The sequence below is a fragment of the Ictidomys tridecemlineatus genome, chromosome 4 (genome assembly GCF_052094955.1).
Source record: "Ictidomys tridecemlineatus isolate mIctTri1 chromosome 4, mIctTri1.hap1, whole genome shotgun sequence".
NCBI classification, from domain to species: domain Eukaryota; kingdom Metazoa; phylum Chordata; class Mammalia; order Rodentia; family Sciuridae; genus Ictidomys; species Ictidomys tridecemlineatus.
The window spans coordinates 22,713,691-22,833,025 of NC_135480.1; the positions used below are offsets into that span (position 1 = coordinate 22,713,691).

A 119,335-nucleotide genomic window follows, 5' to 3' on the forward strand; every position below is an offset into this window, starting at 1 on the left:
GGTCTCCAGCTTGCAGACAGCAGATCGTGGGACTTCTAAATCTCCATAATTACATGAGCCAATTTCTTATAATAAATTGTATATATATATTTACATATATATATGTTTTTAGGTGTGTTTGTGTGCACGAGTCCCACTGTTTCTCTGGAGAACCCCGACTAATTCCAGGCCCATTTTCAAATAATAAAAGAGACACTCCCCAAAGGAGCTAGACATTTTCGGGGAAGTCAGGCTTTCTGTGATAGGTGTCTGCAGAGATTTTGGGGTTGGAGGGCTGTGACGCTGGAGGAGGTGAACTTTAGGCAAATGAGGAGACTGCTCTTAAGCGAGATCATCTCCACACCTTCTATTTCTGTCTTCGCGGTGGATCTCGTTCATGTCTGTCAGGAGCAGTGCTTTCCCACACAGGTCCTTGCCCCCACAGGGGAGGGTTCCAGATTCCAGGAGAAAGGTCACATGTCGAGGAGACCAGGACTCTCCAGACTTCCAGATGCCATGACATACGGAACATGAACGGGAATCTGGCACCTGCACCTCCAACTTGTCCCAAAGCAGGGCACAATATCTGAAAAACACAGAGCTAACTCAGAATATCAGGAAAGAGAGATTTCCAGGGACCAGCAGTGGGGTGGGAACTGCAGCTGCGTGGTCAGAGGGTCTCAGAACACCTTCAGGCCTGAGGGGCTGCGGTCTTGGGCCCCATGTAGGGACGGGAATTAGGCTTCATAGATGGGTGGGACTGGACCTGGGCTGAATGTGAGGAGCCAGGGGTAAGACAGACCAGGGAACCTCGGTCCACCAGGTAAATATGGCACCCGGCGCCTCCTGCCAATGGGAAGGCACAGACCTAATCCCACTCTCCACCCAGTGTGGAAATGTCAAGTGGAGATGCTAACGTGAGAACACGGTCCATCTTGTAGGGAATTCAGCAGAGACCATGTCAAAAACTGCCCCCTGGGGAGGTGTTCTCAACCTCACGTAACTTGTGGAATATTTTAGGCATTAACTCGTGCTAAATAAGGACAAAAATCTATATGAAGAAGTCCAGTGCCACTCATTCACTTATCTATTTAGTCCTTCAACAGATTTTTCAAACCTTTTTATTGGTGCGTTAGAATCATGCACAATAGTGGGGTCCGCTGTGGTATATTCCCAAGTGCCCACAGCATCCGGTGGTCAATATCACGCCTCACGTTCTGACCTTAACCTCCTTTTCCCTCTCCCCATTCCCTTTCTCTACTGATCTCTCTTCTGTTTTCATGAGGTCCCTTTATCTTTCTTTTTTCCCTCCCTACATTCTGCACATAAGAGAAAACATTCAACCCTTGACTTTCTGAGTCTGGCTGATCTTGCTTAGCTTGATGTTCTCCAGTTCCATCTATTTTCCTGAAAATGACCCATTTCCTTCTTCATTTTTTTCCCCCTGGCCAAGTAAAGCTCCATTGTGTACATATACCATATTCTCTTTATCCATTCATCTGTGGGCAGACACCTAGGCTGGTTCCATAATTTGGCCATTGTGAATTGTGCTGCTATAAATGTGGGGGTGCGTGTATCACTGTGGTACGCTGACTTTAAGTCTTCTGCATAAATACTAAAGAGTGGTACAGCTGGGTCATAAGGTGGTTCCATTCCTCATCTCTCCTTCAACAGATTTTTCTGTACAACTACTATATTCCAGGGCCCAGAGATACAAAACAGATGCAAATGTTGCATTCTTTGATCTTGGGGATTGTTATGGATTAGACGGGGTGTCCCTTAAAAGCTTACATGTGAAACAAGGAAGAAGATTTGGAGGAAATGATTGGATTATAGCTTTGCCCTAATCAGTTGACTGATCCCTGCTGGGATTAACTGGGTGGTGACTGGAGGCAGGTGGAGTGTGGCTAGGGGAGCTGGTTCGTTGGGGACTTGGCTATGGGGTACATATTTGTATCTGGCCAGTGGCGTCTCTGCTCTTCTGCTCTCTGATGGTCATGTGAGCTGCTTTTCCACCCTGATGCCCTGCCTCACCTGGAGCCCGGAGGAATGGAGCTGGCCTTCGATGGACTAAGACCTCTGAAACCGTGAGTCCTGAAATAAACTTTTCTTCCCTAAAATTGTTTTGTCGGATCTCTTAGTCACAGCAGCGAAAAAGCTGATAAAAACAAGAATGGTAGACAATAAAGGAACAAATAGGGTCGACCTGGGACCAATGAGCACCATGAAGAGAAGAAAGGCAGGAAAGGGGGTTAGGAAATGGCGGAGGAGGATGTCCCAATTCAGAAGATCAAGATCTACAGCTGACTGTGGTGCAGCACACCTGCGGTCCCAGCCACTCGGGAGGCTGAAGGAGGAGGATCGCTTGAGCCCATAAATTTGAGAACAGTCTGTGCCACACAGTGAGACCATGTCTCTAAATAAATAAATAAATGATGAAATAAAATATCGAGATCCCGGAGGTTTTACAGAGAAAGAGAGTGGTGAGAAGGGGCGGGGAGCGGCTGCTCAGGGGAACAGTATCTCAGGCAGAGGGAACAGCGGAGGCAGGTGCCCTGGGCAGGAGCCTGGTTTTCAGTCTTGAAACACAGCAGGAGGCTGATGTGGTCCAATGTCAATAAGCCGTGGGGAGGGTCATGGGAGTCCAGCCAGAGAGGAGAGCCAGGTTGAGAAGGGTTTTCAAAATTTTACTTTTTAGGGTTTTCTACATTATTTTAAGTCACTAGATTTAAATAGAGGGATCACAGGATCTGACTTGCATTTTAACAGGAGTCTAGGAGGCAGGTGGAGTGTGGCTCTTTTTGACCTGAATAACTGGGTGGAGGGAGTTGCTATTAACTTCTCAGATGAGAAGACCAGAGTTAGATAAGCATTTGGGGGTAAGATAAAGAATCCAGCCTTGAACAGACCGTCTGAAAACATGGAGTAGACTGTTGAATAAATAAGTTCAGAATTAATAGAGGACATGCGTGCTGGTCGTGGAAATCTGGAGGTGACACAGATTGAACCCACGTGACTGGATGAGATCACTAAGGACAGGAGAGAATGCAGAGAAAAGTAGTCATCCAAAGACTAAGAACTGGTGGCATCATAATGTTCTATGACAAACCAGTCCACACCTCCTCCAGCGAAGCGGAATTCAGTCTGAAGAACATGAAAGAATGGATCAATTTGAAAAGTAAATCTGCTGACAATGTCTCCACGCTTAAAAGGAAGACTAGGATCCCTAAAACCAGGAGAGATTATGAAACAACGAGGTGGATAAACAGAGAACTCTGTAGAAATCCTACTCGTGGAAAAAGGTGACTAATGAAATAAAAACCTCGTGGATGATCTGGAGCAGGACTCGCAGGTGAAGCGTGTGCATGAACTGGAAGACAGAATGGAAGAAATCAGCAAGTCTCCCCAGGTGTTTCTATTAAGAGATCTTTTGGAGCAAACACCACTTTCTAGGCTAGGGATCACTGTCCCAAGCAGTCAAGTTTTTGAATCAGGGAACAAAACTCTCTCTTTTTTTTTGGTACCAAGGATTGATTGAACCCAGCAGCACTCAACCACTGAGCCACATCCCAACCTGTTTTTTTTTTTTTAAACAATTTTTTTATTATAAGACAAAGTCTTGCTAAGTTGTCAGGCCTTGCTAAATTGTTGAGGATGACTTTGAACTTGCATTCCTCCTGCCTCAGCCTCCCAAACCGCCGGGATTGCAGGCATGCAACACCGTGCCTGGCTGGAAGGAAACACTCAACAGAAGGAAAAGGGAACTTATTTCTAGACTAGGTAAAGGTTTAGTGGCAGGATGAAGGCTGGGGTTACAAGAAGAGCTAACATCTCTTGGCAGCTCAGCGTGTGCCTGTCCCTATTCAAAGCACTTTACACCAGTCAGAAGCAGTGGGGCCTTAGAGGTCAGGGGTGAAAATAGCTTCTTTACGTACCTGCTGGCATTGTCCTGATTTAGACTTCCTTCTCCTTAGTTTTTCTTTTCTTCTTTTTCCCCTCCTCTCTTCCTCCTCCTCCTCCTCTTCACTTTGTTATCATCATTATTATTTTGCAGTGCCTGGATGGAACCCAGGACTTCACACATGGTAGGCAACCACTCTACCCCTGAGCCACACCCTCTGCCCTTCCCTCTCCTTTCCATTCCTTGTCCCAGTCTCTTCTCCCTGAGGTCACTATACCTTCTCCAGGGTATTTTTGGAAGCTGCTCACTATCGATTCCCTAGTACAGTAGCTATCTCTTTTTTTTAAATCAAGCCAGTGTTTTGAGCCAGGCTGATACGTTGTAAGAGCAGGGGGTGGAGACATTGATTGGCCAAGGAGCAAAGCGTCTGATTGGAGACGAGGTGCAGAATCAGCTCGATTCGGCACAGCATGAGGAGGGTCGGAGGGGTTTTCACACCTACCGTAGGAGCCTGGCATCCTGTGGCCCCAGGGTCTTGGAAAACAAGTAGAATTAAGTAAATAACACGGAGGCTGGTGGAGAGGAGCTGGCAGGATCACCAGCACAGAGACGTGGAAGTCCGATGCACATGTGAAACTGACTTGTAGCTAAAAGTGTGAGCTGAGGAGTGGCTCTGATACCACTGGGGACACAGTCTGAACTTCTTAGCTGCCTTTCATGATCTGGCTGCCGCCTCATCTCTCACCACCCACCTCCCTATTTCCTCTTCTCCCACCAGATTGAATGATCTGCAGTAGCCATCGCAGTGCCTGGCTCATCCCGGGCATTCAACACATGTTTGGTGAGTGACTAAAGGGATGGCAGAGAAGAAGCAAGGTGAGGCAGGCTGGGGCTGAGCCATCGAGGTATGGAGGACCAGGGTGGTGCATCCACCGGGCATTCAGTTTGTGGTCCTTACAATATTCAGGTTTTTGCTGGAATGGGATTTACATCCTCCCCTCTAGTTCTCTCAGTCTTGTCTCTTCAACTAGATCATGACTCTTGGAGGGCAGACTATGTCCAACGTCTCATCTGATGTTGGACATCAGTAAGTGCTAATCTGTTTGTAGGAAGACCTGGGATTGCCCATTTTCATCTTCACAGAATGGGGATACGGGGGATGTGATCTAGGGATGCCTGTCCGACCAACCACAAACGTTGAGTTTAGAAGTGAGTCTCCTCGGCTGCTGACTTGGCCACTGCTTCAGGGGAAGGCAGCTGGTACGGATGTCAGGGTGGTGTCACTGGAGACCAGGACAGGGGAGGATCCCCTCAAACTAGCTGCACCAGCGTTATTTCATCATCTCCTCAGCCAGTGGTGCAAGACTTTGGCCAGTGAAGGGTTGAATGGGCCCTGAGAGGTTCCTGAGCACCTGGGCGCTTTCCTCTAGTAGCCAGACTTGAGGCACAGAGCCTGGGGCAGAGGATGGACCGCCCCCCCCCCCCAGTTCCATTGCAGAGATGCAAGCTATTTTCCTTTCTGAGATTGGCGTCCTAAAAAACTGTGATCTGTGGGCGGAAGTCCATTACAATGTCAGTGGCAGGAAGCAGAGGGACCGTAAATCACGTTGCTTGTCCAGTCACATTGTATTAAACCAGCATTTACTGTTTCTTCGATCTGCATTTAGTGCCATGAGACAGACATGTGACACATGGACACATGTGAGAGAGACAATCCGCACACCTGAGAGCAAAGAGGGGACAGTGAAGGAGGAAGCACTAAGCTGGGGGTGGTGACTCATGCTTAGAGTCCCAGCTACTCAGGAGATTGGAGTGGGAGGGTCCCTTGGGCCTAGAAGTTCAAGGCCACTCAGACAACATGGCAAGACCCCATCTTAAAGAGAGCAGAAGCACTTACAGAAGTAACTCACGCTTGGAAGCAGCACCGTGGAGCAGAGAAGAGCTCTCATTCGGTGGTGGGCAGATCTGAGCCTGGTGAGGGTCTGAAGTCCACTGCAGAGTAACTGTGACCTCCGAGCCGTGGTTTTCCCATCTTTAAAATAGAGGTGATATCATCTCCCTGTTTTGTAGTTGTGAGGACTAAATGAGGTAATGGACAAGTGACAGGGTGGCAGGAGCACTGGCTTGAGCATTATATAGATTGTCTGGGCTCAGATCTCCACTCCATGGTTTCCCCGTGGCCATGGGCAGGCTAAGATCAGCACGAGAGCAGGACCTCACTGTTGGGTTGACGTGAGACCTAAATGAGCTTCGTCCCATGTAAGCTCTTAGAATAATCCCGGGACACAGTAAGAACTCCATGAATCTTCCATGTTGAAGACTGCAGAGTCTCTTGCCTAGCTTAATAAACAGAAGGTGTTACAATGATCAGAAAGGTGATCAGTGTTTGCTAGAGTTGTCAGGAAAAGCTCCGGACAAAGAGGCCCAGAGAGGGTAGAAATCAGAGAGGACTAGGAAGCCACATTTGCTGGGGTTTAGACAAAGCACTAGCTTTGGAAATCAGGACAGTGAGCTGGCCTGACCACATGATGTGCTGAGAGGAGTTGGAAGCCTGGAATTCTTTCAAGAACCCAGTTTCTTACGACACGGTGCCATTGACAATAGCCACCTCCTTCCTGGTCTTACGGGGGAGCTGCTTCATATTTTTTTATTATTTATTTTACAATTCTCCCAGGGATTCCTAGTGAAGAATAGTGGTCCTCATATTCTCAGATTATTTTCTTTCAGTGAGAAATTCAGCTCAGAGCCCAGTGACTCACTCAAAATCTTGTGGCTTGTAAAAGGCAGGATCAAGTTTGGAACCTGGATTTGTTGAGCCCATTCTGGGATTCTCTGAAGCAGGAAGAGCCCCACCACAAAGACGTTGCCATGAGATGGCTCCTATCATGTGGCTAAAGTTCTGGGGAGTCTGCTCTGGAAGCTTCCAGAAGGGACACTGATGGCTGTTCCTCATGGTGGAAAGCTGGACTCCACCTTCTACTCCCAGCAAGTCAGGACCAGCATCTTTAGTCTGGAGCAGGTCAGATCTTTGACCTAGTTGGTGGATAAGCCCACAGAGTTCTGGATCAGCAGCCACAGGGCAGGGGAGCTGGGAGGCAGGGAGGAAGACTTGTCTGGCCTGTTGGTGCCTGTCCCTACTCTGCCACATCACTGGGCTTTCATGTCACTGGCTGCGAAGGGCAGCTTCCCACCACACTGGATTGGAAGCAGCACCTGAAATGAGGCAGGGGACAATGTGGGAATAATTCCATCATTTCATAGACCAGCCAAGCTCCTTCCCCTTCCTTTCAGATACACAGACTCACACTCGTCCCCATGCCATACTCCTGTAAAACCCTCTTGAAGTTGCCGCCATTCGGTGCCAGCTGATGGTTCTCATTTTCCAAAGCTCCTCAGCAGGAAAAAAGCTGCTGACTTATTGACACAGGAGAGATGAAAACCCATGTGCACACAAAAACCTACATGTGAATGCTCATTGCTGCTTTATTAATAATTTCCCAAAGCTGGAAACATTCTGGCATCCTCCAGCATGTGAGTAAATGATGGAATACTACCCGGCAATAAAAAGTAATGAGCTACCGATTCCCACTGCAGGGCAAGTCCCCAGTGCCTAAGGTTAGTGCACGAAGCTAGACTCCAAAGGAAATGGACTGTGTGATTTCACTGACACGGCCCTATGGAAAAGGAGCAACTGGGGAACAGAGAGCAGACCAGTGGCTGCCATCAGTTAAGGGTCAGAGAGTTTTGATTAGAGGGGTAGCAGAGGGTCTTCTTGGGGTGGTGGGAGTATGACACCCTGTCGTGGTGGCTGCCTGACGCTGCCCGTCAAGGATTATAGACCAGAGTACATTTCATTATATGCAAATTAAATAACAAAAGACAAGAAGCAACTGTTGAGGATTTTGGGAAAAAAACTAAACCCCACTGGTGAGATGGAGGAGGCAACTATATTTCGACATGTTAATTGATGAGGATCCTCCTAGTGAGCCAAGGATGTTACTGTTTATTCAGTAACAAGAGCTCACTGTTCTCAAAGTCTTATATGATAAGACTGTTCAGCTGCATGCAAGACAGAGGTCACAGGTGTGCCTGACTGCTCAGCGGCTTCCGACAAATCACAGCCTGTGTCAGAACCAGACACTCCCTGCTCAGTGAGCCAGTGTCTGAGGTGAGCTGCTGACACTCTGGGGTCTTCAGAAGACTCTTCAGGGGAATCCTGCCCAAAGGGAATCTCCACTACATGCTGTCACGACTGTCCCAGGGCTCTCCCAGAAGTCCCTGGGATGAACTTAGGACTAGTGCTCAGCGAGGGGGCCAGACTCTGGCAAGGTCAGTTGTACACCCACTTCGCGCACCCACTGACTGCGGACTGTGGCTGGTTGAGTGTTTCAAGCTAATCAGGTTACCCACCAGAGAGCTGGTGGTGTGAAAGAAAGATCGGGTCATCCCAGGACCTGGGGAGCTCAGAGGCAAGGTACCGGCGGCTCCACAGCGTCCACATGAGCCTGGTTCTAAAGAAGAATCACATTACAGGTCTATTTTGCTCATAAACAACTTTTATTTTTGTTCTCAATATGTGCCCTTGAAGATTCCAAACTGTTGGAGTTTCCGATTCTCCTGGGACCAAAGCCAAAGGCATTGTGTGGAGACACTGGCCCTGGATCCTGCTCTCTCCCGAGGAGCTCATGGGAGGCCTAGTGGAGAGGGAGCGCCAGGTGCATCTTGTTCCAAGATGGGTAACACAGTGAACAAAGAATTAGTAAAACATAGACTCAGTCTGTAGAGGGCTTCAAATATACATATTCTATATATATAAACCTGTTATATAGGATTTCAACGTATTGGTTTCCTTGCGATTTGTAATTAAAGTACAAATGATAAAGATGTTGCACACTGCGGGTTCCCCCTCCTCAGCCCCCCTCCCTCCCCAACATAAATAACATTACAAAGGTCAGGTGATCCTAAGAGTTTCGGTTGTTGTAAATATTTTGTCTTAAAAATCGTTTCCCCTTCCTCCCCTGCAAACTACCTCTGAGAGTTTGTAACCTAGCAGCAATGGAATGGACAAGACTGGGGACTGCGGGGTGGTGGAGGGAGCGCGGGACGTTGCTTCTCACTGGCCGGCACCAGCTGGGCTTGCGTCTCCACTGACAACCGAGGCTACGACAGGAAGCAGAGGATGTGCAGTGTGGTTTGGCTCCTCCAGAGGAGGCTGGCTGGGCCTCTCAGGAAAGCCCTACAGGCCTCGCGGTTTTGGAGACAGCGTGTAGCTCCAGAAATGTCTTGGCTCAGTATTTACACGATATCGTTAAGCTGTGTTTTCTTCCTAAGAAATTTGTGTTTCTGAAGATGCCTCTTCCGAGGGTGGCTGGGGGAAAGAACTGAAAACCAAACCCAAACCCATTCCCACATACGTGAAAGTCCTGCTTTAAGTCTTACTCAGTAATTTGCACACACATCATTAAAAGTAGATACCGACAGTGATTGGGTTCTTTTCTGACTCTTTTTCTGAGAGCATGAGTGAAGGGAGGAGAGAAAGAGCGTGCTAGGGAGAACGGCGGCCCTTTTTCAGCATTAAGTGACACTGAATGGTCTGGATCCGGTTCTTGGCTGGGACAAACTCGGGCTGCAGCTTCAGCGTTGACTCATACCACACCAGTGCTTTCTCAAACTCTTCCTGTGGGGGAAAGGGACAAATGTGAGGGGAATGGCAGCCCTGGACCAACAGGCTCAGAAAGCATCTCCACATTAGTGACAATTCTAAAGTACTGCTCAGTGATCCACAGCCCAGCAGAGAGCACAGACCAGGAAGGAGGGAGTAGCTGGATCTCAATGTGCAGCATCACAAAGCTGAGCTGAGCCAGAGAAGCCCAGGGAAAGGTGTCAGTCACCCCCCCACAAAGGCTGGAGCCCACCAAGGGAACAATTCAGGCAGCAGCAAGAACTAGTGTCACTGAGTACCCGAAACGTGCCAGGCACTGGGCTGGGTGCTTTATGAAGCCCTCGTATTTAATCCTCACAGAAACCTCCCCACTCATGCCCAGCTAATGCTCATTACACCTCCGCCTGGGTTTTCTATGGAGCTGCAAAGATGGAAGTCAAGTCAGGTGTCTCGATTAGACTTGTAAAGACTTTATTTTCCCTAACATTTACAAATTTGAACGGGATTTGGAAATGATCACTGCCATATTGAAGGAATTAAATCTTTTACTTAGATTAACACTCTCAAAGAAAAGCCCAACCCAATTGGTTAAGTGGCTCTTTCTAACCCAACAGACAGAATTCTTCATTCATAGTAGCAAATTTCACATTTACTGGTGACAGAAATAGATTCTTCAATTTTAAGAAGCAGAGAGGGAAATCTGCACATCCAGCGATCCCAACCTGGCCAAATCATACTTCCTGCCTAAGTCAGGGCGACACAGAGCTTATAGCTCAGGGCTGCTCATTCTATTAACTGTTATGGAGAGGATCCTGGGAATAGCCCCATGTGTGACACCACGCTTTAGATGAAAGTGGATGGCATGATTCTTGTGTTAAATTTGGTTATGACAGCTTTTGGGGACCCTTGGGGTTTTAAGTTCCCAAACTGTCCTTGACTCTGACCATAATGAGGGAATATGGCGTTGCCATTTTCTCTGTAAATGGTGTCTGTCACACTAGTGGAATTTCATCCTTCATTAAATATTTGATGAGTACCTACTATGTGCCAAACACTGTGAAGTGCTGGGAACAGGGGGAGGAAGAGTTTTGTCTCTGAAGAGCTCACAGTCTAGAGGGAGAGATGGACATCTAAACAAAAATTGTTACACAAGGGAAAAATATGGCAAGAGAGGTGTGTGTGGGCAACCTGAGTGCAGTGAGAGGGACCTACCCCCTCCTGGAAGCAAGAGGGCTCAAGGGTGTGCCCATGTGGAGTGTTAGGTGAGGTTTCTGGAAAATTGTACGTAAATCTGATTCTACTATTCATGGTGAGAAACTTCAGAGCAGTAAATACTTAGATGAATCTGTGTACTACTAAAAAAAAACAAACCAAGAAAAACACCCCAAATTCTCTAACCTCTTATTTGTAAAATTTATCCTTGATGGAGCTGGTGGTTTTAGATATTAAACTTAGAGGAAACCGAAGGACAATGACACATTCAAAGAAGCTTTAAAATCAAAGATGTGCCCCTGCACTGCAGCACAGTGGTCTGCACAGCCCACACCCGTCTTACCATCGCCACGTAGACGTTGCCCAGTGTGAAATGGTTCACAGCAAAGTGTGGTGCGATCTCCACTGCCATGGTGGCCACTATGACGGCATCGTTCCAGAGCTTGGCGTTGTGCAAGATGTTGGCCAGGCTAATCAGGGGCACATCCTGGGAGCAGGGAGGGGAGTGGAGAGAGGGGTTATTGAGCTTCCATAGAGGTGCATCTGGTGGGTGGTAGAACAAGGGTACACTCCAGTGCTGGTGTGCCGTTGGCTCCTGCTCTGTGATAGGAGAGCAAGCCAGGAAGAGACTGCACCAAAGCTTAGATCAATTATATCTTTCATTGACAAAGTCTTGCCTCCAAAACCAACATGTCAGTTGAAGTAGACCATCTGCTGTGTGATGGAGTTGTTATTCTTATGCAACCCTTGTCCGGGGGCAGACTGGTAATAAAAAGTGCACAGACACACACTTTGAGTTCAAGCTGTAATAGAGCCCAAGCATTTTGGGCAGGGACCACAAGCTTCAGCCCACAGGCCAAATTCAGCCTGCTGCCTGCTTCTGTGAAGTTTTTACTGCAGTGGTCTTTCCCATTCCTTTATGAATTTCTGGGTTGTCTTCATACTACCACGGCAGAATCAACTAGCTGCAACCGAGGCAACTAGTGGAGCATACATGTTTCCATCTGGCTCTTTACAGAAAGTTTGCTGATCCCGATGCAGACTTGGCCCTTCCCTGCTGCCTAAGGCACAGGCCAGAATGATGGACTGAACAAGCAGCAACATCGTCATCATCCCAACTTTTTCCTCTTTTAAGTGTGTTACCTGAGCTGTTGGCTGTACCACACAGGGCCAGGTTTCACAGGAGACACAGAGAATCAGAAAACAAGAACCACTCTGTGTCCTACTGGACATCCACAGAGTGCATATCCTCAGATGAGGTCCTAGAAGTTCAATAACTTGCCTAAGGCCACAAAACCAGTAACAAGTGGAGCTGATTAGACAGCAATGCCCCACCATGAAGCCTGTGCCCCTTCCGGCATCCCAAATGCTGCCTGCACAAACAAGGAAGACAGGAGCCATGTCTTTTGGATGAGAACTGGAGTAATGCAGGACTTAGCACACACGGGTACAGATGTGCTGCAAAAATACTGCATATTTTCAGCCATTAAAATGTTAACACCTTTTGGAGAAGACTGATGTTATAGGGTTAGCTGGCAGGTGTGGGGGAGTGTGCTAAACAGGAAGTTAAGGGCTGAGGGTGTAGATCAGTGGAAGAACACTTGCCTAGCACGTGCAAGGCCCTGGATTTGATTCCTAGCACCACACAATAAAAGGGGATAGTCAGTCAAGGAATGGAAACTGACCAATGTATGTACAGGAATGGGAATTTGCTTCTGTCCAATGCCTAGAAGCAAACTCAAAAGAGCTTAAGAGGCCTCCAACTCCCTGAGGATAAGATAAACCCAGAGAGACTTCCAGGGTGGCAGCCTACTTAGGCCAATGTATTTGCTGCACAATGGGCCAGCCCCAGTGCAGTTGAAAAGGTACTGAGTAATGTAATATCTCACAGTGATGCTCAAGACCTTCTCTCAAGTTCCAACTTGCTGAGGCGGGGGGCACGCTAGTGGGGACCGTTCACAGGCTTGTTACAGGCCAGGCTGTGGGGTTTCCCGCCCCATCCCACCTGTGTCCCGTGTCCTGACTGGGCGAGCAGGAGGAAGGCTGGCTCAGAATAAACCATAGGGCCACAGACAGGACCACAGGATGAGGGTCCTGCTGCTGAGTCCCACTCACCTTCATTTGGTGAGGAGCGTAGTGGAGGGCCTGGCGTAGGCAGTCAATGGCCTTCTTTCCTTGGCCTTTCACTCTCCAGTAGAGGGCTGCCATGCTGGAAAGGACCCAGGATGTCTGATTCTACAAAGAAAGGACAGCTAAGATGGCGCCTCTCCAGCAACATACTGACTATTATCAGGATAAGGAACAGGAACACAAGTTGCCACCATTCACCTGAGTACTTAGTAAGTGCCCACACCGTGCTAGGCACTTAGGTTTGTCCTGGTGTGAATCCCTGGAGCAGTCCTAAGAGCCCCTACTACCGTTACACAGCCTTTCTATGAAGGAGAAAACTGATTCAGAAGCAAAGTATCTTGCTCAGGGCCTCGCACAGCAGATTAGCAGAACCATATTTCATGTTCTAGTTTACTTAAATGTAACCTTGTGGACTGGGGCTCATGTGTTTCAAAAGCCAGGTTATACACACTTATTTTTTTTTGAGATTACGTGAATGGAAGTATTTTTCTGATTTCTTTTCAGCAGACTTGTTGTTGGTATATAGGAAAGGTATTGATGTTTGTATGTTGAATTTGTAACCTGTTATTTTGCCAAATTTCTTTATTAGCTCTAGCAGTCTTTGGTGGAGATCTTTTTCCCTTGGTATGGGAAGCTTCCTCATTCTTTGTTAATTGCTGTATAGTATTTCCTTGTGAGAATATACTGTTGTTTATTTATTTGAATCCTTTTAAGGATTATTCCACTTTTTCTCAGTTTTTCACTATTACAGCAATGCTGCATAAGTAACCTTGCATAGGCAGAATCTTACATTTGTGCACTTGAAGGATACGTTTCACGATGTGGACGTGCCATGTCAAGAATACATACTTTTCACTTTGATGTCTGCCCTCCACAGGATTGGAGCAGTTTAATTGGAATGTCCCCATTTCTTATAGACTGATCTTATAAACCTTGGACCTTTGTCACTATGATAGGTGAAAAAATGTGATTTAAATCTGTATTTTCCTACTTATGAGTACAAGTGACCATCTTTTTGTATTTCTTCTCTGTGAATTATCTGTACTTACATTTTGCTAATTTTTCTTAGGCCTTTATTATGTATATTGGAAAAAGCACTTTATATATTAAGGAGATCACACCATTCCCTATAATAGGATTTGCATGATACAGATTTCGATTTCTATAGAGTTCAGTTTATTAAGTCACCTCTGGTGACTTGTGGATTTTCAGCTGTAATTGGAAGACCCTCTTCACTTCAAGGTTTTCAAGAAATTTTATCATGTGTTTTCCCCCCAGAACTTGTATAATTTCATTTTTCACATTTAATTCTTTGATCCATTTAGAATTTACCTTAGTGTAGTGCAAAAGATAGATCTCCAACTTAATACATATTCCAAATGACTACTAAGTTCTCCCAATAGTTAATGCATCTCTTCCTTTAATGAGATGCTATCTTTACCTATGCAAAATCTCAGCACTTAATTTAAGTCTGGATTTAGGTCTCAACTGGGATTTTTCTATTTCATCTATCAGTGGGTTCTGATACTACAGAAGAGGCAGTCAGAAAACACCCTGATTCCTATCTTCTTTCTTATTTCTGGTAATTTTATAACTCTACATTGTCAGGGCATATAGTATTTATATTATGATCTGTCACCGTATGCCCCACTTCTGTTTTAGTACTGGTGCTACAGTTAAATGTATTCAATGATCAGTGACATTACTTTTGTGTGGTTTCCCCAATCATTTCCTGGTTAGGTGAAGTTCATCTTCTAGTAGTTTCCTCAAGAAGAGTCCATGGAAACAATATTCTTGGAGATAACTGTTAGGGGCTGAAATGTGTTACCCCAAGATTCATATTTTAAAATCCCAACCATCAGAACCTTAGAATATAACTGCAGTTGAAGGTCTTTAGTGAGATTAAGTTGAAATGAGGCTATTAGGGCAGGGCCTAATCCAATATGACTGGATTTATATGAAGGATTTATAAGAAGAGTTGCACCAGGTTCCTGTGTGACAAGCCAGATAATATGTGGAGAGGCAGATGGGGGTGGGGCCATAGGTGAGCCCTACAGAGGCCTCAGTGGAAACCAAGCTTGTCAACACCTTGATCTTGGACTAACAGCCTCCAGACATGAGAAAACAAATTTGTTGTTTAAGCCACCCACTCTATGCTATTCCGATATGGTTGTCCCAGTGAACTAATACACTCATTTATGTTCAAAACTTTCTGTCTGCAGTCTTGGTAGTATGGCTATTTTAACACTAAAACAGAGTTTGGGTATAAAACCATAGCACACTCCTTCCTCAAACAGTTTGTTGGTATTTTTTTTCCACTGGCTTCATAGTGTAGAAGACATTACAGAAAAATCTGAAGCTAACCTCCTCCTTCTTAGTGACCTGGACCTTTTGACTGGATTCCCAAAATAATTTTATTTTTTAAAAAATGCAATTATCTTTCTTTAATGCCAGTATCTGACATACAAAAAATATTTATATAAGTATATAGAGCTATAATTGTGTAACATGTATAAGTATGTAATTACATAAACATAATTATACAAATATACCTCATTACATGGAACATATTTTTATGCTTTATGAATCAAATAATGAATATCCCAGAATCACTCTACTGAAGAATGAACTTGCATTTATGTGTATTTTTATGCTCCCAGAGGCACACACTATTCTAAATCTTGTCTTTTGTCAGTATGATGGTGCATGCCTATGATCCTAGTGATTTGGGAGGCTGAGGCAGGAGGATTGCCAAGTTTATGGCCAGCCTGGGCAACTTAATGATACCTTTGGCAATTTAAGTGAAACCTTTCTCAAAATAAAAAATAAAAAGGACTGGGAATGTGGTTCAGTGCCTCTAGGTCCCATCTCCAGTAACAACAACAGACATGAAAGTTGTCTTTATTATTCTATTGCTTCTTTTAAACACAGTTCTATCACTCACACACGTATATTTGCTTCAACAAAATTACTTGGTTTGCCTCTTCTTGAGCTTTCTAAAGATGGTGTGCTGTATGCCGTCTTCTGGGGAGTGGGGTGGTTGTTACTCATCACTATATTTCTAAGACTCATCCATGCTGTTCTCTGTAGTTTTAGTTCATTTATTGCTGCACAAATAAATGTCCACTAAGTGAATTTACTACAATGCATTTTTCTATTTTCTGCAGATGGAGGTTTGAGTCGTTTCTTGTTGCAAATAAATGTGCAGTTTCTCTAGTTTACAGCAGATACTTAAAAGAATTGCTGGGCGACAGGATACGAAAATGTTTAAAAAAAAACAAAACAAGAAAATGACAAATTGCTTCCCAGAGGTGGTGTGCTAATTTATAATCCCACCTGCACTGTTTAAAAGTGCCTCTTGAAAAGGAGAACAATGGAGAAGAGGAAGGGGATGGGGAGTGGAGGGATGGGAAAGAGCAGGAACAGGGGAATGAAACTGACCAAACTGTCATGTGCCTGTATGAATACACCACAGTGAATTCCACTGTAATGTATAACTATAATGGCCCGATTTTAAAGAATTTTAAAAGTTCAATTTTAAAAATGAAAACAAAGTATTTAAAAAAAGTGCCTCGGGATCCATATATTCTTTCCAACTTTTGGTATTATTAGTGGGAGTAAAATGGCATCTAACCATCTTATTGTGCATTTCCTAATTCTTAGTGAGATTGGGTATTTATTGATTCTTATGTTTATTTGTTATGCATCACTTCTGTGAGATGTATTTCTTTTCTTTTTGTTTTCGTGGAGTGGGGATGGAACCCAGGGCCTTGCTAGGCAAGCGCTCCACCACTGCGCTACATCTCCAGTCTCAATACATTTTCTGTTTTATTATTTATCCTTCTCATCAATTTATATGTTCTATATAAATTTATATGTTCTATATAAATTTATATGTTCTTTGTGTAGGTGAAGCACTTCTAATTTTCTTACATTAAACCTTAATGTAATTAAATTCAGTGTTTCCCATTATAATTGTCTCTATGTCTACTTTAAGAAACCTTTCTCTATTCCATGCTGAAAACATAATTTCCCAAGTTTTAGTCTAACTTTTAGTTTTGATTTTGTAATTTGGTCCTTAATTCACATGGAATTGAATATTTCTATAAAATGTAAGGACTGAAAGTGATTAAGCAATTGCCAGTTCTTTTCAAGAGTATCATGTCAATTCCTTACTCCTCACCCTTCCATATAAGTTCAAATTTTGATTATAATAGCATTGACTCTGTAAACCAAATTGACAAGTTTATGGAGTTGTCTCCCTATCCATGAACATTATATATCTGTGTTCATGTCTTTTAAAATGCCTTTCAAAAAATTTTATCACTTTCTGCACATAAGTCTTGCTAATTTTGGAACAATGTAAATACATTTAAAATTATCTTAATATTTTTATTGCTATATAAAAATACGACATTTTTATTTGTTGACTGTAAGCAGCCACTTTGATAAAAATATTATTCCTAAAAATCTGTAGATTCCTTTGGGTTTACTATGCAGATAATGACATCCTCTATGAATTAACATTTTTCTCTTCCTAACCCTTATGCCATTAGTTTCTTTTTCTTACTTTAGTTGCTATGACTTTCATTATAAACCTGAAACGAAGTGTTGGTGGTATGCATTCTTTCCCTGATTTAAAAATGATTTTTATTATTTTTTCCCATTAGGAATCATCTTGAAGTTTTGTTCATTCTTTTAATAAGATCAAGGAAGTTACTGTTTACTCTTAATCTGCATTAGTTTTATGCCATGAATGGATGAATTTTCTCAAAAGCAATCTACTGAACTGCTTTCATAATTTTTCTCCTTCAATTTGGTGAATAAAATATTAGATTTCCCTAAAGGTAGACTGTTTTCAGTATTTCTTAGAAAAGCTTAATTTGGTCAAGGTGAATCTTTTTTTTTTTTTTAAGAAATATGTTGCTGAATTCAATCTTTTAATATTTTGCTTATGATTTTGAAATATTCATCAATGAGATAAATTCTTTAATTTAAAAATTCTATACAATATATAGATGTAAATACACATGATTTTCATTTTCAGAGTGTTGTTTTATTTTCAAGGTTATCTTTGTTTCAAGGAAGTAATGGGGGAAGTTATTCCTTTTTCTATTGTTTGGAAATCCCTTTAGATTGAAAGAAAGTGGTTTCCAAAAGTTTGGTGGAGTTCACATGTACAATCAATAGATGTCATTTGTGTGTATGTGAAAAATTAAAATTTCCCCTCTATCTGTCCTTCCTCCCTTTGCCAGTAAAAAAAAAAATTAGTAACCTACCATGATATTTTTTCTACTTTGGGTTTTTCCCTTCTTTATAAATATTCTGGAGTTTATTCCTACAAGTTTACAAAGGAGTCCTTTTGGGGGACAGTTGTAGAAGCCTCCATTATATAGGCATTCCACAGGGAACTTTTTATCCAGTCAGTCCCCTACTGCTAAATACTGGCGTTGCTTCTAGTCTGCTACAACAAGCCAGGCTACAATAAACAGTCTCATTCATGGGCACTTTGCTTTATTTATTGCCAATGTATTTTTAGAAAATAATACATTTCCTTAAAAAAGGGCTGAAAGGGTAAGTTAGTGAATAATTATGCAAGATATAGTTAATTTGCTCTCTATAGAGATCATTCCATTTTGCATTTCCACCAGCAATGTGCGACAGCACCTGTTTCCTGGTAGCATCACCAGAAGTATCTTACCAAACTGGATTTTTGCAAATGCAATTAATGAGAAATATCTCTGTGTAGTTTTGATTTGATTTTAACCCCCTAACTTTTAGAAACAGAAGTATAGATCACTGCCTTAAACCCTCTCTTCCCTTTTTTCCTTTTTAAACTAATAAATCCACTTAGGCTATAAACTCCCCTCAAGCATTGCTTTAGCTGCACCAAGTTTTGATATGCTATACTTTTACAATTCATTTAAAAATATTTTCTAATATCATCCTTTTTTTCCCTTGACCTGCAGTTTATTTAAAGGTGTGCTGCTTAATGTTACCAAAATAACTGGGGATTTTATTTTATATCTATCCTTTTAGCTTAATTCTAGTATGGACAGAAAACATGTTCTGAATGATTTTAATGTTTTAAATGAGGCTTAATTTATAATTCAGCTTATGAAAAATATAGTAAAATGAGCATTTTTTAAAAATGTGCATTTTTAAAAATGAGTTGTTTGTCACCTTTGAAAGCAAGATTATGTAAATACTGGTTAGGTCATTTATTAGTAAGATGTTTCCTATGTGTACTGATTTTTTGTTGTTGTTTTATTTCCATCAGTTTTTTTAGTGATATGTTAAGTCTTTTATGACTGTGGGTTTCTTTATTTCTTCTTTTGAATCTGTCAATGTTTAATGCTTGTTTTATATAATTTGGAAGAATGCTCTCAGTTTCATACAGATTTGCAATTTTCTATACTCCTTGTGGACTGATTTCTTTATCACTTGAAAACATTTACATTTATTGGTAGAAATGTTTCCTTAAATTCCACATTGTTTGATCTGATATGACTATATCAGCTTTCTTAGGTGTCTGCATGCTATATCTTTTTTTTTGTTGTTGTTGTTATTTCATTCTAATCATTTAATCTTAAGTTAACATGTTACTTTTGGGCTGTGGCTGTAGCTCAGTGGTAGTGCTTGCCTAGCATGTGTGAGGTACTGGGTTTTTGATTCTTAGCACATAAAATACATAAAGATCTACCAACAACTAAAAATAATATTAAAAAAGATGTCACTTTTATAAAAGCACATAACTGGGTTCAATTTTTAAAGCCAGTCTGACAATGTTAGTACTCTAATTGCAGTATTTCATCCTTCTGTATTTATTGTGATTATTGACATACTGAGTTTGTCATTTTACTATTTGCCTTCTGTTTAACCACCTGTTTTACACATTTTATCCTTTTTGGCATAACCTAATTTTTTTTATTATTTCATTTTCGTGAATCATAATTCTTTTATTGTTCTTAGTGATTAATCTAAAAATTATAACATGCATCTTCAATTCATTCAGAATTAAAATGTATTATTACTTTATATTACTTTCCTGAAGTAAAATCTAACACTTTATCCATGAAAACTCATTAGGAAGTGATCTCATGTTAACTTCTGAGCTGTTTCCCAGGAAACTGAAATCTCATGGAAGTAGAACTTCACCTGTGTCACCAGGCAGCGCTGAAACTACAAGTAGGTGGGAGAAGTGTGAATTAACTGGTAGGAAGCAACAGTTTCAGGCTTTCCTGTTCTGATGGAACCCCTGGATTCCAGGCCTATGAAACGCCAAGCTCCGTGCTCCCATACTCAGCCTGCCTTGGAGTTGTCACATGGGGGAAGGGGCAGAGAGAGCTCCCAGGGACTGCTGCCACCTAGCTGCAGGACTCTGGGGACACATGTTTTTGTCCCCAGTGAAGGCAAGGCCATGAGAAGCCTATTGAGTAGTTTGAGAAGGAAGGACCTATCTAGCCAGTTCCAAAACCACTGGGCATGGGCACTACAGAGTGGTGGCAGCAGACTTCATATCCTTCTAAATGCCTAAGGCACCATGCCATAAAAGGCATGGATGAAGAGATGGGACTGAAGCCTCACTGGGGGCCCACTTTCCCAGAATTTGGTGGTAGAAGCCACTGTGTGGCAGGGGATAAAACTTCCTCTTGTGGGAAGAGATAAAAGCTGGATACAAACTTATGCCAAAAAAAAAAAAAAAATGCCCACTGCTCTCCATTGTCCATGAAATCAATCTAACCAGAAACCCCGCTGCAACAGTGAGGCTGCCTAGAAGGAATGACACTGCCTTGGGGCAGCTGGTGCATCTGGGCCAAACTCTGCTGGGACTCCCATGTTTGTGCCTGGGTCTGTGACTGGATGAAGAAGGTGGAGCTGTGATTGGCTCCGATCAAACTGGACTGGCTACTCATCCAGTCAGCATCTAGTAGCATCTATGAGCCAGCACCTGGGGAGGCGGGGGACCAAAGTGGAAGAATGACTGTGCATCTACTCACAAGGTCAACCAGAACTATGTGGCAGCCTGGCAAACAAACTGACCACAGTGGCAGTTTGGTGAAGAACTGGGGCCACTGCAGGAAGAGACCTTTGCAGAATCTTCTGAGCACTGTGTGTGGACAGCAACAAGGGATGAGACTTAAGGTTCTGATAATGTATGTAGACTTAAGTCTAAAATAGATCTGACTAATGCCATCTGCTGACTGTGAAAATTATGGCAATGCAAACTGAAAAACTCCCTAAGGAGATAATTATTGATGAACATCTGAATAAATAATATAGAATAACGACTACTGCAAAAGTCGAAGCCAAGACAATGCAGAGATCCTTGCTATTTTTGTGGACGGCAAACAGGAAAGTAGCACTTGTGTTGTTCTTGCCATTTCCTAAGGCAGGGGTTTCAAAGCATGGTCCTCAGATGAGCAGCATCATCCAGTATCACCTGGGAACTCTTCAGAAATGTAAATCCTGATCTTGACCCTAGACCTACTGAATATGGAAGTGGGATCCTAAGGGCCCAACAATCACTTTTAATAAGATTGTGATTTTCACACATCCTAAAGTCTGAGTACTGCATTGAAGTTATTAACAGGGCCATAGAGGTTACTCAGTAAGTCTACAACGGAAACCAATGTTGGATTTAACCTTCTAGCTCTACTCCCCTGAAAACTTGCAAAGGGAGAATGTGAGCGATTATAAGCAACTTAGCTTATGATAAAGATGACCCTGGTTGGTGAGCTGTATCTAGACAGCACAACTGTAAATACACTTCAGATACCTGGTGGAAAGCCACAGCTTTGTGCTTCCAAGTGTTATGGTTCTTGTAGACAGCCTAAGCCTACATCTTCTGACAACCTAAGCCATGGCAGCACAATAAATCATTTAATTTGTTGCTTTGTATATGAGCTGCCATTTGACAGGAAAGGGAGACAGGCAACAAATGGCCCCTGGCCTAGAGTGTGAACTACTGTGAAGGCTCCCTCTGGAGGTCCACAGTCACCACACTTCCCATCCCATAACCTGAGTGTCAAGTGAGACCAGTGAAGGACATGAACGTGAAATGTCTAAAGGGACCTTGGATTACCCAAACTGATCAAGGCAACTCCCTTCTGCTGTTTGTAGTACTTCTGTCATAAATTTTAACTTTGGAAGGTCTTACTGTCTTAATTTTATAGCACTATACTTATTTATATTTACTCTTTCAGTTGTTCTTTGCTATTTCAGAATGTCTGAGTTTCCATCTGGGTTAGTTTTCTAGTGCCCCCAAAAATCCCTTTCATGTTTTTTTTTTTTTTGTGCAAGTCTGCTGGTAATGGATCTATTTTTGGTGTACTAAAATCTTTATTTTAAAAACTGGAATATCCAACAATCCAGAAAGTTCTTTCATGCTTTCCGGTCAACACCTTCCTCCACAAAGTGATTGCTGACCTGACTTCTATCCCCACAGGTGAGTTTTGCCTATTCTAGAACTCCATACAGTTGAAAACTGTACATTGGCCAACTTCTTTTGTTAGCATATTGCTGAGGTTTGTGAATGCTGGTTCTTTCTTGCTAAAGAGCATCCAATGTATGATCCAGTGTCTCTCCATCTTCCACTCATGGGCATCTGTTTCCAATTTCAGTAGCTCTTGGGAATAGCTGCTGTGCACATTTTCTAACAAGTATTTTTTGACATGTTTTCATATATCTTTGATAAATATTCAGGAATAAAATTACTGGGTTATACATGCTTAGCTTTTTAATAAACTGCCAACTTGTTTACAAAATGATGATCCCATTTTACACTCCTGCTAGCAATATAGGAGGGCTCCTGTTGCTAGCTACCCACCCTCTCCAACATTTGCTATTATCAATCTTTCATTTTAACCCTTCTAGAAAAGTATGTAAATGATATCTCATTGGGTTTTAGTTTGTATGTGTAGTTCTTCATGTTCTGGATTCAGGTCCTGTGTCAGATACATGAGCTGCGAATATTTTATGTCCGTGGTTTGTCTATTTTCTTAAGTATCTGTTGAAGTTTTAATTTTGATGAAGCCAAATTTATCAATTTTCTCTTATGTAATTCATGCTTTTTATGTCCTAAGATTTTTTTTTACCTACATACACTGGGGACTTGAATATATCCTCTTATATTTTATTCTGGTAGTTTTATTGTTTTAGCTTCACTTTCCTGTTGTCCATGACTCATCTCCAGTTAGCGATTGTGGATGTGAGTTGCACTCTTCCCCTTGTATCTGAATATCCAGCTGCTCCAGAAACATCTTGTTGAAGAGATTTTTACTTTCCACATTCAAATACTTTGGTGCTCCTGCAATCACCTGACCATATACGTATGGCCTCCTATTCTGTTCATTTGTCTATCTTTTGGCCAATATCACACATAATGAATAATGAATATTGTATTTACTTCACATTGCAGGGTATTTTCAGGTGCAGTATTCTAAGTTGGCAGTGTTTTTATTCAGCAATCGAGATGTGTCATTCCTTTGCATTCTGGTCCTACTGCTCCTGTTGAGAAGCTGGCTGTCAGTTATAGTTGTTCACTTGAAAAAACATATATTTTTTCTCTATCTTGAGATTTTATTGTATCTTTTGTTTATAGAAGTTGGCTATGATATTATAGTGGGGCTTCTTCACAGACTTTCTTGAGTCTGTAGAATAACATCTTTCATCTTTTTTATTTTTTGGGGGGGGTACCAGGAATTGAACTCAGGGGCACTCGACCACTGAGCCACATCTCCAGCCTTATTTTGTATTTATTCAGAAACAGAGTCTCACTGAGTTGCTTAGTGCCTTGCTTTTGCTGAGGCTGGCTTTGAACTTGCGATCTTCCTGTCTCAGCCTCCTAAGCTGCTGGGATTACAGGTATGTGCCACTGTGCCTGGCTTTTTTTTGAAATTCTTAATCATTACCTCTTCAACCATTGCTTCTGCCCCATTCTCTCTCCTCTTCCAGGTATTCCACATGTGGACTTTTCTTTCTGGATATATATCACATGTCCTTCATGCCCTTATCTGAAGCCCCCTTAAATTCCTTTTATGTCTTACTGTTTCAGTTTGGATATTTTCTAATAACTTGCCTCAATCTATCATTCATTTCTTCTGCTGCAACAAATTATATATTCTACTAATTTGATTTTTAAAATTGTAGTAAATACTGCATTGTTATTTTAAAGTCCTTGCCTTAGCTCCAATGCCTGGGTCATCTGTGGGTATGTTTCTATTGTTTTTCCTTTCCTCTTGGTTTTCAGTCCCAACTTTTGGGTGTCCAGTACAATTTTATTAAAGGTGTCTAAAAACTGCAGAGGTTCCAGATGACGTTATCTTCTTAAGGAGAGCATTCACCCTTTCTTCACTACGGCAAGGAAAGTGTTATAAATGTAACCCAATCACCAACTGCTGAGTTGGCTGACACGCCAATGTGGAAAGGCTCATTTTCCTGTTTTGTTTCTTCATAAAAAGCTCATCTCCAGACCTTCCAAATGAAATCCTGGGAGAGTTATCAGATGTCCCTGTTTTCAGTGGTGGGCCCTGCCTCTGCAGTATGGTGGAATTGCCAAAACTGTTTTTTCAGAGCTTTCTGCTTGGCTCCCTGGCCCCCTGTGTCTTGTAGTTTCAGACGAGACTGGGCACATTCAGGATGGTATGGCCATAGACTGCTCTGTAGTTTCAGGATATGCCAGTGGACTGTCAAGATTACTACTCTGTTCTCTGCCCAGCTTCTTATAAAGATTTTGGCTCTTCTAGTGTCCAATTTTATTCCTCTACCCCTGCAACAATTTCAAATTCTGTTGATTACTATGTCTGAATCCTCACCCTCCTGTATTACAACAGATTATGCTAAAAAAGAAAATGTATTTTCTGTTCTTTTTTCTTCTTTAAGAAGAAAAAATTTGAATATTTCTTGTCATTCTCTCTGATCTTTTATGCCATGTCTAGTCCATTCTGCAGTGTCTAGCCCATTTTTCTAAAGGATTGTTGTTTTTCCTTTTTCGTTTTAGATGTTCCTTAGAAATTAGGTTTTAAAACACTTTATTTCTAATATACTGCACTATTGTGCTCAGATTTTCATTTACCTTTTTAGTTTCTTTAGTGTTTATTTAAATGCAAGTTCAAAATCTTTATATAATTTATTTTATTAACCTTCTTTATAATGTTTGAATTCTGATCCAATTAAAAAAATTTTATTACATTAAGGTTATAGAGAATTCCCATGTATTATTTTTGGACTTATATGAGATCATGTTTACATTAATTTAATTCTGAATCATTTGAAATTTATCTTGGTATATATGGAATAATGTGCTTTAGCTTTACCTTTCTCCTTATCCAGATTTAAAACATGCACTTGGGGAATGAAGGGAAGGGAGGGGGATGGGAATGGGAAAGACAGTAGAATGAATCAGACGTTGCTTTCCTGTGTTCATATATGAATACACCCCCAGTGTAACTCCACATCATGTACAACCACAAGAATGGGAAGTTACACTCCATGTATGTATAACACATTCTACTATCATGTGTAACAAAACAGAACAAATAAAAAGAAAACCTTGCTCAGTCCAACACAAATTAAACCAAAAAAACAACAAAACATGCATTTCTCCTCACTGTTGAGATGCTGTCTTTATAGTATATACTAAATGGCCACATGCAGTCAGCTTCCTGTCCTTTCCCACTGACCTGTGTTTTCACGTACACTATCAAATTGTTTTAATTAAAGATTTCATGTATGTTTTAATAGAAGATTAAATCCTCCTTTTCTCCACCTGTTCTTTTTCACAATTTACCTGGAGACTATTGCTTGTCTATTCTTCCAGATGGACTTAGAATTGTTTTTTTTGGAAGCAGAGAAGACAAGGCATTTTTATTGTTATTACAGTAAAATGACAAATTAACTTAGGGAGAAATAAACATTCTCCTGATGCTGAGACTTTACATTTAAGAGTATGTTACATCTTTCAGATATGTTTTATATTTTTCCTCACTTAGGTTTTAGAAATTTTAAAAAGTTAAAATGGAGATTGAACAAATTATGTGCATGTATATCATGACAATAATGAATCCCACTATTATGTTTAATTATAATGTATTAATAAAAAATTTAAAAATTCTCTTTTCTTTTGGGTTTTTGCTATGTATCTGAAGGCTATTTATCATTTTATGGTAGTTCTAGCTTAATCTATTTTGGTCAGAGACACATGCTAAACAATAATAATTACTGAAGTCCTCTTTAGGCTCAATCATATGTTAAGTGTGTACATACGGTAAATATTCTTTCTTGCAAACTTGAAAAAACTAAAATATGCATTCTGTCACTGTCAGATGCAATGTTCTGTATATGGCAATTGGGTCAGATATGTAATTGTGTTAGTAATTTTCTCTGCTTGTTTTAGCAGTTATTAGGAGAAATATATTAAAATCTACCTAGATTGGGATTAAGTGTTTTTTCTTTGAGATATGTCAGTATTTATATATTTAAAGCTATGTTACTAAATTCATAGTTTATGGAGCTCATCTACCTTGTGTTATTTAATCTGCATTAGTTTTCTGTGTCTACTGTGACAAATGAACAAAAATTTGATGGTTTAATAGAACAGAAATTTACTCTTTTGTAGACCAGACATCTGAAATCAGTACTACTGGGTTGAAATCAGTGTGTCAGGGGTGTACGCCCTCCAGAGGATCTAGAGAAGAATCTGTTTCTTACCTCTTTTGGTCTCTGGTGGCTGCTAGCATTCTTTATCTTGAGGCCTCGTCACTTCAACCTCCGTCTCTGCGGTCATATTGCCATCTCCTCTTCTATCTATGTCAAATCTCCCCCTTCCTCCCTCTTTATAAGAATACATGTGATTGGATTTAGTACCCTCTTAGGTAATTCAAAATAATCTCTCCATCTCTCAATACTTAATCTAATCTGAAACATTCTTTTCTGTCATATAAGGTAACTCGCATAGGTTCCAGGGATTCAGACATAGGTATCTTTTGGGGGCCACTTCAGCCTACAACAGGTCCCTTGGTCATTATGAAGCACACCACTTTAACAAGTTTCTTTAAAGTTCACATTTTCTGTTAAGAGTGTAACCACACCAAATTTCTTTTATTACTGTTTATATATATTACTTCCATATCCGAACCTTCAACCTTTCTGTATTCTAATATTTAAAGTGTTTCTCTCATAAGCAGCAATATACAGTTAGATTTAAAAAACCTGGTCCACACTTAGTTCTTAAATTAATAGTGGTTTTGCACTTATCTAATGATGTACTTGCATCTGTATTTACTATTTGTGTTATAGTTTTATGTGCTTTTATCTTTATTGTTTTATGTTGGATTAATCAAATATTTTACATTATTCCATTTCCTTCTATTAATTATATTTTAAAAGAAAATGTTAATAGTTAGCCTAGGGCATAAAACATGTATTATTAAAGTCCAATGCAAATTGTTACTTTCACTGCTTGGCTGATACCAATTAAAACTCAGGACTTTTAAACTCCATTTATTTCCCCCTTATCACTTATGCTGCTGTTACCATAAATTCTAGATAAGCACAAAATTGAAACTGCTCAGGGTGCAACAATTATTATTTTGTACAGTTCTGCTTGTCTGTATTTTTCTTTCCAGTGTTCTTCATTTCTTCTTGCATGTCCATATTTTTCTATCTGGTATCATTTTCCTGAGGAGTTCCATTTTGTGTGTGTGTGTGTGATGCTGGAGATTGAACCCAGGGCCTTGTGCATGTGAGGCAAGCACTTTACCCACTGAGCTCTAACCCAAGCCCATTCCCTTTAATTTTTATTTCAGTGCAGCCCTACTGGCGCCAAATTCTCTTCCGTTTTTGTTCTACTGAACTCATCTTTATTTTCGTTGTTTTTGAAGGATATTGTTGCTGGCACAGAATTTTAGGCTTGTAGTTTTCTTTGTCTAGCACTTTAAAGATGTGACTACACTGGCTTCTGGTTTCATCACATCTATTAAGAAGCAACTGCTCTTACTGTTGCTTTTTTACTTGGAAGAAACGTGGGCCACATGTTCACCACTACCAGCAATTTCTTCTAAAAGACTTTCCATTTTGGAGGTTCCCAGCATATTTCACTCTCCCATGCAGGCCAGGTATTGTGCCGAACCCTGAATCATTCTGTGCTGGCCACTGTACTGGATAGATGACTGGAGCTAGAGCCTGGCTTCCCACTCTTTCAGCCTTTCCAGGAGACTCCAAGTGTGTGAATGAAATTATTTTGTGTGTCTAGCCTTGGCTGCATGGTGACTTCATCTGACACCAGCTGAAGTGCCTGGCTAAGCCTAGTCCAGACAGCAGGCCTGTGGACCATAAATGGTTTTGCCATAATGTGCCTATGTGTGATTTTTTTTCTCCTTATTGTGCTTGGGGTTTGTTGAGCTTTTAGAATTTGTAGGCTGATATCTTTCATCCAATTTGGAACATTTATTGCTTATTTCTTCTGCCCCGTACTCTCTCCTCTACCTCTGAGACTTCAATTATTTTTCCATCATGGTTCTTATGCTCTTACCAGCTTTTTCCCATTCTTTGTGGTTTAGTTTGCATATTATTCTAATTTACCAATTCCTGGCTATAATGTGTTCAGTCTGATATTAACCCCACTCAAAGAGTTCTTTTGTTATTGTACTTTAAAGTTATAGAAAGTTGATATTATTCTTTTTTTATAGCTTCTAAATCTCTGGGGAAAAATGTCTTTTTCAGCTATTTCCTCCATCTTTTCCTCTGTTTTTGTGAATGTACTAATTGTGGCTATTTTAAAGGCTTTGTGTATTAGCTAAAGTATCTGGATTATCTGTGTGTCTGCTCCTATTGTCTGCATTTTGTTTTGTCATCAGCCAGGTTTCTGTCTCTTTGCATTTCTTTCTTTCTTTTTTTTAAATGCTAGGACACACAATTTTTAATTTTTTTAAGTTTTCAATGAATCTTTATTTATTTATATGTGGTGCTGAGAATTGAAGGCCAAGTGCTCTACCACTGTGCAATGACTCCAATGCCTCTAGCATTTCTTAAACTGTCTTCTAGTGCTTGTATGTTAAAACCAGAGAGTCCAGATGGCACTAGACTTCAGCGGTGCAGGGACTTCCTTCCTTCCACTAGGCAAGTGTAGTGACGGACAGGTCAATTCATTCCTATTCATACCTTGTTCTTAAATTAATAGATATACCGAGATGGGTTGGGCTGGCCTGCAGTTTCATTTAAGACTCAATCACCTCTGGACCATCCCTGTTCCTTAGTGTGGCACTGAGGGATTTTGAGTAAAAGCCCCTAGTGGGTGTCTGTCTTAAAAGGCTTTCCCTTTTAGAGGTTCCCAGCATACTTCACTCTCCCATACAGGCAGCTTCCAGATGAAAATCTTGAGGGAAAGACTAACCATGTGCTTAATGTTGGCTCTTTGTTTCCTAAGAAATGTGAAATGAAAATATTTTACTCTACTTTTATTTATTTATTTTTTAAGTTGTTAGGCAAATTCCCCAGACTCCTATGTGGCCTTAGTGCTAATTAAATGCTCCTTGGAAAGAAACTGGCTGTATGTTCCATTTCCAACCCGTTAATCCCTCCTTGTGCAACTGCGACAAGTCTTGCTGTCTTTCTTTTCCCCAGCATTTGCTTTTTCTGTGGACTAGGCCCGATTCTTAGCTCAGATCCAGAATCAGCAAAACCCCCCATGGGGGTTGGGGATGGGGGAACTGAACAGCTGGTCACTGGCAACTCACCTTGGAAAGGTTCTTCTGTCACTACTAATTGAGTCCTTTCATGTCCCACTGCTTCGGCAGTTCTGTGATGCCTTCATAAATATGAATTTAAAGGTTTACATGGCTCTTTCAAGTTATTACAATTTGCTGACCTTTCCTGACCTACTACATCCTAACTGGAATATTAATTTTATATGTGTATTAATTTTTAATCTGTTATCTGATTAAATTCTCTTATTCTTTGCTTTTCCATTAATTATTTTGGATTATAATCTTATTAGATATAAGAAGGCAGTCTGAATGTCTTTGTTTTCTTTCTCTACATCAATATTCCCATACTCTTGTTAAATAGAGTAGATACAGTGGACATTCTTATCTTGTTCTTAAACAGGGAAGTGCATAGATAACATCTTGTAAGGTCCTGGCTTGTCTCCTATATATAATACCTATGTTAGACACATACATGTCTGACATACATGTATATACATACATATACTTAGCATGATTTTATATATATATATAATATGAGTACATAACACATATAACAATATCATGTTAAGTATCTACCACTTCCTAAGTTAGAGTTCTTAATATAAGTTGGTATAGGATGTGTCCAATGCTTGTGCAAGTTTGGGTATAATTATATGATTTTCCCCTTTATCTCTTTAAATATGAAGAATATTCATGGTTTCTAAATAGTGAACCAATCTTGCATTCCTGGGGTATCTGGTCATGATTGATGTGTATGTGTGTGTATTTTTAATATGCTGCTGGATTCTGTTTGTTAATATTTTGTTTAATACATTTGAATTGAGGTTCACAGTTTTTGATATATTTTTTTTTTCAGATTTGGGTATCAATGATGTTATGGTTTAGATGTGGTATCCCCCACATCTAGCTCACGTGTGAGATAATACAAGAAGGTTTGGAGGAGAACTGATTGGGTTGTAGCCTTAAAACCTAATCAGAGAATTAATCCGTGATGGGATTAATTGAGTGGTGTCTGGAGGCAGGTGGGGTGTGGCTGCAGAATATGGTTCATTAACAGTGTGGCTATGGGGTATATATTTTGTATCTGGAGAGTGGGGTCTCTCTCTCTGCTTCCTGATCATCATGTGAGCTGTTTCCCTTTGCCATGCTCTTCGGCCATAATGTCCTGCCTCACCGTGAGCCCTGAGGAATGAAGCTGGCCACTTACGGACCTCTGAAACCGTAAGCCCCTAAATAACCTTTCCTCTTCTGCAGTTGTTCTAGTCGGGTCTTTCAGTCACAGCAGCAAAAAAGCTGACTTAAACAAATGATACATTTGCTTCATAAATAAGTTTTCTTTCAATTCTCTGAAATATAGCAGCACTGGCATTTTTTGGTCTTTAAAGATTCGTTAGAAATGTCCCATGAAGTCATCTGGGCCTAGTGAATTTATGGCTGGAGTTAACTCTTTTCTCCATTTTTTTCCTATACCAATTTTTCTGAATTTGACTCTGTCTCTACTAAGGTCAACTGTTGTAAATTGTTCTTTTTATACAAATTTCATCTAAGTTTTAAAATTTATTTGAATAAATTATATAGTTTCTTGTTTTTTTCAAAGTAGTCTTATTTTTTAATATTCTATTTTGATGGTTAGTTCTTATTTTTGTTTATTCAGGCAATCTCCTTTTCATGTACTAGCTAGTGATTTGTCTATTTTATTAATATATGTAAGAAATCAACTTTTAGATTATTTCTATCAATTTTCTGCATAATCCATTCTTTTCTCTGTGTTAATTCTTTTCTTTTGCGTTGTTTTGTTTTGGTTTGTATTCCTCTCTTTGGGTGTTTATGTTTTCTTCTTTTTTGCACTTTTACTCATATGGGTATAATGTTATGAAAATTCCTCTGATATCTGTTCAAGATCCATTCTGATATTTTGTTTTCATGATTACTTTCAAGGAATCACAACTTATATTTTATACTTCCTCCTTGACTCAGGATCTGCTTACATAATGTTTAGAATTTCTAGGCGGAAGAACATTTTTGTCATTGAGATTAAACACAGGGGTGCTTAATCACCGAGCCATATTCCCAGCCCTTTTTATTTTTTGAGACAGGGGCTTGCTGAGTTGATGAGGCTAGCTTTAAACTTGCTATCCTCCTGCCCCAGCCCCCTGAGCTACTAAGATTACAGGCATGAGCCACCTTGCCTGGCTTTTCTTGGCATTAATTCTTATTTTATTTTTTGAATTCTGATTAAAGAATATTTTCTTCTTTGTAATTTATGTTTAGGTGCCTTTGTCTAGTATGAGATAACTGTATTTAGGTAGATTTGTCTCTGTGTTTTCTATTTTGTACCATTGGTCTACCTGCTTTGGTGTAATACCATGCTGTTTTTGTTATTATACTTCTGTAGTATAGTTTAAGGCCTGGTATTTGTGATGCTTCCTGCTTTGTTTTTCTTGCTAAGCATTGCTTTGGCTATTCTGGGTCTCTTATTTTTCCAGATGAATTTTATGGTTGCTTTTTCTATTTCTATGAAGAATGTCACTGGGATTTTAATAGAAATTGCATTAAATCTTTTGGTAGCATGGCCATATTGACAATATTAATTCTGCCTATCCAAGAGCCTGGGAGATCTTTCCATCTTCTAAGGTCTTCTTCAATTTCTTCCTTTAGTGCTCTGTAGTTCTCATTGTAGAGGTCTTTCATCTCTTTTGTTATATTGATTCTCAAGTATTTATTTTTTTTTGAGACTATTGCGAATGGGGCAGTTTTCCTAATTTCTCTGGCAGTGGATTCATCACTGATGCATAGGAACACATTTGATTTATGGGGTTGATTTAATATCATATTACTTTGCTCAATTCATTTACTGGTTCTAGAAGTTTTCTGATGGAATTGTTTTTTATCTTCTAAATATAGAATCATGTCACCAGCAAACAGGGATAGTTTGAATTCCTATTTTCCTATGCATATTCCTTTGGGTTTGGCATAGATAGCTTTTACAATGTTGAGGTATATTGCCTAGCAAGCACAAGGCCCTGGGTTCCATCACCAGCACTGCAGAAAGAAAAAAAATCAAAAAAACAAAAACCAAACCAATCAGTTCCTCATTTATGTCTTCTGTTTTCCTTAGGCATTATCCATCATGTTTATTTGCTCTTGTATTCCTTTTTGTTTTGTCTTCATTTGGAAATTATTTATTTATATTTCTAATATTCTGTTGACTCTTTTCAAATCTTCCTTTAGCCAATTACCTCATGGTTTGGTTTTCCTAATTCTAAGTTGTTCTTTCACAAGTTATATCAGTTCAGTGAGGGTATCTAAGGAGGCCCAGCTCCACCAGGCATTGGCTCAAGGCTCTGTACTCAGCTTATTAATATCTCTCCTCAAGGTGGAGTAGAGCCCCCTCACCCCAAGCTCTAGCCCCAGCTTTTTGGCTAGTTCCCACTTCATGTTTCTGCCTTTTTTTTGTTTTGTTTTGTTTTAAATGAAGAGAAAGGTTTTTATAGACATACTTTTTATAAGACCAACAATAACTTTAAAAGAAAAGTGCCGAAGTGAAAGAATCTCTCTTGGAGACTAATCTGCTATGTTAGAGGTCAGGTGTCAAGGACTTTTTCTTTCTTTTGAAAGTCAAATAATTTGTTTGAATAAGCACTGTTGCTGCTTTGGATTAGTTTTCCCTAACATTTAGTATGTGCTTGTAAATATATTTCATAGAAATAAAATAAGACTGGCTATGTTGTATTATTTAACTCTTTCCTATCATACTCTCTTCAATTCTTTTTAACTCTTTGATTTTGGTCTTCTCACTTCTGTCCTATATGTCCCTTTTTGTGTTTGTGTTATAGTCTTTTGTTGCTTCTTCTAGTGTTGTCACTTTCTGGGGTTGTTTTCTATTTTCTTCTGTTTTCACAGTCTTTGCTAATCTCTTCCTACGTTTTTATGTTTTTGCTATGATTCATGAATAAATTTATGAAATTTGTGAAAATAAACTTATGAATAAATTTTAAAGTTCACAGCCCAATAAACTTATTTGTAATCTATCCCACAATCCTATTGTTTTTTCACTGAGTGTTCTCTGGTTAATTTACTGCTCTTTCCTCTCTGGCTTTCTTATATGTTTGTATCAATGCTGTGGCTGCTCTGTTTAATTACCAGGGATTTTCTTGGTTGGGCTACATAAAGTTTCTTTAGGTAGTGGATTTCTGACATATTCTGAAATTGCTAGCCTAGCCCAGATTATGCTACAATTTGTCCTGTTTGGCTTCTGTGTTGATCTTAACTGCTTTGGAAACCTTTATGTTTTTTTTTAATCTGGGGAGCACATCTGTGCTTTACTTCATTATAAATGGACTATGCTAACGGATTTTTCCATGTGTGATACTGAGGAAGGAGGTGGTTCTCCTGCACTGTCATGCTCATACTGGAGCTTGAGCTGCTTTTCCTAATCACTATTATACAACCTCTTGAGTATGATACAGTAATAAAATGGAGAGGTTCTTAGCCATAAAGTAACAAAATTAAAAACCTCTCTTTACAAAAATACCACACAGAAGTAGAAGAGTAGTCTGAGATTTTCAATTATGTTTTCTGTAGGCTGTTTGAAAATGCAGTTTTGTAAATACTTTGCTTGAAGATTTCAAGAGAAAAGCTATTTCAAGGTATAATGCCCATCTGCCATCCGAAAGCCAAACTTCCTTCACCAAAGGAACATCTGCCTTATTTCATATACCTAGATTCCATGGTTGCCAATACCAGCACCTCTATAAACCTAAGCTGGAGTGAGATGAGAAATCAACTTGGTTCAGTCTCCCATAGGAGGTAAAATAAGAGGAAGAAAAAAATGTAACCAAGTAAAGGAAAAACGAATGGAAAAGTCATTAAAGTCATTAAAATGTCCTGACATGTCATACTACCCCTTTGGTCACTGAATGTTAGTTAATAGAAGAGGTGAGAACCATTTAGGGACAAATAATCTGGAAAAGAAGTCAGAAGGTAGACAATTATTTCTAGAGCTTCTGCAGGGTGCCTTACCTTTTCCAAAACTTTGGCAATTCGGGTGCCAATTTGTTCAAGTGACTGTTGTGGATATTGGTCTTTACCAAGATTTTGCAATACCTAGAAGAGAAGGAGATGGCAGATTAGAGGAGTGAAGGCAAAGCAGATTCCATGTGACAGTGCTGAGGCTGAACTGGGCACAGGAGCATGAGGGCACGTGGCTTCTGTAGTTCTGCTGATGAGGTAGTCTGGGAAAGACACATTTAAGGACATCTGCCATCCTCTCAGCACTCTCCCACTTAGTAAAAATACAAACATGTAAAACATATTCACTCTAACAACATTAGAAAATAAGGGAATTGAAAACTATTTGTAATCTTGTCACCCAGACACAGCTACTCTATGTATGTATATGTTTATATGTGAGTATGTTTTAGATACTTTTCTATGTATACTTACATTATTTTTCTCATGAAATATGGGATTATACCACATACTGTAACCTATGTTTTCACATAATATATTCTGAAAATTTCTTCATGCCGATAAATCTATTTCTATCCAATCTTCCTACTGGTATCATTGCATAGTATGTCTGTACCAAAATTTATTTAGCCCATCTTCTGGTGTAGGTATCTATGGTATGTTTTCCGATCATCTTTGAGGTCTATTCTTTGCTAGGTATAAGCTGGATCTGTCCTCTCCCTCTTCTTTAGAATGCCATCAGGAGAATTAACTGCTTCACATACTTCTCTCATGAGCCTCTATCTGATAGCAAGGCAGAATACTACCCTCCTAGAGGGATAAGTCAAATTTAAAATTTTGTAGTAATAAAGAAAGCACTGGCTCAGTCCCAGGGCCTGAAAGACATTACACTAGATCTCAAGCCACCTAGATAACAGCTAACTGAAAAATAGCAAAAAATGAGTCCTGGCCATTTGTACTTTCACAACAGTGAGGCTAAAAATGCAACAGGCTGAACAAAGCTGAGCACTCACCTCTGTCAGCTGACTCTCACCAGTGTAGTGCAGACTGGCTCGGTTGGACACCCCATGCAAGTGGTCCAGGGTATGCATGCTCGTGGGGAGATTGCCATTGCACAGGGGCTCTGTCGCTGGCTGCTGTATGGGGGTGGCAAAATCTATGTGTTCTGTGATGCTGGAAAATGAAGAATACCACATGAGCCAAATCCAAGTGGGTAGAGTGACGAGCACTAACAATCTGCTGCCCATGACTTCCACCTCCTCACTTTCACAAACTCCTCACCGGGGAGGTTTCCAAATGGGTGGGTTTTCTCGTAGGACTTCTTCCAGGGTGCAGATGGTGATAACACATATGCCTGGTTCCTATCTTTTCCTTTATGCACAAAAGCACACTTGTCCCCATAGAAGAAGTCCCCAAAAGGCTTGATAGTAAATTCTCTACAGACATGGCTGTGCATTATGCTATGTGTAAGAAATATTTTCCTTTATGACTCCAAGTGAATTTTATAGATACAACTGTGCCCTACACTGTGTATAAGATGTTACATACTTTCCTTTATGACCCCAAGAGGGGATTTTCCCACTACACAGGGGTTACATGTTATAGACTGTCATATGCGCTGATAATGGCAAGTTGGCACTGCAGAATTTTACTTCAAAAATTAAGTTCAAACAAGCCATTTAAAAATTTTAACATATCAGGTAGCCATTCATTCATTCATTCATTATTTATACAGAACTTATTACATGTCAGACCTCAGGGCTACAATAATTATATTTAAAAGTAATACAGAAAACATGGTTCCTTCTGTGTGCTCATCATCTTGTGTAGGGCTCACTTATTACAGATGTGGTAAGTTAGAAAAGATCAAACGATGGCATAATGAATGGTATATATTTCCTCTGCACCATGAGGAGGGGGCTGTTTCATGAAGGCTTCCCAGAAGAAGTAAGATTTACGTAGAAAATCTTAAGTATGAATGAACCAGGTGAGAAAAGTAGTGAGAACAACACTGCAGGTAAAGGCCACAGCACATGGAGGGAGGGCAAAGCTGAAGGTGGAGGTGGCAAGACAGGGCGCAGAGCAATAAGAAGTTACCAGAGAGTTTTAAATATGATTTGACTTCCCAGGTGCGGTAGCACACGCCTGTAATCCCAGTGGCTCCAAAAGCTGAGGCAGGAGGATCGTAACTTCAAAGCCAGCCTCAGCAATTCAGCGAGGCACTAAGCAACTTAGCAAGAAAGACCCTGTCTCTAAATTAAAAATAAAAAGGGCTGGGGATGTGGCTCAGTGGTTAAGCAACCTGAGTTCAATTCCCAGTACCAAAAAAAAAAAAAATTTTTTTTTGACTTGTATTCAGATAATTCTGAGCACTGAGGAGTGAATGGATCAAGTAGGGCAAGAGTGCAAGAGTGCACAGAGCAAGAGGGCAACAGGAGGAAGCTGAGTGGAGATGATAGTGCTGTTTCAGAAGGAAGCAGTGGTAATGGAGTAAATGATTTGGAAAAAGTACTCAGTGAGTAAAAGTGGCAAGAATTGGCACAGACTGGGTTTAACGGAGAAGGGAGAAGGGTTATTAAGGATGATGCCTTGGATTCCTGGCCTAAGGTTAAGTTTGATGCCTTGGATTCCTAAGGATGTTTATTAAAATATGAAATGAAACAACAACAAAAAAGAATCAGTGATTTTTTTTTAAAATGGATTGTGGGCAAGAAGTTCATGGGTTTTGTTTTCTTGAGCTTGGGGTGCCTAAGAGAGATGTAGACAGAGGGTTCAGTAGATGAGTCCATAAATGAGTTGAGGGCTTTGAAGAATGATCTGGGCTGGAGATCTAAATTTGGGAGTTATCAATTTATCAGTGGTGAATGCAGTTTGAGAGTAGGTGAGTCTGAGAGTGATTGTAAAATCAGAAGGCTTAGTGGTAAACGCTGGGGAGTTCCAACACAGACAGAAAAAGCCCGTAATACATTGTCCAATTAAAAAAAGCAGTTACCAGAGAGGCAACTGTGTTTGGCCCGAATCTGGCACTTTTGGTAAGTCTGGACTTGCTTTGGCTGCCCTACAAGTGTACAGTGTTCACAAGAGACCATGGGTTTGTTTCTACAAGGGATCTAACCTTCAACTCAACAAAGTTACACATGATTTCTGATGGCTTCTCCAAAATGTAGGTGAGTGCACTGAGAGCAAGGGCACGTTCACTGCTTCCCTGTCATGACATGAGTCCATTCTGTGGCTGTGGTCAGCAATGGTCATCCTTGGCTGACCACAGCTCCAGGAGGGCTACTCTTCTGAGAGCTGTTGACAAAGAGGACATCCCTAAAGTCAGCTATAGCCCAGTGGGCCTGCTGTTGCAATGTCATGAAGAAAGGATAGGTTGAAGATACTCACTCAATGTTTTTTGAAGAAACTGCAAGCCAGGTACTCACGATGGCAGTCAGCTCTACCCAGCGGAGCTTGAGGCACTCATCTGGGCTGGGCCACCCCAGACTCTGGTAGTCTCGTTTTTTTCCTGGAAGGAAAGTATGTCATGAATGGACATAACTATAAAGGTGATTATTTCATCCAGATGAGCGCATTTGGTGATGCCAGTCATTCTCTAGGGTTTAATCATTTCCATAGTCAACAAACAGATCTAATTAAAATCTTGTCATTCATGGCAACAGGAGTAAAAGTCATATTTGAATAAAGCCTTATTCTTGAAATTAGTTGAAGTAAAAATAGAATGCTTTGTTGGATTTAAGGTTGATCAACATAAACAAGGATTAAGGTATTCTTTTTAAAAAATATTTATTTTTTAGCTTTAGGTGGACACAATATCTTTATTTTATTTTTATGTGGTGCTGAGGATCGAACCCAGTGCCTCACTCATGCCAGGTGAGTACTCTACTACTTGAGCCATATCCCCAGACCCCAGAATTAAGATATTCTTAAGTGTTAGCATTCTTACTTAATTTTACCCTCCTATATTTTGATTAGGACAAATTTAGAAGAAACTTATATCTCAAATGTAAGGTTTCTCAAACTGACACTGTTGACATGTTGAGCTAGTTAATTTGGTTGTAAGACCTGTCCTGTTCATTGGGGAACGTTTTATCAGCATCTCTGCTCTCTACCTACTAAAGGAAAGTTACACCAGCCCCAGTTACACCCACCCCAAATGTCTCCAGATGCTGCCAAATATCCCTGGGGGACAAAATCACCCTTTGGTGGAGAACCACTGCTGTAAAGAAAAGCATCAGGGTGGGAAATGATGATGAGGAAAGGCTGCCATTTGTTGCAAGGGCACTTACTGTGTATTGGGGTCCTGGGCTAGGTGCTGTACATTTACAACCTCAGGAGGCAGGCTTTAATCCTCCCATCTCAGGTGAGATAATAGGGACTCAGAGAGAGTAAGTGACCTGCCCAACATGTGGTAGAGCAGGTAGCAGGGCTGGAATACAGCCCAGGTCATTTGACTCTCACACGAATGGTTCCAATCAGCACACTATTCAACGCTATTAAAGCTGTTTGTTTTATTATGTATTTATTTATTTTTTGGTATCAGGAATTGAACCCAGTGACATTTCACCACTGAGCTATATCCCTAGTTTTTGGAGACAGGGTCTTGCTAAGTTGCTGAGGATATCACTAAGTTGCTCAGATTGGCCTCAAATTTGGGAATTTCCTGCTTCATTCTCCCCTGTCGCTGGGATTACAAGTGTTGACAGCATGACAGATAAAGCTCTGTTTGTTGATATCCTACACAGGTACTACCTTTTGGGGTTTAGGCCCTTTTTCTAGATCAAGTCCTCAAGAAAAGAGTGGAACCAAGTCTCATCTGGGTAGGGGACTTATGAAGGAATTACAAGGGAATGGATGACAGAAGAACTTGAGTTCTGCCTAGCACCTTTATCCTATAAGAATTTACCAATAACAGAAAACCATTTGAGGAACAGGCAGGGGTTTAAATTTAGATTTTAATAAAAAAGAAAAGAATGGTTTAGAAAAACTTCAAATTAACTCTGTTAAAATGAATCACTTTAGACATATCATAGGTTTTACAATAAAGCTTATTTTCCTTTTATATTTAAGAAATTCACTTGAAAAATATTTATTGAGCACCTATTATAAGGGGCTGAGAACTGTGTAAAACACTAGCAATACACACAGGAACAATAAGACAGCCTGCTCTTGAGCTCACAGTCTAGTGAGAAAGGCAAACAGACATCATTATACTATAATGGTAAGTGCTGGGGTGAAGGAAGAGAACACTTGCACAGAGAACAACTAATTCTGCTTGCAGGCACCAAGGAAGAGGTGGCACTTGAGTTTGAAGTTTAAGGATGAGTGGTATTTTAGCACCGCAGAGGTGGCATAAGGGCATTCCAGGCAGAGGGAACGGCATGTGCAAAGGCACAGATGTAAAATAAGAACATGGCTGGTTCAGAGAATGGTGCTGGAGGGCAGAGAGAGGCCAGGCTGTAAAGGGTCTTGTAGCCACACTAGGAAGTCTGCACTTTATCCTGCAGGCAATGGGAACACATCTCTCCATCTTGTTCACAAGGTATCATAAGAGGCTCGTTAAATGCCTTGCTGAGATCCAGTTACATTATGTCTATGGCACTTCCCTGGTCTTCCAGTCTAGTAGCCCTAACCAAAAAAGGAAATGAAATTAGTTGAGTGTTATGATTAGTTCTTAGAAAATCTATAATGGCTCTTAATGATCTCAACTTTTTCCCTACAGCTCACAAACTATCTGTTTCATACTTTGCTTTAGAACATTGTCAGGATTTCCCAGGAAGATTATGAGCTGACAGTAGATGGAATCTGTATTTATTTAAAAATTGGGATATTGAGCCTGTATTTCCACATGTCTTCCATGCTCAGAACTTCTCATTTTAATGGGAATAAGTGGTTCCATGATCTAACTTGCAAGCATGTTCAATGCCCCACCCCAAATTGAGTCCACTTAACACTGCTTTAGTGCTCTCATACTGTTTCAATCATATGTGGCTGTAATTTCCACTTTTGTAAGAAACTTTTAGATTTTTGTTTAAAAAGCAACACAGGTTTATTATGTAATATTTAGAACATGGAAAGGCTACAGAAGAAAATTTTTAAAAAATTACCTAAGGCACTGCATTACCCAGAGAGGACCACTTACAACATTTTTTGTAACTCCTTTCTACACTTATGTCTATGCACTTGTTTATTATACCATATTTCACCAAATCAAAGATGTCATCAGTTATAAGGTGCATATTGTTTTAAGCAATTTAACAAAGGAAAATAACTACAACTATTGTAAGATATAACCAATGGGTAAGATGTATCTGAATTTCAGAGATACTGAAATGTAAAAAAATATATAGTTGATAAAAAGAGCATATTTACTATTTCACAAGAATTGAAGTATTTCTATGCTATTTTACACACTGCATTTGTTCATCTGCTAGATTACAAACTATCCTGGTTGCATTGTACACAGCACAGACATGTTGTAATTTACTTATGCAGCTATAACATTCAGGTTGCTTTCAAATTTTTACTATATTAAGCAACCTCACAATCAACTGCCATCTTTTGCACTATCTATTAGATGATTTATTTAGGGTAAATTACTGGAAGTAGAATTATTGGTATATTTTGAAATTTTTTTGTCTCTTGTAAAACTATACCCAAATTCATTTTATTAGCTTTTGCTGTTTATTACACATTTAAAAATAACTTGATAAGTGAAAGTAGTGACTGACTTTTTATGTTTGCCCTCCTTTGATTGCTAGTAAGCTGAATTTCTCACATGTTTAGTAATGCCTAAGTGTGTGTGTATGTATGTATATTTGGTGAAAAATCTGCTCATACTTTATTGAAATACCATACTATATTTTTGATGTTGAGTTGTGCATCTGTTATTTAAATGATAGTGATATCCTTCATTATATATTCTATAAATACATAGAAATATTCGGAAAACCTTTTATTTCAGCCCTTTGTCTTTTTATTCTGTAGTGCTTTCTAGTGCCACATTATTATTTTTCTCTCTTCCTTAGGAAAGTTCTTCACCTTAAGAACAAGTAAGTATTCATCTAAATTTTCTTCCTTCATAATTCTATGACATTTAATAACAACATTTAATGAAAATTCATTGGACTCTTCATTTCCATCTTTTATGTATGGACATCATTTTCACTGATACTGAGACAGACCCAACAGAGGCAAGTGTTGTCTTCCTCCTGTAACTTGTTAACAAATGTCAGCTTCCTTTAATAATAGAAGTAACTCAAGCTTTTAACTCTAGTCATAAACAAATATCCTCTTGGTGTCCTCAGAATTTATTACAGGTTTGTTCTTGGATTCAACTAAGCTGACCCCATTATTTATATTTTTTTATGGGCTTTTGCTTTCAGTTTTGGTAAGTACTTAAACCCAATCAAATAAGACACATTTTAATGAGATAAATTTTCAGTCTAAGATAGAAAAATACCCTTATAAAAAAGAATATAACATGTTTAAAAAGGAATTCTATCATTGTTATTTAATTGCTGAAAAAGAAAGTCAACTGGGTGCATGGCAGTGGCCCTTAACATGGAGCTCATAGATGGGCTTCAGGACAAATATGAATCCCTGAAAGTACATGCCAAACCGTGACATATATGTGTCGTTTCTCTTAGAGTAGTTCTAAAACATTTATCCAATACTTAAAGAGATTTCTGACTCACAAACACATACTACTACTGATTGGGCCCTATGTGCCAGTGCATTTTAAGTACTATTCACATATAAGGTCATATAATCCTTACTACCACCATGTTCAGTAATGCTATTATCATCCCATTTTATAGATAAGAAACATGAGGAACAGGGAAGTAAATGGCAGAACTAGTGTTTGAACCCTAGATGTCTGGTGAAAACTCCTACTTTTCTATATTATACTAGACTATCACATTAAAAATCAGATATTTAAGCTTAAGGTGATAAAAATATAAGCCAAATAGTTGATAGTTTAAAAAAAAAACAAGTAAATATAATATAATCAAAATAAACTTTTTGTACCAATAACTGAATTTGTTCTTTTATTTTCTCACCTAAACTATTCTAAGTCACAAACACATCCTTTGTGAGAAATGAGACAGTGAAATCTAAAAGAAGAAACTGGCATCTGAAACATTCAAGTTTACCTTGTGGCCCAGGAGATGCCACCTTGGGACCAGTGATCTCCAGGTTTGCTTGGTAACGATGCCCATTTTCTGCTTGGTTTGATTCAACCTTTTTCCCAGGAGTTTTCTTATGATCTCCTTTGGGTTTCTTTACACGTTTGACCTGGAATGTGATCTGAAAGACAGAAGTATGTGAGGGACAAATTAGGCCAATTATGAAATCTGTGCATTCCTGTGGATTCAATGGCTTTAAGAATAACCCAGATGGATATACTAATTACACCATCTGATCATTGGACATTGTACAGGTATGTTGGAGTATCCACTGTATCCCATTAATATGTACAATTATTTATGCTATGCAGCAACGAAAAAATATTTTTTAAAATATAAAGTTTCAAAAGAAAAACAAACAATCCACAAAACCCCGCAAATCCAGTCCTGTCTTAGGGTTAAATTCTCTTTTCTAAGTTAAGTTAACTTAACCTAACTTAACTTAACCTAAGTTAATCTTTTGAAACTTTATATACTCTTGGAAATAAGGTCTTGTTATGTTGAACTACAGGGCTCAAGTGATCCTTCTGCCTCAGTCTCATGTTTGCTGGGAAGAAGGCATGCACCATCATATCCAGCTAAGTAATGAAAAATGGGCGCTGGGAGTGTAGCTGTACTTGCCTAGCACGCACGAAGCCCTGGGTTCGGTTTCGGGTATTGGGGGGGAAAAAAAAAGACAAACAAAAATGGTTAATGAAATGAAAATCACAGTCTTGAAGACTGTCTAGAGAACACTGAAAGAAAGATCTGATCTGGGCAATTCCAAGTCTGCAGGAAGTTTGAGTGTGGTTTCATACCCATTTCATTTCCTCCCATCTCCTAGAAGAGTAATAATGAATAAGTAACATAAAATGCTTCCTGTGGTACATTTCCAATGTGAAGGCTAACCATGAGTGTGGAGTAAAATAGTGCTCCCACACTCAACAAAAACTTCACACTTTGCACACCAGGAACTCCCAGCCCAGGACCAGGGCACAATTCCATGAGGACTGAGTTGGTAAACTTACCCATTCTGTTGCTTCATCATCTTCACTTCTGCAGTCTCCATAACAAGAGCTTTTGGCCACTCCATCCTGGGGACCTTTCTTCAGCACACGTATCCCCTGCAAGTCTAGACGTCGCCCCTTCATCTCAAGTGCTCCCCCAAAGCCTTCCAGCGGCCAGGCCTGTTGAAATTCATCCACCAAAGCCAGTATCTCTTCTGACATCTTTGTTTCATCTGAATTCTCCATCTCATCAGAACCATTGCTTTCCTCAACCACTGTACCTGGAATTAAGTTACACAGTTCTCATTCAAGTACTCAGTGACTACAACCCTACTTATATAGACGTGTTGGCTTTGCTTAGAGGCACTTCTAATGTCCACTTTGATGAAAATACCATTTGCATCTTGAAAATTCATAGCAGAATATCATCTCTGCCACTGAGCTGTTGTCAAAAGCCTGGCTGAGAATAATGTAGCAGCTAGATAGCAGGTAGTCAAAGATACACCACTAGTGTGGCCACGAGGACAGCTATGCTATGTTATTTTCTGAAAAACATCCACTTGCTCTCTATATAAGACTTTAACACATCTTTCTTACCACTAGATAGATCATCCAGACATAAACTAACATTCTACAGAACTAAAAAATACAATTAATAATATGGACCCAAGAGACATCTATAGTTATTTCATCCATCAACAATGGAATTCACTTTCTTCTCAGCAGCATATGGAACATTTTCTAAAACAGACATATTATAGGTCACAAAGGAAAATTTAGCAAATATAAAAAAAACAATACTTTGCATTCTATCAGAACATAATGAAATTAAATTAGAAATCAACAATAAGATATGAAAAAAAAAACCACTCTCATACCTGGAGCTTAATAATACACTTTTAAATAATGAATGGATAACAGAAGAAATCAGGGGAGAAATAAAAAAAAAATCTTAGAAGTAAATGAGAATAGTGATACAACATATCAAAATCTCTGGGTCAGTATGAAGGCAGTTCTAAGAAGAAAGTTTACAGTGTTGAGTTCATGCATCAAAAGAACAGAAAGATACCAAATAAATAATCTAATATTACACCTCAAAGCCCCAGAAAAAGAAGAACAAATTCATACCAAAATCAGTAGAAGACAGGAAACAATTAAAATCAGAGCTAAAATGAAACTGGGAATTAAAAAAAAAATACAAAAGATCAATAAAACAAAAGAGCTGTTTTTTTGAAAAAGCAAACAAGATTGATGAACCCTTAGCCAAACTAACAAAAAGAAAGAGAGAAAACAAATTAACAAAATTCAAGATGAAATAGGAAATATCAGCACAGACACTACTGAAATACAGAGAATCATTAGAAATTATTTTGAAAATTTATAGTCCAATAAGCTAGAAAATTTTGAAGACTTTGACAAACTCCCAGAGACATATGACCTACCCAAACTGAACCATGAAGATATAGAAAACTCAAACAGATCAATATCAAGAAATGAAATTGAAGCAGCTATCAAAACCTTCCAGCAAAGAAAAGTCTAGGACTGGACAGATTTTCAGCCAAGTTCTAGCAGAACTTTAAAGGAGAACTAATACCAATCCTCTATAAAATGGAGGATTTTTATTCTATAAAATAGAAAAGGAGAACACTGCTAAACTCATTCTACAAAGTTGGTATCACCTTGATACCAAAACCAGACAAAGCCATATCAAGGAAAGAAAACTTCAGGGAAATATCCTTGATGAACATAGATGCAAAAATTCTTAATAAAATAGGTGGCAAACTGCATACAAAACCACATTAAAAAATAGTGCATCACGATCAAGTTGGTTTTATCCCAGGGATGTATTTTTTGGTTCAACATACAGAAGTCAATACATGGAATTCACTACATAAATAGTTAAGGTCAAGAATTTATGAAGTACAGTACCAATTCATGTTTAAAACACTAGAAAAAGTAGGGATAAAAGGAACTTACCTCAACATTGTTGAGATGATATATCACAAACTCAAGGCCAATATTATACCAAATAGAGAAAAACTAAAAGCATTTTCTATAAAAACACAACAAAACGAGGATCTCACTTTCACCACTCCTATTCAACATAGTCTTTGAAACTACAGCCAGAGCAATCAGGCAAAAGAAGGAAATTAGAGGGATATAAACAGGAAAAAAAGAGCTCAAATTATCTGTTTGCTGATGACATGATCCTTATATTTAGAAGACCCCCCCAAAAAAATCCACCAAAAGACTTCTAGAGCTCATAAGTGAATTCAGCAAAGCAGCAGATACAAGACCACTCATAATCAATGTGTTCCTATATTCCAATGATGTATCTGCTGAAAAAGAAATCAGGAAAACTATCCCATTCACAATAAGCTAAATAAAACAAAACAAACAAAAAACAAAAAAATACTTGGGAATCAGTCTAACAAAAGAAATGCAGTGAAAACTACAGAACACTACAGAAAGAAACTGAAGAAGACCTTAGAAGATGGAAAGACCTCCTATGTTCTTGGATAGACAGAATTAACATTGTTAAAATGGCTATTCTCCCCAAAATGCTATACAGAATCAATACAATCCTCATCAAAATTTCAATGACATTCTTCACAGAACTAGAAAAGGCAGTCATGAAATTCAATTGGAAAATTAAAAGGCCCAGAATAGCCAAAAGTGATAAGAGCAAAACAGGAGATCTTACAACATCAGACCTCAAATTATACTACAGAGCTACAGTAACAAAACAGCATGGTACTGGCACAAAAACATACGTGAAGGCAGTGGTATAGAATACAAGATGCAGAGACAAACCTACAAAAATACAGTTATCTGGTATTAGATAGAGGTGCCAAAAACACACATTGAGAGAAAGGATTGCTTTTTAACAAATGGTGCTCGTAAAACTGGAAATCCATACTTGGAACAATGAAATCAAACCCCTATCTCTCACCCTGCACAAAATTCAACCCAAAGTGGATCAAAGACCTTGGTGTTAGACCAGAAACTCTGCACCTGCTAGAAGGAAATATAGGCCCAACACTCCAACATGTGGCCATAGGAACCAAATTAACAAGACTCCTAAAATGCAAGAAATAAAATAAGAAAATCAATAAGTGGGATGGCATCATATTAAAAAAGCTTCACAGCAAAGGAAACAAAAATTTATATGACGATAGAGCCTACAGAATGAAAATGATCTTTACCACCAGCTCCTCAAATAGGGCTTACCATCCAGAATATAAAAAGAACTAAAAAAACTTAACACCAAAAAACAAACAACAACAAAACCAATCAAAATCAAATAGGCAAAAGAACTAAATAGACACTTCTCAAAAGAAGAAATACAAATGTTCAAGAAATATATGAAAAAATGTTCAACATCTCTAGCAATTAGGGACATGCAAATAAAAACTACATTGAGATTTCATTTCACTCCAGTCAAAATGGCAATTATCCAGTATACAAATAGTAATAAATGTTGGTGAGGATGTGGGGAAAAAGATACACTCATGTTTTATTGGTGGACTACAGATTAATGCAACTACTCTGAAAAGTAGTATGGAGATTCTTCAAAAAACTAGGAATGGACCCACTATATGACCCAGCTATTCCACTTCTTGGTATATATCCAAAAGATTTTAAATCAGAATATTACACTAATGTAGCCACATTGACGTTAATTAACAGCAGCACAATTCAAAATAGCCTAGCTATGGAAACTAGCTAGGTGCTCTTCCAACAGAGGAATGGATAAAGAAAATGTGGTTATACATGCATTGGAGTATTAGCCATAAAGAAGAATGAAATTATAGCATTTGATTTGTATAAATCATAGCATTTGTAAATGGATGGAACTGGAGACCATTACACTAAGTGAAATAAGCCAGTTCCAAAAAGTCAAAGGTCAAATTTGAATTTGAATTAGTGGGAGCTAATTCAAAATAAGGGTAAGGAAATTAAAAAAAAAAAAAGAAAGAAAGAAAAAAAAAGGAGAGGGAATTTCATCAAAATAGAGGAAAGATCTGTGGGGGGTGGGTGAGGAGGAAGAAGAGAAAGGAAAAGGGAAGAATAGTGAAATGAATCTGATTGAACTTTCTCTATGTGCATGCACACATGTGGCATGGTAGGCCCTGCCATTATGTGTGTCTACAGGACACTAATAAAAGAAACAAACAAAGTAAACTGTAAATAGATTGAAGGCAGCTGGGTAGAATGGGGGGGGGGCGGAGGGGTACGTGATGGGAACTGAACCGGAGTGGGTTGTGTTCCATGCTTTTGTGATAATGTCAGGTTATATCCTGGTGTTGTATATAAAAAGAATTAAAAAAGAAAGAAAAAGACAGATGGCAAAGATGAAGCTTATTATGGTGTGTTATAGTGTACTTTCTTCCTAAAATGGTTACCAAATTATTATTTATGTTGTTCAAGTACATAAAGCCTCCCATGGATGCTTTTTGGTACAATGAGTAAGCAAAAACTCTCTCCTCCAAGAACCTGACATTTCCTCAATGTTCATAACCCTGCAACTTCCCCTCTGTGCTTAGATAACAAGGAGGCTTGGTGCATATTATCCCGAGTTTCCTAAATTCTTTACTGTTTAACTTTGGTTGTTCATTTTGAATTAATGGCTGGCTCTTATGCTGTGTGTTCTGTGAAAGTTCTCTCTCATCTTTTTTTGGAAGTAGATGGGTCACAAAAGCAAACTGCTTATTCTTCCTTTTGTAACAAGTACTGATATTGATTAATCAGAGAGCTCTGGTTGACGGTTCAGACAATGCCAGTCTGTTGTTCCAGTGCAAGAACCTTCAGTTGGCAACTCCGCTTGTTTAGGGATTTAGAACATCATATTAATCAGGCAACGTCAGGATGCTCATACTCAAACCGACCAGATCTATAGCTGCAGTGAGCAACGCATCTTAGAAATGCTGGGGGTTGGGGGTGAGAAACATGGATGACTACCGCAGTTGCAAATGACTTAAAGCTTTGAGCCATATTCACAGGTCAACAATGTCACCCATAGCTCTGGTGGCATCTCCGCCTCTCATCCCATTTTCTACTGCAGAAAAGTGGGAAGGTCTGATATCAAATTGGGGGCACTGTTAGAAATCTCTACAACTCTTCCTTGAAAAAGCCATAGTGTTCTTCTCTTTACTCATACAAGTGACTACAAAATGTACTGCTGTCTTTTCAAGTAAGTTCCTTTTAGGCTTTCTGAACCAATCTGTTGCTTTCTACTGCTTTTTATCATTTATTTTTATTTTTATTTTTTTTAGTTATAGTTGGACACAATACCTTTATTTATTTATTTTAATGTGGTGCTGAGGATCGAACCCAGTGACTTGTGTGTGCTGGGCAAAAGCTCTACTGCTGAGCAACAACTCCAGCCCCTAATTATTATTTTTAATTGTGTTCTGAAACAAGCATATAGGTTTGTCAAACCTTTTTCTTTAGGATATTCAGACAAAAGTAGTCAGTTACTTGCCTAAATTAAGTAGCTGGTAGTATGATATATGCAGGGCTAAGAGGCCTGATTTTCAGTTTCTCTTTTGTTTGCTCTGATGTCCCTAAAGTCCAACACTGCACCTGGCACACAGCAGACACACAGGTGTGGAAGGCATTAATGAGGACCTGGGAACAACTGGTTTGTGAGGTTCTTGAAGATCTGCTTCTTTTGCCTTTGTCTTGTCCACTGGCATTTCAGGTCTTTTAACTTTAAGGTCTGCCTTGTCAATTGCTAATGCACTGTCAACCCTGCTGATGGGCGTGCAATATGAAGTTGAGCACTGGAACACTAGCATAGTGTCTGGTGCACTGTGTGATTTAAAAGTTCTCTGCAGATCACTCAGGAAGGCAGCTCTACAGGGATGCTACTGGGACCCCAAATAGCAACTTCACTGGAAGAGTCGCTTGGCATCTGACTGTGTTCGCAGAGTTGTTTCTAAGAGTCCCTCATCTTATCTTAGATTCTTTTTCTTCCTTTTCCTATGGCAACTGTAGGATTCTTTGTACCCAGTCTTGAAATAGGAAAAGGCTTTTGATAGGTTTGGCTCCAGCAAAGAATATGGACTTAAAAGAAAACTGGCTTTTGGCCAAGAGGAACTGCAGTAAGTGATACCTGTGTATAGTCACAGTTACACATGGATTCTGTGTTTGGAAACCTTACTTCCTTTCTGTAGGCACTACTATTTGAAAGGCATTCATGTCATTTACCTGCACAAGTTCTGCAAACCCAATTCCCAAAGGTTACTCCTTCCCTGTGCCACTAACACATGGTAATACATATCATTATAATAAAATTCTTAAAAGAGAGAGGCTTTCATTAATGGAAATTGATGTTCTAATGAAAAGACACTTCAGAACTTACTGCATGCTTCTGCTATTGGCAGCCTTTAGGCCTTTCCAAAGTTTGCTGGGTTGGGATCACAGGAATTTCTAAAGAAAAACGCTGAATATATACATCTTCATCTATACCCCAAAGGTGAGCAATCAATAGATCATAAAGTGCTATGAGTTACAAAAAGAACAACCACCACCAAATCTTTATTTATTTAGAGTCTACTATGTGACTATCTCTGTACTTGAAGCTATACAGATGGGAGCAAAAAGAAAATGAAAGTTCCTGACCCCAAAGAATTAAATATAACCAATTTAGAATCAAGTTGGAAACACAAAACTATATACATATATATTAAACAATAATAGGACAAAAAGAACAAAATATTTGAATGCAACCACAAAATATTTCTCAGAGGAAAGAGGTTGAGCATATATTTTATCTATGGGTTTGTGAGGATTTTGGTTCACAAGCAGCCTCTTAAGTCCTGAAGGAGTACAGTCACGTCTATGTTTGTAGAAGTGAATGTTTACTGAATTCCAACTGTGTACCTGGAACTAAAATAAATGCTTTCCAAATTACTCAAAAATCATTGTAAGAAACATTTAAAAAAATAAATAAACAAGAAAAAGAAGGTTGAGGAAGGTCAAATAATGTGCTCAAGATTTAACTAGTAGGTGTAGAGCCAGAGCATGACAACAATATCTCTGACTATAAAACCTATGTTCTTCCTTCCACTGTAAGGGATTCGAGGAAGGAATTCTGAACTACATGATGAGGGGAAGCAGTGATTTTCAAATGTTAATCAGTGACACATTTTCACCAATCCTTAGCAAAATGAGAAATAAAAAAGGGACAATCAAATAAAACTCTCTCACACTGATACACATTTATTGGTGTAAGGTTGTAAACAATAAAGGACAGAAACCGACCTTTACCCTGAAATCACTTTTGTACTTTTCTGACGTTAAACTATTCTGCTTAATGAACTAAAGGTAGTACTAGATTCTAGACTTTTTAAAAATATGACCTTATCAATTAAAAACCTAAAGTTCTTCCAGGTGTAATGTTGCAAAACTGTAATCTCAGAGACTTGGGGGAAGCTGAGGCAGGAGGATCCCAAGTTCAAGGCCAGTCTGGGCAACTCAGTCAGATCCTGTCTGAAAAATATAAAAGGGCTGGGATGTAGCTCATTGATAGAGTGCTCGTCTAGCATGCAAAAGCCCCTGAGTTTAATCTCTAATACCACAATCAAATCATCAATCAATCAATCAAGTTCTAATGCATCAAAACCCTATTTAAGAGAAACAAGGGTCTGAAGGTTTCAGGATGAACTTTAGTTATACCACCTGCTGAAGATCTCAGGCAATTTCTCCGAGTTTCAGTTTCTTACCTATAAGAAGGGCTGAATAATATCTACTTCATAAGGTTAGTACATAATTCATAATACTTTGTAAATTATAAAATGTCACACAAAGTTAGTAATTACCATGATAGTGGCAACTGGAGAGAATTCAACTATTTGTATCTTTAAATTTTCCTCCAAATATAGGTTTTTCAAAAATGTCAAAAGTTTTCTTTAATGTATATGCTTAGTTTTTATTATAACACTATTTGTATTAAAAAGTGGGAGTTTTTCTGACTCTGATAACCATACTATAGGAAGCCTACTGGTGTCAATGTAGTTCTGTGGACTTGCTGTTAGAACCTGGGGAATAAGAAAAGGGTATGACCAGAATTTAGACAGATCATAAAGAAAAGTTAGTACCTGACAGTAAACAGGAAGTGTCACCATCATATTATAGACTGAATTAGAAATGTGAAAAGGAATCCACCCTAAGAGACAGTCTACATGGTGCTGAAAGGGACCTGGAAAAAAACCTAGTCTCAGGGCAACTATATTTATCCCTAGTATGGGAACAGGATGGAACTACATGGGGATCATGGAACTCAAGAAATCACACTGTTATGATCTGTCTCAGCAATGATGTGTCCAAAAAAAGGGAGACAAAGGGCAAGATGCTGCTTGGGTTTTATTCTGAACTGTCCTGGGTGGCGGGGGAAGAACTTCTTTGGTAGTTGTAAATATCCTAGTCACTGTGGAGTTCTATTGTTTTGGAATAAATACTGTTTCTATAAATGACTAAAACATCACTTATTACTCAGTTTAATTTCTGTGGATTCTTAGTTTAGCAAGCAACCTCATGATGCTCATTGAGTTGTACAGGTATCTTAATGCCAAAAAAGAGACATGAAGTGCTAGGTACCAGGGAGGAGTAGTCCCAATTATAAACAAACACACTGGCCATCAGGTTAAGAATAAATACATCTTTTTGAGTTGGTAAATGGGGTTTATTTACTTAAAGTCCAATAGTTCTGGGTAAAATGGCTTAATCTACTTTCCTAAACCTGTGAAGGTCATGACTGGTGGAAAACCACCACTGTTGTGTTTTCATCAGCACCAGTGGTGTTCCTTCCCTTTGAGGTCTTTCTTCTCTGAGACATCACTTTTTATATACAATATTAAAAGAAAAGATTCTGTAGCTGTAAATATATTAATCTAATTTATATAGGAATGCAAATGCATTTCACTAACAAATGCATTCAGTTCACAAGGAATGTCAAGTTGCATAAGACAGGGTATATAAGAAGCTCATTGTCTGATGGGAGACAAGATATGCAAATAATTAATAGTATATGAAAAGTGCTTTGAAAAATAGTAGGAACAAGACCATTGAGGACCACCTAAATGCTTGGAGATCATCATGAATGCTTCATGGAGAAAGTGGCATTTGAGCTGGATCCTGGGGAGCTATCCACTTAAAAAGTGTATGTAGGAGTCACTCCCAGCCTGTGCGAAAAGATAAAGAGGCTCAAGACAGCATGCCATGAGAGGAGAATGGTAAAAACATCTGTACTTCCTGTCATGTAGCACACTAGTAGGTGACACAGCTAGAGAGGGAAGTAGGGGCCAAACTAAGACTTTTGGATTCTTACTTTAGGTAATAGCCACTGAAAACACTTCAATCTATGCAACTTACCTGATCAGAATAACATTTCAGAAACAACTCTTTGGACACACAGAAAGTGGTAATAGTGGTGGCTTCTGTCTTTATGTGGTGCTGAGGATCGAACCTAGGGCTTCTCCTGCACTAGGCAAGCACTCTACCGCTGAGCTATAACCCTAGCCCTACTTCTATTTTTAAAAATAGGTACCAATTATGTATATTCGCTTGCTTTGTCTTTGTCTCTCTCCACATGTAGAGACTACAGTAAAAGGCTACTGCAACAGCAAAGATAAAAACAAAGTTTGAATACAGGCAGTGGTGAGGAAATAGACAAGAAGATGGTGGACTCAACAGGTCTTAGAAACTGATTGGTTATAGTGGTGGCTGAGTCAGTTGTGCTACATTAAAAGGGGATACAGGAATTAGAAGCAGCTCAGAAAATAGGATGAAAATAAAGTCAAGTTCAATAGTGGGATAAAAATAAAGTCAAGTACCTCTGGCATATCAAGATAAGAGCTCACTAAAAATGTAGATATAAAAACTGGAGTTTTTACAGAACTTCTTAGCTGAGCACACAGCTTTGAAGTCACTGGTATATTCAAGGTCTCTGAGTCACCACCAGGTAAGACACAGAGGAATAAGAAGACCAAGTTTAGATACTGGGTAGCTCCACAGAAAGACAGCAGAATAAAGAATAAGTAAAAGAAACTTAAAAAGAGTCGGTCTTAAGGGTAGGCAAGAGCAAGCGATTCCAGAAACCAAGAGGAGAGAAAAGAGTTTCAAGAAGTGAGAGTTAGGTGTAGTTCCAACTTGAGAAAACTGGTCAAGAAGAACGAATACTAAAAAGAAGTCATTCATTTTGGCCATTCTAAATTGACAAACTGTTCAGCATGGCACAGTTCAAAATGTCAGAAAGTGGAATGGTGGCATGTCCATTATTCTACACTTGTAAATTTTATTGAGTTAGTGTATATATAGCTGATTTTTCTATTTTCAGTGACTTAATAAAATAACAACACTGAGAAGAAAGATTGGTATATAATGAATCAAATTTGTTCTAGCAAAAGACAGTGAGTTGGAGGAAAGAGGAAGTGTGGAGACCACTATCACATTAGAGCTTGTTTTCTGCCTTGCGGCTGAGAGTCACCCTCATGATTCTACAACACGAGTGGCTGTTAAATAGGAGGAAGCGAACTCTTGAAATGAGGGAAAAGCCGAAGCTTAAAGATCAAGAGAGTTGATTTTTCCCCAGAAACACAGCCCAGGTCAAATCAACTTACTTTCAAGTCTAAGGGCATCTGAGTCTCTCCCTGAATTCTCAACAGAGAATACAGGGTCCTCCTCTGTTCCTCTCTCAAAGGGCTCTTCTTCAGCAGCATCCAGTGACTGCGAGTTGTCAAAATATTTCTGTTTGTCATGGCTGTTGTCCAGGGTTTTCTCATGACAATGACCTCAATGACAAGAGACACAGATATAACACATTAGAAACATCTCTCTTGTGTTGTCCCACAATGCAAGGTTCCAAAACATCAAAAAGAGCAAAAAGGTGACAAGGCTAGTTTTTCTCCACACACATGAATTGGTGAGCAGAAGCACCAAAAGCAGATCATTATTTTGTCAAGCTTTTCACTGAACTTCAAGTTTCGGTTGCTAGGCTATTCTAAGAACCAAGTATTTTTTGGGAAAAAGTGAAAAAGATCAAGCCCCAAGATTTTGTTCCATTATTAACAACTATGTAACAGCTGTGAAAATACTCCCTTGAAGTTAAAAATATCAAAAAGTTTTCCTTCTGTTTGCTTTTAAAGGTGAAGAATGACAGATTAGTACTTGAATATAATAGATTAATTATAGCAGAGAAATATACTATTCTTGTGTCATAGCTTAAAATGACATACACCAAAAGGTGAAGAATTATTAAAAAAGTGAAAACCAAGGAGGGTAATGATAGAGCTTCCAAATTTAAGACTGCAAAATAACAAAGGTGCCTATTTTTCTTTTAGAAAACAAGTTCTGGAGTTGGGCATGGCGGACACACCTATAATCCCTGCTATTTGAGTTGAGGCTGGAAGACCCCAAAGTTCAAGCCCACCCGGGCAACACAGAAAAGAAAAAAGTTCTGGTCATATAGATAAAGATTCATCTAAGCATAAAATGCCAAATCTTGAATGTAATCCTAGCATTGTTTGATACTTTTGACTTGTACTGTGAGACCGACCTCTACTTAGAATCTTGCCTACGAGTCAAAGGGTTTTGATTCTCCTAGGAATTGTGTGTTCATATGTATTAAAAAAATAATATTTAGCTCCATCTGATGGTCATTTTCTGGGAAAGAGAATACTGGGCTGTTGTGTCTGATGTGGCAATGATGTAGCTATGACATTAGTCACTGGCTTGCTGAACAGGTGTCTTCTTCCTCTCTCTGTCCCATTGTTACCAAAAAATGCATCCTCAGTGGAAGGCCACAGATTTTTCTGTTAGAGAACAATTATTTGGTTAAGTGTGTATAAGTAACTGCTTTCTTTCAAATACGTCAAAAGTCATTTTTTGGAGAATGTTGTCTTATTAAAGAGACATACTCAAACTAGTTCTCTCTGTACCAATGGAAGAACAAGAACCCTTTTTCTGGATTTGATAGCTCCCTTTTAGGGGCCATGACTTAAGAAAATACTCCTCAGGCTATTTCCCTTACTGTACCAAGAAAATGTAGTGGATTCAACACCTTCTTGAGCACAGAGTTTGGAGTAGGGAGACTACATGCCTGGGGAATCACTTTCCATTTTCCAATTCTGCACTCTCACACATCTGAGACTGCAGCACACAACAGAAGTACTGCAGACAAGGAAGACCTAAAGAGAGCTGAAACTCTCAAGAAGCTTGTAGAAAGCTGGGAGTGGTGGCACAGGCCTGTAATCCCATACTCAGGAGGCTGAGGTGGGAGATCCCAAGTTTGAGGCCAACCTCAGTAACTTAGTGAGGCCCTCAGCAACTGAGAATCTATCTCAAAATAAAATATGAAAAAGATTGGGGAGGTAGTTCAGTGATAAAGCACCCCTATACTCAATTTGCCAGTTTAAAAAAAGCTTCTATATAGAACAAACAATACCGAGGTAGTGTGCTGTGCCAAGTGCGTACTTCAGAGAAGCAGCTTTGAGTAAGGGGAACTTGAACTGTGAAGAACAGGCAGGACTAGAAAAGGGGGAAGGACAAGATTGGGAGCCAGTGATTACTGAGTACTTTGGCTTTCTCCTTCTCTTAGCCCTCATATAAACCTTGTAAAGTATCACTGATCCTTATTTTGTACACGAAGAAACTGGTTCTCAGTGAAAGGAAATAACTGCCTAATCTCAAGCAGGAAGTGAGTGGCAGCCTGGGACTGGATCAGGTCTGTCTTACTACATGGCCTTCTGTGGCTTTCCACCAGCCAGTGCCAAGTCTAACAAAAAGGCGGCACTCTAGGACGACTGGACTGCTGGGCAGAGCCCAGGGAAGACAACTGCAGCTGCTCTCTTTCTCTCAGTTCTCCTGTTAGAGGAAAGAGGCTGCTGATTTGCCTCCACTTGTTTTCACCATCTGGCACGTGCAGTAAGCACAGAGGAGCCGGCAGGACAGCATTACCACTGGGCTACAAGTAGCTCCGCACACCCAGCTGACTACGACTTACTAGGAAGAACATCACACTTCTCAGAGAGCTCTTAATCTGGATATAAATAAGCCTGACTATTAAAAGCAGAGAGTAAACAGTGCTGACAATGATGCTGATCAAAGCATTTTCACCTTGACACAGGTTGTGTAAAACTTAACATTACTAAAGCAAAGACAAACCTGTAACCCTCCAACCCAGTGAAGATCTGTGATTTCTGAGGTTATCTCCCTGCCCCCAATGCCACTTTTTGTTTCTCATACACTCTTCTTACTGTAAACACTCAGTTGGTTTCATCTTTTTAAATATATACAATAAAAAAGCCTTATCAACAATTTACAGATATGATGTGCATGAGACCCGAAAGCTAAACTCAGTCCTCCTGCATGACCTCCAACCTGGACACTCTCCTGAAGCCAGCTGTGTGCATTCGAGGAGTGTCTTGACCTCTAACTCAGGAAACTAGAGCAAACACCTTTCAGAGGACAGCAGGAGAGGGAGGAGAGAGGAGAACTGGAGGAATGGAAGAAGAACACGAGGTTTCTGTTAGGGTATTTCTTGGAGATAGCATCAACATCATCAAATAAAAACCAAATGCTTTAAGAGCTGTTAAAATTAACTTTCTTAAGATAACAGTTAAAAACAGACTGGTTTAGAGTTCTGGTATGATCTGCTAAGTAGCTAGACTAATTATAGAAAGTCAAATTGGCTAATTTTAAAATTATTTCTAATTACCTAAGGGGGAAGCGAAGCACTTCAGAAAGAACTAAAATTCTCTATTCTCTGGACCACAGTATTGATATGTTCTGGCTTAAAGGGGAACTACAAAAAGCTACCTGCCTGAAAAACATTTCTTAATTTTCTGGTAGAGGTGAAGAAATAAGAAAATATTGGAGAAGGAACTATGACAGGTCACCTGGAAAGTACTAAGTAATCTTCCAAGCGTACAAATTATTTTTTGCTGATGCAAAAGTGGACTTCTATAGCTTAGACTAAACTTGAGGGGTATGTTTTTATACTTTTAAAGGAACTATATAATTTATTTTATTTTTTTTCCTTTAATTTTTATTGTTGGTTGTTCAAAACATTACTGTGCTGGCGAGGATGTGGGGAAAAGGGTACACTTGTACATTGCTGGTGGGACTGCAAATTGGTGCAGCCAGTTTGGAAAGCAGTATGGAGATTTCTTGGAAAGCTAGGAATGGAACCACCATTTAACCCAGCTATTCCCCTTCTCGGTCTATTCCCTAAAGACCTAAAAAGAGCATGCTACAGGGACACTGCTACATCGATGTTCATAGCAGCACAATTCACAATAGCAAGACTGTGGAACCAACCTAGATGCCCTTCAATAGACGAATGGATAAAAAAAATGTGGCATTTATACACAGTGGAGTACTACTCTGCATTAAAAAATGACAAAAGCATAGAATTTGCAGGGAAATGGATGGCATTAGAACAGATTATGCTAAGTGAAGCTAGCCAATCCCTAAAAAACAAATGCCAAATGTTTTCTTTGATATAAGGAGATTAACTAAGAACAGAGTTGGGAGGAAGAGCATGAGAAGATTAACTTTAAACAGGGGTGAGAGGTGGGAGGGAAAAGGAAAGAGAAGGGAAATTGCATGGAAATGGAAGGAGATCCTCATGGTTATACAAAATTACATACAAGAGGAAGTGAGGGGAAAGGGGGAAAAAAAACAAGGGGGAGAAATAAATTATAGTAGATGGGGTAGAGAGAGAAGATGGGAGGGGAGGGAATGGGGGATAGTAGAGGATAGGAAAGGCAGCAGAATACAACAGACACTAGTATAACAATATGTAAAATAGTGGATGTGTAACTGCTGCGATGCTGCAATCTGTATATGGGGTAAAAATGGGAGTTCATAACCTACTTGAATCAAAGTGTGAAATATGATATGTCAGGAACTATATAATTTAAATGAAATGTTTTAGACAAAAAGGTCCCAGGTGAAAGTGGAAACATTTTTCTATGCATACTGCCCTATACTTGCTTGCAAAGCATTTAACATCTATTTTGAATTCTGGTGGGTTTGGCTTTTCTTGGAAGTAAAAGACTATAAGGCAATACCAACCAAGTATAAGACTCCAAGGAGGTACTGCAGGTTTAGGAACTGCTGTGAGATCTTAGGCATATCAGACCATCTCCTGCATGAATTAGGTTATTAATACTGACCTATCCTGCAAGGGTATTCTGGAAAACAAAAATATTTAATATGCCTTGTCAAAGTATAGGTCTCCTGAAGGATAAAGCATTTATGCCATAGTAGACAGTTTTTCAGAGTAAGCAAAGTTCTCAGGAAATCCTATCATTTCTAAGGTTAAGAAAATCTCCTTTCTTCTCATGTTAATTTTGTTGACAAAGTCTCTAGAAGAATATTTTCTACTCTCATTTTTTTGGGGGGGGGCATGGATGAGATACCAGGGATTGAACTCAGGGGCACTGGACCACTGAGCCACATCCCCAGCTCTATTTTGTATTTTATTTAGAGACAGGGTCTCACTGAGTTGCTTAGCATCTCAATGTTGCCAAGGCTGGCTTCGAACTCATGATTCTCCTGCCTCAGCCTCCCAAGCTGCTGGGATTACAGGCTTCATGTTAAATAAAAGAATCTTACTTTCTGAATCTCTTAAGTTAGTAAATAAATTGCTGGTGGGCTACCTTTGAATCCTCCAGGGTTATTTACAATAAACAAATGCTACAAATGAGTTGAGAAGCATCAAAACTTGGTAAGGGCCAAGGAACTAAAGCTAGCACGGTGCCAAGATCGCATGGCTCTTTCAGTACTAGGACAAAATGGAGGAGAGCACAAATACCAGACTACATGAGTTCAAATCCTGTTTCCACCACTTTCCAGCTCTGTAGAGCAGGATGAATCATCTTTAGTCTCTTTAGGATCAGTCTCTTCAACTGCCAACTGAGTTTAATTGTAGTACCTTCATTAGATTGTTAAGAATTAAATACAAAAAGCTGCCCGGTACACAGATGCTATTATTCTTAGTGTTGTCTCCCTGAAAACTTGCAATGGAGAAGTTATCCCAGTGTAATCCTGTAAATAAGGTCTTTTAGCCAAGGCCATTGCAAAATTTTGAGTATGGTCAACTGGCTACTACAAGTTATTATCGGATTTGCCTAATTTCAATGGGTGTCTGTGCACGCATGCACAGGGGATGCTGGAGGTGGTACAGAGTTCATTTCTACCAGTCTTTTAGAAGAAAATAGCAATTCAGATTAAGCTTTTTGGCATATGTAAGCCCTCAGATTTTTAGTATAAGAAATTAGCTTTATAGTTGTCTCTTCTGTGTTCTCTGAGGGACTCTATAATGGTGTGAATTCACTGCCTTACAATATGAAAACTAACTGTAGACAAATACGTGAAGCTAAATCAACACTGGGCTCTGTACAGCTCAACAAATCCCTCTAGTTGTTTATATTGCTTTGGTCTTCCGCACAAATTTCACTTGCTCACTCTTTTTTTTTTTTTTTTAAATAAAACAAGTCATAGGAATACTGCTGTGTTACCTAATTATACGATGAATTTCTAAGATCTAAATAATAAATTGATTTGTAATGGTAATTTGAATTTGAAAGCAAAGTTAGTAGATGTTAGAAAAATCATCTTTGTGAAGAGTGGAATATTCTAAAGGTTCTCCTACTAGCTCTAGTAAACTGATACTATACAGTCTCCTGTATTGCCTCTTAGAAAATTTACCTTATATAGGAAGCATTTCTGGTATATTCCATTAAATACAGACTACTTTCATCCTTTTAACAGATTTGAGTCACTTTTAGTAGAATCTGTCTTTCTCTTTATGTTTCTTTCTTTCTTTCTTCTTCTTCTTTTTTTTTTTCCCAGAATTGGAGATTGAACCCAGGGCCTCTCACGTGCTAGGCAGGTGTTCTGCCACTGACCTCACTGAGCTGCACATCCAGCCCTTTCCTCCTACCTTTCTAACCAACAGCATGCAAATTATGCAGTTAAAAAGACAAATGATGTTTTGTAAATATGTATTTTTAGAAACACATTGGAAATGTTTCATTTTATTAAAATTTAAGTCCACCCATAACATTATTTAATATTTATGTCTCTAGTAAAATATAATTGTCTTTAGAAAACAGAATAAAGTAACTCATGAAGTGAACACAATTATATCTTTTTCAGTTGCTCACCACTGTTACACAAAATAACTTCAAGATATTATCAGGAAACATTTACTAGGGTGGCCTGTGGAGCCTTGGTGCTGCACAGTTAATAGGTAAAATACTAGAAAGACAAAAATCTTACTGAGAACACATACCTTTAGGATTTACACCTTCAAGGGTGGTGACAGAGTCCACAGACTTTTTACCTAGAGACATTCCACAGTATGAATTCAAATTCTGCCTTAGCTAAAGCCTGAGCATATGAACTTGGGTAAGTCAATTTACTGTGTCTAGGCTCTTTATCTGAAGTGAGAAGATAAACTACTGTCCTACAATAAGGAGACTTCTGGAAAACACCACTAATCAAAGCAGTGTAAAAATAAGAATACAGAATTCTATGAGTTCGGATGAAACCTGGATTGCTGATGACTGTCTCTGAATGGCAAACGAAGATTCCTCACCTCCTCTTCCCTGTGCTGGCCTCTACTTGGGGAGGACAAAAGAAATGATTTCAACAGAAGGAATGGCTCCTTAGATCTGCTCCTATTCAGCAATTACTACTGAATGAAATTCTTTGCGGGAGACTGTAAAGTAATGGTCATGTACTGACTGACCTTAAAAGTGCAGTGCCAGAGAGAAAAGAGACCATATTAGAAACTAGAAATTGGCAATCTCAGGTTTACACTGGCATTCTCTCCTGGTGAGGTGAATGCATCAGAGGAGAGCTGGAGGAAAAAAAAGAGGAAGACAGAGAAGCCCATACATGTACAGTTGTGTTTCCCTTTAACTACATACTCTGGAACAGAATTCTCTCCTGGGGAATACTCTTTTGCACACATTGGGAAATCTTTGTTAAAAATTTTGAGCTGAACTGGTTTCTGCAGACCTATACTCCCTGCCTCATTTTACAGCAGAAAAAGGAGAACTGGATTATTGATCTTGCCATGGGGCCTTCTCCTAAATGACTACAATACAGGAAGCAAAGTGAGCAGCAGCTTAGAGAGACACCAGGACACACACACAGGTGGAATCCAAACTCTTGGGAATTGTTACTTCCTCTAGAAAAGAAAAAGATCAAATTTCATCTCTAAAAAAGGGAACTTAAACATTCATTAGGAGTTTACTATGAGACAGTTTTCATGCAGAGACTATATTGAAAAAGAAAATAAACTGCCATAGATATTATTATTTTTAATCTCTGGTACACTTCAGCCTAGGGAAATTTTCTTTATGCCATATTAGGGAACCAAATCTACCAGACTTCCTCAGGCTTAATGATTACCTGTGGATTGTAATTTTGAATGAGGGTCAAGGGACATTTGTTTGCAACTTTCATTAAAAACAAAAAACAAAACAGTGGGGAATGGAGGTGGGAGAATAACTATGAGATGTGTTAGCTTACAGTGGACAAGACTATTCCTTTTCTCCCTCCAATGCTGGGAGCTGCAGATTCTAAGAGGAGATCTACATCTATACATGCATATTGGATGGGGGTTCAATTGAATGGGAGTTCATATACAGTCCTCTGGGAAAACAGCAGGCGCATGCAACTTGCTTTTTACCACTTTTATTAATTAGGCTCAGACTCAAAATATCACCGGCTACTTTGCCAGAGTGCATTCTGGGTGCTAAACATGGGGGTAGGACATGGAGTACATGGTGGGCTAGAGTATAAAGACGAAAAAAGGACTGGTCCTACTGTCAGGGAGTTTGGAGAGTCTTGGAGAAGAGTTATATGATGTGCACAAATAAATATAATGACGAGTCCCAGTAGCTAAAGTGACTGGTTATTACAACCTTACTTATAATTAGGGGATAAGGTAAATCATATGGCAACAGGGGGCCTTGAAAGATGGGTTAGATTGGTACTTTTGGGGTGGGAAAAGGAGGGGGTCATGGGGAAGACTTGCAAAAAATAAATGTGCAAATACATAAAACCAGCAGGATGGATGTTGTACAGAAAACAGACTACCCCTGGTTGCATCATTACACAGCAGGATTTGGCATGATTACAACAGACTTTGTAAAAGGCAGACATTAAAGTCCTTCAGTCATTAGCAAGCTTAAATTCAGGACGTCTCTTTGATTCAGCTACACACTATTACAGTGATTCTGCTTCACTCAGTTTTTAACAGAATAAACCTACAAATAGTTGGCGGGTGATGGTTAGATTTCGTAGCTACCCACAACGTTAAGGGTTTTCCATTTGACTCCTTTCTCCTGTTCCAAGTGTGTTTGCCTGCTGATGCTGAGAAAAGGACTCTAATATACTTTTAATTCTGTTCCTATTCCTGAAACTGCAAATGGAGGCACAGAGATATGAATAGTAGGGATGGGACCAGCCATGAGAAGTACTTGTGAGGCATATCAGGCTTAACTTTTTTAAAAAATTTGATTTGTTATATATGACAACAGAATGCATTATAATTCATATTATACATATAGAGCACAAAGGCTTACCTTTTTTTCTTAGACCAAGGATATAATGCCAGACCAAGACTAATAGAATCTCATAGGCGGCTTGGTCTTTTTAACCCTCTAGGTTAAGATTAAGTGAATTTTAATGACACATTTTCAAATGAGAACCCAAGATACTAATTTTATAACACATCAGGTCCTGGGTCTAGTACTGTACCTCATAGGTCCTAGATAAATGGACAAAGAGCAAGCACTAAGAACGGGTCTTTTCAATAGTATGGGTAGTGGGTACGTTCAAGCCAAGGTTAAAAATTCTACTCAAGCCTCCTACAAAAGTACATTTTTAGCACAGACTTGTGGATTTCAATAACACAAGTTCCCCAATTCTTTGACTGCAAAACCCACTTCAGGGGTGTGTGATTAGAGGTACTTGGATTTGAGTATATCTATCTATACCTAATTACATACAGCCAGGGTACAAAATCAAGTGGAAAGTATAGAAAAACAAGTGTTATGGTATCACTTTTTCCTTTTGCTTTGTATCACCAAATAAAAGTCACTAGGAGAAAGATACCTCAGTGGCTGCTTTGCACATTGTAATTTGGTTTCCAGGATCCTATTCACTTTTCTCCCAACTCTTAAGTTATGGTTTTAGCCAGTGTACTATGAGAGACATGGTGAATTGCTTATTTTTTTTTCATATTAGGGTTTTCTTTTTTAAATATCATTAATGAAAACAGGGCTATACTGTTGCATGAACAGCAGGAATCAGACCTGTTCAACACCAGAGCTGTCAGGTGCCATTGACCTTTGGCTCTTGTTTCCTGGGAATTGTTATTTGTATTATTAGTTTCTATAATTATCACTTTGGATATGTGTGATCTAATTGGATTATTAACCGAAGCCTGACAGCATAGCTAATGGGGCAAAAAGTTCTTTAAGAAAAGCACATTTTGAACATCAAATTGATGTTTGCTTTTGTGTGTGTGTGTGTGGTGCCGGGGATTGAACCCAGTGCCTTGTGCATGCGAAGCAAGCATTCTACCAACTGAGCTACATCCTCAGCCCATAGATTTGCTTTAAAAAAAAAAAAAATTAAATGAGGAGCCAATAGCTATAAAATATGATTTAATTTCTCCTGAATTTCTGAGATCATAACCAGTAAACTTTGGTGATTAAGGAAAAATAACAAAATTACTGAGATTTTCCCAAAGAGTACAGCTCCTTAATATGAAATAAATTCAACTACTAGTACTAACTACTAACAATGAAAAAAAAAATGGGGAGAAAAACCTAGACTAGTATATACACATACACACATATATAGCAAGTCTCCTCAGCTGTATGTATTTTTAAAATGTTACTAGTGCTTTTCACCCAGTAATTATCAGAGACTCTGTTTTATTTCCATCAGGCCATGGAACTGAGTAGAGATCGTACAATGATCAGATTTATAAAGGGGTTTAAATGCTTAGTGCTCACTGTTTTACACTCTTCCCCGCCAAGAAAAAAAAAAATATTCTGAATCTGGAATTCATTTCAATTCTCTCACAGCACATATAAAGAATTTTTTGAGGCACACATCACTTACAAATTTTTAAAAAGAGCCCTTGCTACCAATGTAGAATGGGTATTATGTATGTGCATGTATTCTGCCAATTAGAATGAATGAGGAGACTTGTGTCAATGCTGCTGAGATGGCAAAGCTTAACATTACATAAACTAAAATATCTCCAAAACATCTAGAACAATGGGTGAAAGCTGAAGATTTATAAGAAAAAACAGGGGTGTAGCTCAGTGGCAAAGCACTTGCCTAGCATGTGTAAGACCCTGGGTTCAATCTCCAGCACTGCAAATAAACAAATTAATTATATTAAATTAAAAAAATTAAAAAGACATCCAATGACCGTGCCTAACTCAGTACACATAAGCTATATAACTAGAAGTGAGGCCCTTTCAGTTCCTATCAGGAGACTGCAGCAAGACACTGACTAACAAGATCCTGGCCAATGATTAATGGGGCTCGGCTAAGTAGACTTCACTTTGTTCATTCTACATATTTCTTCTTGGCTGTTTTGTGAACAATCACTTTGTCATTCGTGATGTGAATTCAAGAAATTATGGTAAGTTCCTGATGCAGAATGGAGCTCATATATAAGGAAAGATTTCTAAATATAATTTTTCAACACGATCAACAGATACATGATCACAAAATATGATTAAGGATACCTTTCAGTGGACATCCTATATATATATGAAATACATACTGTGATCTAAATTTAATTTACTACTTCAAAAATGTAGATGACTTCCTTTTAGGACTCAAGAGAGTAACCTTAACACTGGCATAGAACACTCCAAGCACTGTAATTCAGAGAAGACAGAATTGTGACGTTAAGTTATCAAGCTTTAGGTAGTCCATAACTGAGTGACAAAGCGGCAGTGCTACCCCTGAGACCCTGGCTGCCTTCAAAAAGTGCTACTGCAATGTCTACAGTGAAAACGGAGCTGCTGCCCCTGATCTCAGTACTCAGACTATCAGAGTCAAGTCTGCAATGATTCAGATCCACTTTGATACTTCTTGGTGAAACAGGAAGAAAAAATTTGCTTTGTGTGCATTATATGTTGAAAAATGCCCTATTTTTTCAATCACCTATCAAAATTTTCAACTATTTTTCTCCTAGAAATGAATTAATTCCTGTGAGAATGGGCTGTTAAAGCAGTCTTCCTTGCATTTTATTTTAAACACACAATTACTTTTTGTTTCTAATAAATGAATTAAAAAAAATATGGCTTTTCTTATTTATTTCCTCTTATTATTAACATGCCATCTGAAGAATTATTCTTGGCATAATTTCCCATTGCTTTAAAGTTATTTTAGTCACTCAGTGACATGATGAAATGAGTTATATTTTAGAAACTATGCTAATAGCTCTGAAAGTAATTCAACCATATATAGAGCTCACTTTGATACTTCCATTATCCTAAAATTTATTCGTGTTGTTCTAATGTAGATATCTTCCCATTTTACAGAAAATGTTTTTGATAAAATGAAGTCATCCTGACTTTCTAAGTCATTAAACCTAGAGCTTCCCACACCATACTTCCTTACTAATGACTGTCAGGTCTGTTTCATAGGTTCTAATATCATATTTACATGTTTTTCTCTAACGGATTCACAGTTTAATCTTACATCTATGGATACTGAAAGGGAAAATCAGTACAGGTTAAGCATCTCTAGTCTGCAAATATGAAATCTCAAAATTTCTGAATGAGAAAATGATGCCATAGCAGAAAATTCCACATTTGATTCAAATGATGGGTTTTAGTCAAAATGCACACGCACCAAAAATACTGCATACAACAGCCTTCAAGCTAGGTGTACAAGGTGTTTTTATGAAAGAAAATAAATTTCATGTTTAGACTTGGGTCCCATTACCAAGATATCTTACTATGTATATGCCAACACCCCCCCCAAAATTCCTAAATCTAATATTCTTTTGGTTCCAAGCATTTTGGATAAAGGATAACTTGTACTATTTTTCACAAATTGTAGGTTTGCCTAGAAATGATACAATAAAAAGGGTAAAACTAAAGATTATGGAAAGTGAAAATTGTCAAAGCTAAGTTCTTAAGTAGACAGGAGAGGAGGGGAAGAGAAAGGAGGAGAGGGGGTCTAAAGCATAAGGACGCAGGCACATATGTAGGGGTTGTCTTCAGGAGTAGGTAAAGATGCAGGTAGGTTGAAAGTTATGTATTTTTTTCTAATGTTTATTAAAATAAACCATAAATATTAGAAGTACTGCCTAAAAGTTTGCATCCCTCTGGTGATGTTTGTGTCATATTTGGGGACCAATATAGGACATACTACTATCAACTTCTTGTTTCTCAAATTTTGTTCGTCTTCAGTATCTAGCACTCTTGGTTCTCCTTAAATGTTAGCATTTTTCTCTAAGATTCCATTCTTGATATTTTATTCAAACTCTGTACATTCTTTCTGAGGGAACCAGAGGAATCACCAAATGTATTCACTGAACTTGAACACATCCATTACTGACCTTGTGATTCCCAGCACACCAATGCATAGATATTTCTCTTCTGTATTCTTTTCATGATTAGTGATACCAACATCTAACCAGTTACTAAGTTAGAAACTTCTCTTGTTAATTCACATTCTGAAACAACTGTTTTCAGTCTTTGGTCTCTCATGAAACTGCCCCTTCATTTTCACCTGACAACGAACCTCTCATTTCACTAAGAAGCAATTAGAAGTTCTACCGTTCAATCTTCCAGCATGCCTTTATATTGTCCCTGCTCCTATCTAAACACAACCCCTACATTTGTGCCTTGAATACCCCCTATTCTCCTTCCCTCCTTTCTACTTAAGAACTTTGATTCTACAATTATCTCTTTCCTTAATCTCTAATCTCTCTCTTTTTATTGGATCACTGCTAGGCAAATATCCTACAACAAAACCAAACATCCTCAATTTACTTTCTAAATGAGACTTATAGCTGTTCTACATCAGCTAGCTTGGAACTGTGTTTTCTATAGGATGCATATAACTCTTTTGAAGGATGATATAAAAGTACAATAATTATACCACTTGCAATAATATGTCTCAAGAATCGACTAACATGAATTCTTCCAACTACGGCAGTAGGGTAATTATAACTTGTTGAGGATGCAAGAATTAACTGCACATGTCTGTAATCCCAGCCACTTGGGAAGCTGAGGTAGGAGGACTGAAAGTTTGAGGTCAGCTTTGGCAACTCAGGGAGATCCTGTCTAAAGAAAAAAAAAAGCTGGCAATGTGGCTCAGTGGTAGAGCACCCCTGGGTTCAACTCTCAGTACCATTAAAAAAAAAAAAATTAATGCTTGGGAACCAGAGGACTTAGATTTTAATTTCAGCTCTATTATTAACTGATTCTATGACTTGAATAAAGCATAACCTTTGTTTCTAAATCTACAAATTCACAATTTTTTCTTATTCTCCTATTATATAGATACATGTCAAAGAATTATCTGCTAATGAAATAAGTATTGCCCAGTTAAGTAAAGAAGCACTATGTAAACACATCTAGATACTTACTACATGTAGACAATTATATCTGGCTTTGCTGTAAGATGTACCTGCATCTTAGGATTTCAAAACCCGTAATAAATTAACCAAAATTTTACAGAAACAAATGGAGGTGATCTAACAGCATGTTAAAATGCTACAAAATTTGAATCTATAAGACTATCTTAAAAAAAGTAAGTAGGTATCTTCACTAATTCTTATGATGAATGAGATGAAGCAAAATGTTTTTAATTGCAGGTTGCAAATACTGGAGAGTCCACAAGAGGGCAGAAACATGCAGGATTTCTTTTTCTTGAAAATCTGCACACCATGTAAAATTGCTTTGAAATCCAAGTGATAAATCTACAGAAATTCAGGTTGAAGAACACAGACTAAAACTGGACAATAAAACAAGTTATTAAGGGAGGTATGATTTACATAAATAGATTCTATAAATACAGAAATGTTAAGATAATAAAGTTCATGTACATGATTTGAAAATTGCTACTTTTTTCTGTAGATGCAAAAGCTATAGAATATATATTATATAGAAACTTGCATAAAATTCTAAAAATTTTGCTTAAGACATTAAAGTCTGAGTTCTTCTAGAGAATATTCGTTCATAATTTCTAAATATCTGGGCCAATGTTTTTAGGTTTGCCTGTGTCTCAGTGAATTAACAAAAAACAGGGCTCAGAAATCCTGGGTTTAATATTTAATTATTTATTTGGTAAACATCAATGCTGTCATTTGTAGCATATCTATAAAGCATCTAGGTCTAATATATTAAAACTAACATTGGTCTTATGCTTCCTAATAATACAAAATAATATTAGAGAATATTAAAAATAAAGTAAAATCTATGAGATATAATAGGATACTCTACTTAATGGGAGAAAATATCTTTGCAAATGACGTAATTTTATTTGTAAATTAGTAAATTACAAAGTTGAAAGTATTTTTAAAATGTTTAGAATAGTAATTGCTTAGAAAATCTACTATCATGTTATTGTTTGCTATATCAATGCATTTTTAAATTTTCTACAGATTCAATATTCATCACTTTGCTCATAATTGTTAATAAAACTATTTTCCTTCTTTTTAATTAGGGAATATAACCAATATTTTTTCATGAAGTTTCATTCTCTGTGACCCTTTAGTTTTCCCACTGACTAAAGTTTGTGTGTGTGTGTGTGTGTGTGTGTGTGTGTGTGTGTGAGAGAGAGAGAGAGAGAGAGAGAAAGATACCTCAGAGACCTTGCTTATATTCAAAACCATCCCACATTCATTTAACAGATTTCATTTTATATTATAAAGGGCCAAGTAAGTTGTTACTTAAGAATGAGTTTGTTAAAATGTCCACTTCAGTTCTATTTAGATTAAATAAAATTGTAAAATAACAAAACTATAAAATGGAAAAACTGTATGCATTTCAAAACTGCCAAAATAAAATGTTTAATCAAAATTGGAGGGGTAGAGGGTATAGTTCAGCAGCAGAGTGTTTGCCTAGTATGTGTAAGGCCCTGGACTCAATTCCTAGCACAGGCGGGAAAGAAAAAAAAAAAACCCACTAAACCAAATCAAACCAAACCAAACTTTGAAGCACCAATTTCTCTTTTACAGTCAACCTGAGTGGGCAATTAAAAAAAAAATCAACCTAGTAAGATTTCCTTTACAGCACTGTACAAAAGAAAAGGATTAAATGCTATTGAAAGAGGCGAGAGTAAGGTCAGAATAAGCAGCTGCTTTAAGAACATATGTATTGCTAGGTGTGATAGTGCATGCCTGTAATCCCAGTGATTTCAGAGGCTGAGGCAGGAGGATTTCAAGTTCAAGGACAGCCTCAAAAACTTAGTGAGACCCTAAGTTACTTAGCAAGACCTTGTTTCAAAAACAAAAACAAACAAAACAAAACAAAAAATACCTGTGGATGTAGCTCATTGGTATAGTATGCCTGAGTTCAATTCCCAATATAAACCAATCAACCAAAACAAATCACATAAAACATATTCACTGTTAGCAACCAATATAATGATTTCTAAGTTAATAAAAGCTGTCAGATAAATAATTCTAAACTAAGTGATACTGTTTTAGTTAGAATGTCTTTAAAAGCAGAAAAAGAATTTTTGGCTAGTATTTATATATTTTTAAGGTGAATGCAACAGTATTCAATATTAATAGAATATATCACCTGTGCAGGCATTCCAAGAAACAAACTGAAAATCTACATGAAAATGTCATAATTATGTAAGAAAAAAAACCTTGCTGCTGTTAAGATACTGCCTATAATTTTACCACCAAGTTCATACTATGTAAGGTACTACACTGTATTATAGTTGCTGTATAAAGTTATTAAATATAGATCTTTAAACAATTTTCAGAAGACAATAAAACAGTTAGAAAGATTATTTTTAATTAGTTTTTCAAGAGTACTTAGTTTTGATATGTGTGTGTGTGTGTGTGTGTGTGTGTGTGTGTGTTTTGGTGGTGCTGGGACTGAACTCAAGGTCTTGTGCATGCAAGTTTGCAAACACTCTACCAACTGAGCTATATCCCCAGTCCCATTATTTTTGATCCTGAAAGGCCAATCTGAAAAGCTTTCAAACTGATAGCTTTCAAAACAGACTTTTATTACAGAATTATTTAAGTTGGGAAGAAGATGGATAAGGGCAAGTTAAATCCCTGTCTAATAAAAACAACTATGATATGAATTCCTTGATTATTATATGGAAAAAAAATTCCAAGCTTTGTCTATCTCTTGAAACCTTTGTATCATTATAATAAAAATTTTAAATAGATAATATACCAGACAATTAAGATAACTTATGAAGCTTATTTTGATACTGCAAAAAAGGAAAAGCAAGAACATACTGAATTATCTGACTTCATGAAAGGTATCAAAATGCTAGCCATTATTTAGAAATTTTCTTTTTTTTCATTTTCAATCATTTAAAACTCAGATAATGGGAGTACACAAAATTGTTCAGATTTGTAATATAAGAAGTTCATAGTTTCTACAAAGGGGTTTGCTTTTTCAAGTTTCAGCCTTTTGGGCTAGGGATGTAGAGCAGTGGTAGAGCTGTGTGCTTGCCACTCTACCATGTAAAAGGTCCTAGGTTCTATCCCTAGAACCACCCCTTCACGTACCCTAAAAGCTTCAGCTTTTCAAAGCTACAACTCAATACCTTGACTGAGAATGAGCAGGACTGCTCTGGAAATAAGTAACATAAAAACACAGTCAAAGAAAAATTCAACACTTAAATTGGTTCAGTACTATTGATGTTTTTTTTTTTTTTTTTTTTTTTTTTTTTGGTACTAGGGACTGAACCTTGGAGCACTTAATCACTAAGCTACATTCCCAGTCCATTTTTATTTTGAGACAGGTCTTGCCTAGTTACTTAGGACCTTGCTAAATTGCTGAGGCTGGCTTAGAACTTGTGATCCTCCTGCTTCAGACTCCCAAATTGCTGGAATTATAGGCATGTGCCATCATACCTGGTTATCAATGAGTCTTAAACTTAGAAAACATTATAGCATACATTTCCACTGAGGGTAATAATATTTATTAAGATCTTAGATTATTCTCTAATTTATATCTTTATATCAGAATGATTTTAGGCTTATAGTGATAATAACAACTTCTAGTGACTTTAGCAAAGACCTGCTAGCTTAGGCAACTGGTTAACTACAATGTAAAAGGAGCTAATATATATATATATATATGTATATATATATATTTAATTGATGAACTCTCTCTGAAAGAACTAAAAATTATAGTCCCTCTTTCCAAGTTAAATTATTTTCTTTTATTGTTATTATATTGGATCCAATAACATTACTGGAATAACCTAGACTATCAGACACTACAGATTTGAGAAAGATCGATTCCACGTTATTAAGTTTCCTGGACTAGTTTAAAGTTTAGCTTTCAGGGAAAGGCTCAACAACAGTTTTTTTACTCATATGAGTGACCTAAGAATAAAGTTCAAAACATTGAAATACTGAACAAAAATACTGGAAACTAATGCTAAGGAAAAGATTTTCTACAAAAAGGTCATCACATACATATAAAACCCTTTCTCCAAAAAAGAAAATTCCAAGAGAGGTTAGAGAGATGATAGTAGAAAGTTTCTATTAATACAAGAAACTTGTTGATAGAAAAGTAAACTACTAGAAGTTTTGTGTGGAATTTCTTAGGTCTTTTAGGTATAGAATCATATCATCAGCAAATAGTGCTAATTTGAGTTCTTCTTTTCCTATCCATATCCCTTTAATTTCTTTCATTTGCCTAATTGCTCTGGCCAGTGTTTCAAGACCTATGTTAAATAGAAGTGATAAAAGAGGGAATCCTTGTCTTGTTCCAGTTTTTAGAGGGAATACTTTCAATTTTTCTCCACTTAGAATGATGCTGGCCTGGGGTTTAGCATATACAGCTTTTATGATGTTGAGATATGTTCCTGTTATTCCTAGTTTTTCTAAGGTTTTGAAAATGAAGAGGTGCTGTACTTTGTCAAATGCTTTTTCTGCACCTACCTACTGAGATGATTATAATATGATTCTTATCTATAAGTCTATTGATGCGAATTCAGCAAAGTAGCAGGATATAAAATCAACACTCATAAATCAAAGGCATTTCTGTGTATCAGTGACAAATCCTCTGAAAGGGAAACGAGGAAAACTACTCCATTTATGATAGCCTCAAAAAAAACCAAAAAAACAAAAAAACAAAAAACAAACAAACAAAAAACCAAAAAAACCCCACTTGGGAATCAACAAAAGAGGTGAAAGACCTCTACAATGAAAACTACAGAACACTAAAGAAAGAAATTAAAGAAGACCTTAGAAGATGGAAAGATCTACCTAGTTCTTGGCTAGGCAGTATTAATATTGTCAAAATGACCATAGTACCGAAAGCACTATACAGATTTAACACAATTCCAATCAAAATCCCAATGACATTCCTTATAGAAATATAAAAAGAAGTCATGAAATTTATCTGGAAAAATAAGAGACCCAGAATAGACAAAGCAATCCTTAACAAGAAAAGTGAAGCAGGAGGCATCGCTATACCAGAACTTAAACTATACTACAGAGCAACAGGAACAAAAACAGCATGGTACTGGCACTAAAACAGACTGGTAGATCAATGGTACAGAATAGAGGACACAGAGACAAACCCACATAACTACAGTTATATTAGACAAAGGCTCAAAAATGTACATTGGAGAAAAGATAGCCTCTTCAAAAAATGGTGCTGGGAAAACTGGAAATCCATATGCAACAAAATGAAATTAAACCCCTATTTGTCACCATGCACAAAACTCAACTCAAACTGGATCAAGGATCTAGGAATTAATCCAGAAACCCTGCTTCTAATAGAAGAAAAAGGAGGCCCTAATCTCCATCATGTTGGATTAGGCCCTGACTTCCTTAATAAGACTCCTCTAGCATAAGAATTAAAATCAACAATCAATAAATGGGATGAATTCAAACTAAAAAGCTTCTTCTCAGCAAAAGAAACAATCAGTGAGGTGAATAGAGAGCCTACATCTTGGGAGTAAATTTTTACCACATACACGTCAGATAGAGCAGTAATCTCTAAGATATATAAAGAACTTAAAAATCTTAATACCAAAAAAACAAATAACCCAATCAATAAATGGGCCAAAGACCTGAACAGATACTTCTTAGAAGATGATATACAATCAATCAGCAAATATATGAAAAAATGTTCAACATCTCTAGCAATTAGAGAAATGCAAATCAAAACTACTCTAAGATTTCATCTCACTCCAGTCAGAATGGCAGCTATTAATAATACAAACAATAATAAGTGTTGGTGAGGATGTGGGGAAAAAGGCATACTTATACAATGCTGGTGGGACTGCGAATTGGTGCAGCCAATATGGAAAGTAGTATGGAGATTCCTTGGAAAACCGGGTACGGAACTACCATTTGACCCAACTATCCCACTCCTTGGTATATACCCAAAGGACTTCAAAACAGCATACTACAGGGACACAGCCACATCAATGTTTATAGCAGCACAATCCACAATGGCTAAACTGTGGAACCAACCTAGATGCCCTTCAGTGAATGAATGGATAATGAAAATGTGGTATATATACTCAATGGAATACTATTCAGCATTAAGAGAGAATAAGATCATGGCATTTGCAGGTAAATGGATGGAGTTGGAGAATATAATGTTAAGTGAAGTTAGCCAATCCCCCAAAAAACAAATGATGATATTTTGATGATATAAGGATGTTGATTCATAATGGGGTTGGGAGGGGGAGCATGGGAGGATTAGATGAACTCTAGATAGAGCAAAGGGGAGGAGAAGGGAGGGGGTCTGGGGGTAGGAAAAAGATGGTGGAATGAGATGGACATCATTACCTTAAATTTATGTATGAAGACACGAATGATGTGACTCTACTTTGTGTACAACCAGAGATATGAAAAATTGTGCTCTATATGTGTGATATGAATTGTAATGTATTCTGCAAACAAATTAGAATAAAAAAATTAAAAAAAGGAAAAAGTGAAATCCTGTTTATAAGGCTGTCTTACGCAATCTACAACTTTTTAAAAAAATATTTATCTTTTAATTGTCAATGGACCTTTACTTTATTTATTTATATGTGGTGTTGAGAATTGAACCCAATGCCTCACACATGCTAGGCAAACACTCTACCACTGAGCCACAACCCCAGCCCTGGTAATCTATAACTTTTTAAAGACCACAATGTATTTTCTAGGATTAAGAAAGAAGATAAAGATCCATAATTTTGAAGTTCTGAATACTTTGTATTCACATGAATTTCTAATGGCTTACATTATTCCAATATCTATTGTATGAAAAAGATCTTGTTTAATCCTCCTGGCAAGTATATGATATAGGTTTATTTTGGTTTTTCATAGTACAAATAAGGATACAAATTATGGGGATCAGAAAGTTACAGCCAAGCAGGCCTCAGACACCGATCTGTATGATTCCAGCGCTATCCGCTCTGCAACAGTGCCTTGCTGCCTTAGGCCTTCAGTATTCATATAAGAATTGGAATTCAGATTGTGCTTATCAGTGATTCACAACTGAGCTATGGCATTATGTTGCTGAAGGAATTTTGGTTTCTTTATAAATAACTGGTCTGATATTTAAAAATAAAAGTATTATTTATTGTCTCTCATTTCATTAAGATACTAATTCAGTCTGGTATGCAAATCAGGCAAACCAGTTTCTGGTCCTAAATTTACTAGTAATTATCAGTGTCTTTTAGACAAGTCACATAAACAAGTAGGTGTCAGGTTTTTTGTTTGTTTTATTTTGTTTTGAATTTCCAAATTGAAGGAACTGGAATGACAGCCCTCTGCTCAGATACTAAAATCTAATTTGAATGTTAATGAAGCACCCACTGATTAGTCTACCTGCCAATGGGTAGGTACTATGCATCTACATATATGTAAATTGCACCTATCATAATTCAAGGCAGAGAGTCAAATTCATGAATTTTATTCTTACAGTGAAGGTTAAATAAGTAAATAACCAAATATCATGTAACTTTTAGAACAAAGGTTTTAATTGATAAATAACTGGTATAGCTATTGGCTCTATAAAATAATATACTTAGGCATGTGCATAAGTACCCCTGGCTGTGTGAGAGAGTGGAAGAAGGGAAAGGCATATCAATTAATACCAGGTGAATATTGGAAAGGTTCAGTAAAGGTCTGAATCATCTTTCAGAAAAGGTGATTCAGACTCATGACTATGTATGTAGAAGAACTACTTCAACTCTCATTTCACACTTGGACTACATGAACAGAAAAACTACCCTGTACCATGAACACTGGTCATTATTTTAAGAGAGATTTTAGAGGAAAAACACATAGCTTATCATTCCCAGCTAAATATATGTATTAATACTTTATTCAGTCTATCATTATTATTTTGCAGTACTGGGGATTGAACTTAGGGATATTCTATCACTGAACTACACCCCCAGAACTTTTTAATTTTTCTTTTGAGACAGGGTCTCATTAAGTTGCCCAGGCTGGCTTCGAACTTGTGATCCCTCCACCTCAGCCTCCAGTCACTAGGATCATTCACATGTGCCACTGTGCCTGGCTATTCAACCTTTCTTAATCAGAATTCTGGGAAATAATTAAGCCTTAATACTTTAAGACATCTATAGTAAGTAATGAATTAACTTCTTTCCTATGTATCTAGAATTATGCAAGTTATCTGAAATCCTTGGGAAAATGTGAGAAAATCATTTTGTTTTGTTGATCAGAATAGGAACTCCAGCTAAACTCATGATTTAGCTAGAATTTAACAGCTGCTTACCACTGCAAACAGAAGAGGAGATGTTGTACAGAAAAGGATAAAACTGCATACAGCGGATCAACTTCAGGCTGTTTTCACACTCTGGACATTTGGTAGTTAATTTCAAGGCCTGTCTAAAGGCTTCAAGTGCCCCACTGATATTCTTCAGAGCAAGGTAAGCATTTCCAAGGCTCAAGAAGGTCAGGGGCTGGAAATAAAAAAATCAGCAAGGCATTAATGAATTAATATTTTGTAAGAGTTACAAATCCTTCATAATAGTCTTTTGGCTTTCCTTAGGCTACCCCATAAAGGTTGTTGCTAATGGCCATTTTATTCACATCAGCCAATTCTAAACTTTGTAACATATACAATGTATTTTTGACTTTTTTCTAAAGTATGTAATATATGGTAAATCTTCAGTGTACATCTCAAATGGATTTTTATATATTAATAAATCCCTATCCCAGCCACTCAGCTTAAGATATAAAACATTTAGAATGTTTCTAGATCCCAAAGGGTTCCGTGGGCAAGTCAACCCTACTCCAAAAGTAACCACTGCTGGTGTGTGACTGCTATCACCATAAACTGACTTCATCTGTTCTTTTTATTTTTTCGGGCCAGGGGGTTACTGAGGATTGAACCCACTGAACCACATCCCAGGGTCTCACTAATTTGCTTAGGGCCTTGCTAGGTTGTTGAGGCTGGCTTTGAACTTGTGATCCTCCTGTCTCAGCTTCCTAAATAGCTGTATTCCTGGTGACTTTAGCTGTTCTTTTTTATGACTTTATCCATTTTTTTTAAATGTGGTGCTGAGGATTGAACCCAATGCCTCACATGTTGTAGCACTGAACTGCAATCCCAGCCCTTCAGCCATTCTTAATCTCATAAATGGAACAAAGAACATATTCTCTTATATGTATATATAACATGTATCCTTTTGTAGCTTCTTTTAGTCTAAAACTGATTCATGTTTGTGTATCAGTAGTTCATTCTTTTTTGATATTTTCCAATTGATGTATAATGTCCCAGTGTATGAATATACCATAGTTATTCATCCATTTTGCTGACAGGCATTTAGGCACTTTCCAGCTTCTGGCCAATATGAATAAAACTACTATGAATATTTGTGTAAATGTCTTTTAATAGTCAATATTAATACTCATTCTCTTTTGAGTATACAAGTTAGTAGTAGCCACAAGGTTGGCATATATTTAGTTAGTAAATACGGATCAAGTCATAGAAAATAAAAACAATAGAATTATTTTTTTCCAATTTCTTGTGAGAACACTTTACATCTAACAATAGATATAAAAATTGAGGAGACTGACAAGTTTAAGGGTAATTTTTAAGAGCTAAGATTAAAAAGGCAAAGAGAACATATTTTAACATGTAACAGATGAAATTAGACTTTGTTGTACAATTCACACAAATTTAAAAAAAACCAAATTCTAACAAAATGAGCAAAATGTCTATACAATCTTTTACTTTAAAAATATAAAAATTTTATGTTACAACAGAGGAGTGACATTTTGAAACAAGTAAACTTGCTTTCTAAATGTTAACCCAGAGGCAGTGTAATATCACTAACAACAACTGTGAGTTCTGTGGCCAATCTCTCTGAGTTAAAATTTAAGCTCTCTGACTTTTGGTAAATCTCATTATTTTTCTGTATATTTAACTCTTATAGTTTCCTTATCTATCAAAGGGGAAAGTCCTATCTTGATTGTTGTGATGGCTAAATGAGCTCTTGCTTAGTATGGTACGTAGCTCTAGTAAAGAGTCAAGAAAAGTTAGCAGCTATTTCAACTGTCCAATTCAGGTGAGGATAAATAGGTAAAAATTCTTAATCATGACAACATTTTATTTGTCCCAATTTTTTGGTGCACTATTGAGCATTTTGTACCATAACTATAAAAATATTCATTCTTAGTGACTTAGTAGTTCCAATGCTAGCAATCTTTGCTGCAATACAGAAAACGCCTTTTGTAGGAAACCATTGCTGATAGTAGCCAAGTACTGTCAGCAGCCTAAGGAATAAACTGCATCATCTTCATTCATGAAAACTAACAAGGCATATTTTTTTTTCAGTGTAAAATTTTACATATTTCAAGAGACATAAGTATTTTTGTTTTATTAATTTGTGTTTTAAATTTTAAATGAGTGAAATTTTTAGAAATTTATATTTATAAGAAACTTCTAGAAACTTATATTTAAATAAGAATGATATCTATAGAAATATACTACCATTTTTTAATGTCAAAACTATGTAGCAATAAATACTTAAACATAATAGGCCTTCAAGTTCACCTGTACCATAAAGTTGCAATACTGTGGAATATGTGCACAGCAGACAGGCTTACAAGTCAGTGTTTATAAATGCCGACAGCTGGGGAGGGGTGCTGGTTAAGGTATATTTTTGGTGTGCCCACCAATCCACTGATTTATCTTTTTATTCTTTTTGCAGTATTACAGCATTTAATAACTAAAATGTTAATGTTATTTTAAATATAGAAAGCTAACTAAGCTCTAAGAAAGCTCCTTTCTCTTAAAACAAACCAAACAAAAACAAAAAAACCAAAATTGCCTTGCTGCTTTAGCTGGCAGCAATAGAAAGAGAAGCAGAAGGAAGATCATGGGCACATAGCTGTGCTGAGCTTTCCATCTGAATGCCTATTTCTTTACATCTCACACCATATGCATACCTATAACGTCGGTATCGGCACCTGTTAAGCATTTGATAAAATACTACATGTACAAATTGGCAACTTTACTGGCTTTATAGTATGGAGATTGTGAACTTTTGCTTAAAGTCCAGCAATAAATTTGTATACAGAGATTGTAACTTTTGTTTAAAGTCCAGTTTTAAATTTGTGTAACTCAAGAAAACATTTATTAGGAATTATTTTTTTCTCAAACTTAAAAAATATTAGTTTTGGAATACACTTTTTAAAAATTAATTGATTTATTTTAATTAGGTATACATAACAGCCAAACAAGCAAAAGAAAAGTGGCCTACTGTAAACTAGGATCTGTTGAGTAAATAACAAAAAGCACCATGAACTGACTTCATGTGGGAGGCTCAGGACATGAATACTAATCTTCCTATTTATTCTTGTCAAAATAACCTTTAAACTGTGCTCTGATTTGGATGGTATAAGTATATATACAAATTAAAGCTTTAAAATAGTATAATATTTAGCAGTATGCATACTGTGATGAGTAGGATAAAATAAGAACAGGTGTTTTCAGACTGACATAAAAAATGGCAATATATTTCTATAGATATCATTCTTATTTAAATATAAGTTTCTAAAAATTTCACTCATTTAAAATTTAAAACAAAAATTAATAAAACAAAAATACTTTATATCTCTTGAAATATGTAAAATTTTACACTGAAAAACAAAATATGAAATTTTTACGGCTTTCCTAGAAAAACACAAATTGTACTCTAAAACTGAATTATCCCACATAGCATATGGAGCTACAAGTAAATTAAGCAAAAAAACCTTACCTCAGAGCTATTGATGGCCAAAGCTTGAAGTAGCAGCTTAGTAGCATCAAGATGAAGTCCATAGTGAATCAAAAGGTTGGCTAAGTTGACAAGAGGAATGTCCTGGTACTGAATCGGAGCTAAATTCAAAGCCCTCTGGAGACAGGCAATAGCAAAAGTGCTATTTCCTACTGCTCTCCAGTAGAGTCCAGCTTCATTGAGTATGAGCCAGACGGGAGCATTTGGCTGAAAACACCAGAATACTTCATTTAGTGAATAAATACGGTAGATGTTCCAAATTGGATCTTTTATAAGTACGTTTTAACTTTTAACTACAATTACTAAGCATTCAAATTAAATGACTCACCTTATTAATAGCATGAAATAAGAAAGACCCAATTTCTTCTTCTGGGATAGTATAGTTATTAATACGGGAAAGCAATATCTGAAAAATTCAAAAGAAAGACTGACTCAATTGAAAATAACAGGAAGACATTTGAAAAGAATTTCTATGCCTGGCAGTTTTTATTTGAGGTCCCAGGGAGTAACTACTTTGAACAGATATTTATACTCATATATAAAACATGAAGTCATTGATACAAGAATAGTTGCTGACCTGCTCACATGTATGTACTAATTTCCTTTAACTTAAAAAAGTTATTATTTTTTTACATACACACACCCTTAATCACATGGCAATTACCATATCCCATTAGAGTCAACCTGAGCATCTAGAACCCAATGAGAAATTATTCAGAAGTTAACAGGCAACATCTGATGTGATAAAAATCTGCTATCTTCTCTGGTTGGAAAGCACCAGATCCCCAGTTAATCTATGTTCTTGTAGTACTGGTGTAACTCTGAGGAACTCTAAAGCCAAAGATCATAGTCTACTTATCTTTGCATTCAAACACCCAAAATAGTACCATGCAAATGGTATTTTTTGCCTCAATAAATGTTTGCTGAATTTAAGTAATAACTGCTTATAGTTTTGAAGTTAAGCTTTTTCAAAAGGTAGAGGTAATAGTTTGTTTTTTCTATTAAAAAGGTAATTATTTCAATTATATCTATGGAATGGTATCTAATATAGTAATCCACATTCAGTAATAAAAAAACATTCCTCGTCATATATAACTATTAGGAATTAAAGAAAACAGAATGAACTTATTCATGATTTTGCAGAGTGGTTATAAACATTCCTAGTCATATATAACTGTTAGAAATTAAAGAAAACAGAATGAACTTATTCATGATTTTGCAGAGTGGTTATAAACATTCCTAGTCATATATAACTGTTAGAAATTAAAGAAAACAGAATGAACTTATTCATGATTTTGCAGAGTAGTTATTAAGTCGATACAGATTCCTAAGAACCTCATATAGGGCTGAAGAAGAGTTGACAATAAGATCAGGGAAACAGAACCTTCAAGCTTTCAATTTATAAAAAACTTCTGTAGGTTTGAGGATGCAAAGCTAAACTGAAGTGATCAGAATGGCCTCCACTGGGTAAGATGCAAGTTCTGTGTTGTTCATCTTTGGAACCCTCTGGGTTAGAGGATAAAGAGAGCTTAGGTGGTCTATGAAACAACAACCCCAAGGAACCTTTCCTTTAAGACTGACTTCTCAGTCATTTCCTTAATTCTCTAACTTTATCCTTCCGTTTTATAAACTTAAAGCTCAACAACTGCCTTCTCTCAAATTTTTGTTCCATCTAAGAGGCTTCTGAAGTTACCCAGAACGGACGGCAATAAACACCAGCCTAAGTGAGCCTTACTTTTCGTGCATGGTCATCTGGTATTTTGGCTTTCAGATCCATGCGGACCTCTAATTCTTTGACTAAGTAGGACAGAGTGTGGCTTTTTCTGAAGTCAGTTATGGAACAGTCAGGGGTTTGGGCCTCTTCTTCTGAAGAATAATCATCACTGTTGAGTTCGTGGATCCTGGCACAAGAAAAAGGAACAAGATTCACATTTTCAAAGTTTGGGTGAGTTCAAGATAAAGACTTAACCTTTCAAGTCCAAGGCCGGTGCTCTCAAAGAACCGCCAGATGACAATCATGCAGAATCAGGTGCTTTGCCAAATCCATCAGCACTTGCCTGAGTCCTTTGTTCTCTGGAGGCAGAAAATATGTTGGCAATTCCCCACCAACAGGGACTCTAGGGTAGCTTTCTGTACAATCTGTTCTTTTGGGCCACAGGATATGCTGCTTGTCCTAAGAAATAAACAAAGCTTCTCATAAATTTCTTTGGAGTCAATATTTCAACAAACAAAGTGAACTATTAGAGGAATTTAGGTATAATAGGATAACTGAACAGAAATGTAATATGTTACGACAACTATACAGTGGTAGATTCTATAATGTTCCTTCTACTGTGGTTTATTAGTCTAAACCAGTCATTCCACCTACTTCACCACACACTGGTTCAGGGTTGGGCAGGCCTAAACCAGTTGAGCCAACATGTCACAGGAGAAGTTTGCTTGGGGTCTCTGGGAAAGAAAAACAAGTCTTAGTTTTTTACGTTACATGTAAACAAAAAAGCGTGTGGTTCCAGTTGCTGTTGGCTGTCATCTTATGACCATGAGGAAAATAAGTTTTGGGATGAAAACAATACTGTACATTGAAGAATGAAAGAGTGGAAAGGAATGAGCCACTGGTGACATCACTGGGCCACCAAACCTGAAGTTTCCTATCTATGGACTTCCTGAAATAATAGGCAAGTTTTCTTTTTAAGTCAATATGAAGTACAGTACCTGAAAACATACATATGCCTATAAAATTGGCTTAGAAAGCTATTTTTCTTTGCCAATGCCAAACTTTAATAATTCTTTTTTGACTTGTTAAATATGTTCATTTTTCTAAATATAAACAATTATACCAGAATCCTACAAAACTTATATCCTGAAGCTAACAAGCTTTGAGAAGTTTGTAATATATAAAATTAAACCTAATTTATTGTACTGTTATAATACTCAATTAAATTCTGAAAATTTAATAGTGAATAAAAACAACATGGTCTCCATTTTTATATCTTGGTATTGCAATCAAATGACATACAACTATTCATAGCTAGCTTACAAATAAATACATATATGTTTTTTATCCTTTATTTATTTTTATGTGGTGCTGAGGATTGAACCCAGGGCCTCGCATGTGCTAGGTGAGTGCTCTACCACTGAGCCACAACCCCAATTATCAAATTGTTTATTACATGTATTTCTCAATAGAATATAAGACAAGGAGCTTGTCTACTATGTTCCTAGTACTAGCCTGGCATATAGCTGGGGATTCAATAAAAGAATGCTGATTAAATATATGAAGTTTATAACAACTTTATTGGGAAGACCTTGAGGCTGAGCCTGTATCTTCCTTACGTACTACCTAGCAGATTGCCTTCCATTAAACTTCTATAAACTCATAGAAGTTTAATAAATGTTTGCTACACTAATCCAAATAGTGATATGGGTCATATTAATCACTGAGGTTGAGGGCCACTACTGTCTGTAGGAGAAAACCTGTTATTATCCTCTATTAACTTACCCTATAGGCATCCGAGTCCCGACCCCAGATCCATAGAATAGAATGGGCTACAGGAGAAGACTTGACCAAATCTCTGATATCACTCTGATTTGCTGGAACATCAAAGTTCACGGACATCATACTAGAGGTTGATGAATCCTCACCAAACTAGAAAATGAAAAGAAAGTCAATCCAATTGTGAGTGGAAAGAGAATTATGACCAAGATTTAACTCATACTGAGGAATCTAGTAGATATTCACAACTAGGACATCAGAAAGTAGGTCAGCAGTAAAGCAATCGGATCTTTTAATTTTAAGAACTACTCCAATAGTATTCTCTTAAGGATAACACAATTAACAACTTTCAATCAACTGTGCTGTTGAAATATCAGAAAGATAGTATGATTGTTTTCCTGTCCCTCCTTTTGCTTCCTTTTTATGCTTTAGTCTTTTAAAATTAATGATCAACTAATTTAGAAATCTGGTTCATTATTCCTGTCCCCTGCAGAGACTAAAATGATTACTACTCTATAAAATTACTGTGCTATGGATAGAAGTAAGGAAGCTTTAGAAAGCATTCCTAAATGTTTAATATAGCTGTCAGAGATTAAAGATTATTATTAATCAATTCCAAATACAAATCTTACAGGTAAAAGAGGAAGTTAGGAAATGAAAGAACATAAACATACATAATCTTCCTCCAAACCAAGGTAAAACAATGTATGATGTAAGATTCTGTGGTTCTGATATATTTCTGAAACTCTGATACAAAGAACAGGACTGGGGATGGAACGGGATAGGAAAAATGTGAGAAGAAAGAAATGACAAATTTGAAGTCCTTGGTCTTTATTTTAGAAATAAATTCTTCTATTATATAGTAGTGATATGATTATATGAAAATAGAATATTGGAAGCTACACTGATGCAATGCACTCTTAAGAACATCAAAGATATCCAAAAGTTACACTGGGTTTCAATCAATTTCATTCTAAATATTCCTTTTAAATGCCTGGATTTAAGACAGGGAGCTAGAATCCCAGAGAGTATAAATCTGGCTTTTCTTAACCTTTTCTTGAAAACCAAACATGGGATATTGCTAGGAAGTGGTTTATAAAACTCTTATGAAGCTTTTGGTTTATGTTACTATTTCCCACTTAAATGCCCAATTAATTTTTGCTTCTTACTCTTTATAATGTTATCTGAATTTTTTAAGATTAAAGGGCTTTTTTTTGTGTGTGTGATTTGCTTTCCTGACTTATTTTAACTGCTTATCTCTAGAAATTTCTAATCTATGATTAGGACATGATGCGTTTTATCTAGGATTAAAGTGTTGTTTTATTTCCAATATTCTTTTTTAATGGTACCTGGCATTCTGGATATACTTACTTCCTATGTCACACAGCAACAGTTATATACTATTTAGTACCATTACATCTATGTATTATTTCTTCTTAATTAGACAGACTAGGATGATGTGGATATGTGTGTTTACGTACATGTATGTGTATCTGTGTGTGTGTGTGTGTGTGTGTACACAGAGACATAAAGATGAGAGAAAGCACATACTTAGCCATGGTGCTGAATAAATCCTTCTGTTGATAATGACTGTTCTGTTGATGTTTTTGGTCTAGGCAACCTAACTGGACTGATGATTTTGGCAAAGAGTATGGTCTTATTCTTAAGTATGTCTTACTCTTAAGGTTATAAGGGGAGACAAAAACTTCAAGTTAAATCATATATCTTACTCTTATGTATTACTCTTAAGGTTAAGAGGGGAGTATGTCTTACTCTTAAGTATGTTTTACTCTTAAGGTTAAGAGGGGAGACAAAAGCTTCAAGTTAAATCACAATAACTACCCAATTCTAGGTCCCATGGTAAAGAAGAAAAGAATAAAATACCTACACATATATACATACAGACTGTATTCTGGGAAACAGAATGTCATCCATGGAGTAACTGAATACTAAGAACAAAATCTGACTTCATAAACACAGAGACACTCAAAACCTTAAAGATTTAAATGACAAGCACAAATTTTAGGGATCACATGTACAAGAAACTAATGGAGGAAAATAATATTATTCTCAGATATGCAAAAGTAAGTAAGAATTAGAAGAGACCAAGAAAAAGACCTGAACATAGTCCACATTTTCAAAGATATCTCCTCGATGGTAGCGTACGGGTTGGTCCCACTGGCAATGTAAACTGTGCTGCTGGTTGACTAGACGGCATATCTGATGATTTCCTGGAATAAGAGAGAAGTTACATAAATGAGAAGTTACATAAATGACGAGCATGGTCAGCAAAGCCAACATCTTTGTCTTGGTCCAAGTCATTTAGTTTCAACTCTGTGTTCCTCAGAACCTACAAGAGTACTTACTTAGATAGAGAAATATTCATTAACAGTTCATTAATGCATTCTACAGAAGTCCCAGTTTCTCCACATATAAAATAAGGGGGTTCTTCTATATCATAACTGATATAAAAAATAATTCCTAGAAAATATAATTGTAAAATCCATTGATTACATAGTTTCAAGAAACTTTGGCCATCTCTCTGGAGAGAATTTAGCTTATATACCTCCTGATTTAGTTCCAAATTTATATATAAAAGCACTGGTTGCCTTTGAGTATATACTGAGCAGTAAATAATCTTAAAGACTATCATATTCTTTACACTCAAAATAGCAGAGAAAACCTGTTAGGTGGGTTGTAAAATGCTCTAAAAGTGGTCACAGCTAAGGTTCAAAGGTTAAAAACTTTCCAGACCAATGCATTAATCAAGGTAGGAGGATGGAATTTAAGGTATTCTATTAATTTATTCTGTGGTATCCAGTTGTCAGATCTACTCCCTTGGGATTTAATAAGACAAAAACATTTTGGATATAAAGAAATCAGTGTTCTCCCACCAACCCAAGTTCTCCTAGACGATCAGTGGTTCTATAAATTTTTTTGGATTAAAAAGTCTTTAAGAGAGTTTAATAAAATCTATATACCATCTTCTCCCCCAATTATACACATAAACAATTCTACATGTGATTTTGGAGATGATTTCAGACCCCACTCAATCTAATCCATTCACCCAGGTTAAGAAATCCTGCCTGAAGCTAGGTGTGGTGGTGCATACCTGAAATCCAAGCTGGGAGACTGAGGCAGATAGTCACAAGTTTGAGGGCAGCCTCAACGATTAGTGAAGCCCTGAGCAATTCAGTGAGATCCTGTCTCAAAATGAGGGGGAACAAAATCCTGCCTGAAACAAATTCTAGTCTAAAATCTTATTTCTAAAATAATGTTTGTTTTTAAGGGAGCAATAGGAAAAAAAAAAGTTAGCCTTCCTGCCAGTATTAGCCACAGAGGAGATCTAGGAAAGTCAGCTCTATACTGTTTTAAGGCTGCACAGAAACTACAATGTAGTCTTCTAAAAATGAATTTCCTGGCTGGGCATAGTGCTGCATACCTATAATCACAGCAGTTTGGGAAGCTGAAGCAGGAGGATCTTGAGGTGAAAGCCAGCCTTAGCAACTCAGAGAGACCCTGTCTGCAAATAAAATTCAAAAAAAAAAAAAAAAAAGGCTAGGGATGTGGCCCAGTGGTTAAGTGTCCCTGGGTTCAATTAAAAAAAAAAAAAAAAAAAAAAGAATTGCCCAACCTGCCTTCTACTTACCTAACTGTGCCTCTTTTGCCATCTGAGTCTCATGGATGATATTTCTTAAGATTTGCTCTTCTTGAATCAGCTTGTGTTTTTCTAGGATTTCCTGCTGTCTCAAGTAGTGGTCATGCTGCTTCTGATACTCTTTTAACTCATTAAGTGTTCGCTGGAGGGATCTTAACATTTTTTAATAACATTTAATATCATTTTAAAAAAATTTAAAAAATAAATTTCAAAAACTTACTTAAATGCATATATTTTCTGGTTCTCAGCAATAATTGCTAGTTTTTTCCTTGCATTTAATGTTAAACCTGTACCACAATTTCAAGAACAACAGGGCAAAATAAATGCTATTCTTTTATTAGAACTTTGGGACAAAAACATGAGTGCAATATTTTTCCCTTAAAAACAGCCACCATAACATTGAATGGTTTACAGGACTTTGAAGATGCCATAAAGAACGCATTACATGGGCTGGGGATGTGGATTAGTGAAAGACTTCTTGTCTAGCATGCATGAGGCCCGGTGTTTGATCGCCAACACCATACAATAAAAGAAAATCACACTGTCTTGTTCATGGTGCCTGGCCAAGGACACAGATCCTCAGGGAGACCAGGCTAGAGAACAGCTGGTGTGAGCCCACTGCAGATCCTTCCCCAACCAAATTTTCTCTAAAACCTGCATCTTCCTCTGATGTTCCCTTTTTCTGTAGCAAAGTAGCACTGCCATCCACCCAGCTGTCTAAGCTAAGAAACAATTATCTCCATAAATGTTTACTGTGTCTTTACAGCAGAGATATAGATGTTTATGTTGATTTAAAAACATTACAGAATGCATACATGTATTAAAACTTCACAGGGCTAAATAAATGTTATTCTCATATTAGAACTTGGGGACCACATACCAATACATATGTATAATTTTTATATACTGGCTAAAATTTAGGCCTGGGGATGCAGCTCATTGGTATAATGCTTGCCTGGCAAGTGCAAGGCCCTGGATTTGATTCCCAGCACCACAAAATAACTTAAATAATGTATATGGTTCAAAAAAGATAAAATTTAAACACCATAAAACAAATCAAAATATACTACACATATTTAATACGACATACATCTTTTTACATATTTAATAACTATATTTCCCTTCACAAAATTTTCATTGGTTCCACTGACATTCAAAGCCTTTTCCAGAGTCCTCTTCTCCTCTTCCCTTTTTCTTTTCATTCTGCCTAAAGTCAGGTAAGATTCAGGGCCATACTATCCTGCTCTCACACTCTAGCTCCTTGGTTTACAGAGTTTATGGGGGGTGGGCAAAGAAAACTTTGCTTAGAAATATTCTTCACTACCTGATTTCACTAAGTCAACTGCCTGGTAACATTTAGTCACCCAAACCTTATTATTACCTATCACACTGCAACATATGGAGATTTTAGGAGCTCTAAAGATTGTGGAAGAGAGTCAATACAATAATTAAGAGCATATTACTGGCAGAAACAGCCAGGGCAAGTTCTGAACAGGTGTAATGGAAGTCTGTTACAAATAAGCAAGCTATCGTTCTTCCCTTTTCACTACATTATGTTTTAAGTAGACTGGAAAATAAGCAAATACAAAAGTTCTAAGTTTCCATTTAATTCTCTAATAACCAAAGTAAGACTCAAAGGCCATAAGGTTAATATATCTGAGAAATAAACAATTCACTTCTGGGTTATGTGAAGCTTCTCAACTGGTCTTGTTATTTATGGAATCAAACATATATTTTAATAAGTATACTGAAAAGACCAAATACAAAACAATTCCATTGCTGTATGACTTAACTCACAAATCTTATTAAAATGTGGGCCAAATAATGTTTCTCAACTAACATAACAACAGTCCAACCCTTGGAGCCAAAGGAGAGAAAGATCAAATATTTCACATACAAGTGATTTTACTGACATTGTATACTCCATAAAAATAACAATGACATTACTGACTATCCCCCAACTCCCAGGCTAGTGACTTCAAGTGACCAGGCTAGAGAACAGCTGGTGTGAGCCCACTCCCATCTAGGTTCATAACAGTAATCCTACCATGGTCAAAACTATAAAGATTTATATGACAGCTTCACTGAAAACATTCTCTAGTTTCTGGAATCAATTATGTAAAATCACTGGATTTGAAGGCAAGGGGCAGACTTTCAGTGAAGAGGTAATTTTTTAATTCTCATGACCAAGTTAATATACCCCACACAATCTAACCTAAAGGTCTATGGTGCTAGTACTTCAGTAAAATTTTTTCTCCCAATTACCTATGTTGAGCCTCCAATTTCTGTTCAAGTTTTTGCTGACATAGAACAGCATGCTTCCTCTTTATAGCTTGCTCAAACCCAGGTTTGGCCTGCAAAGCATGGTCATAACACAGCACTGAGTGGTTATATTCTCCAAGCATCTGAAGAGACAAAAATAAAAACATACACATATATACACACACAGGGGGAAGAAATGTTAGCCATGGCCTGGTTGTACCTGTTCAAATGTCCTAATTGTTTATGAAATCAAACCTATATTTCACTCTACAATGAACATTGTTTTGATCAATGATCAAATCCCCACAGTATGAAGGTATATACTGTAGTTGGAAGGTATTGCTATCTGTAAAAGGTGCAGCCTGCACAATTTAAAATTCTAATCAATTTAATTATATTTCTTTTCCTTCAAGAAGCTAGTACTTGATACAGCATTAAGATTTTTCCTTCCCCCTAATGTCTTCATTTCCATTGTTTAGTCTGAAAGTGGAAGGGGAAAAAAAATTCTACTATGAGAGGGGGGGAAAAAAAAAGCAAAAGGTATGGCACATGAAACAAAAGTAGTATTTACTGCATATATATTCCCCAACGTGTAATAGCTGGTGAAGAAGTCACTGTCGTCCAGAGCTGCATGGACCACCACAGCAGCATCAGCAGAGAAGTGTGCTCTGTGCAGAACGTTTGCCAAATTGACCAGGGCAATGTCTTTATTTTGTCTAAAAGAGAAGAAACGTTGCTAGATGTTAGGAAAGAAACATGTGTTCCATGATTATGCATTACTATTTGACAAGGAAAAATGACACTTGAAGTCACTAGGCTCCAAATATCACTTTAAGCATGCTAATACGTGGAGAAAATAATCATAATGCTTCATTTAAAAATTTTTGATGGTTTGCTTACTTAATCTAACAGCTACAAATTAGGCCCCCAAAATAAGAGTTGACAGACATTTTATGATTTTAAAGCATCTTTAGGGCTTATATTTGCTTTAAGAAAAGTTAAGTTTAATTTATTAAAATTTCTCTAGTCACAGTCCTGGCATTCATGTCTCAAATGAACCACTGGACTTCTACATTATATATTTTTTTCCCTTAATGGACATGAAAAGTATATTACATAATTATCACTTTGAAATTTTTGACATCTGTGATTTTTTGTGTTGAGTCTAATTTCTTTGAACAAGGAACAAGTGGGCATAATATAATATGATGCTGCTTCTTGTTATCTTATGTATTATTTCTTTAACAGTCCTGATTTATGTAGAGAATCAGGAAGTCCAGAAAAAAGCACTCTTACCTGGAAGAGAAATGAAGTGCTCGCATGGCACATTCCACTACCTGATATGGTTCATTTTTTATTCTCCAGTAAAATGAAGCCATGTTATAGAGTACCCACGAGGAAGAATTCTAGAGATAACAAATAAAAACTACAATCACATAAAACTCAAGACAGTTTCTTGAATTACAAATGTTCAGAATGAGCACGATTGACACTTTTGTTCTTCTGAAATTCAAGATGAAGAGCAAGGTTAGTTATAGTAACAACAAAGCAGAGGACAGGTACAAAAAAAACTACTCCTGTCCAAAGGGCCTTCTAATCATCAGCTTGCAAGTGCACAGAAGTATGATCTTCATACAGAGATCATCCAACTCCAGGCCATCATCCTAGAGGAGAAATAACACTGGAAAATCCACTGAGTGGCCACAACTTGTCTGGCCCTACTTCAGGAGTTTAGAAATTCACTTGTTTAGAAATTTCTAAGCAACTTGGAAATTGCTTTAACTTGAAATGTCTAAAATTAACATGTTACAAAGTTTTATATTGATGTAATATCTGAGTGGAAGTACAAACTACAAATAGGCTTATGCTTTCATAAAGATGAATTCTCTTTTTTTACTTTCTTATGTGTATTTAGAATCCAATTCAAACCTTCAAGCTGTTAAAAATTAAATCTTTTGTCTATGATTAAATATATTAGTCAAGTTAAACTGAAGTTCAGATAGGCTTTTCCTTTTGTGGCTGGGATTTTTCATCCTCAAACACATTCTGAATTTTAGCCACAAAAAGGTCAAAATATTATCATGTCAAAAACTGGATCATGGGGCTGAGTCGTAGCTCAGTGGTAGAGCGCTTGACTTGCTCATGTGAAGCACTGGGTTTGATCCTCAGCACCACATAAAAATGAATAAAGTAAAAGTATTGTGTCCATCTACAAACAAAAAAAAATTAAAAATAAACTGGATCATATCAAAAGCTCAGTGTAAGTTTATAAGTAAAGAAAGTTTTAAGTTTCTTCTGTGGAAAAAAAATCAGCAAAATTTAAGATAAACTGTGAAAAACATTTGCAATACATATGACAACAAAGTTTAATACCTTTAATATACAAAGAGCTCACAAAAAATCTAAAATAAAACATAAAGAAAAATATAAACAGATAAAGAAAAAATATGGGGGCTGGGGATGTGGCTCAAGTGGTAGTGCGCTCGCTCGCCTGGCATGCGTGCGGCCCGGGTTCGATCCTCAGCACCACATACCAACAAAGCTGTTGTGTCCGCTGAAAACTAAAAAAAAATAAAGATGTTAAGAATTCTCTCTCTCTCCCTCTCTCACTCTCTCTTTAAAAAAAAAGAAAAAGAAAAAATATGAAATTGCTAATAAGTATGTAAACTACATAACTTCAACAATAGAAAGACATGTGAAAGTTTCCTTTTACAAGCTGGCAAAGATTAAAGCGAATACCAGGACTCACTGTTGGTTACTCTATATATTAACTCCATAGCACTGTTAACAATAGAAATGTTAAATTACTATAGCATTTCTGGGGGACTAGCTGACATGTATTCAAAAAGCCTTAAAAATGTGATTACCCTTCAATTCCCCATAATCACACTATTAAAAATGCACCCTTTTTCTTGATACACAGTGCTGTGTATTTAAATAAGCTGTATTTAAATGTTACAATTATATATTTTATTTAATATCATTATAATTAATACTGCTTAGAAACTAACCTGCATTTTATGATATTCCTTTGGCATAGAGAAGAGCAAAAACTGCTATCTAAATTCCCACATGTTATCCTGAAGGGTACATTTAAATTCCTGGGTCTTGTTACATAATTCCCTATTTCATTTTTTTAAAAGTAGATGTTCCCTTAAAAGAAAATTACAGAAAATTTTATTGCTGGTCATGATTCATTTTTCTGTGTCAGAGAACAGTAATAATCTATATACTGTGTGTAGATGTAACAATGTTATTTTTTTTCTACACTCAATATAAATAATCTAGCCTATAAACCCTATTAATTATATTAGCTTAAAATTTGCTTTTTCATGAATTAAATAAATAAGACTTTTTAAAAAATAAAAGTCCTAAGAGGAAGTGAGGGGTAAGGGAAGAATAATACAAGTGGAAGAAATGTTTTGCAGTAGAGGGGGTCAAGAGAGAAAAGGGGAGGGGAGGGGAGGGGAGGGGGGATAGTAGAGAATAGGATAGAGAGCAGAATTCATCAGACACTAGAATGGCAATATGTAAATCAATGGAAATGTAACTGATGTAACTGATGTGATTCAGCAATCTGTATACGGGGTAAAGGTGGGAGTTCATAACCCTTTTGATATATCAAGAAAGATGTAATGTTTTGAACGACCAACAATAATAAAAAAAAAAAATAGAAAAAAAAAAGTCCTTTTTTAAATAAAACTTTTTAGTGTCTCTTTCTGGTAAGGAAAACTAATCAATCTATCCTATTGTTGAAATACATGGTTTATAGCAATACAATCATAATTTAAAATCATCCTCTAGACAATCCAAGAAGACAGCTATTTTCTGAGAGAAAAATTTCTTCTATTGTCACAGAGTCTCCTGACTCTTGAGTCACTATTACTTACCTTCTGTAAGCCTTCATGAATGAGGTGGCCAATGTCATCTATACTCCGTCCTAATCGTTTAGATAGATATGTAAAGACCGGATCTTCTTTAGGTAACAGAGGTGCGGAAAGATTAATTCTCTCTTGTACACCCTACAGAAAAGAAAAATAAATTGCGGAGAGGGGGGAAACATAATGAAAGAGTGTATGACAAAAGTTCACAAGTAATTCAATATCTTGTAGCATTTATTTTGAAGAAATTTTAAGAAACGAGAGATATTTGCAAAATTATAAAGCTTTTTGAGAGGAGAAAAATAGTCTTTATAAGCAAGAGGCCAAAAGAAAGAAAAAAATGCAAAAAAAAAAAAAATCCAAAAGTTGTTTACTTACTCGCAAGTGCTGAAAAGCATGTATACTATATGGAAGTTCTAGAATTTTAGTGCAATCAGGTTGCTCAGGGTCTGGAGGGACAGGAGATTCTGTATCTATATAATCTTCAGGGCTAAAGCAAGAAGCAATAAGTGAATGGAAGCTGTAATAAATAATACTTTAAAGAAATGTCAAATTTCCCCCAAGTTCTCATGGCATCTCAACCTTAAAACCAATGTTGATCAATACTGGTACTTTTTCACATAGCAGAATGAGGAGCTGAATATTTGGGTAGTTCAAATTAAAGGGTCAGGAATTTTAAGATCCTGACATTTAAAAAAATAATAGGGCTAAACACTTTCTAGAGGTGTTAAATTACTTTACAATTTCATTGACAGTTTTTCTACATTTTTATCATTTAATAATTTTTAATGTGGTATGAAATCTATCTAAATGTTTTAATTTGTATTGTTTGATCTTTTCTAAGAAACATTTTTCCCCAAATGTATTGGCCATTTGCTTCTTTTTTTTTGAGAGAGAGAGAGAGAGAATTTTTTTTAATATTTACTTTTTAGTTCTCGGCGGACACAACATCTTTGTTTGTATGTGGTGCTGAGGATAGAACCCAGGCTGCACGCATGCCAGGCGAGCGCGCTACTGCTTGAGCCACATCCCCAGCCCGGCCATTTGCTTCTTTAAACTATATTCAATTTTCTACTTTAGTATTAAATATTTTTTAATTGATTTATAAGAATTGTACACATAGTATGTATTTTTAATTTTTTAATTTTAATAAAGTCATCTGTTATTGAAACTGAATCTCATTACGAAAACAATTTCTTACTGATTCGAGAAAAGTCTCTTAGGAATAAACAATTTTATTTTTGGAAAGAAAATCTCTTTACCTGATGTCTTTGCTCTCCAGAGTTATGTATGTGCCATCATACAGATCCAGGTCCCCTAAGGGAACCTTGGCTTTGATGCAGTCTGGATCTTCTTTATTATGTCTCTGTTCTAGTCCTGTGTCTCTGTCCTCATTCTCTTCTATGTGAATTTTTTGAGCAACTAATTGTTTCTGTTGGGAAGGAAGTAAAACAGAATAGATTTTTTCTAATATTCCAGTCTAAACACCATTGAAAATAAAGGAGAATTTCATGAGTTTGAAGTTAGAGAATCCTCTAAGAAGGAAGAGGATTTGAAAACTGCCTGAGTTAACTTAGTTCACAAAAGCATCTCTAGAAAAGTGTCCTCATACAGAAAGTAACAGAACATAACATTTATATACTGAGACACAAGTGCCTTTATAATATGATTTCTGACTACCTATAAAGAAAAACGTCTGACTACCTATATCTGCCAACTGAGCTTCCCTGGTATAGAGTAGCTCTGAAATTAAAAACCTTTTTTTTAAAAAAATTAAAACCATATTTTATTTAAAATTTATATATGTTAGAACAGAGTTAGACTCAATAAATATCAATGGAGTACAATTTGAGAAGTTACAGGAGGATATATTTCAGCAATCTAACAGTGTAGCAGACATAAGAATCATCAAATTTGAAGCTTTAAAGCATTACTTATTCAACCTAAATACTCAGCTAAAACTTCTTTGAATTGTCTAAATCCATCATGATGTTAAAGTCCTTCAAGATATAGAGCAGGCTGCTGCTGCTACCTGGGTGCTCCAGGTGAATCCCTGACACATATAACATATATTTTTTTCCAAACATAGAGAGCAGAATAAACATGTACGTTTTTACCACCCATATCTAGCATACATTAACATTTTACTTTACTTGCTTCAGATTGTTTTTAAATGGAATAAAATAGAATTAAAAATCCTCTTTTAAATCCCTCTCTCCCTTCCCAAGGTTAGCACTAGCCTGAATTTATTTTACGTGTCATTTCTATATTTATTTTATAAAAGATAACCATTTTACACTTACTCCCTTAAAACATTATTTTCATTACATACATATGTAAAACCAATAATTAAAAATTTTTATATAAATGGTATCATATTGTATGTACTACTCTACAACCTTTTAAAAAGGTTGTAGATTTGTCACATCAGTGATTATAGCTCTAAATTTTTCATTTTAATAGATGTATTAAAATGTATTTATTCATTTCCTGAAAACATTTTGGTTGCTTCTTTAAAAATTTTTTTTAAAGAGAGAGAGAGAGAGAGAAGAGAGAGAATTTTTTAATATTTATTTGTCATTTTTAGGTGGACACAACATCTTTTTTATGTGGTGTTGAGGATCGAACCCAGCGCCCCGCGCATGCCAGGCGAGCATGTTACTGCTTGAGCCACATCACCAGCCCTACTTCTTTAAAATTTTTAAAAACTGCTATTAAAAATGTTCCAATATTCTTATAAACATTTCCTCGTACACATGTGTAAGTTTTAGCAGGGGTAGAAATACGTGGTTATATGGGATATATGTTTTCTGTTTTATTTAGTCAAATATTCTCTTCAGAATGGTTATAATAATTAGAATTCTACCAGCAGATAGAATGATAATGCCCATATCCCTACAATCTTAACAAGATCTGTTTTTTTCATACTTTAAAATTTATGCTATTCTGTCATGAAATATTATCTTGTTATAATTATTGTGGGAGAATGTATTGTGATAGACTGTATTGCTATACACTAATATCCTGCCCCTATTTTTTTGTAGTACTAAGGATTAAACCCAGGACATTGCACATGCTAGGCAAGCATTCTTCCACTGAGTCAAATCCCCAGCCTATCATGCCTCTCCATATGTATCACTGTTCTGCTGGACAGAGGATTGGCTCTACGACTTGCTTTGGCCAATGTAACGTAAGAAGTTCCATGTGGCCTTTTCATGGAGGAACTTTTTAAGTCAATGTATGTTTCTTTATGTTTTCACACCACCTACTAAGAATGGAAAAAACAGATAGACGCTGCAATGTCAGCATGGGGCCTGGCTTATGGATCAGAGCCACATGGTACAGGGCCCTGATAGGCCTCTGAATGACCATTTAGCATGACCTTATTTTTTGGACTGTTAATTAATATTTTTTGTCATTAATTATTTGGGCTGTTACTAAAAAGAACAGAACCTATGATCTGTTTCTAATTATTCCTCCCACCCTACCCTTTTCCTAGAGGTGTGACACCCTATCTCACAGACTTTAGGCTTGGCCATCTGATTTGTCAATGAAATTTGAGTAGAGAAGTTGTATGTGACATCTCAGGAGGAACATCATCAAGGCTTACACTGTTTGGTTGTTCTTCCCTGAGAATCCACTTTCCTTCATGAGAACAGCTGTGACATTTTGAAGCTGGATTTGTGTTAAGTATATCTATTATGTATACCACATAGCTGGACAGAATAAGAAATCCAATCAGACAATCTGAGTTTTAATTAGTGGGTTTAATCTGTTTACATATATTGTAATTGCTGGTCTCTTTGAATTTATCTTGACCATATTATTTCTGCTCATCATTCTTTTTCTCTAGTGTGACTGACTTTTTTAGAACTTGGAGGCTATTCTTCCACTGTCTTTTGGTATCTAAGAAGTCCACATAGTCAGCATTACTTTGTGGATTATCTGTTTTATGTAGTGTCTTGGTTTATCTGTCAATGAGTAACAGATTTATATCTTTAGCTTAGTCCTTTCCCCTTGAGCCCACAATTGAAGAACCAACTCCCAGCAGTATCTATACTTAGATACTAACAGATCTCTTGAACTTAACATATCAAAGCCAAACTCCTCCCCAATCCTGTACCTCCCTCAACATCTCTATCTCAGTTAAGGTCAACTTCATTCTTGCAATCACTCAGGTCAAAAACCCTTGAGTATTCTTTCATCCCTTCCATCTGTCTCATCTTTCCAATTACTCCACGACTACCCTCAGTGTCTAGAAGTTTTGTAACTGCTTCCAGGTTCCATCCAGTTCCAAAATCTAGGATCAGATCTCACCGTTGTGAATGATTTTTCAGCCACCAGAGTTAGCTTTTGTCTTTCTGTGACTTCTTCCAGACTATTTCTATAAGCAATATGGCTCTACTCATCTCCAAGCAGTGAATATAGTTCTGTTTCTTCATCTTACATCAATATGGCCTCTTCAACTTCACAGAGCTCGGGTACCTGACACCATAGCCTACTCCCAGCCTTGGAGTCCAGCAGGTTTGTCTGTACTGTGAGCCACATTTCCAATTTAGTGTTTTTATTCATTTTTGCTTCATGGAGATTGCTTATATTGATTTTAAAGCCTGGCTATATTTTAAGCATTTTTCCTGTGCATTTTTACTAACTTAGTGAATGGTATCCCTTCCACCAAATATCCTAATTAAAATTTCTATTTCTAATGTATCATAATGCCTACCATAAGAGAGCAATGAACATATATAGAGTATTTATGTATTTCAAAATAAAAACTACTTTTTGAACCATCACATCTTTCTGGACATTATGTTTAAATAAAAATAAGATTAGGCTTCTAAGCATGAAGCCCTAGAAATATACTTAGAATTAAAAAAAAATCAACCTATTCATATTTATAAGTAATAAATCTACTAGGTCAAGATGAAAGACTATTTTAAGAATTTTGAGGTGTGTTGAAGTGTTCTAATTCTATAAATATATATTTTGGTGGTGCTCGGCATAAAACCCAAGGCCTCATGCACACCAGGCAAGTGCTCTACCAGAGAGCTATATCCCTAGTCCCTAATTCTACAAATATTCTTAAAATACTACTATCTACATAGAGCTGGTTAATATGAGCCAGAAGTTCTTCCTTCTTCATTCACAGAAATTAAAAAAAAAATATTTCTAACTAGTCGTAATAATACAAACGTTGATAGATAAACCAGTCCAAATTCATGTAAGTGAAACTCAGGACACTTCTGTAACTAGAATGAAAATATTGACCTCGTTTAACAGATAAGCCAGCATCTGTCAAGATATACAGCTTTGCCTCTGCTTCTGTCATATCTTGCTTTGTGAACCCATGCAGTTCACTGCCTTTAGGACTAACAGTTTCCTTCCCTCTAAATCATGATGATCCTGTGATTCCTCATGTACTCTGGTTCTATTTTTCTTACTATTTATTCCAAATAGTTTTTCTAACTCTCATTTGGAAATTTGTTTTACTTTTTCTATACTTTATAGTTTCCTTAGAATTTAGGTTCAATTTATACTGCAATTTTTAAAAAGCAGAGATTTTTATAGGGAAAAGTTTTTCAAATAAGTATTATGAAGCAAAATCAGTTTATAGGAATCAAAGAGAAAGGTAAAACTCATGCTTGATTTGTTTATTAAATAAAAAGATCAGAATTTATAGAATATATTAAGCTTTAAGCTTTCAGGGTACACAGTGATTAAGGCTTTTTCACCTTAACCCTAAGAACACATCACAGCAAGACTAGTTTTTATTATCCGGGAATGAACAAAAATTAAACCTTTTAGATTATTAAAATCTTTTGTTCCCTTTTCATATTTTACCCAAACTCTTCTTGTAAGAATATCATCAGAGCTAGGTGCAGTGGCATATACCTGTAATCCCAGCAGCTCGGGAGGCTGAGGCAGGGAGTTTAAACCCAGCCTTAGCAAATTAGCAAGGCCCTAAGCAACTCAGTGAGACTCTGTCTCTAAATAAAATATAAAAAAGGGCTGGGGATATGGCTCAATGGTTAAATGTCCCTGAGTTTAATTGCCTGTCAGGAGTCAGTCATGGGCTAAGTGTGTGAGCTGTGAGCATTTGAGTGCATGAGTGAACTGTGCTGCTCTGTTTGGGCTGTGCACAAATGTGTCCTTTTCACTTGCTCTGCCTTTGATCCCACACAGCACCTGAGATGGGTGTGGCTTTCCAAGATGTCAGTCAATCTGCAGACAGCAAGACATCAGGAAGCTAGACTTAACCCCCTGAAACCTGACCCCTTGCCTTATCTGGAAAGAACATTTCATCAAACCTCCCTTTGTGTGCTCCCCCTAGAAAAATAAAGAATCCAGGTGCAAGCTCTCTCTCTTTCCAACGGACCCTTAAGGTTGAGAATCATCCCTGATTCCTGCATGCAGAACATATTTCTGTGTTACAAGCTTATTTCTCTATTTTAAAAAAATATTGGTGCAGCCAGCTCTTGTGAACTCAGCTCAGGCCACCAGCCCAGCTAGCTGGCAATAATCCCTGGTACAAAAAAAAAAAAAAAAAAGGATATCATTAGTATATCCTCTTCATATCTGATGGAAAAACTTCATCATAAAAATTATGTTCAAGGATAAATGAGTTAGCTGGGCACAGTGGCCGGCACATGCCTATAATCTCAGTGATTCAGGAGGCTGAGGCAGGAGAATCACAAGTTCAAGGATGGTCACGGCAACTTAGAGAGACCCTGTCTCAAACTTATTTAAAAAAAAAAAAAATTGAACCCAGGGGGACTGAACTATATCCCCTACATCTGGGTCAAGTCCCTCTGGGTTCAATCCCCAATACTGGAAGGAACAAAAGGGATAAAAGACTCAGGCATATATCCACATTATTGTTCTTACTATTGCTCAAATGCCAGTTTTACAAGATGATTAATAAATGAATGTGATATAAAGGTGGTATATTCCTGCAAAAGTCAGAAGGAAAATCAGGCTTAAAAAACAATATCCTTTAGCTTTTCTTTGAATACAGTAATAGCTCCTGTGAGATGCAACAAGTCTCAGATGCTTATCACATGTGCAATTGCCTCACCTCCAATTCTTTGAGGTAGTTAACTGTTGTTTCTTGTCTCATTAATATGACTAAGTCATGGGGATGCTTCAAGTTCATCGGTGAATCCACCTGTAAATAAGCAATAAATAAGTAAATAAAATTCACATTTTGCTAATGACTAGATTAATAGTTGCCTTTAATATAACCTAAATCATTATTCAATCATCATTATGATTAAAGTTAGTTGCTCAGTATTTTGAAAGTGATCATTTGTAGGGGTGGGGGATGTAGCTTAGCGATAGAACACATGTTTAGCATGAACGAATCCCTGAGTTCAATTATCAGAGCTCCTCCCACAAAAAAGGATCACATGCAAATTTTAGCAAAGGGAATAAGACATGCAAAGGTTGTCCCTTGAACTCGAACTTGAAATAGTACGAATCAGAGGTAAATATCTAGCTTGACTGGTCATGTAAGGATTATTCAAGAAAAGAAATATTTGGAAATGAATGATAAAAAAATTTCCTTAAAAGATGTTTCAAGCCTGTAATAACAAAAAAGAGACTATCTTGTTTTGATAGTACATTCCATAACGGAATCAGTTTGGAAGCAATAAAATGAAAATATTAAAAGCACCTATTTTTGAAGGCTATTTGTAGAAGTCATAAATCAAAGAAAATTTAAGATAACTTTCAGATTTATTACTTACAAATCATGTTTCCTGGATCAACAGATCAAGAGACTATGTTGCTGAAGATGTAGAAAAAGTGAATTCTCATATTCTGATAGAAGGCTTATAAATTTATTCTCGATTGGAGGATTGTTTCACAACATATATCAAAATGATAAAAATGCAGTCTTTATTTAACAAAACAAACTCTTAAGAAACTACCCTAATACGTTCTTAAACAAAGATATATTAATGGTCATATCTTTATTATTAATTGATATATCCATTAATATATCACAACAACATATTTAGCTGCCAAAACAACACACAAAAAAAACCTAATCCCAACACCAAAGGAATAAAGAGACCCATGGTACAATGGAATGCAATTCAGGAGAAAATGTAAACATTATATAGCCCATAGCCAGAATATAAAAGAGCTTTATATAAGGAAGTTAAAGAAAGTCTACTCACTTCGCAACATTGCCCAGACCTCAAGAGACAGCTACTTACTACATAATTCCATAGGTACTGCGTGTATGTGTGTATGCACGCATGCTTGTGAATTCATTCCCTCCCACTTCCATGGCAGTGCCCAGGGCCTCACATATACCAGGTAAACACTCTACCATGGAGCTACATCTCCAGTTCTATAGGTATTTGAAAACAAGGTTTTGGGGCGTGGGTGGGTGGATGGGGGGAGTAAGCAGGGGAGAAGAAAGGAATATGGAAGTATGTCATTTCCATTTCAAAATTCCTAACCATTCTGTATATCTGATGTTTGAAGAATGACAAAAAGAATGAAAGAATAATACAAATGAAGATTTAGAGAAATATTTAAAGAATAATTCCAGTTTTAGGTTAAAAAATTACTAGGCTACCAGGTGTGGTGGCACATGCCTGTAATCCCAGAGACTTTGGGGCCTGAGGCAGGAAGATAGCAAGTTTGAGGCCAGCCTCAGCCAATTAGCAAGGCCCTAAGCAATTTAGCCAGACCGTGTCTCAAGATAAAATAAAAGGGCTGGGGATGTGGCTCAGCCTGGGTTCAATCCCTAATACCAAAAAAAAAAAAAAAAAAAAAAAGTTACTATGTAATCAGCATTTTATCATGTTCATACATCATGGGTCTAGCCAATTTTCATTCTTTTGTTTTTTTTTTTGGTACAGGGATTGAGCCCAGGGTACTCAAATACTGAGCCACATCCCCAGATCTTTCTTTACATTTTATTTAGAGACAGGGTCTCACTAAGTTGCTTAGGGCCTCACTAAATTGCTGAGGCTGGCTTTGAACTTGATTCTCCTGCCTCAACCTCCTGGGCTGCTGGGATTACAGGTGTGCACCACAGTGCTAGGCAAGGGTCTAGCCAACTTTCAATTGTGAGGAAGTACTTTTCATTCCTTTAAAGTTTTTAGTTCATCATGCTATATAGTGTTTATAGCAGCTAGAGGAGATATAAAGATAAAATTATTAGAAGGGAAGGGACAGCTGTGTTTCTCTTTTTGAAGTGACAACAAATGGTATGGACCTTTGCCAGATAAAGGCTTAGCAAAGGAAGATTTATAATCTGACATACATTTTTATTGGGGTAACTTCAAGTTCTTAAATTTTAAGATGTTATCATAATTATCTTTGGCAAATGTCAACTTGAATTTCTCTCCTTTTGACCCTCTCTTCTCTGAAGATTATAAAAAAGGGCATGTTTGACAGTTTTGTAAATAACATCTATTCACAATAAATGTTTATTAAATCTCTATACACAAGGTCCACAGGGAGTCAATATTTGGAGTCTGTGTATTCCTATTACATACAATGTGTAAAGGAATGGCAATGCCTTTAAAATTTTTTTGTTTTAGTAGTGGCTATTGTAAGCTCAGGAGCAAAATGTGACAGGCACTAGAAAAAGGCAAATTACAAAGGATCTTAAGGCTAACACAAAATCTCAAAGCACTTTATGGCTTGTTCATAAAGGACAAACAACCTTACAAATTTCCTATTACTGCATAGCACAATAAATGTTGCTTATAATGACCTGGATCATAAAAAAAGTAGAATTATTTTCATCTTCTCTACTTAAGAAGGTAATAAATAAGATTCATTCTCTAAGACTTAAAGGTAAACAAAATTTCACTGTTACTATAGAAATACTTTAGTAAGGAAAATGACAAAGTATACATGTCAATTCAAATTTCCTTTCCTTTGAATACATTATATAAATATATGCATTTAATTATTAACAAAGATACTGATAAAAGTACACTTCCAATCTGGAGCCCTATCTTGGGATCAGTAAATTCATGTAATAGATGGAAATATCACTACATAAAGGTGATTATTTCATTGCCTACCTAGTAAGATAAATGGCGAATGTTTTAAACTTAAACCAATCTAAGGCTATAAATATTTTTGACATTCTATTAAAGCAAATTTGAGTCAATCACTTTTCAATGATCCTTTATGAAAGGAAATTGAACATTTCTACTGTAACTTTAATTCAAGCCCTCTTACACAACTTGTTCTTCATATACACTGAACATTCTTATGTTATTTTTTTAAAAATAGTATTCATCTGAGGATATGAAAGCAACATGAGAAACTCTTCTCCCAATAGCAGTTTGAAACTGACAAATGAAATATGTCTTACTCATTTAAAAATTCTTCCCATTGAGTTATAAACTAGGAACAGAATATTTTAAATCAAATGTTCAGATTTTTAGATTATTTAAATATAAAACAGTATTATGGCCAACAAATTAAAATCTTCAAAGACAACAAGATTTTAGCTCTATATAAAATCTGAAATGATCCTGCTTGTTAGATAGCTGCAGCTTCTGTCAGCCAGTATACATAACCCCCTGCAAAAGCACCTGTCTTGTTTGCTTTCTCACACAGGATGCCCTGCTCAGTGGATTTCTTTCCCTTGGTCAGGGATGCTCAAGCAAGAGGTTTTTTTTTTTTTTGAGATGCTGGAGACAGCCATCTTGAATTCACAGGGGCCTAAGAAAGAAGTAGAGACTGAAAAATATCCTTGTTATATGGTTAATGCCTGGTTCAAACTGTTATCTGTAGTACTTAGACTGCCCAAACACTTCAGTGAAAACTTTACCATTAAAAAAGCATTGATGTTGGGCTGGAGGTAGCTCAGTGGGAGAAGCATGCAGAAGGCATTGGGTTCTTCCTAGTATGTGTGCACAAACACATAGGGTTGATGCTGTTTCTAAATCTCTGCTTAATTTTTTAAGGCCTAGGGCCCGTGGTGGCTTTTCAAGAATCTCTGTGTTTTTGCGCCTGCTACTTCCTTTACCTGGAACACATTTCTATTCTTAGGCTTCTGCAAAAGGCCAAATGATTTGGCTCAAATGACATTTCTTTGTGAAGCCACCCTTCTCTTTGAGTTCCCACAGTACTTTATATATACTTGTGTAACAGCATGTATTATACTGTTTAATTACTATGTCTATCTCTAAAAAAAAAAAAAAAAAAAAAAAAGTTTACCTACTCCTCTTCCTTCTCTCAATATATAAAGTGCTTTGGGTAAATGTCAGGCACTTAGTACATTATGGACTGATGACAGTGTCTGATGCCACATTTGCTTGATATTCCATTCCTAAGGCATGCATTATCATTCACTGATGACTACTTGGAAAGGAAGTGAAGTGGCTAAACCATCAGGGGTCAGAAACAAAATATGTCATTGACTGTATGGCCTATGACTAGTCGAAGCAAATCACCTTTCTTGCCTGGATTTCTGTTTCCTGATTTATAAGCTGAGGAGACCCAATCAAATGACTCCTAAAGTTCCCTTAATTTTCAAGTCTTACATCTTATAAAAGATTTAACATTCTCATTAAAGTATCAAATCTTTACTAGCCTGACCTATACCCCTGAAGTAATTCAAATAATAAATTCTTCCTTGCTCTGGGCAGGGATGATTTCCAAAGCAGCAGTTAAAAGCCTCTTTTAAAATGTCAATTTGTCAAATTAAGCCAGGCTCCAATTAGTAGTGGCTATTTCTGAGCAGTTAAGTTGTTCATTGTATCACAGGCAAAGTTAGCTCTATCCTGTGGCACTCAATTCTAACAACATTCAACTTAAAAAGTATTTTTTTTCTGAACATAAGCTATATATCACTATGAGACAAACAATATAGATGATATCAAGAAAAAATAAAAATTAATTGAAATCTTACCTTCAAATATATCTGCTATCAGATAAATATCATGTCAGGATAACTTCTACATAGACATATACATAGAGCTATGTAGATATTTTTACAAAAATGGGAACGTATTATATTATATTGTATCCTCTCCCTCACCCCTCTCCATACTTTGTATCATACTTCTCTCCCCAAAAATGATGTGATCATTTTTAGTGTTAATATTATAGTTTTTGCCAGGTTCCTGCTAGCAACAATTATAGTGTTTCAGTTATTCTCTTTTTAAAAACAATACTATGATAAAATACTTTCACATAAAATACTTGGATATCTGTCTGATTACTTCATTCTTTGAAAGAGAACTGCTGGTAAAAGTAACTGCACTTTAAATTTATATATTTTTCTCCAGGCTGTTTGAATCAACTTAAATTCCCATTGATAGTCACCGTGTTTCTTTGCATCTGTAGGAACCCAGGAATAAGGGGGAATATATTTCCATCTATTTGTTGGTCTCATGTGCTGTTCTTTATGAGAACAACCTTTCTCACTGCCTCTTTTGAATTCCATATGAGGGTTTATACACTGTATTTTAGAAATGTGGTTTCCAGTTGAGGAACTCTAGGTGATTACTCTTCTTGTTTGTGTTCTCTGACTTTTCTTTTTTTTTTAAAGAGAGAGAGAGAGAGAGAGAGAGAGAGAATTTTTTTTAATATATATATATATTTTATTAGTTTTCAGTGGACACAACATCTTTGTTTGTATGTGGTGCTGAGGATCGAACCCAGGCCGCATGCATGTCAGGCGAGCATACTACCGCTTGAGCCACATCCCCAGCCCATTCTCTGACTTTTCAATAGTGAACATGTATTACTTAAAAAAATTATATATAATTTATAATTTCTTTTTTTTAAAGTGCCATTTACATGTTATATTGTTCACATGAAACTTTTTTAAGTTTTTAATCTCATCTTATGTTAAAAGAACTGTAATGACAAGTCTAAGTTGAAGTCAAAGGACAAGACTATATGTGTTCTACAAGAGTTATATATTCTGTATTCATACAGAAAAAGTGTATTATATCATGTATTCATAAAGAAAAGGTACCTCTCACAAGCCTGGGCCCAGGAAGAATACCCCCAAAATGCAAAATTAGAGCCAAAGGCCAAGGAACATGGGCAGCCTCTAACCACTAGAAAAGGCAAGGGAATGGACTCTCCTGAAGCCTCCAGAGGGTGTGCAGCAAGGCTGTTCTCTTGACTGTAGCCAGTGAGACATGAGTTGGACTTCAAACCTACATAGCTGTAAGATAATAAATTTGGGTTGTTTTAAGCCACTAAGTTTGTGGTAATTTCTTACAGCAGCAATACACTAATACAAGCACTCATAAGTACTAGACACAATGAGAGACATCATGGTGATAAAAAAAAAAATTCTCAATGTGTGGGCTTGAGAATTCTTAGTCAGATGGGTTAGTCAAATATTTGAAAAGGAATACTAAAACCAGTGCCAGAAGTTGGACCTGTTACTCAGGTGGTGGCAAACTCAATGGCCTGGGAATTACTCTGCTCTTTCATGCTGGAAATCACTACTGTAAAAAAACAGACAACTGAATACAGCTCAACTTGATTACTCATCAAAACATTCATAGTATCAACTATCGGAGGAAAAGAGACAGTATGACTAATATCTTTTACTGCAATCCCAAGAAGTGTAAAGTCAACATTAATGATTAAGGTCTAATTTTTCTATGAAATAAAGAAAACCAAATGAAGGTCCTTTTGTTCATACTGCTACTGACGGCCACAGCACTGTCTAGCTAAGGACACAGAGGGAATAACTGGCTTTTAACTAAATTCAGATTATGAACAAAGGTCTTACATATCTCAAATACTACTGATACAGTCCTTTACGAGGACAATTTTGAAATATCTAAGAAAATTTAACATAATGCATTCTTTGAGTAATGTAATTCCATTTCTAAGCATTCATCTTACTTACATATTCATAGATGCTTACAAAGTACATACATGAACATGTTCACTTACAGCATCATTGTTTATAACATTCAAAATCTGGAATATAATGGTCCAAATGTCTGTCACTATGAGGGTTGTCAAAAACATTACAGAATCTCCATATGACAGCATACAACCAGACTTAAAGAGGCAAATTTTTATTTCTATTAAGGACAGATGTATAGTGTTATTATGAAGCAACTAAAGGCTATTTGTCAAACTATTCCCAGTTCCCAATGTGTGTTTAAAAAAGGGAGTTTATAAAAGTATTTACAAATATATAGAGATTTTTTAAGGAAAAACCAAAAAGAAACATTCTCTATAATTGTGTTTAGGAACTGCTTTACAACTCTTATTAAGAGATAACATGTTCTTAGAGAAGATTTAGGTTGACCAGGCCTCTTATTTGTACCTGGGAGAATAAAGAGTTAGCTTATCATCTTTAAAGCAAACACAAAACTACTAAAATGATGGTGGCCCATCAGTATGCTGGTGTATGTAAGAGTTAGTTCAGGTGTAAATAACTGCTTGAATATGCATATATTTTCTCTCACTTATTCAATATTTCCTGAGTATATACCATGTTTCAGGCCTGTTTTAAGCATCAGAGTTATTCCCCAAAGAAAATAAAAGTTGCTGCCATTATAGAGAAGAGGAAGGAACAAGAACAAAGGTCCAAAGGATAAAATGAGCTTGTTGTTTTAAGAATTTCCTGAAGGGTGGGATGGCTGAAACACAGCACACAAAACAAGAAGGAACGTGGTGTCTGAGGCTGGAGAGGTGGTCAGGGGTCAGGGATAGCTGCCAGTTCTTTTAGGGCCTGTAGGCCATAGCGAAAACTCTAGATTTTAATTTTCAAGTGTGATGGGAAACCACTAAAGGTGTTCTGATGTCCTTTGCTTCCCTCTTCTTCAAAGGGAGTGTCATGACCAGGGTATAGCTGTTTTTTTTTTTTTGTTTTTTTTTTTAAAATCACTTTGGCTGCTTTAGGGAAAACAGATGGGAAAAAGTAGAAGCAAGGAGGCCAGTTATGAAGCTACAGTGTAGGATCAAGAGAGAGATGGAGCTAATCCAGATTAGGGTTTAGAAGAGAAGTAGACAGACACGGCTGGATTCAGGATGCATTTAGGAAGTAAAGTCCACATATTTGTGTTGGTATGGGTATAAAAGGAGGGAGAAAGAATACTCAAGGAAGACATCAGTATGTTGGGCCTGAGCAATTTGGTGAATGGGAGAAGAACAGGTTTGGTGGGATGGAAATGACGAGTTTAGGACAACTGTACCTGTGGTGTCTATGAGACAGCAACATGGAGATGCCCAGCAGGCAGTCTGTGAGTCTGGAGTTAAGGGAAAGGTCCAGATTACAGAGAATACAGGTTTTTTTTTTTGTTGTTGTTGTTTTTTTAACCCCTCATGCAAGAGATCATCTGAAGAGCACATGTACAGAGGGAGAAAAGAGGCACACCAATGTTTAAGACTCATCACGAAAAGGAATTCAGCAGAAGAGCATGAGAAGTCAGGGCAGAGATCTGGAAGAAAATTCAGGAGTGTATGTCCTGACAACCATGTAAGAAAATCATTTGGTTGGTAAAGTCCAAGAAAATGCTGGGCTGCTGAGAGGTTAAGTAAAATTACAAAGTACAGAGTTGGGCAATGTGGAAAGCGCTGGGTATCCTGACCAAAACTACATGGAAGGAGGATTGACTGGAGTATATGAGCACAACTCTTTCAAGGTGTCTGGCTGCATCAGAGCCACATGTGAGAGGAATTTCCCTTGTTGCTGTTTTTGCCAGGACAGGCTATAGTTGAGATGTGGGGACTGCTTATGCCCTGCTCCCAACATTCGGGAGTACAAAGCTATGCTAATTTTTGACTTGACTGGCTGCAATCCCTTTTATTCCTCACTGCCAGAGTGCCCTCTGTTCACTTCCACAAGTGCTGCTTCCAAAAGGCAACAACTGCCGAACCCCACAGCTGACTCTAATCCCTCCTCTACAGTGCAGCTGCCATTTCTCATCTGCATCCCCTCTGCCCTTTATTCTGCTTTTCTTGTTCATAATTTTTCTCCTCTTGTTGCTTCTACACACAAATTTTAAAAGTCTGAGTAATAAACTGACCTTTTAGATATAATTATGGCAAACAGGATGATTTCCTTTGTATAACACTACCAACCACAACCACAGAAAGGCAAGAATGGTCTCTGAAACTGTGGCTCCTTTTATCTGTTGTACCTTTTGGAGGATTTGAGGGCTGATTCACTGATGAGTTACTCAGCACTTTAAAGATCTGGAAGTCTGAGTTGTCCTTTAGGCTAAGTCTCCAAATAATTATTACACTAGTGAATACTGCAAGTATTTATTCAGAAAATTGAAAATGCCTAAAAAGGCAAAAACTGCTTATTAAACTTGCTTTATCATCAACTGCCAGACATGTATCATAGACCCTGTGTTTCTGGCAGTGTGAAAGATTAGTGAAGTTGTGGAGATAGATACAGCTACTCCCTTCAGGGAGCATAAAGTGGACATTTAGATAAGTAAACAGACATCAGCTTGGTGCTGTAAATGTTTTCATAATGTAGTTCAGGATGCTATGAAAGCACAAAAGAACAGCTTATTCAAATTTGGGCATCATAGAGGTTTTACTGGGAAAGTTACATTTAATTATGAAGAGTGAGTGTTGGCCAGATTGAGATGTTGGAGAAAGAACACATGCAAAGTCCCAGAAGCAAAGGAGAACACAGCATATTTGGGGATGCTTACAAAAACTAAGTATTGCTAAGAGTGTGTATGTGTGTGTATTTTATTCTGGTGTGAGGATGAGGCACTTAAGGATGGCCAGATACAAGGCTAGGGAGAAGGGTGGGCCCAGGCCATAAAACATGGTAAAGAATTCGGACTGCATTCTGGGCTATGCACCACACTGCTAAAGGTAGTTCTGGCTGGGGAATGAGAGTGGACAGAGTTGGGAGAAGTTCACTTTATTATTTTATTATTGTGTGAAATACTCTCATAATGCTAAATATATTTTTCCAATGTCTTGCTTTAGTTTTGTAATCCAAAGTTATAAATTAAAGCAAAGGCATTTTAAAAGGATTACTCTAATTGCACTATGAATGGCCTCGAAGCAGCACATGACTAGAGGAGGGACAACAGTTAGGAACCTGTGACAATTATCAGGGGCTTGAAAAGTGATGGTAGTGGCTCTGGGAAGAAAAAAGATAAAATTATAAGGTAGATGGAAAGACCTTGGTAAGGGGTAGTGGGCAGGAAAAAATTAAAGATGACCACTAGGGCCAGGCATGATGGCACACACCTGTAATTTCAGTTACTCAAGAGGATGAGGAAGGAGGATCCTAAGTTTGAGGAAAGCTTGGGCAACTTAGCAATACTCTCTCAAAATACAACATATGTAGTTCTGTGGTAGAACTCTTGCATAGCATGTGCAAGGCCCTGCATTCAATCCCTAGTATAGCAAAAAGAAAAAAAAAAAAAGAAAAAAAGATGACTAGATTTCTGCCATGGGCAAATGGGTAGTTGGCACATGGTGGTGTCTTTGAGGAAAAAGAAGGAATAACAGGTTTGGGAACAAAATGCATTTTGATTTGGTCTTATTAAGCATGAAGTACCTAGGGATGTTCACATGGAATTTTAAATTCGTATTAGAGGTATTAGAGGTCTCAAATTTGTAACTCTGGAGAAAAAAATTGGAGTGTAGAAAGAATATATTCTTAGCACATATAATGATAATTCAATTTCCAAGACAGGATAGTGTTGCCCAGGTATATGTAGAGAGGGAAAGAGAAGGTTAGAACAGAAATTGGGGGAATAACAATGTCTAAAACTGAATTTCTTAAAATGACCTGTGGCCTCCTGAGGAATTTGATAAAAATGTAGGCTCCTTGACTCCACCCTGAGTCTAGTGAATCAGGCACTGAGTCCCCTGGGAATCTGCATTTTAAGCAAGCACCTTGGATTATTTTTATGCAAAGTAAAGTTTGAGAAGCTCTGATCTAGAGGAAAAGTGGAGGAAGAAGTCAGGGAGGATGGTTAAAAACAAGCGAGCTTCACTTGCCTCCAAATAAAAATGATAATCTCCTGTGGTGGAAAAGAGCACATGCATCAAAGCACAATGGGCTGGCGAAAAGATAGCAGTCAACAAATATTTGCTCAGTAAATAACTGGGAAAATTATTTAAATTTGTAATTTACCTCTGTGTATTTCCAAGCTCCTCTTACTGCTCTACAGTATAAACAAAGTTAATACCTAGATAATCTGCAATAGTGTTCAATATCTGAAAGAAAAGGTGCTGAATAAGAATCACTTTGTTGCCAAGGCCTAGTGTAAATTGCAAAGGTTTAATAGTACCTAGAAAGTTAGTGTATAATCACGATGACCTCTCTAGTTTAAGTAAATCCCTGAAGTGTATAAACATAGAAACAGTACTCTATGACAAACAGATGGTTTCCTTTTTAAAAGGTGCTGAAATAAAGCCATCAGCTTCACAGTACCATAGGGATGCTCTCTTTCAGATTAATCAAATCACTTAACATCAGACCCAAATATACCACTTCTCCACTTACAATGTATTAAGTCTGATAGAGATTTAACCTCTTTGTCCAACTAAATCTGATAGCTCTTCTTTGAGTTATGGTGGCTGAAATAGTCACTTATCAAATAGAAATCTCTGCCAAGACTGTAAGGCTTCAGACATTTTAGCTTTGTCAGAAACCTCATTTGTTTTGAGTGCTTAAAAATATCTGTACTCCCTGAGACATTTGCCTGAATGAAGGCAACATGATGATAAGTAATCACCAAATGAATTCACACTTATTTGGGATCCTTCTCCTCCTACTTATCCTCAATCTGAACTTATCACAAAATATTTGGCAGAGGTAAAGTAAACTGAGAGAGAAGGCATTTACTTCATTATTTCCTTTTTTTTTTTTTTTTGCTTTTGTTTCTTCCTATTCCTTGGTTGATGTTATGAGAAGAAAAAATATACACCTTAAACTTATTGAGTACAAAGTACACACTTGTGAGCTACTGTAGATCAATATATTTTTACTTACTGTTATCACTAAATGCCATCCAGTCTGGGCAACTTTCTCTCCTATGACTTGTACCCTGTATTCTTTAAGAATTTTTTCCAAATCTAAAACAACTATGGTTCTAACACCGGAAGAAAGAAAACCTGGGTCCAATAAAGAATTTTTTATAAGAGTGCTGATAATGATGACATTCTTTAAATTTTTTGACCTCCATTTCTTTTTTTTTTTTTTTTTGAGAGAGAGAGAGAGAGAGAGAGAGAGAGAGAGAGAGAGAATTTTAATATTTATTTATTTTTTAGTTTTCAGCGGACACAACATCTTGGTTTGTATGTGGTGCTGAGGATCGAACCCGGGCCGCACGCATGCCAGGCGAGCGCGCTACTGCTTGAGCCACATCCCCAGCCCTGACCTCCGTTTCTGAAGAAAAAAATAACCTAATGAACCCAGGGCTAGGGGTACAACTTCCTGATTCAATAAGCTTATAACTAACAAACTGGTGATATTTCAAGAGTTTATCTATCAGCAGATAATTCAGAACATGGAACACACATTTTTGCCACAGAAATGACATGATTTATAATGGTTAGGTTCTTAGGCTGATTTACAAAAGTTTGTGCAAGTGAAATACTGGACACTTTTGATAAGAAAATAGAAAACAGATGTTGCCAAATTAATGATTAAGCAAAAAGACCATAAATTTAAACAATAAAAATATTTATCTTGAAACATATTCTTCACAAAAACCAACCAAAAGATTCACTGGCTGGAGGACACTAGACACTCCTCTGGACTATGTTATAATAGCACATCTGTCAATTCTGTGGACCCTAAGTTAAGGGTTAAATAAAGTGAGTTATTCTTATTAGTTTGCAGGTATAACAATGGGGGATCAGAGGCATGCCAAAGCCCAAAGCTAGGGAAAAACAGAGAACTGTAGAGAAGCCTCTTCTTAACTTTCCTCTGTCCTCAGTGGGAAAGGAACTCAGCAACTGGAGTTTTTCCTTTACATCCCAGCTCCAGAGTCCCCAGACCACACTCCTGGGAAGAGGGTAGCAGCTCAGGAACATGAAATGGAAACACTAGGGAAGGTATGTTTCCTAGCTGAGGCAGGAATTATGGAGAAAAACAATTCCTTGAACTGCCATATCAAGTGCTGGACATGCTGACTGCGAAGAGGCTTCTTACAGAAATCTACTGAAGCCCTATTTCAATCCAATTTAGGATGTAAGGTTTCTAACATACAAGTATGTTCACAAGTCTGCAGTGACTAGTGGGTGTCTATCTTTAGTGTCTGCTAAGAATTGAGATATAAAGATTCAAATGACTATTCACTTTTCCTGACAAAGACTCTTGGCTGAACTTAAAACTATAATGATGAAAAATGTATATTCTGGGCAATTCAAAGATTATGATTTTTAATTCATAAATACTTCTCTACATTCACTATGGTAAACAATGACCTATTCAATTTGGACAAGTTTGTGGATCAGTCAGAGTTTCCATAAGAGTTGCATTTGCCACTTTCTAAGATTTGCTATTTCTGATTGTCCTTGGCCCCTTCCAGATATTAGGCCATTTTAAAAACTGAAACCACACTTCTGCTGTCAATCAGCTATTATAACCAAGAAAAAGCAGCAGGAATTTAATGTCACTTAGGACCCAGTATATGCAGTAAGCTTTTACTTAGTTATGTTTCTTAAAGTACAAAGAGATTTACAGAATACTCAAACCCCAAGTACTAAGGGTTATCTTCCAATTCCTTAAGTAAATCCAAATGTGATAACTGAGCACTATCTAAACTGAGTTAGGATTCTGTCTGCTTTCAAAGTACTGTCAGTAAGGGATGTATAAGTTTCAATGAATTTTCAGAGTGGAACTCAGAAAAGCTGACCAAGTCTTATTTTACTATGTATGCTGATGCTTCCTCATATATTTATAAATCCACCTTCCCTCCATAGCCTCTTGTAACACTGTAGACAGTCACTTTATTTCTTCTGGTATAAAATTTCACGGCTGCCTGAACTTAACACTATAAATGTTATTTAGAGCAAATTTTGGAAAATTCAAGGAAAAGGATCATTAAAAGAAAGAAAGAAACTTTGCTTTCTTAACTTTAAACCTAAACATGTACTACAGGGGCAATTTGGCAAGGATCCAAACAAAAACTTCAGATTTCCCCCTTTCCTTCAGGCAAGTTACCAATAAACCCTAATTTTCCCTAAATCCTATCTATCTATCTATCTAAAATATATTCAATGTGCAAAAGAAGGAAATTGTTAAAGAACAAAACCAACTTAGATTTCACTTTCCCACGGAAACGTTCAGCATATAAGTACTACATTTCTATCAGTTTCCACTTTTCGGATGGGCTGTCAGCTGAGTGGCAGGACACCAAAATTGGAAGGAGAGTCAATGTCATAGAGTATAAATAGCTGTGGCCAAAAACAATATTGCAAAAGAGCCAATAGGAGAAGGGCTCCCCAAACTGCAGCAGAAGTGACTTAATTCCATGTCTCCCTTCATGAAGGCCCAGGGAAACCACCATCAGGAAACAAAAGACAGATGGAAGCAACCAGGCCTAATAGAAGATTTCCAATCTTAGATCACAAGATGGACTTTTCTAGGGTTCTGAGACCCACACATGTATTTTAAGCCTCAGTTGATATGGCCATGAAAGGGAAAACTTTCTGAATGTGAATGAGATATAGATGTAATGATGTAAGGGTCTAATAAAAACACAAAGGCTGATTTTTAAATTATATTTGTTCCATGCTCATTGTAAAGTTTGTTATCACATTGCAAACCCAAATCTAAATATCATCTTCCACTAAAGCAAACCTTGCAGTGTGTTTCTATTACCATTTACTACGTTCAACTCAAAGGACCAGTAATTTTGCAGACACTGGTTAAAATCTTTCGGATCAGTGGGAGCAGACACTTCACTTTCTGAAGAATTTGTTGGACATTTCAAGTATTGGAAGTCATTAAGTTTACCAAGATTCTGTGATTGAACACACACACACACACACATACTCTTTCAGGCATCAGCAGCATAAACAAAATGCAGGCATCATAAAGTTATGTAAGGAGAAGCGGTCTCTCCTTTAAGGAATTAGTTCAGGCATACAAGAATCCTGTGAATCGCATATCCACCAAGGGGGGCTGGGTCACAGGAACTAGGTAAAGAAACAATGCAAAGTACACTGGGAAATGAGGGCAGTTATAGCTGAAAAGATGTAGGCAACGCCACCAGAGGCATCTTCAAGCATTCCTTTGCAAGGAGAGGGAGAGAGTGTATGTGTATGTGCTGTCTCTAAGGAGCCCCTGCTGACCTCGGAAACCGCACTAGCAACCCCACAGTCTGAAACAAATTCCTCCACGAGGAGAGGTGTCTAGGGCGAAGTAGCATTAAATGATCCACTGACTAGGAGTACCTTAGCTGTCAGCGCCCTGGGACTCGCGCACACCCTGGCCTCGCCACCTGCTTTCTACTTCCTGACGGAGGGCTGGTGACGCGTGGGCCCTAGAGGCACCAGAGTCAGGGCTAATGAATGTATGACTTCTAAAGCCCCAGCACAAGCAATGGTCCCGAGGGGCCATCTCCCAGGGTTGGGCGACTCTCCCCACGCGGCGCGCAAGGGTGGAAAGCTGAGAACTTCCAGGTGGCTGAGCGAGGGTCGACAGACAAGTGGGGAGGGGGCGGCGCCAGGTCCGAGTGCCCAGAGCGCCGGGACCCTGCGGCCAGGACCCGGGAAGGGAGGCTGGGGGCGGGGCCGCGCGGAGCTAGAGAGCCAGGGGCCGGGCTGGGGAATCCCCCCGGGGCGAAGGCGGGCGCAGAGGGTCGCCCTGGCCGCTACCTGCTGCTGGATCTTCCCGTCCTCTGTGACGACCCAGTGGGTGGTGGCGAAGGCCCCTCGAGCCGCCACACTCAGCAAGGCGGAAAGGCTGAGAAGCCAGCCTGGGCCGGAGCAAGGCGGCAGCTCGCACCGGCCGCGGACCCCTACTGCCGCCGCCATCTTGCCCCCCCGGCCCGGCCGCTCACACCGGAAGCGGAAGCGGGCCGTCGCCGCCCGCCATCTTGGGGAGGTCGGTGCTGGAGGAGGAGGAGCCGAGAGGGCGCTAACAGCTGACGACTAGCTTCGACAGCCACTGTTTGGGCGGCCACGGAGCAGGGTTTCGGGCAAATGAGTAGCCGCGCCTCAGGGCTGGACGCTGCATTTGTTTATTGTTTTGTGTAGGGGATGTGATCTCCAAGCGTGGGAACCAGAGGGAGGTAAAACGAGTAGACTTGGGTGGAGCTTAATCCGAAGTGAGAAGACTCAGTGTTTTGGGTTTTGAAATAAATCATTGCTTTTCTTCTTAATAGTGAAAGATGGTTGGGAAACGAAAAGTATGCCTTTGAACTCCCTAATGGCAGAGGGCCGTTACTTTGGTTCTTAGGGTCTCACCGTAGCGGGAGGCTCAGAACCGGCCGCGTCGTCCAGTAGCACTCTAATGTGGGCCGCGTGTGGGATGTGAAACAGCAACCAACTCCGGTAACGCGTTTTCCTTCACCCGTTCTGAACGTGTGGTTGAGATATTTTACTTACATTTGTTCTTAAGACTTGGAAATCGGCACGCTCTTTGCACTCAGTAAATTCAGGATAACGAATTTCAGGGGCTTAACGGCCTCACGTGCCTAGGGGCTACCGTAGTGGGCGGCACTGATGGAGTCTGCAGGTCTCGGCTGGAAAGGGGAAGCAGCATCACCTGGGAGCCAATTAAAATTGCACATTCTAAGCCCTACTCTTCCCCCAACCTGCTGAATGAGAGTATCTCTTACCTAAGCCCCGCTTAGGTGATTGATATTGCGTATTAAAGTTTGAGACCTCCTTTTCTGTTGTGAACCAACAAGCAGGCAAGCAACTAGATTGGATTCGAGCTTCTAGCTAGGTAAGGGCATTTTAGATATTTCAGTGCTGCCTGCTAGATTTGTGTGTCATTTTGTATTTAGGTTTGTTATGCTTTTAGTTTTCTCTTTGGGAAAAGGCAAATGAGAGACTATTGCCTCAATATTTCCCTACATAGGTGTATTGCAGGAAAACAAAAGTTGTAAAGTGGTTAAACATCATTTCATACTATGAAATATTTCATATTTCAAACAATGACCACAGCATTGTTTTGCTTTATTCCAAGAGCACCTTTTCTTAAAGGACTAAAGTGATAAATATTCATTTCACTGAAAATATCTACTTTCTGCCTGGCACTTAGAATCTGTGTTTGGAATCTGATCATTGCGCAGTGTGCAATATAGTGGAATATTGGCAAGTTAACAAAGTATAGGATAATGGAAATGTAAAAGGGCATATGTGCAGAGGAGAGAGCAACCCACAAGTGGGGGGAAAGGCTTGGCACAAACCTCATAATTCAAACAGAATAAAGTAAAGGTTAAGTTGGTGGCAAGCTGTAAGAGTTTCTTTTAATGTTATGCTAGGTTAAAACAGACAATAAAGAGTATTCTAAAGTTTTAAAATAGAGAAGTGGCAAATGATGGAATCACTTTGTTCCTAGATATAAAGTAAGAGAATACTCTTACTAAATATTGACAGTCATCTATCTTTTCTTGCCTTTCCTCTTTTCATGGAAAAGAGGATCAAACCCAGGGCCTTGCACAAAGCTATAAGCACTGAGATACGACCCCAGTCCCCAGCCCATCTCTTCAGCATTTGAGTGTTTAATTCATCCTAGGTGCTGCACATGCCATAGTTCCTATTCATCTTCACAACTTATCAGATTTAGGATAGTTAAGTAATTGGCCATGACCATATTGCTCATAAGTAGTAGAGCCTAGATTTGGACTCAGATCTACCTGACCTTAGAGCTTGAGTGTAAACAAATATGAGAGAAGTTTGAGAGTGTCTGCAATATCATACATCTTGACTATTATTGATTTCTTGACTCTTGCCAGCTAACCTTTAAAGATACAAGATTATAGGTTCCACTTTAATATACTACCTACCTCTTTTTTCCCTAGATGATAATCCTTGTCCTGGATTGGTTTTCTATTGCAATGTAACAAAGTGCCACAAATTTTAGCAGTTTAACACATTATTTCAGATTTCTGTGGGGCACTAGTCTGGCCTGGTATTGTTGCGTTCTCTGCTTAGAATCTCACATGGCTAAAATCAAGCCAGCACTCTCATTTGAGGCTTGTGGGTCATCTTCAAGATCATTCTTCAAGTTCTTGGCAGAATTCAGTTCTTTGCCTTTGTAGGACTGATGTCTCTGTTTTCTTGCTGGCTGCTGACCGTGACCATTAACATTAAGGCCACCCACTATTTCTAATCACGTGGCCCTTTCAACAAGGCAGTGACTTCTTTAAGGAAAGTAGTAGACTGTCTCCATTATTTGAATCTTTGACTATCTCTATCTTTAGGCCCAGATTTAAAGGGTTCATGTGACTAGATTATCCTCCTAGATAACCTCCCTTTTGAATAAACCCTAAGTCAACTGATTAGTAACTTTAACAACATCTGCAAAAATTCTTTTTGCCATATAACACATAATCACGTGTTCTCCCCACGTTCAAGGTAGATTTTTAAAACTTTACTTTTATTAAGGTATAATTGACAAACAAAAATTGTATATATTTAGTGTATAGAAGATTTTAAGGGGCAAAGATTATAGGGATCATCTTAAATTCTGCTACCATAGGTCCTGACAAATACCATTCTTCTAGTCTTTTACTGAACCACTGAGCTACATTCCCAGCCCTTTTTATTTGCCAAATCTTGCTAAGTTGTTTAAGCTGATCACAAGCTTGCAGTTCTGCCTCAGCCTCCTGAGTCACTAGGCCTGCAGGCCCATGGGAGTGCTTTTGCTCAGACTGTTCCCTGCCTCAAGTCCTTTTTTCAT

General features: G+C 37.5%; 1 protein-coding gene across 4 annotated transcripts; it reads right to left on the bottom strand.

The window, feature by feature from the left end:
• Positions 1–8,418: 8,418 nt before the first annotated feature.
• Positions 8,419–116,491, bottom strand: Ttc17 (tetratricopeptide repeat domain 17). 4 transcript variants are annotated; one of them, XM_005330042.5, is made up of 25 exons: positions 116,299–116,490; positions 100,592–100,681; positions 94,779–94,948; positions 93,895–94,006; positions 93,526–93,657; positions 90,932–91,041; positions 90,207–90,351; positions 89,639–89,778; positions 87,365–87,525; positions 85,834–85,946; positions 83,722–83,868; positions 82,280–82,395; positions 81,958–82,123; positions 80,551–80,628; positions 80,205–80,429; positions 76,712–76,898; positions 54,362–54,532; positions 43,758–44,017; positions 42,718–42,871; positions 37,949–38,069; positions 35,575–35,734; positions 34,613–34,696; positions 12,870–12,989; positions 11,098–11,241; positions 8,419–9,557 (listed from the first exon to the last, which is right to left on the bottom strand). In XM_005330042.5, exons 1-25 carry the CDS (start codon positions 116,455–116,457, stop codon positions 9,426–9,428), a joined length of 3,597 nt encoding a protein of 1,198 aa, XP_005330099.2. In that variant the 5' UTR covers positions 116,458–116,490; the 3' UTR covers positions 8,419–9,425. The 4 variants fall into 4 exon arrangements, with proteins under 4 accessions (XP_005330099.2, XP_077902330.1, XP_077902331.1 ...); XM_078046204.1 differs by lacking the exon at positions 54,362–54,532 and having other exon boundaries at positions 116,299–116,491; XM_078046205.1 differs by lacking the exons at positions 8,419–9,557; positions 11,098–11,241; positions 12,870–12,989; ... (1 more) ...; positions 35,575–35,734; positions 37,949–38,069 and adding an exon at positions 39,499–40,189.
• Positions 116,492–119,335: the final 2,844 nt, after the last annotated feature.

Coding starts and splice junctions, on each gene's coding strand:
- Ttc17 (XM_005330042.5), bottom strand. CDS start 116,457: ATGGCGGCGGCAGTAGGGGTCCGCGGCCGGTGCGAGCTGCCGCCTTGC. Junction 80,430..80,550: donor TATTTCATGCTATTAATAAG/GTGAGTCATTTA, acceptor TGGTGTTTTCAG/CCAAATGCTCCCGTCTGGCT. Junction 9,558..11,097: donor GCAACGTCTACGTGGCGATG/GTAAGACGGGTG, acceptor TTTCCCCCACAG/GAAGAGTTTGAGAAAGCACT.